The 144,179-nt window shown below is 43.4% G+C and overlaps 1 protein-coding gene across 1 annotated transcript; it reads right to left on the reverse strand.

Annotated features, from left to right (window-relative positions):
- Positions 1-323: 323 nt before the first annotated feature.
- CAMK2G (calcium/calmodulin dependent protein kinase II gamma) lies at positions 324-120,165 on the reverse strand. Its single transcript, XM_032115569.1, is given in 24 exon segments — positions 324-3,024; positions 5,544-5,789; positions 6,864-6,958; positions 7,437-7,512; positions 9,951-10,050; positions 10,052-10,077; positions 11,726-11,839; positions 13,875-13,923; positions 14,543-14,587; positions 16,182-16,250; positions 20,101-20,133; positions 28,597-28,637; positions 36,560-36,602; positions 37,259-37,342; positions 39,594-39,716; positions 42,300-42,394; positions 43,269-43,352; positions 44,228-44,330; positions 47,447-47,519; positions 50,334-50,399; positions 50,978-51,032; positions 66,167-66,226; positions 118,050-118,144; positions 119,958-120,165. Coding segments are annotated over 23 exon segments (1,827 nt in total). The 5' UTR covers positions 120,023-120,165; the 3' UTR covers positions 324-3,024; positions 5,544-5,556.
- Between the last annotated feature and the right edge of the window lie 24,014 nt (positions 120,166-144,179).

The raw sequence follows: 144,179 nt of genomic DNA on the forward strand, positions 1-144,179 counted from the left end.
AAGAAAACAAAGACCAGGAAAGGAAGTAACAGCATAGATTTGCCAAGGATTAGGCTATCGGGAACAAAAGCAGAATTTCCCTATTATCCCTGGTCTGTCAGGGAAATACTATAAATGTCATTTTAACAGGTTCTGTCATCCCTTTGTTTTTAATGCTAGCATTCTCCCCTCCCCCCTTTTAGGTATGGTACAACTTAACTTTTTAAACATTACATTTTTAAATGATACAAGATAAAAAAACTCCTCTGTCAATTGATTCTTATCCCAGAAGTACCAATTTCATATTATTCCATGGTTTAGGAGAATAATGTCACACTCCAAACTTTACACTGTTTAAATGTTATTTTATTAAATATCTTCAGTTCAAGGTCTCATTGTAACAAAGCTATGAAGATTCTACCAACATTCAGACCAAACAAACAAACACTAGCTAACTTTAATTATTTCTATATCATGCAAAAATTCTGCATCAAATGCCTTCCATTTCCTGTTTAAAATGTGATATTTATAATATATATTATATAGATGCTTACATTAGCCCCATAAGAGAACATTAAGAATGCTAAAGGTGTACAGCTGTGTTTGATAATGGCCATACCAAGCTAAGGTTCTCATTAACTTAAAAAGAAACAAAACAAACAAAAAAAATCCAAAAGAGTTTGTCTCCAAGACTGTGCAAAAACAAAAAACCCAACAGTTCTGTTCTTTTAAATTTTTTTCTGAAAGATGCATATACTTAATACAGAGGGTTCTCTTTTTTAACTATTAATCATCAGGTAAAGAGACAAGGAAGATCAGACCAAAAGAAGGCATGCATAATGTTTTATATTTATCTTTTTAAAATGGCATAATTGTAATCTGTTTGCTCTCTCTTTGTGGCTTAAAAAAATTCTGAATGAAATATCAAGGCTTTTTACTTTTCCACTTCACTCACTGGCTTAGTGCTGTCTTAAAAATGTTTTGAAATAATAAAATCTAGTGTTTGCCCCCCCATGGGTTCAATCTCCTCACTCTTCCCCCTGGGATAGTGGAGGGAGGAAGAAAAGGGTGTTTGCTCAAACAAACCTGGGAAGTGTGGATGGTCTTTTCCTTCGTCAGGGGTGAGCTGATCTAATCCCGGTGTGGGATAGCACCTCTCTAACAAAGGGAGCAGAGCAGTAACTGCTGCAAAGTGACAGCTCCACTTTGTGCAACAGCTTTTATTTTCTGCATTTTATTGAATAAGGATTAAAATTCCAAATTGTCTTTCTTCTCTTTTATAGTCTGCAAAATGATTGCCACACACTTAGTACATTGCCAAGGCAATAATTTTAACTCCCTCTAGAGACCCAAAAAATGATTAGGGGTAGGTAAATTTATGTAAAAGCCCATCCCAACTTCTGCAAGTGATGCCTTCCCTTGGTCAAGACAAATCCCATCGGGTCTGCCAGAAACCCCATTTTCTTCTTGGGGCTAGGCTCCCTCCTTGGTAAGGTCAACAAAACACTTCCACATTCCCCACCCAATGAATAAAGGAATTGAACTCCTCTTGCAGCAAAGAAAAGAAAGAAAGATGAATTGGCCCAAAGGACGAACATCAGATCACTGCTCATTCCCTTTCCCCTCTGCTTCATGAGGTATCCTCTAACACCCAGAGGCAACACGGGGGGGTGGCCTGGATTCCTTCAGCTACAGCTTTTGAGGTTCTGATCTGATAGTTTTCTGTGTTACAACATCACTGTAAAAAATAGAAAAATTACCCAAATAAACACTAGGAAACATGACACTTACAAACATCAGATGGGTTAGTGGTGGGGAGAAGCACCTGGCGGGGGCTGCTGGCTCCCACTGCTATTTTACTGGAGACCAACAAATCAAACAGGAGGCCAGGTAACCCCTTTAATTCTACGGGTGCATATATTTCAGTATAAAAAACACACGCTATTTATGCCTCATATAGGAGTGTATGTGCAAGTTTTCATGAAGAACATAACACTAAGTTTTTTGTCTGCTTCCTAAGGAACACGTGTTCTGCAGCAATGTGGATCCCAACTACCCTACTAAAAAGGAAAAAAAAATAGAAAATCCCATACATATACCCTCTTCCTCTAAAATCTCTGCTCTTAATGCAATTTTTTTTGTTTTGTTAAATTAAATAAGCTGGCTTCAAAACTCCATGTTTGTCCAGGTAGTGGCTGTTTCCAAAACCAGTATCACTAAAGAGCGAGCTTCTATTCAAGTTATATTCACTTAAACCCATTTTTAATCTCTACTTCCATCTTTAGTTTTACATCAACATCCCATTTTGTTTTATTTCTTAAAAAAAAAAAAAGAAAAAAAAAGAAAAGAAAAGTCTGTTTTGGGATCCAGCAGCTGAGCAACCAGGTTTCCATAGCGTTCTTGCTGTGCAGAAATCGAAGAAACAGGCTGAAGTCAGACTGCTGGGCAACAGGAAGAGAAGCACCTCCTCTCTCTTGAACCCCAGTCTTCACACTGGCTCCTCTGGGGTCTCCTCGCCACCTCTCACCGCCTGTAGTTGCAGCACAGCCCGAATGCGGTATTAACTTCCACCATCGCTTTGCGGAGCACAGTCCAGCCATCCGCTGTTAAAGCCGCCTCCTTTCTTGCTCTCCCTCTCTCTTTCTCTCCTTCACTTTTGCTTTCCCCCTCACTTCATTTCTGAAAGATGTTCTGGCTGCTGCCACTTTCTTAGCCCTGGGGGAGGGGGCATGTTGGATAATCTGTCATTTATTTAGCATTATTCCTGGTTTTTATTATTTTATACAAACAACATGTCTTTTTTTTTAGATTTAAAAACACCTTCGTACAGCAGAAACAGACACGATGGATCCATGGAAAACAACAGAAAGGCAGCGCCCGGAGCATCAGATGCATGCAGGGTTTCGTGCATTTGGCTGCTGCCTGTTTGTAATTTGTATTTATTTCTTTAACGTCAAAACAGACATGACCGTTGCTGTCACTCAGGCACTCCAGAGCTGCTTGCTAAGAAGATATTGCCCTCCAGCTGAGTATCTCCACAAGTTGCTGCAGTCAGGAAGAAGTAGTGTCCACCCAGAAATGAGAGGGGAGAACAGGATGGAAGATGGAAGGAAATAAAGCCAAACATTAGCTGTACACAATTTAAAAAAACAAGTTTTCTACAGGCTAATTATTTGGTGTAGAAAACCCTAACACAAGACAAATTGGGGATCCTGAGGAGAGCTCTGAAGACAAGAGGCACTCACCTCCCCTTCCAGGTGGCTGAGGTGTCCAATGAAAATGAACTAATTGCTAAAATGTGTTACATGCTGCTTTGGAGCAGCCCTGGGCCCACTATCTCATACTGATGACCCAGAAGTTGAAGAAGTTTCCTAAGGAACAGTTTCTGCCTCACTTTTCATTGGTTTTTGCCTTGAACTGAAAGATAATTGTATTTTTCTTAGGGTTTTTATTTTTTAAATCTTAGTAATTTTGTCTCTGAACTTTCTTAATATTTAACCAAATGTATGAGCTTTTCTGCAGTTTTGTGAAACTGTAGCCCCAGTGACTGCTTTTAGCAAAGGCTCTTCCTAGTTAATCTTCATGTGCTAAATTACTAGATTTATTTGGATTAATTTTAAGTCTGGGTTTTTTTCATGTCAGTTTAGCATTATCCTGTCATGAAAGTATAGCCAAAACCTTCTTTCTACCATTTCTTAGTTTGCAAATCTTTGTAGAATCTCCCTTACTACTCTTCTCCCTTCTTGGTTCCCACTCTCTCCTTACACAGAAGTCCTCTGATTAATATCAAACTTCTTTTCTGGCTGCAGTTTCCTTTTGAGATGATTTACCCAGAACTGAACTCTGCCTTCCAGGTGAGAAGAAACCACTAATTTCTATTAAAGTGTTCATACTCACCTCATTCATTCTTTATCCTTAGCTTTCACTGCACATGGGTTACACTGCTCCAAAATGATTCAGTGCATTCAGATGGGGGCTGCCCACACTGACCCCATTTGTAATTGCATGTGGGTACACTTCCTTCAGAACACAGAAATGCATGCAAATACCTCAGCTTCTATTAGTTTACAGGCTATTTTAAAATATTGTTTCAACCAACATTTTGTGGTTTGGAAATAGCTTCTGCTCTGCAGTTTTCAGAAACCCTCTAGCACATACTTTTGGAGGGCTTCAGCATTTCCACAGCCAAGAAACATACCTCTTCTGCAGCAGACTTTCCATTCCTAAACTTTCTCAGAACTCCTAGGCATAGCCACTGAGCCACACCGATCTTTAATTTAATAATTTTTTCTGCATCTTTTCTTGGACTAAATCCAGGACAGATGTCTTCCTCAACATTTCTGTGATGAAATCTGATGCTAGTTATTTTTGTTTTCCTGCAAAGGCTTTGTCCTTCTCACTGCCTTACTCCCTGGAAATTCAGCTGATTTTCTAGCTCTCTTGAAAGCTTCCCTGCTTCTGGTGCCCCCAACTGGCTTTTGCTTTTCAAATTCCATCTGTGACCTCTGCAGCTTGCTTGTGATAGTTCACATTCCTTTCAGTTGCCTTCAGTAGGGTTGAATACCTCATAACACATACCAATACAGACTGCTCTTGGCTTAGTCCCAAGTTGTTCACAGAACTAGGACTCAAGTAGCAACTACACTTGAGTGGTTCATCCTTAAATGACCACATTAAAAAAGCTTGCCTCCCAGTTGTAGATGTTTGTTGTGTTTGCCCTTAAATAGAAAATCTTTAGTAAAAAGGTCCTAAGGTTAGGAAACTTAGATCTATGAAATGAACGTGACAAAAGGATGCAGAAGGACTTTGTACATCTAACTAAAAGAAACCACTAAGGCAGTAAAACAGAATGCCTTAATGCTGAAGAAGTAAATTGATCTAACGTCCTTCAGGAGCAAGCAATAATCATTTCTGCATGACAAATTTTAGAATCAAAGTTTCTTCCAATGCTGAATTGTGGCAAGTTAATTGGGGGATATTTTAAATCCTCTGATATTATTATTTGTTTAGATTTTTTCCCCCTCTGAGTTTTCTCAACATGGTACATTAAATAGCTTTTGCTTATTAGAAAATCAGTTGTAAAATTTATATGAATAAACCTTCACCCCTTATGGCATAGAAATTCTGTATGGATTCTACAATATCCTTTCTAGAATATGACAAACTCATCAAAAAAGTTCTCTGAAATCACCCCCAGCATGTAAAGGTAGATGTGAAATGGCCAACCTGTGCACAGCCTGAGATACTCTTCCCCTCTGCTCTGGATTAGCCATTTGTCCAAGCACAGACCTGAGCACCTGGGAGGAAGCACAGCTGCTACAAGGGTACCTATGCCCAGGAACAACTGTCTGGCACATGACTCCCATTTGCCAGGAGTGGCAGATAACCCTACCGAGTCCAGAGGACAGGACTTAAAGGAACACCATCTACAAGCTGAAGTTTGCAGCCTACAGACAACTAAATATGGTTCTCTCACAGCCAGCTAAACAGCCTTGAATGCTGAATTCTCACATACAGCAGCCTTAGCCGGGTGTGTGATGTACTCCTTCCCTGACAGTCCATACCCGTATTTGATCCTCACTGGAGAGGTGCCGCAGGAGCTCCAGAGCAGTGGTAGTGGACATTGAGCCACTTGCCGTCTCGGCGGTGCCAGACACGGGTCTCCTCCGACTGCGTGGTGCGGGGCCGGCCTTGGCCATCGATGTACTGTGTCAGGCGGATGTACGCGATGCAGGCGGCGTCCTCCCCGATGACGTGGACGTGGGGGTTCAGGATGGTCGTGTGGATTGGCTTGCTGTTCTTCGACAGTACTGGCAGGACATGCAAAACCATCAGATTCACTTTACTACTAAGAAGGAGGAGCGTCCCACATTTTCCAACCTCTTCTATATTCTACTCACCTTCCACTGGATTCTGGAATACCACAAAAATTGCTCCTGCAATTTTTCAGGCAAAATCCTAGCAACTCTTTCCCCTATCACCTGTTGTTCTCCTTAGGAACTGCACACTTACTGCCTAGAATCCCCTGGCCCCTTTGCCCCCACTTCCTCTGAAAAGCATACTCGCCACTTTTTCAACATCAGTGCTCCTGTGTCTTCAGTTATAGGAAAAGATCTTTCACTTACAGAATACTGTTGCAAAGGAGTCAATAATCAGGAGATCTTTAAGCTAGGACAGCATTAAATATGAACAAACCTTGGAGAAGTGTTAAAATCATGCCATAATAAGCTGTTGAGAGAGACAAAGTCTCTGCATACTTAGAGAACTACAAATTGCCCATATTAAGGACCTTGACCTAACCCCAAAATAAACAGATTGAACGGCTCAGATTTAAATTTCAATTATCTCATCCTGTGGAGACATCCGGGAAGACAGACAAATCCACTAGTATAAATGATAGCATTTCTCCCAACTCTTTCCTGCCCCAGACTGACAAGGTGACCCTTATATCTATGTAAAAGGTTCATTAGGTGTTAGAGATCTGAAACCATCCAGGGAAAACTCAAAGCAAAAGCATCTTTATGCCTGATCATTCAGTATGTCTACCCCAAGCACACATGTTGATTCCATAAAAATCTGATAATTTTTTCCATTTTCATATCAGTAAGAAGTTCAGTGCCTCAAACTGCCAGGTACAAAACATTTCCACCTAGCAGATTGTATGCCTAGAGTGAAGGGATGTGGGGGTTAGAATTGAAATTGTTGCTGAACAGGCTTTTTGAGAGAAAGGCCGCTGGCTTTTATGAACGCATCACAACCCAAGCACAATGAAGTTCTTGCTGATTCTGATAACCAGTAAAAACAAGGCAAATTTTCCCCCCAAAATGTGACATAGAGGAAGAGTAGAGAGAAAGGTGTTGGAGTTACCAAATCTACCCACTCACAGTTTTCAAAGTAAAACTTATGGAAATCCATTCCTTCAACCAGGTTCCCCAGTGCTTCAGGTTCAAATGAGGTCAAGCCAGGATCACAGATTTTTCTGCAAAGAAAAGCAGCACAGGCTTACAGTTTGCATTTGAGCCCAAGCACTATTCACACAGCAAAGTGCTGGTATGCCATTTGACTCACACTCTGTGTCCACCTAACTACTCCAAGAAGTTCCTGAAGACTCAGCCCTACTGTAACTCATGGGCAAACTAGATGGCATTTCACATGAAATAAACCTCTAGGTTTCTGACTTTTCTTTTATTCTCTTTCTGCTCTTCTCATTGCCCTCCCCTGTACTTTTCTTACAAACCCAGGACATTTTCCTTTTGTTGTTCCTGTTGCTGTTTGATACCTGACTTGATATTGATTTAGCGATCTACTACTCCATCCCTTACTCCTAACTGATGTAGGCTAAGAAGGATAAAACCTTTTACCATCCCTGACTGCATGACAGCTCCTCGTACCCAGGAGCCAGAGCATCACTTGCACACAAACTGATAAACAACCTGTCAGAAAGCATCTCTACTTACGTATAAGCCTCAAAATCTCCATTGTTGATGGCCTCTATCAGCTGCTCTGTTATCTTAATGATCTCTTGCTTACGCACTGTGAACAAGAAGAAAGAGCAATTTAACTGTGCTGAAGAGTTCAGTAGAAATACGAGGCTAGTGGGTGCTTCCTACAAGCAATTTGTAGAGCACCATTAGTTTAGGTCTCATAGGATGCTGCTCCCTGCATTCTGGAGATATGCAGTAAAGACAGTCATCCACATGAGAGTAGGGGGGCAGTGGTATGAAAGGGAAATGGTGATCCCATAATGCAGGGAGAAACGAAATAAAGAGATCTTATTCAGTGTTTTTCTTCTAAAAAGGTCTAAGGCACCAGAGGTGTCTCCTGAATGACAGCCTGAGCTGCTTCTGGGGAGTCTGACCAATGAACACCAGGGACCCTGCCCATGTGAAGTACTTGTCTGGCAGCTTAAGACGTGCAAAACCTTCACCACAGTAGCCATTTACAAATGGCCACCACAGAGATCAAGGCAATTGGAAGGAGTCTCCCAACAACTTGCCTGTCACCATCACCAATACCTCAGCTATTGTGAATGCTGCAAACAAGCAACTGGGACATGTAGGGATGGCTTCTGCAAGCTAGAAAGACAACGGCAGCAGGATGGATGGATTGGATGAGCAGGTCCTAGCTGTGTCTGAGTGCGGACTCTGTTCCTCAGTTAACTTCTGCCAATCCCTACGGCACAATTCTTTACAGCACTCTGACAGCATTGTCATTAACCCAGCCCAGCACACTGGACTTCAAGACGAATGAAGACAAGGGCTGTCTGTCTACTGTTATTTGGCCCCCATCTGGCCAGCGCCTCTGTGCTCTCTTCCAGATTGCCTAGGCCACATCCCCTCTGCTGGTCTCGAGAATTCTTAACATTTACGAAGTTTGAATCAGGTCTGTTAAATAATACAATTCTAGTTCTATGACTATACATGCACCATACCTATGCCTGAGCCTATATGCACAACCTCACATCTCTTCAGCCTTCCCCACACCTGTAGGTAGACTCTTCTGCACATTACACAGGCATTTAGGAGGTTCTCTAGCATTCTCTTCAATGTTACCAGATAATATACAATTCCTACCACCAGAAGTGCCATCCACATGCCCTTCAGCATCTAAAATGTAGGTGTCTGAAATGGAACCAGTTCCCTGACTGTTCCTCCTTTATACCCTGAAAGAAATTGGGACTTCTGGAAGTCTCAAGTGGAGATCTTAGATGCCTGTCATTAGGGGGAGGGTGTTTAAATCCAACCTACCATCTTTGGATATTCAAGTCAGGGAAGCTGAATTCCACTCTAAATGCCAGAAGATGCTGCTCTGAACTGCTCTCTCCCTTGCCCATAAGCTTTCATCCACATGTGCACCTCATCCCACCATTGATAAGTGCAGCTGAAGAGCAACAAGATAATAATCTCACTGGCAATGAAAGATGTCCATACCCACTCTGGAAGTCAGTTAAGAGACTTTTACTACTGAGCTAGCCTCAGAAACCCCTCAGATAGCTCATAAAAACCCCTCATCTGGCTCATAAAAATAAGGGGGGCTGGTTTTGCTATGCAGGCTGTATGTATTTCCACACATGAAAATATGTATACAGGGAATGGGTCAAAACAACACAATGGGCTATGTCTGTTGTGAAAAATGTCCTTACAAGCAAGTTGTCTGGGATTACTTCCACATAAAGAAGGGCTACTTGTTGGACCTCCAAACCATGCACCACTGATGTCCAGAAGATGGAGTCCATGGGAAAGGCTCCATTTGAGGTGGGTGAGGGAGTCTGCAGACCACAGTCACGGTGCGCTGGCTCATCTCAAGGAAATTTGCACCCCCTTCCAAAGTCCCTTGACACAGTGCCAGCAGGCCCGTCCTTCAACACTAGTCCATGCCATCAGACTGTGCTCGTCTCCTGGCTTTCACTACATGTCCCGAACTAGAACCGGCACACGGAAGGTGACCACTCTGTCCGAAGGACAAAGAGCCTCGGGATGTCAGGGGAACGGCATTCACGCCTGCCGCTCCCGATGAATCCGCGGGCCTCCAAAGTGGCACGGCAGAGGCACAAGCGCGAGGCGATATGCACCAGCACGGACATCGAGCATGGCCCGCGGCTGCTCCACCCTGCTTTGTGCGGGCCCAGGAGGCAGCCCCGCCACAGCAGCCACGCCGCCGGCCGCGGAGCGCTGCGGGAGCGGTGAGCGGGCATCGTTCAAGGCCGGGCCACAGCTTGGGCCGGGCTCTGTCCCCACCCGGGGCGGGGCGGGGCGGCGGCCGCGGGCGGGACGGGCTTGAGGGCGGCCCCGCTCCCGCCGCCTGCGCGTGGCGCCCCCCGGCGGCCGCCGCCGCTGCCCGCTCAGCCCCGGCCCGGCTCGGCTCGGACGGACGGGGTGAGGGGCAGGGGAGGAGAAAAGAGGGAGCTTTATATCTAGGGTAACCAGCATGAGTTGCACTACTCCACTACTGCTACCCAGCTGCTAACTTACACGGTGCTCGGTTAAGTACAAAGGGAACTACTGGAGTTAGCAAAGGCTCCGACCGAGCACGCTCTAACTCCAATGTCTGCCCTGGGCTGTCCCAGGCATGGAAGCTTCTCTTCACAAGACTGTGTAGCTGCCAAAACAAATGTAAGCGTTTAAAATGATAAACAAACAAAAATTAGAAAGTAAAATAAAAACCAACAAAGAAGTACAGACACACACAGCCCCAGCCCCGGTCGGCACACAGACACATCCACATCCCAATAACTTCTACCTGCTCTCCTGCTTCTGTCACATCACTTGGGCCAGACACTGCTTGGCAGGGGCCACCTGGGCTCTGGTGCAAAAAGCACAGCAGGAATTACACTAATTCTGGAGGAAGTTTGAGAGCAACCTAAAACAATGGTTGGAGTAGTGACAGAGCAGCACAAGGGCAAGTACAAGATGGGATTAAAGAAAGTAGGGACATCCAAATCACTGCAAATCTCAACTTAGAGGGAAGCAAAGTGGGAGAACACTGACCCACTTGGCAGAGAAGTGATTCGGCACTCCTCAGTGTACCAAGCAGGCCTTTGCTATGACCAAGAGGAAGGAATTAATAAGCCAGCAGTGATGGACAGCTCACAGCAAAAAGGACTTCAGAAGAGATCATTTCCCTTCCATTCTGTCTAGGCAAAACACCTTTCCCATTGCACCTTACAAACCAGCAGTCTGACATCCTTAGAGCTACTTCAAAAATAAATAACAAAGATGCTCCAACTGCTGCATCATGAGATACTGTGCTGCATGTAGGAAACCAGGAAAATATGACAGGAAGAGACAGAAGAGGGCATGCCTGTTCCTTCCTTCCTAGACTGACCTGAACAGAATCAAATACTCCAGATGTTCCCAGCTCATACTAAGGATCCTTCTACTATAGCGTTAAATAGTCAGACAGCTAGTACAGTATGTCTGTGTAGAGGAAAGGCTGTGAATTCCACCTAGATTTTCTCCAACCTACTAGCTTTTTTCACATGCATTTTCAGAGTTTTTCAGCCACAGGCTCCTCTACAGAGGTAGCCAGTTCAGGAGATACAAGGCAGAACTTAACTCATAGACTAACCATGGTACCAGCTAACTGAGCTAGCAAGACAGACACACAAGGTAAAGCTCACGACAGAAAAAATGCTCTTCAGAGCCAACATTATCCCAGGATTTTCACTCAAAGCACCTCACAATGGATTCAAAAACGCTATGGGGTCTTTCAGGAGCCACACCCTCCCTTTCAAAGCACCTTAAAGTAGTCTGAAAAAACTGGGTTTTGTTCCTTTGGTACTTCTGAGCACCCTCCATGTCTGGGGTCTTCAGAAATTCTGACAAGTGAGACTGAATTCGGTCTTGTGCATCCCTTCCACAAGCAGACCTGCACCACTGACCCCATTTACCACAAGGAGAACTAAGAGATGCAGTGACTTGCCCAAGGAAATCCCAAAAGACAGTGTCTCTGCAGAGAACTCCACATCTCACCCAGATGAAAGCAAGGGAATGAAATTAGCTAGGATGAGGTTCTGGGTTTTTTTTTTTTCAGAAAGGGGAGGAAATGTTTGGAAAATTTCAGTGTGCAAAGGAGGGTATTTTGCAGGAAGGGAGATGATTTCTTTTTATTCTGGAGTACTGGAAATGAAAAATCAACATTCTGGAAGGAAGCTGAGGAAAGGAAAAATCTTAGGTAAGGAGAAATGGGAAGGGTGGAGGAAGGGGTGGGAAAAAGATGCTGTGAAGCACTGCACCCCTGGACTTACTGGCTGAGAAACAGAGAGAAAGCTGGGACTGCATGGACTCAGTCTGTGTTTTGCTCTCACTGTGCCTCCGTCCTTCAAGCACTGAGCTGCCGTCCCCGGTGGAGAGAGGGGGAGCTAGCATGGCAGGGAATTAAAACACAAACACAAACAAAACACGCAAGTTCAGTAAATAAAAAAAGAGAAAGGAAATAGGAGAACATTAAAGAAACCACAATGCTGGGCACAAAACATGCAGGAGTATCCTCCAGGGCAAAGCCAAGTAGACAGCTCTACAACATGAACCTGCTGTGCAATTTAGTGACACAAGGGCAGGGAGGTGGGGGAAGAACAATGACACACACTGCCTTTAGCCCCACCACAGTGGAAACAACATATCCCTGAGGCAACTGTCATTGATGGATCAAGACAATGTCTCCTACAGCACAGCAGAACTGATCTGTGTAGCCTGGTGTCTATTTAAAATAAGAAGTTGGCAGAGGAACTGCACAAGCACTTCCTTTTCCAAGAGTCATGGCTACACAGAACACTGAGAACTCTAACACTCCCAAACCTTTTGGTCTACTTAGTTTTGCTCAAGTGCTTGCTTATTTTAAAATGTGGAAGGGCAGGAATAGAAGAGGAACACAGGTGAACACTGCTACACTTAAAACTGAAGGACTAAAATTACCAGAGGTGGCCACAGCACAAACCATTACTGTGCAAACTCTTTCCCTCCCGATCACCATTCAAATGCTCCCTTCTATTAAAACCATAATGAAATATTCTAACCTTTGCCAAAAACCCCAAAACACAGTTTTCATCTGTAGCAATGTAGCCCTATACAACTCTATACACTGACCAGCTGCCTTTCCTCCTCCCCATGGTCTGTTCCAGTCCTACCCTTCTTTTCCTTGCAGTATTTGTATTCCTGACTTAAAACACACATTGGCTCAGCTGGCTCAACCATGGAACCCCTCCAGAATAAAAAGTGCCACAGGAGTCAAGGTTCTGGATAAATACCTGTTCTGGATGGCTATCCAGCAGAGATTAGATAAATTGAATTCATTACTGCACTATGAAACCCATCCAGTTCCCGTCCCTCAAAGCTAGGTTCTTAAACCACGGATTACTCTTTGGCAAAAAGGTGGCAGCTAGAATACTGTCCTGTAATGAGGCCAGGTCTTATCTGAAACAATCTGTATTGCAGAGCTCTTTCACTCACTGGCATGTGTTTCTTCTCCCTGTGATTCCTCAGAAGAGGAGCCAGCAGCTTGTGACAGGCCATGGGAAAAGCATCAGGAACTAGCCCAGCTGATGGAGGTGACATTGCAGGGTCAGCACTGATTTTTCCCTGGATATGTAACTCAGATGAACTACAGGGAGAATGAGGATACCTCTGCCTCAAAATGCAAACTATTAACACATTTGCCTCAGAATGCAAACTACATTCACCCATCCCAAACTTGCTTATTCAGGAAAATGTCTGCTCATCCTTCATTAGGGAGGCCAGGCAAAAGACAGCTGCTCAAACAACAGGAGCAGATATGGAACTTGAAGCTCCTTTATTTAAAGAGTTTTACAAGCACAGAATATTTATGATATGGTCACTGAAAGGCATGAAATCTCTTCTCAGCATCTCCCTCTACTGATCTCTCAGTCAAGGACAACAGGCTGAGAATGATCTTCATCTTAGAAACAAAAATAGACCCAAAGAGAAAAAATAACAAGGGAATTCTGTGCATGTCACAAAAGAGATTCCCAGAAAGGGGTGAAAAGGGAGACTGAGCAGTAACAGAGAGGTTTCAACTCCCTGTAATCTACAGGGAAGCACAAAAACGCAAGCAGAGTCCAAACCTCAAGGGACTGGTAGGGATTTTTCCACACCTAGAAATGGACTGGAGATGAACAGATTATGATATATGCAAGAAAGGAATTCCAGCTCTGAGACAAAAACGAATTAGCTCAGGGCAAACAGTTTATATACCACAGAGGCCAAGTCAGCCGGCTCCCCACTGCACGGTCCCACTGTGACAGGAATGACAGCATCATGGTGAATTTATGAACTGAGTCAGACACAGAAATCTGGGAAGCTAGTTCAAGGCAATGACTGAATCTCTAGAATCCCTTGCCTACACTTAGCTGTATTAGAAATTACAGGCAAAATACCTACCTTTCAGATCCTCATCTTCAGTCGTGGTGTTACAGCTCTCTGTGGAACCCTGCACGGCAGAACAGAGCATTACCAGGCATCAGCAGTCGGGAGCATGAGCAAATAGTTTGATTTCTTTGTTGGCAGAGATGGTAGGGAGAGCATGATACAAGGAAGATTTGGATGAAAGCAGGCCAAATATAAAGCAAAATGTAACAGCATCTCTGCTCAGCTTTTGCATGTTCAAGCTGTTAACCCAGAACTTTTACAAGGGTGAAAGTTACCAAACTCTGTCAAATGAAATCCAATGAGAGTTGCTTCTGTTTGGAAGAATAGCCACAAGAAGCTAAAGAAGGGCTCCTAGGCTTTCTTAGAGGAGGTGTCCAGTTGTAGAAGAAAAAAAAAAAAAGTGCATAAGTGCCTATATCTTCTCTTCCATCCCACATACGAAAGAAAGTGGTGGTTATACACCACAATAGGAAAGAGATGTTAATATCTGAACAGTTGTCTTTACTCAGCCTCTTCCAGATATGCATAGCCATATAACACAACCCTCCAAGTCTATTGCCAGCTGTACTTGGGAGCATGCTACAAACCAGACATTGGAAAGGTAGAAACTGAATTAAGACACATGAAGACTAGAACAACAGAGAAGCAGAAGTTTCTCTGGCAACACTCCCATCCCTTACCTTTATGCCATCTGTAGCATTATGGACAACAGTTGTTTGAGGCTCCTAGGAAAGGATGGAAGAATCATTAAACTCCAGTTCCAAAGCATTCTCCCATTTATTTTCACTCCCCAGCAAGTGGAGAAAAGGTGACTGACATTAAAAAAATAAAATCAAATCACAAACTCCAAACAGCACACGTGTGCCTGCGTGCGTGCGCACACACTTCCTGCACAGGTTTCATTAAGAGAAAGGCTGCACTAAAAGCCACAGTCACAAGGAGACAAAGCCCCCAGCTTCCCTGCAATTGCCCCTAATTCCCAACTCGTTTCCAGTGAACCAGGCTGGCACAGACACCAGAGGGCAACCAAGCAGCCAGTCTGCACCCTCTGCAGCCCTTCATGAAGTAATGACCCCTCAGCAGTGTCCTCACTGGAAAATGCTTCAGAAGAGGGAGAGGGGGAAGAATGCATAACGCTGGGCTGGGGCCTTTGTCTCCCAGTCTTTTGGAAAGGTTGCTGAGTATTTTACCCTAAAAAAGGGACATTCATAATTTCCATAATAAAAAAAAGCATGAGCCAGACCACCTCAGTGCCTTTCAGAGAAGAGTTGCTAAGGAGCTGTGAAAAAAGGCACATTTTTCTAAAAGTCTCTGAAATGAGCTCCAATTTCAATAATAACCATATTTAATAATTTTGAAAGGCTCTCTCAATACCAAAACCATCATGAACAAAGCCAGTGAAAGGAAAGCAGAAAATTATGAAGTGTCCCAGGAATCCTTCATCCTACAACAAAAAAACCCAACATCAAATCCTACCCACCCCACCCTGCAAAAATGCCAAATCCAACTCTCTAGAGACAGACAACAAAAAGCAGCTACCAGGCCTATCGATGCTAACTAGTTCCTGCACTCATCCCTTCGTTACCAGGACAAGACTTCAGGATCCTGCACGATCTCCTCCCATTGCTGTCGTTCTTGCGGGGTGGCTCAGCGAGGGCATCAGGGACAGTGCTGGGCAGTGCGGTACACTCACCCATCTGCCTCTGCCACCCGCTGCACTGCTGCCTGATCTCACGGGTACTGAGGCAGGCCACACACCCCAGCTGTGCCGTTCACATGTACTCGGCACTGGGCACGTAGAGCCTGCACACAGCCCACAGAAAAATGCCAGCCCAGAAAGTCAGTGAGCTGCAGGAGATCAGCCACTCAACTGAGCAGGCCAAATAGGCCAGCAAAGGATTCTTCTAAAAACCCTCTGTCTGCCCTTTCTTCTCTGGTGTCCTGAAGTCCATCCTCCATTTCCTGAGTGTTGGAGAGTGGATGGAGCTGACACTCTCTTCTTCAAAACCATCCTCCCCAAAGCCAGCAGGAACAGCTGAACGGGACACATAGAACTATACAGGGTGGCACACAGGGAAGTCCAGGCAAGCTGCGATCCCCACATCCAACCACAGCTCTGCTCAGCACCCCCATCCCAAAGCCTGTGAGGCTGTGATCAGGCCCCACAGCAGCACAGGGACACAGACAGAACGAAGCCGAAACATAAGCTGAAACAGAGCAGCACAAGCAGCACTCGGGAAGGGGTTTGGGGGGAGAAGGGGAGAGGACAGAATCAAAATTAAACCAAACAGGAAAAAAAATTGTGGTTGGGGAAGATACCATGGACGTCTGCACTGGGGGTGTTTCTTTTGCAGTGCTTACTATACTGGTTTTGTTGTTGCTCTGTGGCTGAGACAGAAAAACATGGTTTTAGTTCCCCTGCTGGACAGCAGAGGCAGCAAGAAAATGACAGTATTGCTTCCAACCCCAGCCATCTCCTCAGACCCGACCCTCCCCACAGGCTCAATCACCAAGAAGAGGGAGGAAGGAGGAGTGCTGCCCAGGTTGCTGGACATCATCCTTCCCCCAGAGGCAATAGAAGCTGTAAGGGATGTACCAAAATCCAAATGTGAATGAACTGCTAGAGCTATAAGGAAGGAAAACAGAAGGGAAAAAGGCAGCAGCCCAAAGGGATGGGGAGAATCCTGCAATGAGCACTAACAAAAATATCTGGTGAAGGAAATGAGAGATGGCAGCTGTCCTGAGAGAAAGAGACTACAGAAGTGAGAGACACACAATAGTCATGGTCTCAAACAGGGCACAAATGGGAGTCAAGTCTGAGGTGTCCCAAAGTGTACAGAAACAGTTCTAGCTATGTGATAATGCTGAGGGTTTCAGGGAATCTATTGATCCAAGTAAAAGTGTGCTCAGCCCTAGAAAAGGTAGAGAAAAGGTGATGTATGATGTGTTGTATCCCTGCTGTGACCTGAACAAAGAGACTTCAGGACCAAAATATGGAAAGGAATGGGATTGGGACATAAGGGAGAGGCCATGTAGTTCCACAAGTAGCAAGTTCTCTGGATGGTGCCCAGCAGCTTTTCATCTTTCCCCACTTCAGTCTCTCTTGTAGCTGTGGTAGAAGAATAAAATCTCTGTTTCCTGCATCCATACAGCACAACAGTGAGGCCATCACCAGCTTGCTGAAAAGAATCATCCCATTGAGTCATGTATGTCATGAATGAGCCAAGTCTATGTTTGTAGGAAGCCAAACCTGTGTCCATAATTACAGAGTTCCTAGCCAACAAATCCAGCCCACATGTGACCCCCGCACCAGGCTATGTCTCTTTTGCTGCTAGATCAAATAAGATCAAAACTGGCACTGCAGGAGCCTCACTCAAACTCCTCAGTTCACAGACTGGGGTGCCTGATGGGAGCTCACAGTAGTGTGCCTTCATTGCAGTGGCTCTCTATCCCACTGTGCTCAGGGAGTGCAAACTCATATTACAAAATATCAGGCCCTCATCACCACACCACAAACACCACAAAGAATGCAGAAGTCAAATGCTGAGCTGGAAAACATCTGCCAAAGGTATAATTATGTCAACCAGTGACAGACCTCGTAAGACTGAGACTTGACAAACACCTACTAATAATTCAACTTTTCTTCACAAGCAACATGTCTTGGCTTAACTATCCCTTTTGGAGAGGGAGAGGAGAAATAAAAGAGGAAGATGGGGCAGGTGGAGAGGGGAGGAAGTAGAAGAGAGAGAGACAGGAGTGAATTCTTTAGAAGTCCATGGGAAAGAAAAGAACATATACACTCAAACTCCAAGCTAAGAAAGGAGAAATACAGAAATTACTGTTTGCTGCCTCTTTCTATACATCCCTGCATTGTCCTAAGACTCTGGCCTTCCAAGAGTTTTGTTTTATGTATATATTTCCAGCCTGATGGCAGAAGAGATGACAGGTCACTGTAAATGTCAAAGAGGAACAGATCAATCTGAAAAAATTAATCCCAAATTATTTTGTGGCATAAACACAATCAAACTTCTGACAATGGTCCACCTCTCCACACAGCACTGAGGCTCCTGTACTTCTTCAGAAACAGTGATCCTAATGCAGAGATCTATTGTCCAAACCTCTTCCAGTGAGAAAATTGTAACCCATTTTTCTTAGTCCACTGGGATAAGAAGATAAAATTAGCATGAAAGTAGCTATACAAAAATAATTTTAGTGTTTTGGAAGGCTTTATAACTAAGGCCAAATGAGAAAAAAAAAAACCAAACAAAACCTAACCAAACATCCAAGAAACCACTGTTCTGAAAAAAGTTGACAACAGCCTGTTAGGTGTGTTATGTTGCCTTATAAAGTGCAAACCCCCACACATCCAAAGCACACAGCCTACCTTCCAGGCTGCACTGAGCACCCAGTTCACCCATCATGTTCTTCCACAGCCAGTGGGCTGAAGAAGACCAAGTATCATGTTTGCTAGTCCAGAATTGGATGGCATTTTACTACAGGATAGAGCCCCAATGAAATTAGAGGCAGCTTAGCCTATGCTTTTTTAACAGCTTTTTCTCAGGTGAAGGAAGGTATCTGACATATTGAGCTTCCTGCACACACTCATGTCCTGTGGCCATCTAACCAACTGCCCTTCCCTGGAAAAAGCCAGCCTTCCTTTTCCAGAGGCGCAGGCAGCACAGCCAACATCTCTGTTGAGATGGCAGCACACCTCTCCCTCCCCACCGCTGCCAGCCAACATCAGTCACTGGCCAGGGTGCAATCCTTGGTAATTCTGTACAACTCAAATTAAAAGAGGCCAATTCACCTAAAAAGGTGCTAGGCCCTTCTTAAGATCTGTAACGTGATTAGTTTTGGCACAGCAGTTGGCAACATTTCCTGAGCTCGACAAGAGACAGACAGGCACAAACGACACAGAGGGTGCAAGAAAACAGACCAGTGCTCATATCGCAGGGACACACACATGTAGCCAACTGAAAGAAAGTAACTACCAACACATGGGCTGTCTCTGGTTGTTCAGCCACTTTCACTGCTTCCATGTTTTTCAGACGCTGATGCTTACATGGTTTACATATCCCAGCTGCTTTAAAACAACATGCAAAGGGAATTTAAGTATTGCTGGCAGTGGGCAAAAAAGAAGGGCAAGAAAGACACAGTGAACTTCTGCCCCACATAAAGGCAGGGCTGGTGAAAAGTTAGTCACTCGCATCAGATTTTCAAAGCAGTACTTTGGGATTATTTTTTTTGTGTGGTTTTTTACATAGTTTAAAGATGTCATCGAAGGAGAATTATCTTCCAGGTAATAATGCAAAAACAATTATTCTGCTTTCTCAGTACTGTAACACTCCCACTTCTGGGAAACAGGAGAAATATTTTCTGTTATTTTTCTGTGCACAGGAAATAATACAATAACTGACTTTTGTACTTTAGTTACTGTTCATATCTTGGTGTCAAAGTGTGTCATTGGGCTATGTATGACTCCTGACAATATGACACTGGCCAATTTCCTCTTTGGACCCTTGAGAGTGGATTTGACTACTTTTTTGACAAATTCTATAGATGTCAAACACCTTGATGGATGAAAAAGAAAATGAACGGGACAGGGGACACAGTTACTGGGTATTTGGTCATGCTGGGATACATAAACAAGATCAGGACAAAAGGAAGTTTTGGATTATAAAGGCTCTGACAAACCTTTTCAGTAAGTATGCTAAAAAAAGGAGTGACCGGCAACTCTGAGCTGCCCAGTGGTGCTGTGTTCACACATTTCATCTGAACAGTGGAGCCCCATCAGTCTCTGCCACATTTAGAGAGACTCCCAGTTTGTTCTACAATGCAAGGCTCCTATCAAGGATGACAGCACCAACACCAGGCAAAGCACCTGTTCCTCTTTTTTGGCACCTCTGCAACAGAATGACAAAGCCTCATGTCCAGGCAAGGCACACACCTGCTCTGTTGAGCCCAGGAGAACCACTGTCTTTTTTTGTTACGCACTCAGAGCAGGCATAGCCAAACTGCGTTGCCAGCAGTTGGATTTTCTGCACAAAATGGGAGCTATATGTGGCCAGAGGATCACAGAGCCCTTTTTGTGAGGACATGGACCCTTCAGTGCACACTGATCCCCCCTGCCGCCCCCCTGCACGGACATGCTATGTAGGGTGATGAGCACAAGCCGAGCGTGCATGGCATGGAAAATGGCGGAGGTACGAATCGCAGGCAGCTTACGGGAGGTGCTCACCATCAAATGCACACTGGAGCTCGACTTCCTTTTCTGGACACATCATTGAGAGAGGGAAAGAGAAGGGAAGAGAGGAGATGAGAAGAAAAGCACAGAAACTATTCACACATTAGTGTGCAAGCAAGGGCCCCCCTGCCAATAATGCTCCCCTGAGGCAGGTATATGCAGCAGCAGAAATGCACAGACACTCAAAAAGGAGCAGAGAGACGTCACCATTAAAGCACACAGCTACACACCAGGGGAGAGGGCAGGGCTGAAGAACCCCATCCCCTCAAACACTGAGGTCAGAACATAGGTGCCCCACACACTGATATAAGGAGCGAAGACAAGAGAGCAATACATATGCAGAAGATGTGGGATACAAGGGGTGTCTCTCTGTGCTCTCCCACCTCAGAAAATGGGGCAGCTTCCCCAGCCAAACTGAAGAGGTAGGCAGAAACCCCCTGTGTGTTCACATTTGGAGGATGCAGAGGTGTGTCTGCAACTCAAATTAGAGGGTAAGTAGGAGGGCACAACAGGAAGGCACACACAGGGGCTAAAGAAAGAAGAAGGAACTTCTGTGCGTAGCATGGGAAGGAGAAAGGCTCACTCACATAGAATTTGGGGCTGATTGGAGAGGTAAGGTGCATTAATGCTCAAACAAGACAGACAGAAGCACTCAACAGCCAGAACACTTTGCACTCTCAGATACTGGGAGAAGAACAAACAGGTTCAAACACTATTCAACTTTCTTGGACTCTGCTCTTGTTCAATGGCATCTTCAGTCACCTTCAAAGACACCTTCACACCAAACATCACTCTCCAGTAGACAAGTCTCAGCATGCACTTCCCTCCTCTTTCACTAAACTCTTAGTGTCATCCAGCCCAAGCTGAGCCTGGCAGGTCTTTCAGCATTACAATGCTATTCCTTCTCCCTGCTTCTCCACATACATTTTCCATCTGCCCTTCTCCTTCGGTACTATCTAGGCTACTTCTCTGCTGCTTACTACAGTCTAGCCCACAGAGTAGTGTAGGACAGCACCCCCCAGTCAAAACCCACAATGGCATGGGCTCAGCTCTGCAGCTCTGGACTCCTGCATACTACCACAGCCCCCCCCCGGAGCAGCCTGTGAACACAGTACAGGCCATGGAGTTGTTCCTCCCCACTTCATACACTTGCTGAGCCTTCACAGCTCTTACCTTGAATATTGCCTTCATCCCTGCTATCCTCACATCAGAACTCAAGCACACACAGAGACTGGCATGTCTTTGAAAGCAGAAGTGCCCATGTTCACCTCATACCCAGACCAGAACCACACTTATTCACACCATACAGTCCACAGTCACATAGCCACTGCATGAACAGTCTCAAAGTAGCAAAGCTTCTGCTTCATCTGATCTTTAATTCCAGTACAGACAGACTCTGATCTGTTCAGCATTTGGCGCTCAAATCTTCCACTTCATGGAGGCACAACATAGGGCTTGCCACTACATGGTTTAAAAATTTGTGATTCCTCTCATATTCTTTCAGGACAATTTAGCTTCTCCACAGGCTTTTCCTCAAGCTACAGCTAAAACAGCGTGTACTACCAGTGCGTGAATACAATGCTTAGATGGCCAAGAACACAGAGGAATCCTTGTACCCTATCACAACAGGGAATTTTTAACTGGGAAAAATGGAAATTCACACCAATGAAAAACTTCAGTTTTTTACTTTTAATGTATCCTGTAAGTTGCACCAGACAAAAAGAGACTATATGGATACTGAGGTAAACCTCTCTCTAAGAAAGACAGTCTCACTTGAAATTCATACAGATTTCCAGTAAGTTACAAAAGTAAAAAAGGGGCAGAAAATGTTAAGATACAAGCAAAAGGTTCAATATGAAAAGAAACAACCAAGCCATGCAGAAAACAAAAACCCTCCTATACAGAGGCAAAAGTAACAATGACACAGGAGGAGACAGAACCTTCTGCAGATCAGAATTTAATTAGAGTACAAGCTAAATTTAAAACAGTGTTAGTCTATTACAGGGCATGATGTAGTGTAGAAGTCCCAGAAAGCACATTATTACTGGCTACTATAATAACATGGGGAAGAAAAGCCGTATGAAAAGGGAGTGAAGTCTGTGTTATGACCAGAGCATGAAAGTACTACTAAAACACAAGACAAGGTTAGATAATGCCAACATGAGGCACTGGCAGTAAGTGCTAAAGCATCAAAACTTACTAAGTCCAATCATATACAAGGAAGTTACTAAAACCAGATCAATCTCCCAATACATCTTAACAGCTGCATCAGAACCATCTATGTTACCTTCCCAAGGTGACTAGCTGAGTGAGCAAAGCTTTTTGTTCTTCTTCTAATGTGACTGCAACTTAGCAAAGTAAATAAGAGAACAGAAGTTTAGTTATAGAGTTCTCTTTCCCTTCCATAACACAGATACATCTCTAAGAATTACTAGGCAGCACAGAGATGCCCCAGGGAATGAATAGAATTGTTAAAGGCAGACACAGCCTATGGTAAAGTACCTCACTGAACACTTTAAGGGTTTCCCTACACCTGAGTGACAAAACATTCTCCCAAAGCAGTACAGACAACAAACCTAGGGATAATGTTTGTTACAGTTCTATTTTTATTATGTGTGTGAATTTTAGGTGTTCATCTCAAAAGAGGAGCAGATCCTCTACAGTGAAACTTAAGGAAGAGTCTTGCTTTAGGTAACAATAAACAGAAGTCAGCAGGTGACAGAAGACAACCTGAAGAATCACTGTCTCTTCAGCATAGCAGCAATACTAGAAATGGTGAGTGTAAATCATTCCACAATACATACTGTAAGAAGTAGAGTGATTCCAAGCAAGATCCCATTCACAGCCCTGGGAACTTAACGTGGCTGGTTTTTTTATGACAGCTTTTTGTGTTTCTATCTTCCACATGCAGTTCTCCCCCAGCTTGATACTGACAGTATTTATGTTAAAATATCACGCTTGCAGCAACTCATATTCCTCTGGAGACTATAGTCATTTCAGAACTTAAGGCAGGAAAAAAATGTTGAACTAAAAGCAGATCATCATAGTGAGAGTCATCCTGAACCAGCAAATTTGAGGTCCTATTTCTACTTCTGCTTTAGCCCTTTTGTGTGATGCTGAGCAAATAATTTAATCTTTGTCAATCCATCTTCTCTCTTGCCCTTTTGTCAGCTTGTCTATTTAAATTGCAAGCTAAGAAGCAGGGATTTTCTGCTTAGCCACCACTAGCTAAGCAAACTGGACCCTTGATCTCAGTTGGTGTTTCTAGGCATTACAACAATGCAGTGAAAAAACTGAATGCATCAAAGGTGAATATAACGTGCTACTGGATGTCAGCACTTAAAGGGATCTGAAGGACTCCCCAGGTGTTTTGCATAAAGCAGTTCAGCACGAAACTCTGCTATTCAGATGAACTTGGTTCTCCCTGTTTAGCTTCACCATAAACAATCTTTAAAACAGTATGGCTTTAAGATTATAACAAGTCCAGATACAGAGATAGGAGCTTTAACTCCTGCTGGTCACTGTGGATGTTACATGACCCTTGCAGACTTTATAGGTTGCTTCACCTTGCTACTGTGCCTTCTCTGTTTAAGGCATGCTTTCACCAACTGCTTTCCCTGCAGCCATGTCAGTCTACAGAGCATCCTTCCTTCCTCACATACTCTTTACCGGGCAAAGGGCAGGGAAAGCTGGTACCCATCAGGCATAAAATGTACACTTACTGCAATATTCCTTACAAACAGCAGAACAAATGGTATTTGGTGCCTCTTTGCAGTTACGTAACATAAAGGTCAGATTTTAAAACATTAACCTTGTTAAACCAAAAAATGGATTTTTACTCTTTCAGTTGAGTCCTCCTTTCAGCTGTGTTATTCAGCTTTCACTGGGAAAGAAAACAGAGTGCATGTGGCAGAAAGACAAGGCAGAAAATCAACAGACTTTGCAGAGCATTGCAAGTGAATGCTGTTAAAATCTGCATCCCACAGCATACTCCACAATTTAGTATCTACATAGAGTGTTACAGTGGGCCTGAGGAACATTATTGATATTATTTTATAACTCCTAGTCACAAACCCAAGTGGCCAGAAGTAAACAAGAAAGAAAAAGAGAAACTGACAAAGAGCTTAGAGAAGGGCCAATTTAAAAATAATTATAATTACATGCTTAACTAAAAATTACACTTTGTGTACTAACAAATTCTGATTATAGAAATGGGTCTGACAGGCCCTGCTAGAACTGGAAACACATACAGCCTCTCACACGAGCAGGAAGTGAAATACCCCTTTGGAAAAAAGGGAGCACGACTCTTTGAAGTGCTACCCAGAGACAAAAAAAAAAAAAAAAAATCAGCAGTAAGACTGTAACACTAACTACAGAGAGCCCAGACCCTGACAAGCTTAGAGGAAGGACACTCAGCATAAAGTGTCCTTAATCTTCATCCAGGTGTTTGCCCCAGCCCACTCCTTAACCCCTCTCTCACCTTACAGTAGATGGCAAGTCCAGATTACAGGCAGAAGGGGGAACAAGAAAGCAAATAAATTTGATGTGAAACTCTCTAAAGTAAATTTTAAAATGGTAGCTGCACAATGTTGCTCATAAATTTAGAATCTTAAAAAAATACCCGGGACCTACAGTGATGACCACAAGATATGTGGTATGTTACATGGCTCTGCACCTCCTCACTTAGTATCTTCTAGTCTCACTTTCTGGATTTGAAAGCAGGAAAGCATATTCCTTGAGGATAAAACTTGGGCCTTCCTGCTGCTACTCCAACAGCTTGGATCCAAATTCTGCTTGAAGAAAGTGAGTGCAGCACTACAAAGGTTTGGTGAGCAGGCAGAATTTAAGATTCAAGGCAGTTTAAATCATTCATTATTTAAGATAATGGAAAAGTTCTCAAGTGCCAAGCTGATGAAATATCTACCAATTAGCAGAATTAGTACTTGAAATAGAAGCAACAGTGCAAAATGAAAACCAGGAATGGTTCAAATAGATTTTGGAAAGGAATTTGCTAGAAGAGAGGGTCATATCCATGGAAATTTATCAAAAGAACCCCAGTGTGGACACACTAGTATTGGAATTAAAAAAAAAAAGTTTCTTTCTTTCTTTCTCCCACTCCCTTCCAAAATGGTCTGATCCAAGTAAAATGCGTGCATCTTCATAGCTTTAGTGTCAAACTTTCTTCAGCGAAGGAATTGAGCCTATTGCTAGAGAAAAAAAATTTGTGCCTTTTTTTATGTATCAGCTCAACACAACTCACACTAGATGCTCATATCACCATGTATGACTATTAAATCATTCCTCTCTCATTTATGCTAAGTCAGCAAGACATGCTGTACCTTGCGTCAGAAATTCACCAACACACATTTTCACGGAGTTATTGGGAAAAAAGCCTGAGAAAGATGTATATGTCTCACAATTACATAGTATTGTGTAATACTGTGTAATAGAAATTCCTACTGTACTTGTCAAACAATCCAGAATTCTAGCACAGACAGCTCTGAATGCCAGCCAAAAACCAGGGAAAGTTACCTCGAACAGAAAGTAAATTAATACAAACTGGCAGTACTTTTTTCTCAGTGTCTTTAAAGCCATTAAGTTTTACACTAGTGTAATAATCCACTTGTGGAAGAAATACTCCTTCTAAGAGAAATACTCTTTCATTCTTATCTACTTTGTGAATATCTGTGACAACAGCCTCATGGTACATAGTCACCCTGGATCAGATAAAACCACTGAAGAAACTGAAATGTATTTTCTCTCAAATCTCCATAAAGAGTTGATTTCCAAGAAGGTTTTAAGAGAAAAACAAACAGAAAATTCAACCATCAAACAAACCAGTCTGCTTATCTGGAGGAAACATGAGAAACAGCCTAACCAGATGGCATGTGGTCAGCAGCAGACTACAGTTAAAACTACCACATGCAGTGCTTGTTCTAAACCTACATCTGATGTTAGAATAATTTATATAGGAAGTGAGAGTGAAAAGGACACCGCAAAGCTGAAAATCTGGTTGGTGCTCAAGCCACGGTATTTGTGCTCTGCATTACTGCAATGGGCAGAAAATCATCGTTTGCTGCAAGTAAGACCAGATGCTCCCAACTCAGCCAGGCACTGGCAGAGTTGTTTGTCAGAACTGTACAGGGTGAGAAAGTGAGTGGAGCTAAAATGACAAGTTTCCTGCAAAAGGAGCAACACATGACAAGTATGCTGGTCACAATGGTGAGGCCACCAACCAGTGACCAGCACAGAGATTGTCTCCAGCAGCCAATGGGCCAGTACTGCTCCAATAAGCAAATGGACATGGTAAAGGGCTACGCTACCATGGGGCGACTAATGGGATGCAGCACCCATTACAGTAGGGCAAGGAAAGAGATAAGCACATAGACACAGAAATCCTACAACAGAAGTGTTAAGGATGTCCTACAAACATACACAGACCACTACCCACTCTCTATCTTGTCCAAGCTTAGCACTGGGGGAAAACAACTTGTACTTTTAAAATTCTGTATTACTGAGCAGAAGAGTAAGTCAAAACAGGAGCTTTAATAAGAAATATATTATTATTTCTGAGTTTTAACACTTACAGAAATGAGGACTCAAAACCCACACTTGAAGATAGACACCATTTAGGGAAAATGGGAAGCTTAAACTCCTCTCCTGAGGGCCCTCAGCCCAGGATGAACATGAGCAAAGCACCTCATGGACAACACTGGACTTCACACTGCAAAGCCAGACTGCTGTAAGAGTTTGGAGGGAGGAAGCTGCATGCAGACTCTTGACTGCAGGTCTCCAGTGTCCTGCAAAAGCAGTGGTTTCCTGAGGAAAATCTCATTCACCATGAACAGAGAATGCTATGCTCTCTAATATACCTTCCACTTTACAGGTATTCAATTACACATAGGAGGAACAACATATACTGCAAAGAGCTGAAGAAAAGTAAATCTAGAATTATCCTTTTCACAGAGGAAGACACAGAGGAAGAGGTGTACTCCATGAACCAAACACCACAAGCTTTCCATGGAGCTGGAAGGTTCTAACATACAGGGTCTCCTTGTAACTACACTATCAGGAAGTTGTGCCTCAAGATTTACATGCACATCCTTTGTCCATTTTTTGAATATTTTGACCCAAGATTTTGAAGCAAGCAGCTGTTGGTTCACAGTTCACAACATTTGGGATAATCCATTCTTATTCCACTGGAATTCTACTGTAATGTTTTCAATATCAACAAATGCAGCAACTATAACACACTTGCTGTATTAGTGTGCATGCGTTCAATGCATGTCTGTTCAAGAGGCAGGCTGGTGCAATGGCCAAAAGCTCACTCTTGCTGGCACATTTCAAAGACAAGAATCCTAGGGCAAGAACAGCATTTTCATAGAGCATTTTGATCAAAAAAAACTAACCCCAAAACTTGGGTGTCAGTAGGGAAGAATACTGCAGAACTGTAAGAATGCATGTTTTATTAGAATAGTTCCCAAAAAAAACCCCGTAACTTCTGAAAACACCTCTTTTTCCAGCAGCCTGCTTGTACTGTGAGGCCTCTGGGAACAAAGCCTCATTAAAATGGAAAAAGGCTCAGAAAGCAGGAGAGAACAAGTGTGCTGGTCCTGCAGTGTGAATGTCAGCCTCCCAGCATGGGGAGAATGAAGACTGTCCACAGTGCTAAACCAGGAGATGAACTGCTCCACCTAACAGCTGTGGAGAAAGGTTTGGACTTCAAAGAAAAATGCAAGCAAATAAACCCAACTCTTCTTTTCCATGTGGGGGACAATTATCCTTTGGAAGAGTTAGGGGAGGACTGTGCTCTAGACTGTAATTATCTCTCCTCCAGTACCAGATGGTAAAGGGCTGCTGCCTGCAACAACAGAGCCTTTGCAAGGGCCTATGTATCCTCCAGAATTAAATTATGACCATGCAACACAAAGAGGGACATTGAAGTGGGGAAAAAGTAATTCCCTTCAGAAGGGAACAGAAAAGTGCCTCAACTTCAGGCACATGAACTGAACTCTTAATGCAATACTCAGTTTCCGTTCTGTCCAAACATGAACATTTGGAGGCTCCTCCTTCCCCACCCTTCTTCCCAGCTCAACCTTCAGCATCTGTCCAAGGGAGTAGACAAAAAAACTTCCATGGGGTCTGCTGGGTATATCATCACTCTGCACTGAACAAAACAGACTAGTCAGAGGCATGTGTCACAACTGAGCAAGTCCTTGGTCTTTCTAATCCAGTGCTGACCACTTCTCCATACATCACAGGAAGGGGAAAAGGAATTCCTCCTGCTACAACAGTGCATGTAGCTAGTTGTGCATGTAGGGAACACTAAGATCCCACCCAGGCTTCCATAACAAGACACTGTTTATAAGCAATCCCAGCCACAGGACAGGGCTGTGGTTTTACCCTGGAAGGGGACGGGCACCAGAGAGAGTGGCTGCCTCCTGTTTCAGATGGTGGGAGAGACAGTGAAATGGCAAAGCAAGAACTTACCTTCACTCCATCTGACTTCTTGTTCAGCAGGCTTTTGGCAGCTGTGGAGAGAAGCAGAAGTAGGTCAGATTTTGGTTTCAAGACTTCTCTCTCTCTCCCCCCACCACTTCCCTCAAAAATGCACAAAACTTCAGAAGGACAACCATCCTGCTAACTCCTCTCTAGCAGCAAGAGACCTGGAAAACAGGACAAGTCACTCATTAAATCCATCCTGATAGCAGAGAGTCGTCTACCCTATCTATCATTCACCTATTTAAGCAAAAATACTACCACTTTTACCACCTCAAGAGAACCAAGTCTGAAATGGTAATTTAGAGCTTCTCTGTCAATGCTCCACTCTCACACTGTGACCCCATCCAGAAGTGTCAGCAGTTACAGGGGGAAAAGCTTAAGAAATCTGTCAGATTTTTGCAACAGGATAAAGGCTGCACCTATAAGTGCAGCCATCCACATAACACATGTGGTTTATAAAGGGGGTACTGATAACACAGAAGCCTTCTGATTACTGTTACTCACAGTTACTCTGAGGATGGCTGGACAACTAAAAGGAAGGGACTGAAAAAGTGCAAAAGGCAGCATCTGATAACTGTTAAAAAAAGAGAGAATGGCAAAAGAAACAGGGAACTAGGCTGAATTTCTTCACTGAAAGATAACAATGCTCTTCTGTGCTCAACTTGAACAACTGGCACTATCAATGAAACTGAGAGAATGATAAGCACACTGAGAGAGCCCACAACAAATGCCTGGCAGAAGGCACACTTGGGAGTGATGAAGATGCTCCATCTATTACAGCAAAATGGTACATTGACATCAACTGTCAACAGTAAGACTCCATCTACAATTTCAACAGATATAAAACATATCTTGTCTACTTATGAAGAATGTTTTCAGTTGTTTCAACGTCTGTAAACAGCATGAAAGACAACTACTGTACCAACATATGATATGGCTCTCCTAAGCAGCTGCTGGGAAGCTTATGGGTCCGGGCACCTGGGTTTTAGGTGCAGCAAAGATGAGGCCTAGGGAAAAGGCAAGTCCTAAGACAATGCTCACGTGACTGTTGAAATGTTCCATTCCCAAGGACATGCTGACCAACTTGCACAGAGTGCTCAGTCTCTCTAGAAGCAGCAACATTAGGCAAAAAAGGATTTTGCGATACCTAAGCAACTGTTCTAATTTTATGTCAACCACATTTTCCACCCTGCCTTCCCTACAAGACCCTACAGACACAGATTAACTACACAATATTAGCTGAGTTGGTGCAAATGACTACAGCATCTCCTCCCAACAAAGAGGTGGCACCCCATATAAGCTTCCTAGAATCTTTGAACTGGTTTCCTAATTCTACTCCCTAATGCAAGTATAAAGCTAGATTACAATTTTGTTTTCATTCCAGTTCTCAGTAACCAAGAACACCAGAAGAACCTCATGCAGAGGTTTTCTGAATGAGATATGTCAAACCACAGTGTTTCAATGTGCACACACGAAGGTGGGCCAAGTGACCCAAACAACTCATCTGCCCTGAAACAGTCTCTTTGCTGAGTGTAAACATATTAAAGCATTGCAAGACTGCAAGACAAACAAGTTCTGGCCACCTTCAAGGCATGACAAAGGCTGCTTGATTCTACATGCAAGTGAGAAGGAGAACAACGTGACTACAGGATCAAAAGGGGTCCAGCGTTCATACTGCACATGCATCAAGGCATCTCACACAACAACTGCTGAAAACAAGAAACTGTTACAGCCTTACAACACTTCAGAAGGAGTAAAGGATTCTGCAACTTAACAAATATGCCAAATGGGACATCCTTGAAGTGAAAAAAACCCAACACCACCAGAAAAGCAAAAGAGTACCACCATATGTTCTGGGAACGACCCAGAGACAAGCAGGCAAGCAACATTTTTCACACTTTCTGCAGTTTTCCCACAACCTCACATTTGTCTTTGTGGACAGAAGACAGCTTAAAATCATGTTCTACAACATTAAAGAAAATTCAGCTGAGAGTCCCACTCTGCAGCCCAGCACTATGTAATGTTGTGCTGGGCTGCAGCCTGCTTGTCCAGCCTCCTTCCCTGACTGCACCTCTGCATGGCACACGCTGCTCGCCCACAGGCCTGACAGCATCCCAGTACTGTAGAAAGAAACTTGGTCTGTGGTGTATTTAGTTCTTGCAGCGTACTGTGGTTTCTAAGGACAGCTGGAGAGCCCATGAAATGCATTCACACATGAAGATGATTCAGACACCTCAGGCAAAAGGGAAGCATGCAGGTCTACCCACAGATCAACCTGTACATGTTACAAGATGGAAATTAAAGGGGATTTCTGCACAAGCAACAAGACTTCCTGTAACAATAATCATTTTAGAAGACAGGCAGATTAGCAAAGAGACAACAGGAGGGGAAAAATCCAAAGACAGATGCAGGCAGATTCTTTACTGTTTCTGGAATGGTCTTGTACCAGTGCTCTATGGTTTTCCAGGCATGAGATACTAGTATTAATTTTTTTTCTATCCTTCCCATTTCCTCTACATATTAAAGGGATTAAATTCCCTCTTCTCAGTGAGCTAAGAGTTCTCCTAGAGTAAAGAAACACAAAAGCACATGCTGTTAACCCAGTAACTTAAAAACAGAATTCTGTTCTTGGCTTAACAAGACACTCTTCAGTTAATCTCTGAAGAGAAACACAAAAGGCCTCTCCTGCACATACCCCTCCCTCTTCCCGCATTTCTCAGTTTTGGCCTCCATAGTAAACAGCCTGAGCTCTGAACCATGCTCCTGGCAGAAACACAAATCCCTAATGCTGAACTCATCAGCAATAAACACCAGACACTCTGGATGTACCAGAGCCAAGAGGGGACTGAAGAGGAATTGAAATACCCACTCCAAAGACAGCCACAGGTGGTATCTTCCCCACTGCCAGTCCTACTGCTCCTCTTCCAGAGAGAGCAGCCCTTCATCCAGCCTGCCCTTGGGTTTGCCCTGCCCTCAGCTGCCAAAACTCAGTTACATTTCTCACCTCAGTTAAGCTTCCAGAGTTTTTTTTGGGGATGCAGGAGGAACACTGCGGTTGCTTTTATTAAGTCTGACTAACTTACCATGCTAGTCTAACAGACAAGCCAAGTTCTGCCTTCTAAACATAAGCATTTGTACCTGAAGAATTCTGGACTTTACTGAGACTTGATAAAATAAAAATTGTATCATACCAACACAGACTTCCCAATGACACAGAATTGCAGCTTGACATCCTCATATTCTCAGTTTGAAGAAAGTCATATTAACTATTTCTCAACTCGATGTCACTTCTGGGGTCACCACAAAGGAGTCAACAGTCAGTCTACAGTCACAAGAAGCACTTCTGGCTACCATCACAAACAATGCCCATGAATGCAGTGTAACTTCAAGAGTATCTATTTATTAAGGATAAACACCACAAAAAAAAGTATTCACAGAGCTTTCCTAAATGTTAGAGAGAGGAATGTAGAAGTAGAAGAAATGATTATAATCATTTACATCCAATTTGATGATGAATTAGACTCTCTGGCTATGTGATAAACACTTAAATGCAGTAATGAAATCCGTATCACTCTAGGAAGTTGCGAATGGAAGTTACTTACTGAAATCCACTACTTTGGCAGGTCCACACTGTAGTAGTTGAGCACCATTCACTAAAACCCCTTACTGTTTCTTAAGAAATTTAATAGATACAGAAAAAACACCTAAAGACAACTTAATTTTTCATTAAATGTGACTTAATCTTCTTCTTGGAAAATGTGGTTTCCAGTGATGTTACACTTATTTAGTCAAAGCTCTGGAAATACCTTAATAATCTTTTCCCCCTTCATATTTTCATCCTTTGGATTCATACCAGGAGTTACAAGTTTCTGGTCCTGAATCAATATCTACCTAACACAACATAGTAGAAGCTTCAAATATATTACTCATTTCAGTTAAAGGAAAGAACTCAAATTTCAACCTCATATAAATATATACATATATATATATGTATGTACATACACACACACACAAAATAGCAAAAATTCAGTTTCACACACACTTCTGGAAGGGTGTAACAAGACAGCAATATATTACAGTACCATTTCAGTATTTGTATTATTTCCTCCTTCTTGCTCTTTAGTCAGCTAAAAATGTCTCTGTACAGGTTACACTAAACATGCACAGGCATATTCAGGCCTTCTTTACTTAGTTAGAAAGAACTCTGCTCCTTGAATCTTCCTCCAGCCTCTCTCAACCTCACCTATCTAGTTAAAATCCCAAACCTGCACATCGGTTAATAAAGATCCGTAGAGACACGTACCGAATTCCAGTTATTGTCACACGCTGCCATAACTCCCTCACAAAACTGACTTGAGCAAGCAGTGACAATAACCCAGAAAAAAGCTCGACATCAGTTAAAAATAGAGGTTTCGGGCATAAGGCTTAATTACCTTCAATGTCTGCCTTATGATGTATTTTGGACACAGCACTTGTGCTGAACCACGTGACAGAAGTGAATTTCAGTGTGAAAGCTTGTTGAACAGCTCCCCAAACCAACAGTTGCAATCCCCTTAGGAAAACAGTATTAAGAATTTCACATAGGCCATTTGTAAGTTGTGCATAAAAATCAACTTAAGGAAAAAAGCCACTTCTCAGCATTTTGTGAAGATGGCTGCTCCTAAGATGAAAACCAGGTTTTTTCCATCCTTTCACTCAGTTTATAGCAAGCTTATTTACAGAGTTTTATCTCCATAAATGTGTCCAGGCACCCTTAAATATTGCAGGAATCTCTGAAAACCTTGCCAACTCTCTCTAGTATTAAATTTACATTTACTTCTCAGAAGATGATTTAGGAGTTTCTTGCATATGATCTAACCAGTTGATTTACCCAACTGCACTTGTGTATTCTGTAAGTGAATGCAGCTCAGTGTTTGCTTGGATTATCTGAACATCAGAAGCTCCAGGTGAACACCCAAGTAATCCTGTGTATAGCCTGGTGTGACCCTAACAATCTGACAACAAAACTTAGATTGCATTGTTCTCTCTTGCAGCTGAATTAACCACACCAGAGTGTGGAGAGAAGCTACAGATCCCATATTATAGCCAGGTTTCAACTTCCTGACTTATACTGAAAGGAGTGCAACTGTACCTGCTTTTAACAAATAGCCCACAGCTGGCCTGAGATGCAGTCTTCTAAAGTGAACCACAAACAGCCAATATTAAATGGCTAAATGTATCATAACTGGGGAAAGGAACCAGATATCCTTTAACTTAACTGGCCTGGGGCAAAAGGCACATAGCAAGCAACAAATTACTCACAAAAGAACAGAAACTTGGTTTTGTTTTTGTTTTTTTTTTTCTTTGTAAAAAGCAAGAATTTTTGGTAGACTAAAAAAGAGAGTGAGTACTGCTACAGATTCTTTAGGTATACAATTTATCACAGGCCTACACAGTGAAGGAACTCCATATTACAAAATGTGACACAGGAGATAGTAATGACAACAAGATTAAGGGAGTCTTCTCATATTTCCTGCAGATAGTACAGTCGTGCCTAATTAATTGATACTGGGGTCACATGAGCCTTCATTTTCCTCTTTGTTCAAAACATCTGTGAAAGAAGCTTTTAGGAGATCTCATCCCCAGACAGGAAGAAGCTTCTCTCTTCATAAATCTAGTTCCCTGTCTGCTGGGAACGGGACTTTTAAAAACCCACAAAATAGTGTCACCCAATTAGAGAAAATAAAAAGCCCTTAGGGAAAGAAACAAGTATTATTGCAGAACTCTTCAAGGGCAGTTAGATGCCTGTCATGATAAGAAAAGTTCTGAGCTCTACCCAAAGTTCCCACAACGAACTTTTAAACTTATTACTTTTAGTTAGCATGCATTTAATCTTTAATTCCAGCAGATTGTATCTACTTCAAACTGGCAGCAACTAGAAAACCTAAGTAAATTAAAAAAACAATTACAATTTAAAAAAAAGTCAAGCTCATATTACATACAGTCCTACAAAGAAAATAGGAGTAGATGATCTCACCTCTTTAGAAACATAAAAACGTAAGGCATTCCTACTCTTGATAGAGACTTTGCATCTAAATTCACAACATCTCTCTCTGGACAGTTTTTTTGAATGTCTCATACTTGGAATCACAGTTTATATTCAAAGCAGAACTCACTGACACTGCAAACCCTGCACTCACTATGGGCCACCTAGGATTTCCTTTTCTTCAGTTGTTAACTGAAGTGGGTCCAGCAGCTTCAGCCCTTGAGACAGAGAAGAATGAGTAGAGAAAGATTTTTCTCCTCGGTACTAGCTCAGGGATTAAGTGGATGTATAGGTCACACACCATTAAGGAGAACCCTTCTCTCTGGCATTTCATGTACTCACAATCTGAGCCATAGGAGATTTTCTTACCCAAGCACTTCTGCAGCTTCATTAGAAGTGACAACATTTGCAGACTAAAAATTAATCTAAAACTTCAGTTTATTAAAAAAAAAAGAATAAAAGCCCTGTCTATTTCAGAATCATCAATTAAGTGAAATAAAAACAAGCTGTGTAAATAGAACAAAAACAGTTCACACCAGCAGAAGGCCCAAGAAAATGTTTTGTTCTGTATAGGCCTGCGGAAGTCCTGTCATTGTGCCATAGCTCCTCAAATAGTTATTTCAGAATCAATCTCAGAAAACAGTATAGAATTTTTGAGTCCTATAATGGCACAATCCTGGGACAGATGAATGGATAAAATCACTCCATCCCTTTAAGGCCAAACAATGAGAAATGCAGTAAAAAGAAATTGCTATAGCCTCAAATAATGCTGACACATGGGCAGAGCTTTACCCGAAAGCAAGAACCATGAAAAAAAAAGTGTTCAGATGTTGCAGATGGTTGTCCCTTAATTGCAGCATGGTTTCACATGTTTCGTTTTTTTTTTTTTAAAGCGCCATACAGAAGGTTAAAAACACTGCCTTGAGTTCGCAGAAGAATGTATGCATGAACGTGCACTTTGTATGCTGGGATGATCATTTCACAGAGGTTTTCATTCCAAGTTTATTGTAACAACACCCAGAATATAATTATTGATATCCGCCATTAGTAAATGGCCAGATGAAATTAATACACTTCCATCATCACATAATCCATACAGCAGACTTCCACTTGAAAGCAGCTGTAGTCAGGTGCAATAAAAATCTGACTCATGCATTCAATGATTGCTCTTTTAAAAGAGAAAAAAAAAATTACAGAGAGGGTAAAGAAAACAAAGAATCTCATAAACCAAAAGCACTTAGAAATAGAGGTCTTCCACCCAAATGGAAATGAACACAGATCAGACTTGCGTCACCTAGGTGTGCCGAGCCAAGATAATAATCTTCCAAAAAGCATGGATTACATGTTGAGATTTGCATTTTCAGTAAATGCACTATGTAATGCAGTTGGGTGGGAGCCAGACTACCAGCTATTAAATTTAAAAAGATGAAAACCACTTCTGAGACTCCAAGAAGGAAAACTAATAGCTAGACACTTCAGATGCATTTTTGATGAGTCAAAGTAATACAATACCCAAATAGCTCCTGTCCCTATTCTCACCAATATTACTTCCCTGTCCCTGCCTCAGGTCTAAAGGAAACACTCCTACATAATAAGAGCTCTTCACTCTTGGTTTATGATGGGAAAGCTGATGATACCAGCTAGAATTTCTCACAAGTAATTTGCTAACAAAATATCGTGAGCTGATTATGGAGGCTGACTTTATTTCTGTTTTGTACCAGACTACAATACCATGTGTTCCTCTCCAAACAAATCATTTCCTATTTCACACTGGTCACCAGCTGAGGCAAAGTGACCACCATTATACCATGATGAACTGAAAGCATGTTTCCTCCCCTCCTACTTGACCCCAAAAAGGTTAAAATATTCTCCAGCTCACTCACACAAAGCAAAACCAAGGAAGGGCTGGGAACATTGAGGACTTACCTGAAAAATTCCGAGACACAAGCATCGTTGTGAGGATTGCACCCTGTGGGGAAGAGAAAGCAGGGATAACAGAAAGTGCCACTTGAGAAAGGGGCTGGGCTGACCCATGAAGAACACAATGCATCAGTTACTAATGCAGAGGTAAAGCAATGCTACCCTGAACAACCCTAGTGTATCCAGGATTCCCATGTGTGGCTGTTGGGCCTGACACAGGACCACTCACAGTCCTGCCTTTCTAGAGCAGCAGCTGGATGCCAGGCAGGATAGCCTAGGAAATCCGAAATGGCACTAAGAATTACACTTCAACATGTAGCTGCTTCCTAGCTTTCAAACAGCAGATAGCTGCTTTGTGCACAGGCCAGAGGCTTTGCCCCAGCGGCAGGCAACTGGTAACACTAGTACTGGAAGGTGCAGAGCATTCAGAACTAAAAGTCCCAGAACTAGCTGCTCTATTTCAACTTGCTGGCAGAAAGTAGAAGGGGTGAATATGTAGCAGAAGAAGCGTGAAAAGCTTAGAGCTTGGAGAAAGAAACTACCCAGCTCTTCGGTACACTACTTCAGTACTCTGTACCGGAGGATCACATAAGGTACTTCTCTAACACTGTGCTAGCCATGGAAAAAAGTACTGCTGCTAGGAAGGCACTAACCTCAAACTCAGAGAACTAAAAACAAACTTAAGGCAAATTAAGATGTACTTACCTTTAGCTTCCTTCTAGCATTGAACTTTCTCAAGCATTCCACAGTCTCCTGCCTGTGCATCATCGATGCGACAGTGGATCGTTGCTGAAAAACAAACAGCAGAAGATCAAGAACATGCCCATACCAAATCAGCCAGGGAAGTTTATTCCACTTGCACTGATCAGTCAAGACATTCAAGCTGACATGGCCAAGCCTCTCACCACTGCATGGCTGCAAAACACTTGCAACTGGTTCATAACTTGAGAACTTCCATCAAGACACATTAAATCAAGGTGGGCTATTACAGGACTGTGCCCAAGAAATTTATGATTGAGGCACAGATGAGAATCAGTGCTCCCTGCCTTTCAGGCACACGCAAGATTTAAGGTAGTAAGAAGACAAAGCCAACAAATGAACAAGCATACTCATGGGGAACCGAGTTAGAGGCACTATAGAAAAGACCTAGGCTGCATTAGTTACAGCTTGAAAGGGAAATTTCAGGCAGTAAGTGAATACTTGTGATCAGCAGCCTTCCTGGACATGGCAACCCCCTGAATGTAAGAGGTTGACGAGCAGAGGCTTTGGCATCTTTGTATCAGTATTGCAGAAAACAGATTCTCGTGTGTGTAAGAGAAAAGATAATGTATTTCTATTGTATCAATGCAAAAAAATGAGCATAAAATCTCTATCCCGTGATACACATCTGTCATCCACAGCAGACTGGGATCCCATCAGCTGCAAAAAGACAACTTCCCAGAAGTGCTGCAGTCATTAAGACCACATGAGGAAATCAGAGACTGATACTGCCAAGCATTTAAAGCACATGAGGAAGTCAGTGACTAATGCCAAAGTAGCTGTTGCTCTTGCATAGAACCACAAGCCTGAATTCTCTTTACAAGGATAGTGGGTGAATTTCTAACCTGGCAGATAAGTGTGAACAGAGTCTCCACGAACTTTCTCTTGCTTGGAAAGAATTCTGCAATACCCAAAAGAACTGTAAACCATGCTTATGTTCAGCTAGTTTATGGGAAGTCTCTGCTTTGATCCTACTGTCAAAGCTGGTCACCCACTGCAGTACACAAGGCAGCATGTGGGGAGAATGTAGCCGAAGTGTCCTCAAACAACTGGTGGTCACTGTTCATCCAGCCTCCTCAGGAGAGACAGTGATCTCCAGTTGTTCGATGTGAGCTTACAAGAGTCAGGACACATACTTCAGAAGTTCAGTGATGCTAAGAAACTCAGTGTCTCAGATAAACTTTTAAGATTTCCTACAACATTTACTTTAGAGCGGCCGTACATCTCCAGAGAGGAAACATACATTGTGCACCCAGGGACTGCAAAGCAAAGGGAATCAACAGACTCGACAGGAAGCAGTTTCAGTGAGAGGCTGACATGGCTGGAAAGTGAACTGAAACTCCCCCTAGCTCAGAGAAGAAAAGTTGCCACAGGGAGTGGGCTATCATAATACAACTTTGGCTACAGACATTGGGAGGAAAGTTGTATTATACAGGAACTGCAATGGTTTACAAGCATGCAAGGAGAAAAAAAAAAAAAAGTAGTCTCAGCTATTGTGAAGTTTTGACTTCCAAGGAACTTGCATCATTTTACAGCAGACACTCCTGTTAGACACATGTTCACATAAGTAAGTTTAAATTGATAATCTGTTGATTTGTGGTAGAAGGACACTACCACCACAGTTTCTCAAGAACAAATGAGCAAAGGAACACACTAGACCCATCCCAGAAGTATGCTGTGGTATTACAAGAGCATCTGGTTAGACTTAGGTGAAACTATTTTATCCTGCAGAGATAAAAGTGCATCATTGCTGCTCTCCCCTATGCCCACACCCAGCTATGTTCTGGGATTTCCTTGCCAACTACAAAAGATGAAAATACTTATGTGTGAGGTCTGGCAAGGCAGAAACTACGTACACAGAACAGCAAAAGATTTTTTGCTGATTTCAATTTACAGCCAATTAAGCTACAGCATAGCAGAAATGTCCCAAATATTGCAAAGATGCTATGCCATAAACTGAAACAGAGATGAAGAACAAAATGGTCCTAAAACTTTTGTCTGATGCCAAACTCCATTTTACACTTTAGGATGATATGGATTGGAAAAGATGTGGGAAAAAACCAGAAACTATGGACACTGACAAAATTCCAAAAGAATAGGGGATTTTCTTTTCTACTGTGTCAATAAAAGCACCACAGCATGACAAAGTTGGCTTGTTGAAGGTCAGTATCCAAAAAAATCATAATTTGAAATATTTGAAATATTCTGGGTTTTTCAAGTCTTCCTGGCATGTCCATTCAAGGTAAACCCCAAATCAACCTGTAATAAGGAGAACACTTACACAAACCCATGGGTGTTTGAGAGCCTGGTCAGCTGTGATGCGCTTTGCTGGGTTTATTGTCAGCATTTGGTTGATCAAGTTCTTGGCTTCAGGAGTCACAGTGTCCCACTCAGGTGATGGGAACTAAAAGAGGAATAAGGAACAGATGATGAACTGAGTAGAAATATCTTCTACTAGCAGAAGACATTCTCCCCTGCTACACAGCTAAATCCCAGACTTTGCCCCTTTGATACCAGGGCTAACACATTTGCTAAAACCACCAATTTTTGTGAAAACCCACACTGAACAAAAATAATCCAGAATCCAGCAAATGAATGGTACCAGTCAGCAGGACACATGTGTACCATTCACCAGACATAAGCAAGAAGATTAAGAGTTTAAAAGCCTTTTAGGAATAAGTCAGACCTTTAAATTTCTTTCACAGTCAACAGTCAAAAAAGTAAAGTCACAGATCTTTTTTACTGAGTTCTTACATGAAAAAACACAGGCACTATCTTTTTTTACCCCACCTGTCTCTTTCTCCAGCATGCTAAAAGCTGTAACAGCTTACGGAAAATCACAGTTAACTACAGCAAAACTGCATGAAAGCAAAACCCACTAACAGAGAACACCCCATCAGGTACACTTTTTCCACCACAAAACACAATATCCTGGAACAATACCAGTCACTCAGGTGTAGCAACCCACCAGCAAGTTGTTACCAACCACCTACCACACCAAGATCATTGCCTGGGGAGCAAGAGAGATGTAACAGTGGATGGGAATACAGAAGCATGAAAACAAAGAAAAGAATTCAAGTATTTCAGCTGCTGATCATCCATGAGGGGTAACTGCTTTCTGCTATAATTCCAGTAATGATAAAGATGAGATATTTACACCATCCTGCAGATGCTTGCATGTGGTTTGGGTGACAGCATGCTGAGATTAAATCCTACAAATCTACTGTACAAATACAGGTGAACTTCAGAACACAAATATGCTGTTGGGGTAAAGCTCCCCATCTTTAAGTGGGAGAAAAAAAAATTGATTTATCCTGAAAACATTTCCTTACAGTACTACATTCTTTAGAAAAAGTTTATTTCATCTTTTTTTCTCCTGCTTTTTTATGGCTTTACTCAGTTAGGTCATAACAATACACGTGCCGTATCTGATTTGCTTATAATTTTATTTCTGCATTCGCAGGCATTGGTAAGGCATTATACAATTTGTTCTGCAAACATTGCAAGAGGCTACTCAAAAATCATAATACTGAGGTTTCAAGCCAGGACACCTTCCCCACACCTGAACTCTGAAGTATTCATGATAGTGTCTTGCAAAACCCCTACCCAACAGCACAATGTGAAAAAAAAATAAAACTTCACTGTTGGCACTTCCTCTCTGGTCAAGGGAGAACAACAGACTGGTCCTGGCATACAGGCCCCTCAGTGCTGGGTAAGGACACCAGGGGCAGGTGCATCAGTAAAACTTGTGCAGTTTTCTATCAGGCTAAACGAGGCAAGAATCTACTGAAATTTGTTCACAAAAGATAAGAGTTCAAAAACAATAGATAATACGGAGGGATCAGGCACTTCACTCTTCATGACTTACAGGAAGATGTATTTAACCCCTGAAAATCCCCATTGATATAATTAGTGCAAAAATGCTTCAAATAAGAACAAGCAACACAAAAACTAGAGGGGCAGCAAGGCAAGTCCATTTAAGGCTATCAAGTACAAAGACATTGCTTTGCTTTCACTCAGGAAGCCACTGAGCCAGAACACAGGCAGACCTTTGTTCTCACCAGTACAGCTGCTCTCGTGGTCTCAAGCACAGAAGCTGGGAAGTAACTGGCAGAAGGAGTCCAGCAGAACCCTCACCTTTTGGGGTTTTATTTTTGTTTAATACGAACCACAAGACAGCCTACAAAATGAATTCCCCAACTTCCTCTTGATATTCATGCCCACAGGCTTCAAGCTAGGATTTCCAGGAGCTCCTTCTTCCTTCTCAAGCCTCTCCTTACATGGAAGAATTTATGTCAAACATTAAAGCTGTGGTACCCAAACCACATTTTATACCACCTTTGCTTCCCTCAGTACTAACCTCCTTGCTATTCCTCTTTCAGGCACTTTTTACACCTCAGTTTGGCCATGTGCTAAGAAGTATTCCATGAATTAGTTGGCTTTTTACCAGAGCCTCCAACCCACCATGCTGATCCCCACCACAATGCCACCCCTCAAACAGCCCCCACTATTCAGTCTTCTCACTGGGCTCCATGATTTCCATGGACTATGGAACAGAGGAGACCAAAGACCATAATTTAAGCTATTATTCTACAGAATAGATCCCCATACTTTTCATTAGGCCTTGATAAAGACAAGCTCCTTCATTCTACCTTCCCTCTACTCCACTGAAAATGTTAGCATTGGCTAATCTGCAACACTTTGTTGTAAATTTGTGGTAAATTACTAGAAGACACCATTTCCCACCCTCTGCATTTCCCTAGTGAGTGTCAATGTCCTAGTGCCCACTGTGATGCTTTCCACATGTCCCCTCAGTAGCCCCAAACAGGACTGTATCCCAGGCAGTGAAGACAAGGAGATGTATGAGCACATCATACGTCACTTTGCACAGAAGCTTGGGGCCTGCTGCTGGACGCCAGGTAAGATAGTGCCATGTTTTGGATGGCTTCTACACCCATGCAGGTACTCGGCAAGAAAGTGCCCTTACGTCATAGGCTCCGGCTTTGATCTGCTGATAGAGTTTGTGCTGATCTTCATCCCAAAAGGGAGGGTACCCCACTAGTAATATGTACAGAATCACTCCTGGGAGGGAGAGACACAGATACACTGTGGTTAGGCTAATATGCCAATTATTCCTTCAGCCCCTCTTCCTTCCCTCTTGACAGTCCCCAAGGCAATGATTGCTCCATATCTTCATTTGCCATCATATTTAGCCTTCTGAGATAGCAAAACAGTACAAACCTGTCATCTGCTGAACCTCACCCTGGCACTTCATGTTCAGCTCTTAATGCCAGTGCCAGGAGCTAGAACGAGCTGCACGATGTCCTTCTACCCTCCCCCGGCTACCATGGCTGGCAAGCCACAGCTCCCAGCTGCTCTCAGAGTAGGATGAAGCCACATCTCCTAGGGTTCCTGGGCAGCAAGGGACACTTCAGGAAAGACTCTGTTTTCAGATGCTTACTGTGCATGGTGTTGGGACAAAAATGACACTGACAAAGCTGACTCCTGGCCTGCAGAGAACCATTTAGTCCATGTCAGGCAACACTGATATCATACATCTTTAAACTTATCAGTCCCAGATACATTTACACTTACATTTTTTCTTTTAGAAAAATCATCCCTCTTCAGTATTTCATCTTCTACGTAGTTAGTGAAATAGGAAATTGCTACAGTTATCTAAACAACTGACTCTGCAAAGCATAGACAGGTCCTATCTCTGGAGTCTCAAACATCTGCTAGATAGCCTGAGGAAAGGATTAGGAGCCAGAATCAACTGAGTTCAGGCTCCAGTATTCATTCCATCTACACCATTGAGGTGCTTATCCTCCATTGTGCCTTCATGTCTCCACCCAGTAAGAAGGAGCACTGTGCACCCTCCCAGCAATAGGCTACAAGGAATCACCCTTTTACATGGAATGATGTTGTTTAAGTGTAAAACATTTTGCCAGAATCTTACCACATGCCCATATATCCACTGGTTTTCCATAAGGATCTTTTCTTAAGACTTCAGGGGAGAGGTAGCCTGGAGTACCAGCAAACCCTGCCAGGAAATGGATGACATGAAGTACTTACAGTACCCAAGCAGAAGAGATCTTGCCATATCACAAAATCTACTAGTGGTAACTAAAAAATTCCAAACCCCATCTCTCCCACCCTTCATCTCATATTAGCTAGAGATGTCTCTTGGTAAACCGACAAAAAGAGGCAAAACCCCCCCAAATAAAATAGAAAAATCAGATGGGATCCAGTGCCTGTATATTGCAAGAAAAACAGACAAGTTAGAGGGACCATGCCAACCAGCTGGGCACAAACTTGGATGCCAGGACTTATAGCATTGTTACATCTAACGCCTTGGAGTTTGAAAACACGAGACACAGATGGGACACATCCCATTGCCACATGGTGTGGGGAGACCAGGAGAAGAAGTCATCTTTCCAGAATCTCTGCAGCACTGCAGAGTCTCAGAGCTGATGTTTAGCCTGAAAAGGTCTCATTTCTAATTATGTTTTAGCTAAACAAAGATAAGGGCAGATCCAACTGTGCCTGAGGAAGGCCAGGTCAAATGCATTTCTGTAAAGTGACTGAACAAAATTCCAGATGTCTACACTTCTGAGCAGTAGGAAAGTTCAGATCAGGGTCTAAACTTAGCAGCTGCATTCACCTCTGACACTAGCATCCACTGTAAACAGAGAAGAAAAATAGAGAAACACATAGCCATTTTTCTGTCTTTATTTATCAGTTTTTCCTCTATTGCACCTAGGCTTGTGCCTAAGACCCAGAGGCTGACATGCTTGAAAAAGAAGCAGCCAAGTACACAGAAGTGTGCTGGAAGAGCTGAGAGAAAATACTCAGGAGGATGCAACTCAACCAGCCACCAGGAAACAGGGGAGCAAATGTGGGAAAGCTCAGTCTTACCAAACCAGGCCTGCTGCTCTCCCTGGACTTCTATAGCCAGTCCGAAGTCAGCCAGTTTGACAGCAGCACCCTTACATTTACTCGCTAGTAGTAAATTTTCAGGCTGAGGAGAAGAAAGAAAAAAGAAAGTAAGAATGAAAGACTGATCCTTGTTAAAGCCTCTGAGTATTCACATCACTGAATTGCACCTGCTGACAGAATTTAGCACGCAGTACTAAACCTGTTCAGGGGAAGACACAACAGCAGCAACGAATGGCCTTGACCTAGAGTGGCAGAAAATTTTCAAGTCTAACACAAATCCTCTGGCTCCTCTGTGGGAGCTAGAGCCTCTTCCAAACCAGCCCATTACATGCTGACACAAGAGGGCACTGGCAGTACAGTTCCTGCAACACCTAAGCCAAAATTCAATTCTGCCCTCCTCAAAGAGGATAACTAGGGGGGAGGGGAAGGGGGTGGGGGAAGAAGGGAGGGACAATGCAGTAGATACAATCTGCAGTGATGTTTCTCCCCTTGAACATTAGACACTCCCCAAGGCACTGAAAAAGTAAATATGATGCTAATACAGGCTGCCAAATACACTGCTGTAATGTGGGAAGGCATCATCTGGCTAGGCAGCAGTTCTCATCCCTTACAGAAAAAGCCTCAGCCTCAAATTGGCATAAGCAGCACAGCAGTGAGTATTCTTGTAAGCAGTTTTTTCATGCTACACATTTACAGCAGCATAAAGTATTCTGTCTTGCTCCTGCTGCCATCACCTATACAAGAAGCAGCCATGTCACTTCCTCCATGTGCTGGGAAAGGGAAACAAGACTTTTGACCCTCACATTTCCACTTTGGATGAATCTCACTCAAACCATAATTCTGTTGTGCTCCAGCAGAGGACTTCAGCAGAAGGCTTAACACAACTCCAGAAACTGGACTGAGAATTGGCAGCTTTGAAGCACCAGAGCAGCTAGTTACATGGGACCCCTTGAAACCCCAAAGCTTTAAGGTGATGGCTATTATGGCTTTGCAGGAAAATCAACTTGAAGATAGGCAGGTCAAATGTGGTTTCTCATCCTATACCCTTCTCATCTTTTGTGCAATTCATATCAAGTTGATTTTTTAACTGAGCAGGATGGTAGTCTGGAAATCCAGAAACAGGAGCTTGTCTCAGTTTCACAAATCTGATGAAGGTCTTTTTTGCAGCCTGCTTACCATTTTCACCCCATAGCAACACTTTACCCCTGTTCTGCCTGACAGGCACAAGATGCTTTGCTCACTCATCTGTCTTAAACTACTGGGCATGTGCCTACTTCTGTTTTGAATGAAGGGAAAAAAGCTTTCTTCAACAGAATCCTTGCCATAAGCAGCATGGAAGGAGGGGGAACTGGGTCTCAATACATTTGGATGCCAGTGACTCTTCGCTATATGGGAAGGAGAAAAGATTGCAGTAATCAAGCTACACTAATGAAAATTCACCACTATCAACAAGACCCTAAAGCAGAAGACCAGTGAAATCTTCTGAAAATCCTTCCCAACTCCAGATCAAACCTGGGCTTAGCCTGACTAAGAAAGAGCAACATTTAAGACAGACTTGTGCTAGTTAAGCACTATTTGTAGCTCTATTTTAGAAGCAAACACCTTAAGGCGAATGGTGCTTATCCATGTGCATGTTTGCCAACATATGGGTCGTCTCAGGTTTCACTTTTTGGTGAGGATGTGAATGCACTCCCTAATTTCTTACAGCCCCTATGGGCAGCTCAACATTTGACATCCTTTAATAGCATGTTATCCAAAAGACAGGCTTATGAAAGGGAGGTGCAAAAGACAAAACCTTACTTGAAGCAAGCTCTGCAGTTATTACACACTGACCCTGAAGGCCCAACTTTTGGCACGGATCTAAATACTAAACAAAAAACATAGGAACTTCCATTGCTAAAAGGAATAGTTACTCCACAGGCCTGGATAGCTTCAGTCAATCAGAGCAAGCAACAGAAGAAATGTATTAACTACAGCAGGCAGTGTCTAGCAGTTGATAAGTTCTAAACAAGTTGCTAGGTTTTGGAAGGAAACCAGATTATATCTGAACACAAGGAAAACTTCTTCTGTACTGGAAAACACTTCTGATTTTCACAGACTCCCTAATTTTGGGCAACAGTGCCTCTTGGATATTGCTTTTAATCAAGAGCAGCCACAGTTCACAGTAGATCATTTGCACTTTTTCACAGTGCTGTGAACCAGAAGGTCAAAAGTGTTGCATGGGAGTTTGCTAGAAACACAGAGGTTTTTTCACTAGATCAAAACACCAGAGGAACACTGTCACCAAGCTTGCAACGTGCTTTTATCTTGCTCTCTGCAAAATATTTTTCTACTTCCCCCTTGTACACTGTTGAACAAGCCCAAACCAACACTAGTAGCAGGTGTCATCCTGCATTAATTTAACTGGACCACTGGTGACCATCACCATTCCCACTTTAGACAGAGAGGGCTCCAGGGCACACAGACCTTCCCGCACAAATCTCTTCATTCTGGAGCCTGCCCAGCTCCCAGCACAGCTGCACAGTGTGGGAAGGGAGTTTAGGTGACTACATTGCAGAGGCTTTGGGGCTATAAATGTGTTGTAATGTGTCAAATGATTGATTTATCCAGTCTTTCACTGGCCAGCAGTTTTGGTTTTGGATTAAAAGTGCTTCTACTGATGAGAGAAGAAAGAAATGACACAAAAAATTCTTGTTGAACATCTCTGCCCTAGCGCAGTGGCATGTGTTTGGCAACACTGCAGAATAAAAATACACATGCTCTGTGCAGACAAACTCATCCTGGCAGATTGAACAAAGATTGCTCCAGGTCTCTAGAGATCTCTTCAATCACAAACTAGAAAGTGTCCTTCATCATAATGAATCCTACCCAAGTTTCTCTGGAAGCATACTTCACTCCAAGAATCGCAACTACTCCATCCTGGAGCTGCCTCAGAGAGGCTGAAAGTTGGCAAGGTTCACAAAGACTGAAAACTTCCTTGGGAGCTCAGCACACCCTCTAGAAAACTCTGAAGAATCGACTTCGTGCTTCAGGAACCCCTGAACCCAGTTCAAGTGAAAAAAAAAACAACAAACCCAAACCAAAAAAAAAAAACCCACACAAAAACCCCTGCCAGCTGACAACACAATATTCCTGTCTTGCCTCTTCCAGTGATCCCCTGGCTGCTCTCCTCAGACTACAGCACAGAGAAAACATTACCTTCAAGTCCCTGTGCACGATATCATGCTGGTGAATGTGATTCACACTCTCCAGTATCTGATGAATACAGTGGCTGCAAGATAAAAGGGAGAGACACACAAAGTTATGCACACACATTTAACATCTTGTCTCATCCCAGAACTATTTCCCTAACTTTTATATTTGTACTAGGGGGCATTCAAGATCCCATGCTGAATCTCTTCATCATGACCACTGGATGCCACAGCTCAGCTGAACAACCCCAGCCCTCCCAGCAACAGGATACCAAACATCCTTTCTGTAGCACAACCCCAAAGCCTCTCTCCTACCTCCCATCATTTCCTTCCTTCTCTTCCCATCACACTAAGCCTCTCACTTGTTCCTTCAGCCAACAGTGCCCACCCCACACAGAACAGCCAAGGCATCCTAGTATCTTCAAACAGCAGCTGAAATTGTGCAAGCAAGACCAAATTGCTCCAGGAAACATTCCACTGGGCTAGTCCTGAGCAAAGAATAAACTTTGGGAGAGCAGCAGCCTCCCCCAGCAAATTCAGGATGACGACGCCTGGGCGCCTGCCAGTTTGCAAAGCTTTCAGACCAGCATCTCAAGCACTTTATATACACAATGTGCACACACGCCCGCTTGCTGGGTGCCTTTTAAGTACAGATCCCACTTAAGGGGTTAGTAATCTGAAAAGCAGACTCATTCCGTTAAGTGCAGCGTGCTGCACTCCCCCAGCTCACAGAAAACCCTGTCCCTGCCATTCTCACTGCTGTAAACCACAGGGATAAAACCAAGATGTTATTTACACCTGTTGCATAATGACAGCACAACCCGCCCATGGGTGAGATTCCAGGTTGGAACCATCTCTTCCACTAAACATTTACTCAGCTCCCAAGGGTGAATGTGGAACGGAATAGGGATTTTGACAACTATGGCTGGGCAGTAAGCATGCAGATGTGGACAACTCAGAGAGGTCTATGTCCTAACTGCAGAACCTCTCAGACACTTCACTGACTTCTACAAATCTAAGAGGAACAAATTTGAAATCAGTGAAATATTTGAGGGAAGGAAAAAAGGCTACAGGAAAAGATGGGAAGAGGGTGAGGAGAAGAAGAGGAGAGGAGGTGCAGCACTGTGTATTTGCTACCCCCACCCCTCTGGAGCTGGCAGTATGATCCTCAGGATCGGAATCCATGAAAATCTCCCTGCTCCCAAAACAAAAATGTATAATTAGAACAGAGCTGAGTCTGAGCGAGAGAGATTTTCTGGCCAAAAATGGCAAAAGTGTGAGGTGTCCCAGGCGAGCCAAACACGGCGGATTGGCACGGACCTCGCTCCCTCAGACTGCTCTGGAATTCAGCACAGCATGGGGAGAGAAAGGGAGGAGTTTCACTCTGTCATCTTGTGGGCACTTGGAGACCTGACCAGCTGACAGTCAGAGGGCTGAGCACCCTAAGGAGGGCTAACAGAGCAACAGACAGTCCTCCTTTTCCCCTAACCCTGCCATAATTTTCCTAAGCAGTGTCAGTCACTGACAGCTCTTGAGCACTTCAGGGAACAGGCACTGGCAAGAGGAACAGGGGAAGGATTATGATTGATAACCTCAAAACTTCCCAACTTCAAGGCAGAGTGGCATGATTGACTGTGTATCCATCTGAGATGCTGTGCCTACAAGATCTCTACACCCCAGTGAAAACATATACGGGGTTCTCAGACCTCTCTGCCAGGAGCTCCAGCAGAGCTGGTGAGTTCACTGGCCTTCCCAATCACCAGACGGCTCCTGGCAGAGCACGCAGAGCAGTGCCTCATTTGAAAGTCTGCAATGCCCAGAAGACAGAGGCTGTAAGTGAACCACGGGGAAAGCAAATAAGTGCCTGCACACTCCATCAGCAGTACCTACACTAACACGCCAGGTCACGCTCTCTTTCCTTCCTTGCACTCAGTAGCAGCTTCCTCATAGTACTGCCTACCAAGCTCAACCTGCCACAGTACCCACTACTTCCTTCTTACTCCTCTCTTCTCATGGCTCCCCTAATTCCTGCTTCAGCAAGGGTTAGTATGGGATAAGAACATGACTGCAGAATAAGCAGGGTGAAATGTCACCACTGGGCCACGCCCAGGCCACACAAAAGCAGAACAGGAGTGGCCTAATCCCGGCTTTGATTTCAGATGCTGCATGTCCAGCAGATGGATGGGTCAGACAACACCCTCAGCTACTGCTGCACATAGCACCCACTCTGTATAAACAGGAACAAGCACATGCCACTTCAAGAAGCTCACCCGTGGGGGAGAGGGGAGACATTCAGGAACAGAAGGGCATAACTCTAAATCTTTTTAACATTAAAATATGAAGGTTGCTCTCTCATATTGTGCCTTTTGTCACTGCACCGACCAGCTGACAGTCAGAGAGGGCTTCCAGAGGAACACAGCTTTCAAAGTCTCCTCTCCTCACTGCACTGTAAACCATTACCCAGACACAGGCAAATTGAATGGGTCTGCCCAACAGCAGTGGCACATCACTGGAAACCCTGCTAGAAGAAGAAGGCCAAGCAGGCAGCACCCTCACAGCTCTCCTTTATGTTTGCTCAGTAAGGACACACTGTCAACCACCCACCACAAAGACCAAGTAGACAAAGCTGCTAGCAGTGGCTCTCCCAGCAAAGAGCACAGCATCTGCAAGTGGCAGAGACAGCAACGTCTGCAAGTGGGCAAGGGCTAGAGCTGTGCTGAGTCAGGCTGTCTGGTGACAGTAAGTTCATGCTAATAGCAGAAAGAGGATGTGTTTTATCCAGACAAGGAGCAAGAGTGTTAGAACAAAGTCACACACAGACCAGCAGTCAGAAAACTCATTCCACTTGTATGTGTACATGGAACACACATGGAAGGGTCTGGAAACAGTCTTACCTGGCATCTGCTTCACTGTAGTATTCTCTAGCAACAATATCCTCAAAGAGCTCCCCACCAGTAACCCTGGAGTGCAAAAGAACAAAGGATGTTACAGAGCCCATGCTTGTGCAGTTCAAGGCTGCACAGGATATATATGGCCACCCACCTGGGCCCTTTGCCGCAGCCCGCATGGGAAACTGTGTTACAGGGGAACCAGGATGGTTCTCCACCACTATGGCACCAGCACTGCCACATCCATGTGACTGACCCCTTGCACTGCCTTTTCACCAGCACTGTACAGGACACTGTTGACACACTGTGCATGCATTGCCCATACACCTTTGCTGAGCTTAGTGTATGCTGAGCTTAGGAAGGACACCCCTCCTCTGACCCCCATTGGGCTGCCTCAGAGACAAAAATCAAACAGTCTCCATACACAGGACAGACATTCTTTGTCATCCCACACTTACACCTGGTGCCAGGAGCCTTCCTGGTCTGTCCCCACCACACAGTCAATGGATTTTTGTCAAATAGGCCAGGGGTATTTACAGGTCTCAAAGAAGAAAGGGAGAATTATACTAATGCAGGTGCTTTTTATTCCACTCTTAGTCAGCCATCAATGTGCCTGCATCACTGGTGAAGCATCAGAGAGAGACACTTACAGATCAAAGACGAGGTAATGGAAACCTTCTTCTGAAATACTGTCATGGAGTCGCACTGCAAAAACATAATCAAGAAACAGAGATTTACAGAGCATGTAGCAAATACGACACTTCACAAATCAAACTCATGCACACAACCAAGTTGTCCCTCAACCCACTGAGTTTATTAATTCCCCATGCTCTTCACTCTGTGTGCTCCCTTAGTGACCTATTTCCTTCCGTTATCTCAAAGGAACAGATGGGTGTCCTTCACATACATTCACCCCTCTGCAGCGTCAAAACAAGCTCTGAGTATCTTTGACGTCCTGTTCATTCTTCCTCTCTAGTGTTTCAGTACTCTGCTTTCACATCTGCCAACTTTTTCCTACATGCTCATATTTTGGCATCTCTCCCCACCCATTCTTATTTCCTAAAACAAACACTTTTCCAAGTCCCAAAACAAGCCCCCAGGCCATAAACTGACTTCTGACCCTACCTGCATGTCAGTACCATTGGTCTTCTTTCTGCCTTTTATCTGTAAGGCTCAATGATGCTCTCTTCTGTTACTTCTTTTTTCCTCACTTCATTCTGACTTACACTGCAAATCCTTACCCAAAATTTAGAACCAGCTTCTTGTCTCATTTTTATGACCTGCTTGTTTCCAAAGACATATCTGATCATATACCACTTCTCAAAATTTCATCCACCTCCAGCTTCCTTACCTAGCCCCCCTTAATAATGCTCCTATTGCCTAAATTAACATTCATCTTTTACCTTTCCATGTCCCAGGCCCACGATGGGTCACCTTCCCCTGATATTTTGGGATCTCTGAGGTTCTGTTCTCCTTTCCCCATGTTACACACAGGCAATGACTACTGCACCTATGCATTCAGCACGGTGCCATTTTCTTCTGTCTGAATCAAAATCTCAATTTCTTTGACCATTCTTGGATACCTAGGCACTATTGTAATCCAAGAGGAGAAACTTCATATTGCTATGTAAACCCTACTTTTTGCTTTTCTCCCCTGCTGCAGAACTTCACTCTTTTCCCTGCCAGTCAGTCGCAAGATAGCAATTCTCTTTGACTCAATTCCTAAACCTTCGCATCCTGACTAGAACAAGATGTCTTCTTCACATGACCATCTCTAGTCTTTGCCTATTGATTCACCCAACTAAAGTAACTAGTTGAGACAAGACTGGGTCTCAGTCACTTTAATACCTTGTAATTGAGTATTGACCAAAGTAACATTGACCGTTCTCATTGTTACAAGAAAAATCTCATTATCCTGCTCTATCACTTCAATGGTCCCTTTGCCTCCCTTCCCTATCTTCCATTCTCTTCCACATAAAATACAGGTGACCTGTCTTGATTTTCCCAGCATCATGATTTTCTCTGTCAGTATCAAGAAGTCACTTTGCACCTCTTATCAGTGCATGACGTCAGCTACCATCACTGTCCTGTGAATGTTTCAAACTAGCACTTGGCACACATGGAACAGTTTTTGCACAGGTTGTCAGCGCTCTTCTCTACTCCTCCTTGCAACTCTCCTTTGTTAAGGCACCCTTCCACATGCACACAAATGCACTCAAACTTGAAAGAGAGAGTAGCACAGATGTGCAGAGACCACTGCCAGTACCCTTCCTCAAAGGATTTAATTCTTTCCTTGTTCTTTTTGCCTGTTGATTCCCATACTTTTCCTCCCTTTATCTACAAGCTCTCTGGTCCCTTGGCCAGTTTCCTCTCCTTAGCATTTCTACTACATATCTAACTGCAGGGGCTTGGGAGGAGCACTCCATCCAGCAAAATGCTGTGAACAAGCCGGTACAGCATTCAGGTGCAACATGCTGTTCCTAATGCGTGAGAACAGAGACACCACCCTGACTTGCTGCAAACAAAAAATTCTTCCAAGTAAGCAGTTTTAGTTGGGTTTGTAATAACTTTATTGCAATACAAAATTGTGTTTACAAGAAAACTTGCCTCCTGAGCATTTGGCAGAAACCAGCAGAGGTGGCATTACGAAAATACAAGTGAGAAGAAAGGTATTTCCTAGGAGAGAAGATTTCCATTCAAGACTGGAAACAAGATGGAAAGCAGCTGAAAAAGACACTTGGATTTCCAGGGCAGAGCAGTTTTCACTCCAGTGAAGGCTGTTTGAGGTGAAAGCAGGACAAAAGCACATCAACAAGAGCTGAAGCCCAGAACACAGGCAAAAGCCTGTGAAGAGACCTTATGAACAGATGGAGAAACTTCAAGGAAAGCTGAATGTACTAACAAGGTCATGTTTGGTGATGCTCGGTGGGCATGAAAAAGCATTCTCCTTCCTCTGGTACCTGAAAGGTCACCAAAGCATTGCAAGAAACACCAAGCACAGAGGAGAGAGGCATGAACGAGATCATGATGGAGGAGGAGTACAGCCACCAGCACGTTGAGAACAGTGGCCATGAAAAAGGAACAGCAAACATGTCTGCAGGTAGAAGTGAGAAACAGTGAACGATAAACTTTGACGCAAAGATTCGGGCAGCAAATTACATCAGAAAATAAACCACAAATGAGCTGATTGGTGCTATTTCTTTGTCCCGAGAAAAGCAATTTTGTCAGCTACATTATGAAAAGGGAAGGAAGTAGCAATTCAGCTGGCAGAGACTGGCAGAGGCAGCAAAAAGAGCCTTCAAGGACAGTAAAACACTACTTGCGTCCTTAGGTGAGGAACCATGACAGGAGGACAGAGACAGTTCATAAATACTGACGTTGTGCACCACCCTAGGGCTGCACAGCAAAAGAAGGCCTTGAAGGCAGGACACAGGTCATTAACTTAACAAGGAAACTGCCTCCTCACAACAACCTAGAATGATGCTAGAACAAAATCTGCCCAGGATTTAATCTGCTGAGGTAACAAAGCTCAGGGAGTAATGGCAGAACAGCAAAATCTAGAAAAGCTGTAGGAAAAATTACACTGGGCACCAGCACCTTGCGCATGAATAATTAGTGACAGCTCAGAATATTAAGCTTTACATGTGGAGGACGACAGCAATGAGGGAAGTCAAAAAGGACCAAAAAAAGTCTGAATATACCAAAACTCTTGTGACCCTCAATTCCAGCCCTAATATCATACCAGTGCAAAGAAAAAAAACAATCCTCAGTAGCAGAACAGAAATAAAACTAGTGTCCTTTCACCCTAAAGTTTTGCTTACCTACCCTCCTGCAGAGCCACAAGAGCTTTCCTGACCAGTAAGGAGACTGCAATGGACAGCTCTGAGGCCATGGTTCACTCTGCTGACATGCAACGTTAAAATACCCTGCTTTCTACTACAGTGCTAACTACCAGGGATGATTAGCTTAAAAACATGACCTACCTTTTGCAAAACTGTTCAACTGGTCCATGAAATGGCATATATTCAGAAGTAACTGAATAACAAAAAACATTTTAAAAGTTTCTGTGCCTCCTCTCCACTTTGGTTCACAAATATGATCCACATTGTGTGAATATTCACTATGAAGATACACTAACATCAGAAACCATCTGATACCTCCACTGTCCGGACAATATAGAGCCCTCTCTGCTTAAAGATAACCTGTGCAAGTGTCCTCCACCTGAAGGCAGAACACAGGTTCCTGAATGGCAAGTTCTAAGAGCAAAACTCAAGTACTGTGCTGTCCACTGTTTCAAACATCTTCCCATGAAAAGAGGATCTCATTTCTTCCACAGGCTGCTGGTCCTGACACACTGTCTAACAGCTCCATTACTACCACAAGTTCAGCTTTAACACAGCAGTTGAGCACAGCCTACAAAAGCTGCTTGTATCTAAGTAAGCTGTTGACACGAGAGAGTGAAAAATATAATTATATGGAGACACTGGAGGGCAAAGTCCTCCCAAAACCTGATTATCCATAATAAGAAAAACAGAGAAATAAAAACAAAAGTATTCATCCAGTTAAACTTTCCTTCAAAAATATTATGGCATTCTTTTTTTTTTTTTCTCATCAGGGGACCAGTGATGCATGTGTCTAGCACGGCAGGCTAGACAAATGCACACATCACAAAAAGAGTCTCAAGTTCCAGCAAGAGGGAAGTTGCACAACAGTAACACAGTGTCTTCCAAAATACAACCACACTAAAAAGAGACCAGTATTTGCCAAGAAAGCTCATCTCACTCTATTCACCAGAAGATGAGGTGGATTATTTCTACTAGGTGATTCTGTTACCTGGAAGCAGCAATTCAAACCATATTTCCTTTGTAGCCAAACACTCTTAACACAGGGATTCTTATAGATGTAGGAAATTAGACCCTGCCAACACCACTCACAGCTGGATTCATCTGATGACTTTTCCCATTCAAAGATCTCTGATGCATGGAAGAGCATGTACTACAATGGTTAGGTTCACAAGAACAGAAAGGAGTGTAAGAAAAAAAACAGAAGCAAGTCAGACAACAAGGCACTAAATCAATTACAGGATATGGTGAAAGACTTCACACAGTTTTATTCAGGGGAAAAAGAAAAGGTGCCATCCACACACAAAAAAAAGAGGTTTTGTAGAGTTCACAAGCACATCTAATTTTGTAAGACTGATAAGGCTTACAGATAACTTTTGAAATAATACCTAAAAATCCCCAGAGCACTAGTGAGCACTGCCAGAATAAATGCTGTCCAAAGGAGCAGCATCAATTACAGACTGGTAGGTAGAAACCTTTCCAACAAAACCAGCTGCTCAGTCAGCAGAAAGTGTGCATCACCACTTGGATGATATCTCCAAGAAGCACATAGATTCTGGGAGGAATAAGCAGTGGTTTCAGTACAGCATCTTGATGAAATGTTTTCAGCAACTCACAAAAAACCCCTTTTTTTAATGTATCTCCTGAATCTGGTACTGCAGTGGTACTCCACCAAGGGTGATGAGAGTCTGCTACTCAAAACTGTCCCTCCGATTTTAAATGCACACATGTAACTGCACTGTTAAAGAACTGTGAGGCATCACAAGACACAGCCTAGCTAACTGGTTTAAGCATCCTTCTCTTCCCTCAGTCTCCTCTCCAGCCTTATCCTATGTAAACTGATTTTACCTGTTCAGGAAGCATCTCCCACAAAGCTGGCCTTTTGGAAAAGAAACTAACAACAGAAAAACAGCAATACCAAATGGCTCCCTTTCCCCAGAAACTCACATCTTCAGCACAGCCTGATGCAAGTTAGGCACGTTTTTTTCTGTCTTGTGTGGATGTGTGTGTCAGGTCCGAGGCCCTAACACAATCGAGAGCATTTGCAAAGAGCCTGATACCACACTGAGTGGCTCAAGGGGACTTGCTGTGGTTACTGAACCTAACAGCAGCTGTGTACCAGGAGTTCAAGCACTTTCTAAGAACATCTGCTGTGAATATTACTTTCCCCTGCCTGCTGTCTTCAGAGTCTCAATGGAAATCTTGCCTCAAGAACAGAACTTCAAGCTGCTACTTCAAAGTGTTTCAAAATCCTTGTGCACTTACATTTTTTATTTTAGAAAGAAATAATACTAATAAGCTATTATATTAACTAGAGAAAATTAGGCATTTTAGTGAAAAACAGCAATGCAGTAACAGTTATGTCATATGGTTTGCATTCCATGCCTGAACAAAGTGACCCTGTATAGACAGGCACAGCTCTCTGATGCCTGAGTGTGATACGAACCAACAGAACATAAGAGGAAAATCTCCTTCATAACAAACTGCACCAGCCTAACAACCAATGCAAATCGCTGCTGAGTCACGCAAAGCAAGGCTCTGTGAATGCAAAAGTTGAAGTGAATCATGAAGAAATCAGAAAAGATCTTTCAAATTTTATAAAAACCCAGCCGAACGACAAGAACATTAGACATTGAAAAGCAACAAGCATCTCATCTTTAAAAGGTCATATCTAAAAGGCTAATTGGTACTAGGGTCACAAACACAGAATATGCCTAGCCTAGCTTTGACCCACATCTCCCTTTCACTCTGTCCAGTGTGCTGAATATTATTATCTTTCTACTCTTATGTCAAGCACAACAGGCCAGGAGCATTTGTACCTGCCAAATAAGCCCCAGGATGAACATTCCCTGTATCCCATATCCACAGAAAACAGTGGAGCAGGGCTGCACAGGGGCTTAGCCCTTGGTTGGGGCAGGCATGTTAACATAGGGTGATTTCTGGCAACTTGCTGCAAGTAAATATCTTAGAGCAAAGAAGTTTCCAAAGTCACAACAAAAAGCAAGCACAGAAGCAGAATTTCATAGGACAATTCCCAGTATCTTCATGTGGCAATCACTCATCTCTGCTTAGGAAAAGGCAACATGGGCTGAAATAGTCTTGCTCCTACACACCAGCAGTCTTTGCCTGTCCTTAGGGACAGTGCTCAAGCTACAGGTAATCTTGTCTGTTAAATCTAGGTTCACTGGTGCTCCTAATTGTAAAGCATTTCGATATTATGGACCCATAAAGGACAGTATCAGACAACTACCTCTGCACGAACACACATCAAGTGCTGTGTTTATGCAATATTTAGGGCTCTCAAGTCGCCTGTGTCGCAGCACCTGCAGCAGAGCCAACACAAGGCAACAGAGGTTTATGGTTGTCTCCTGGGTCACGGTGACTGCAACACAGGAACTCTTCCATGCGGCCTTAGTAGTGCAAACTCAAAAGTGCTCTGGGATCTTCTAGTCTGAACCATGTTATTTAAACATCAGCCACTCATTAGAAACAACCCCAGCTTCACTTCTCAGCACTTTTCAACCAGACATCAGACATTTGCCTGGATCATGGAGAAATGGAGATGCTAAGAGATACTGCAAGGGTGTATTTTAAGAGGTTCTGCATACCAGAAGATGCAAAACAAAATTGGGGGGTAAAACCTACCTGATGTCCTCTTCCACTGATATTATCCAACCTGCCAGGAGGTGCTGAAACTATAGATACAAATACACACGGCCCCACAGACTGCAAACTGAGCACTACCGTCCATAGCAGCACGAGTGACAAGTGAACTGATGCAGATGGCTCCCACCCACTCCCTGCTTCCCCAGCTGCTCACCAGCCTGGGCAGCCAAGACGGGAACTGTCCCACCATCTCCAAGCCTGGCTGTGTGCCAGGATGCTTCCTGCATGGTTCACATCACTCAGGATGTCTGTCCTGTGAGGAGCCACCACCAACCTGTGACTGCCTGTGAGCTGGGTGCTCAGCTCCCACCCCAGCTGTTTCTCTAATTACATTAAACACGCAGAATTCAGCTGCAGCTGCTCAGGCTGCTTCCAAAAGGACTCTCCTTTTAATTAAAAATTTGCTATTAAAAAGCATTAAATTGTGTAATTCAAATAATCCACTAGAAATCATCTGTCCCAGCAGCTAATGACCAGCTTTGTCAGAGCAGTAGCCAGCAGCAGCAGGACAGTTAGCTAACAGGACATAGCAGGCTGCTGTTCATCAGCCCCTCAGAAACGTGCTCTCCTTGCCTCCTCTCCCAAATCTGACACACCAAGGTCACAGTATGCTGGACATATACCAGCTTGCTGTAAACTTCCCGAACCCACAGCATTTCACACCAACTGCAGTTCCAAAGCTTTGGGAAATGGAAGAGAAGGAGGATTTGTTAATACTCTGCTCAGGTTCAGACAGAACCAAGCTGCTGCAGGCTCTGCAAACAAAGACAAGGAACAGTGCTAAGGAAGTATGAAAAGGCACACAAGCACAGAGGTGGGTTTCCTGTCCCCCCCACCATTGTTCTCACTTTAACCTTTTTAACTCTGCAGCCCTAAAAAATGAGGCTAAGGCAGTGCCCAGTTGGGAAATTCCCTTATGCACAGAAATTCACAGCCTAGAAAGGAGCTGCAGGGAAAACAGTACCTTTCCTGTTACAAAATCTGTCTTTCTGTAGAGGTAAAAAGCAAAAGCAAAAAGAAAAAAATCCCACAAAGTATTTTTAAAAAACATTTCAGTGCCAAGTAAATGTTATTTTTCCTTTGATTTTATAATGTCTGTATTGAAAAGCTGAAAAGTTCAGCACATGATACATAACATTTAGAATGCCCTACTTAAACATTAGATGAGCCAAAAGAGTGCGTTCACAGGAATATTTCCTGCTCTCCTGATAACAGTGCAATCATGACCATCCAGAATTGCTATTAATAATTTCCTATTAGCCACATAGCAGATAAGCAAAGTACTTCTGATAGCCACTAGTATTATATGAGAGCTCTTTCTGAAAACACCCAAAATCATAACAAGCCAACTTCACTGGTGTCTCAAAGAAAATACGCAGAGAACACCCACTTTATTAAAATTAATAAAATACAGATAGTGGCCACGACAAATTTTAGATCTCTCATGCAATGCTCTGCATCTTGGCATTTCTGCCATCAGGGATGAATCCATGCAGGCAGGTGTTCTGCCTGTCATCCCCAAACCTTGCTGTGTGAAGCTGATGTTCTCAACTCCTGCCTCGCATTGCCCAGGACAGCCATGACCCCTTGGCTCAGACACAGGCTCTGTTCCAAAGGGCGGCTGTCCCCTGCAGGATTTCACCAGCGTGCAGCCGCTCCCTGCTCCGATCAGGCCTCTGGCAGAGGGAACCCAAAGGAGGCTCCCTCCATTCCTCACTGTGGGGGAAGGGAGGAAGTAGCAGAGTCCTCCTCTGATTTTTGCAGTACCTGTGAGTGCTGAGAATCTGGCCCTCATCCCACCGTTTATTTTTTTAAGGGATTGCTTGCATACAGATAAATCTCACAGCTAAATAGATGAATAACAGAATGCAAATATGTCTCTAGTACAGACAAGAGAGACGTACAGAATAAATATATCCCCTGGCAAGGAAAAAAATGCTATTATTACTCCACTTCCAAATTGAGATGGATTATGGAGAAATGCTTCTCTTAAAACTATAGGAAAAGCTATAGGAAGAGGCGGCAGTAAAAGAAGAAAACATGAAGAGGTAAATAATAGTGAAAGAATTAACTGTGAAAACCAGAATGAGAAATGAAAAGGTGGACTGCCTGGGGTTTTGGGGAGCATTCTATCAGGCAGACATGCACGGGCACTCACCTAAATCTCTAATAGTGCCGAGACTGGAAATAATAAACAGTAACTTGCAGCTCAAAGGCTCAAACTTTCTAGCAGGAACTCACTTCAGCTGATAGTCTGTTTGAGGGATTTTTGAGTGTTTGTTGGTGAGTTTTTTTCTTTTGGCAAGGTAGAAGGAGAGCAGGTTAAAGGCATAAGTCCAAGCATATTATTGTTTGACCTCTTAGGAAGCTCAGCAACTTGCTGTCCTCTCAGACAGCCCCATGACACTTCCAAGGAAAAGCTGCTCGGTAACTGAGAAAGTCCCAAAGCATAACTCTTACTACAAGGTCTCTTTTACTCCTACTCCACCTTCCCCATACCATCCCCTCTCTGCACCAGAAGCAGTGTCCCAGCAATAGAAATCACAGGGCAGCAGATTTAAACAGCTGGCCATGCATGGGAGCCTCCCACTTGGAAACCACTGAGTATCCATAGGGCAGCAATCATGGCCAAAACACTGGAGAATCCCCAGCATTTTAACTATTCTTTGCACATCACATCCTTTCTGTCCCAATTGCAAAGGCAGTCTGGATGCCTGCAGCCAAATGAAAACAAGGAAATCTGCTGTTTACAGCAAAACACAGCCTACGTTTTTTTCTTGTTCACTAAGGAAGCAATTCAAATCTCTTGTTAAGGGAAAGGTGATAGGAAAACATTCCAAATGGCAGCAGGGGGGAAAAACTGAAGGCTTTGTTATCAAAACTAGTATCTTAGAATGAGAAATGAGTGAACCTGAAGTTGTGGCTGATACCATCAAGACAACAAATCCAGTATTAAGTCTGCAGACATGGTCCATGCACCCCGTTTTCCACATAGGTTCATTATGAGCGTGGTGGGATTCTCCAGCTGGGCTGCACACAAAAGCACAGCATCCTTCTTTCTGTCTTTGCACCACTTCACACCTCAACTGTAACCATCATTTAAGGGCACACTGGAGCCCTTTTCTTACACACATCCATCAAAATCACTCCCACAACTCAGAGGTACTAGGAGGACAGACAACTTGTGAAAGGAAATAAAACTCAACTGGGTCAAAAGAAATTCTTCTAATTCACAGGAGATTTCTATACCATTTTCTCCCCACTTTAAATATGGACATGTCCAAAATTGTGGTTTATGCTGACAAAAGCCAATGGATAGAACTTAAAGTAAAAAGAATTCAGGTGCAAGTGTATTTTGGAGAAGAAGTCTGAAGTAGGAAAAACCTGAAAAAGCAATAATTCTGATAGATGCTGAGGACAGCATTTCACCACTGCTATAAATTCCCTCAAAGAAATTAACTCTGAAGCTGTTCAGCAGATGATACAAAGGCAGAAATCAGAAACAGAATTTGGCTCTGGCTATTGGGCTACTACCAACCTCTCTTAAAATACGTATTTTTATTATTCTAGACTTAAGTGCATGCAGTTCTTCAGAGCAATGGGCTGCTATGAGCTGGGACACAATGACCAATCAGAAGTGCTCAGTTTCAGCTATGAACAAAAGATATTCAAGAACTACTTTTGTACAGCTGGGTTAAAAATATCTAAGAAAGAGTACAGATCAACTGGTGACAAATCCAGAGAAGAGGCACATACTTAGATGGCCATAACAAAGAAAATTTAGGAGAAGAGCAACACCTAACAACACAGTAGACAAAATCCACACACACAGCAGACTTCTGCTCTGTACACTGAACAAGTCACAACACTACCTTTGTAGAAGAACACAAGAATGCTAGAAAAGAGTTTTCAAAACTATGAATGATGATTTTCATCAAATTTTGCATCATTACTGCTTTGGGAGTCCTAAGACAGAAAAGGTCATGTTCAACACTTTTCTGAACTTATATCTTCACTGAACAAACCTGCAGGAAGATTCTAGGGTTCCCAGCTCTGTCACTGCTCTAAGCATTTGATGGGTAGCAGGAAGCATGGGAAAAACATGAATTTTTCACAAGACAGTCTCTGTAGTGGATGAACTACATGACTTCAAATTCACAGACTGACTAAACTGAAGTTTTCAACTAAGCAGAAGACCAAAAGAGCTGTTCCAGTAAGCAAGAGTTGATATTCAAGACATTGTAAGTTTAACTCTGATCTTAGGAATTGCACAAGTTCCAGTGGCACAATCAGCAAAGCTTCTGCAAATGAAGGATCAGGGCTGTGAGTGTTCATATAGAAATCTGCCTCTTTCTAGAAAAATGGGGATTAAGGGAAAAGACAGCTGTATCATTCTCTTCTACATGTTCACAAATACATCCATGTCTAATGTCACAAGATCTATACATAAGTGAATCACTGTAACACTAAGTTGTTCTAGAAGTGGGATTTCCCACAGAGCCATGACTCCTGCCAACTTCCACAAGCACTTTATCTCCTTATGGACAGTGGGGTTTTAATGATGTTGTCTTCTGCCTCTAACACACCCATATCCTCAGTAATGGGTGCATTTTTGAAAAGAACAGATCACTGATTGATCTCTGTCCAATTCTGCTGTATTTGATGATCATGGCTGGCAAATGGCTCTCTGGGCCAGAATACAAAGCTCTCTAGAAGCTGTCAGAAGGAAAAAGAACAAATCAAAATTTAGGGAAAGAAGTCCTTCCTCTACTGAAGTCCGACCAGCTATAATGACACATTCCATATCATGCATACCATGAGTCAGAAATCAGAAGAAAATTGCCTCAAGTCAACTTTCTTTTGTCCAGACAAAAAACCCCCATATTGCAACACCAAGCTTTTAGGATTACTCCACTGTGATTACCTTGGCCATAATGTGCATCTAAAGACAAGCCAAACACCCAACTACAGAGCCAAAGCCTGTAATTAGGGCTGAGATTTGATGAACGCATGTTAGGTTAACCCAGAAATCAGTCATTTCACAAAAAGCAACGGCAAATGGAAATATCACTATTACTTTGTATCTAGAGAAATCTTTATTTTATCAGAGTAGCAGTGTTATGGTCAGTGTGTTGCAGTCCAGAATCAACTGTCCTGCAGTAAAAGCATAAGAACCACAAATTCAACAACAGGCTTGTTTTATATCCTGTGTACAGGCAAGAGAGAAAAGCAGCCTGCCTCAAAAAGTCCTAACTTTAGGTCCTCTGCCCCAGACTTGCTACAGGCTCAGGTCTCTGTAGGAGAATGGGATTTGCTGCAACACAGTTTACAACAAAACCAGTAATAACAAAACTTGAGATGGAAAGCAAATGCAAAATCTGCAGAATTCTTTATGGTTTGTGCAGTGTTACATAGCTCACACTGAGGCAACACACCAAGTACTCACCCAGAAGAGTTTACAACATGGAATGCCAGTAACTAGGTGATTACTAACTGCTAATACACATTTCGAGGAAAAAAATACCACTATGTTAGAACAACATGTTTCCCTTCTATGACAACATAACAAGTCCAAGGAACACGGAAGCAGCAATGCATGTAGCATCTGGACTTCAGCAAGCCTTCTGACAGCATCTTACATGCTCTTTCCACAAGCAATTAAGAAAAAATGTGTATTCAAAACTAGCTGACAACAGTGTATACAACTCATTGAAAAACTACTCAAAATTGATCACTGTCAAACAGGAACGATGTATCAAGTGATATCTTCAGGAGTTTGACTGGAGTCCAACAGTATTCAACAGTGTTATTAGTTATCTACACGATGCAATATATGGCATTGTTATTAAAGGCCACATTACTGTGGGAGCTGTAACCCTTCTACACTATCAGCAGATAAATCAAAATGGTTTTGACAAATCTGGAGGGGGGAACCCACAGACAGGATTTCTTTCTGTCTTTTTAAATAAAGACAAAGGTAATACACACTTCAATAGGAATCCTCATCTATACAAGATGGAAAAATTATTTGCTTGCCAGAAGTTGTGCAGAAAGTAGTCTGGAGCAATAATGTGTCAGAAAACAAATATACATCAACAATAAAATGAAAAGCTTCAAAGGTTGATGTACAAAACAAACATCTTTGGTGGGACAGGTGAAGCAATTCTTTCTCCTCTGGACAGCACTGACATGACCTCAGTCAGAATCTTATGTCCAGTTTTGGGCATCACATTTCTAGAAAGATATGAAGCAACTGGAGAGAGTCCAGAGAAAGAGGAGGGGGGAAAGAAAAAAAAAAAGTCTGGAGGTCTAGAAAACATGACATATGAGAAAAGATTGAAAGAACTGGGTTTGTTTAGTCTGAAGAAAAAGACTAAAAAGAGACATGATAACAGTCTTCAAATATGTAAAAGATTGTTACAAGAAAGAAAAACTACTTTCCACAGATAACTCCAGATAGAATTAGAAACAACAAGCTAAGAGAAAGGCAAATTATATTTTTAATGTTTAACTGACAGAAAAATGAAACAGTTGAAAGACTGCCACCAGGGGCTGTGAAAGAATAAAAGGTTTTTAAGTACAAACATGCCTGGAACCAGGTATAAAAGATTTTCACAGGACTGCTGAATGAACCATATAACTTCTTGAGGTCTTATTCAACACACTTTGATTCTGTGTTGTAGGCATAAAAATTAATACCCTTATTTTTATTTGTAAGGACTCATTGAATTTACAATGACTAGTTCCTTTTCTTAAAAGAAAAACTGTTCTTTCTTGGAAGACAAGAAATTCTCTGTAAAAAATGCAAGGACCCCTGACATTCCCCAAAACTGTCTTTTCCAAACCACAATAGAACAGGAGACAAGCCCTCCCACTCATTACAACTGTAGAATTGAACCGGGAATGTAATACATTTCTCTCTTCCATGCTGTTTACTTATAAGAGTGGTTTCCCTCTTGTGTATAAGATTTACTCTGTGAGAGGTCTGGAAAGAAAAGATGTAAGGAATTATAAAAAGGAGAGATGATGGAAGTGAAGTTAAGGTCAAAATGTAAAGTGACATAACCTACTCTACTAAATATAGCAAGTCTTACAGCGCAAATGAAGTGCCATAACTAGAGTTTCAGTCATTTTGAATACTGCCAAGCAATAAATTTACTGGCTAATATATTCATCGGTGCAAATTACTGCAGAAGGTGGCCCCTGCTCCTCTCCTCAAGCCATACCTACACCACAACTACACTCACATGCAAGAAAGCTCTTTCTGATTAAAAGATGCTGCTGAAGAACTTTGCATTATGTGAGGTCCTGAGCTTGTGGAAATTGCTTGTTTGTCACGTATGGACTAGAGTACAAATGCCAGTCCATGGGGTATGCTCTAAGGCCTTTCCTCTTCCAGGCCTTCACAGGACAGGAATAAGTGACTACAAAGCCAGAAGTCAGGAGACCAGAGAGGTGCCCTTAAAGTATTATCTTCACTGACTGAGTTATGCAAAAGTAAGACAAGGTAATACATCATAGTCTTCCCAGCCATGGATATTTAACTGTGGTTTGGTTAAAAGTGCCAGTTTAGAATTTCTTAATGTCTTCTTAAATAAATTAGCTCAAATCAGATTGTAGCTAGGATCCTAGAGGCTTTATTTATTTAAAAAAGCTAAAAAGGGGATTATTAATGATCCAAGCTTCCATGGTGCTTTGGAACTAGATAAAAATCCATGCCCTCTCTCTACATTCCAGTAAATAAGGTAGGGTTTTTTATGTAGTTCCTAATTTTGGTTCTTTCTGTATTTCTAGACAAACTATTCCCTTCACTTCAGTAGTCTTTTCCTTAAATATGGGCAATTTGTTTTGGTCTCTTGTTTTTAAAGTAAGTGGCCACTGCAATGAGAAGAGCTGAAGTATTAGCTCACCCTCCTTCAATTTTGGGCACATCTCTGAACACAGCATTTAAACTGACATGTCACTAAGGGCCAAGGAGAACAAACAGAAGATGGATGTGGGGAAGACAAACACAACACCTCACCCCTACTGCAGAATGCCAGACGAGCAGACAAGAGTCATGCATCACCCAAGGAGCAGGAACAGCTCTGCAGGGGTGAGCAGGCGGGAACACGGCACTCTTAGGTGAGCGTCTGGGTCAGGATGCTAAGGAATGGGACAGGGCTGGATGCGGAATTTGTCAGAGAGATAAACTGTTGAGGTGATTTCAACAGGCAACTTCAATGAGCTGTTGTGAACATTCAGAATACATCTGTTCTCTTACAGTGTGCTAGCTGAGACACGTTGCTACTCCTGTCTCACCCCCATCCCTCTGAGCCCAAGGAAGTTTACCAATATTTGGATGCTTTAGAAGTCGGCAAATTCGAGCTTCACGTTCCAGTTTCTGGTGATCTGAAAGAAAATAAGAAACAAGGTGTTAAGCACCACAACTCTGAATTAAGCTCTTGTTCATATTCAACAGGGAGAGGAACACAGTGACCCGGCAGACATCCTGAAGGCTGGGAACTGCTGGAACACAACTGTCTCCCAAAACTTCACAGGCATTTCAGGCGAGGGCTATGCAGCTGAGGCTGCACAAGGACTGCTGCTCCCACTACAGAGCCAGCACTAAACTGGTATTACATCCTTTGATTCAAAGTGAGTAGCTGCAGAATGAAAAGCACAGCTCTTCCATCAGCTTCCCAAATATGCAAAGCCACTTCCAGTGAGATCCCTTCTGAGAGTTACCCCTTCTCCAAGGCTGGAGAGTTGGAGGGAAAGTCTCAGAAGAAATAACACACATGAAATGGGAAAAGGAACTGCTTCCACTCCAAAAGAAACACTGTGAAAGATGGGCAGAGTAGGACAGAGAAATATACAGTTCCTGCTAGTGCACAGCCATCACACGAAGTAGGGAACTCTGCCAGCTTCAGTGAACTGTAAAGGTAACCATACTTCAGTACCCATGGACAGACTCGCTGGTGAAATGCTGATCACGCACTTAGAAATCTCCAGGCAAGAAGTTCTGCCCAAATGCTAAGTATGCTTATTCCAGCCCAAAGGCAACATCAGTTCATGCACGACATTCATCTGGATTAAAGAAAAATATCAAGGAGAGTAAAAAATGGTTTCTCTTCCCATGTGCGAGTTCAAAGAAAGGAGAAGGAGTTGGAGCAACTCTGCCTTTCTCAGTCAAGAAGCAGGGGGCTTTTTAGCCACTGAGACTTTTCACTACAGCAATGGTTGACTCTTGAATTTACACTACAACACCCCCATCTTCTCCTGTGAAATGCTCACACTGGACAAGCACAGATTGACTGAAAGGAACTGAGGGAGACAAAATCTTTTAGGCAGCCCTGGCAGCTGCTGAAGTCTAGACTTTTGTGGATGCAGATGCCTAGAACGAGACAAGTAAGAACTTCCAGTGCTTGGACTCCCCGTTCCCATCAAAAGAACATAGCAAGAGGAATTAGCAGTCCCTGCCCACTCTTGAGATTTCCTCTCTAGCACAGGTGTGACTCTGTACCCCTGTGACACACAGACCTCCACAGGAGTAAGCAGGACCCTTGGCTGGTTGGACTACTCAGCAGATCACTGGTAGGAATGCAGCACCCTTTGATTCATAGGAACTCCACTAGAGACCCACTTCAACAAAGCCGCACTGCACTACTCTGCCTGAAAACTGCCTGTTCAGCTCCTTGGTCTCTGCATCATCTTCCCTTCTCTCTGAAAAGGAGGCTTTGGGCAACTGTTCTCTTCCCCATGAGCAGAAGACAGAGACTGAGCCAAATCACAGCACAGAACACTTTCCTCTCCCAGGCTGGGAATAGAAGCTCAGGGCATTGCACGATTCCACTGCTGAACTATTGAAAATGTCCCAGTTAATACTTTATAGGGCTGAGATGTGCTTACATCCTCATCTGCTACTGTTCAGGGATGGGGGAAGGTAAATTACTCCTTTCATCTCTCCTTCCTTTTCAGTCCTGGAAATTATTGTTGTTGTTGCATATATTTTAGAGTTCTATGCCAGAACCACTCTCCAATAAAATACCAGGCAGCAAGAAAGCCTGGAGAGCTTCCATGCTCCTGAGGCCTTGGTGCAGTGCAAGCACTTTCTCACCTGCATTGGTAGAGAGGGGTGGGGGTGTCTTGGCTTCCCTTTTAGCAGCACATCTCACAAATGAAGTATTGCAAAACACAGTTGCAAGGTAACAGACAGTGCTGCACACTTTGCACGCAGGACAGATTCTCACAGCAGGACAACAGTTTAAGATAAACTATCCACAGCCTGCTTGCATGCTTGGGTCTTGCAAGTTCCCCACTTTCCCTCCCAGCTCTACTTGGAACTCCTGCAGAAGGGGATCCTTCATCCACCCAGATCACATTGCCCTTGTGCACAGTTATACTTGCTGAGAATCTGTTCCCAAGTACAAGGACACAGAGAAGCAGACAGCAAAAACAGCTGAGCAAAAGGGGAAGAAGAGGCAAGAGCTCACCACGTGCTACTCAGCCACCAAGTCCTGACAGTCAGAACAGACAGCTGACACGAGCAAGGCTCAAACAAAATGACATAACCATCAAAATGCCATGGGAGATGTAAATCAAGAGCAATTGCTCCCCTGAAATCCTACACCATCGTGCAGAGGGAGGGGAGCTGGCAGGGCAGCTAGTGTTCATGGGCAGCAGCCACACCAGAACTTGTGACAAGAGGTCACCACCCCACACCCCATCCCTCCAGCACCACACAGCCTGGCCGGAGACCAGAGGAGGAGTACAGCACTCCAGTCACAAGGTACAGGAAACTATTTCTGGTTGGGGGGAAAGCATACCACACTCTTCTGTCTCCAGGACAACAAAACAGGCCAACTCAAGCACAACTCACAGAGAAAAAGCACACTCCAGCCCCGGGAGCACCAGCCCGCAGTAGTCAGCCACCACAACTTAGAGCAGTGAAAGGTCAGGCTGGGCGGGTTTCCTGCCGCAGGTCCTAGAGGATCACAGCTCCCATTCCTGCAGGATCACCTGTCCTCTTCCAGGCAGCATCAGGACACAGCCTAACCAGTGACTTGATAAATGCTCCCTCACCCCATCCCCAATGGTCTTCATCATCTGGTGGTCTTTGGCATGGTGTAGACATTTAACTCTCATCAAATCAGCACCAGAGTCAATTTGGTACTTGTGGGGAACAACCTGGTACCTAAATGCATAACGAATAAAAACAGAATCTCAATTTTCTACCTTACTCTGGTCTAACAAAGGTTATTCCCAGTAGGAGACAAAACATCCGAAACTTTTTGAGTCCAGCAGAGCAGCGAATGAGTTCGCTTTAATGCCTCTCTCATACAGGGTCTCTCTGAACTTTAAAATGCAAAGTAGTCTTAACTATATTAAAATAACAATTAAAAGATCCCTTACTTACCAAGAGCTTGCAAAGAAATAATTTCTCTTCCCTCTGCCCTAAAGATAAAACTTATTTCTTCAAGTCATTTGTTCATTCTTAATGGACAGTGGAAGAACACCTCATAGCTAACAGGAACACAACAACACATCTGACCTACCTTACAGCATTCTAGGCCTGGGACATTGGGCCTATTTCCCACCTTTCACAAAACCGTGAAATTCAACCAGTAATTTCCATAACTTGCCTAAAACAAAGTATATCCTTTAGATAACATAAGGGTTCAAATGCAGGATTTCAAGTGATAAATAAAGTCATACACCCACAGAAATTACTCCAAATGTTAGCTATCCTTCCTGTTAAAATTCGGCACTGCTGTTCCAAGTCTGAATTCATCTACCTCCTGCTTCCAAATATTGGATTTCATTAAGCTCTTTTCCTGCTATGTTACAGAGCTGTCTAGCCCTGAACAATAGCTGATGCTTAAAACTTAAGTACAGGATATTACAAACACTCATCTAATATTCATTTACTGTTTTCCAGCCAAAAAAAAAAAAAAAATCTTGCTGTTTGGAAAATTATTCTATCTGCAGTCTGAAGCAATGAGTATCTACAAAGACAGGAAAGTGCACTCTATGTATCTCTTTTGCAGCTAAATTTAAAACGTAAATGCTTAAGAAGATGGTACTTAAAAACAAGAGAAAACTTACTTATGTTTGGTACACAAACTAAGGTGTGAGTATCTATTTATCAGTCCTTTATATGATACGATTTTTTTATCTCTGTTTAGGATGTAAACCTACATTTAACCCAAGTATCTTTAACATTACTGCTCTGTAAATATGGCCCTGTCATTCTAGTGATGTTACAGCTGGGTTTCCTTAGAACATACCTGATGAGAAAATGCCTTTTAAGAGAACTGGGATTTCTTTGGGATGGGTTTTGATTTGGCCAGGGATTTACTTAAATAGAAAACAAGAATGACTGTGTTAGCATCACTTGTAACAGTCAAGGACCTAAAAAAATGAAACTGCTCCATTTTATACAAACATGCAGTCCGCTCACTAGGGGAGGACTCTTCATGCACAATGGATGGACAGAAATGGCTGTGCACAATTGGTAAACCCACTGCTGTAAGAAACTCTAGCTGAGAAGGTTAAAACAACAACCCTGCCTGAGTACAGAAGACAGCAGACCAAAACTATTACAGTTTGTCCTGATTGTCCACAATACATCAAACTTCAGCAGATACTCAGGATAACTTGATGCTAAAGAAAGGTGTACCCAACAGAAATAAAACCCAAAATGCAGACAGCTTTCACAAACACCTGGCCATCTCCAGCAGAGTGTGGAATATGACTGGTTTTATACTGATGCACACTTCTTACTCTTTGCTAAGAAAATAATTTTATTGTCTGGCCAGTTCAGTCTGATATCCCAACGATGTAGTGGCAGAGATGGATGAATAACATGAGACCAAATTTCTGGGATCCATTTTTCCCCAGGGAAATAGTTCCCAGTTTTCTACTCTAGCCACTACATGCATGGCTGCTTTGCAGGACGTTTTTCCTCACCAGGTCTTTCTCCTCCAAGGGTACCCAAGACCTGGAGAACATTTTCAGACACAGGGTACAGGATACCTACACATCCCAGTAGTCTAGAGCTGCCAAGTGAGAACATTTACATAACAACAACAACAAAAAGATGAAGAAAAAGGTCACTGTGCTTAATCAGCTTGTTAGGAAGCTGTTTGAGGAAAAGGGGCTGCCAGGGAAGTGCAGGGAGACCTGTCTGCACGGAGCTGAGGTATGCTTGTGAGAGGCAGAGCCTGAAGAATGACACAAACCCAAAAAGGAGATCAGTCCCAAGCAGGCGGGGTGAGGGCCAAACCCGAGCCAGAGAGCAGGAGGAGCTGGTTAGGTGTCAGGTGCCAACACTGCCACCCTGCACTGGCAGCACAGCACGAGATCCTCCTGACTTCAGACAGAGCTGTGATGCCCTGACTGACTCCTGCTCCCAAGAGATGCACAGGAGGGTTCTGTTTCAGCTATGGGGAGCTGCCAGGTGAACACGCTCTCCAGCCACAGCTTTGCCGCAAGCTCCACGAAGGATCAATGGCCAGGGAGGTTGAAAGAGAAGTGCCCTTTGTGAATCCCATACCCTCCACCTGCCCAAGGAACACTGACATTTATTGCTCTAGGAACAAATGTGAGAAAAACCACCCCTATTTCAGGTCATTCCCTCTTCTGGCAAGAGGAAGTAGAAGTCAGCATTAAAAACTAATTGAAATACTGAACAAAAAAATTATTGACATAAATCAAACCAAGACTTATCAGTGAAAGTGATTAATTTCACACCTACCAGAAAACAAGGTGTAAAAACTTAATTCTAACATACTTTCTTCAACAAGCATTAGAAACACAGCACTGTTTCAAAATGGCTCCCTGTGCAAAGGACTACATTTACTGCAACATTTACTGGCTTACTTTACCAAACTGCAGCTATACTGAGGTCCTGTGGCTAAAGCTCACTCTTTATTTAGTACACCTGCCTTAAGAAAGGAAAAAGAAAAAGGAGGGGGGGATAACTTTTAGCAGCCTAAATTTTAGCCACTTCAGTGAAAAGGGAGATTCTTTCCTAAAGCAGTAAAAAGAAGCATCAAGAAAACTAACACTTAGATGTGAATCAGCTCTGTGATAAGAATCTGTGTCATGAAGAAAAAAAACAGTGTTCCTCCCTTTACAAACACATAATATTCCCATTCTCAACTGAAATATACAATCTGGCTGTTCAATACTACAGTCCATCTGTCTTCATCCTGCACTAGGACCATGCTCTGTCCTTGCCATTAAAGGAGGCTTGCAACCATCATTCCTGTGGGAACACATCCTAGATTACATTTCTGAGAATGGGAAGAGTCCGGAAGAAGAATCAAACTCAAAGCAATAAATTCAGTTTGATTGCTGTCATCATGCCAATTCCGGGAGATAGTCAATTGGTGCCAGCTGCTAAGATACCATTTGAGCTGCTTCAAGACAGAAATCGAATTTACATCAAATACATTTTGTAGTGCGAGACTAGTCTGAGCCTTCAGGTTCCTTCATGCTTTTCTTTGCTTGGTTAAATTTAAACTTCCTCTCTGAAACATTCCCAGCAAAAGAGAGTTAGCTCCCTCATCCTGCACCTCAAGCCACAGGCTTTTCCCCATATTCTCTTATTTTTTCCAGCAAGACTGTACTATAGAACAACTGAGATGTCTCAGCATTCTCACAGCACTTGCCATACCACGCCACCACCTTAAACAGGGATACCAGCAAGTCTCAGACTGACACCACTTCCCTATCTGCAGTATTAGTAGAAACAAACATAAAAACCATCCTAGGCCTTAGGAATGACCAGAGGCCCCCATAGATTCAGTATATCCTTTCTGACAAGGGCTAAGAGCAGATGCCTAAGGAAAAATGTAAAGAAAATAAGCATGTAATGACACTTCCCAAACACTCCTCCCTCCCTCCTTCGACATTTCCATTTCAGTGTTTCTACACTGCCGTTTCAAAGACCAGCTACAATTATTAAATCTGTAGCAGCATACTACTGCCATTGCAGGCAACATTTCTGAAAGCCTGAGACTGTTTTCCAGCCTCTCAGTGCAGAATGACCCCAGTGCCGTGATGTACCAAGTGTGAGGGCAGAGGGGCTCCCACACCCAAACAGCACCTCCAGCATCTCTGCTGTGCAAGAGTCACAAAGTCACCGAGGCTAAGAAATGTCTGGAGCCAGCATGTGAAGATGAAAGAGCAAAGCTCCACTTTTCTCAGCCACTGAAAGCTAGAGAAACAAGAGAGTGGCAAAATCCTCATCACTTGCCTTCAGCTAGAGACAGAAGGAGGAGATTCAAGTGCCAACATGACACAATAAACAAATACAAGATTTCTTTCAAGAAATGCTGGCAAACATATCTTCTGACAAAGCCTTTCCTCCAGTAAAACCACTAATATTAACACCTTGTAACAGCCTTTTCCCACACTCTTGCAACTTCCCAGAAACAAACAACTCCACGTGTAAAAGTGTAATATTACCCCTAAGAGTACATATACACACACGGATCTTAAAGACAATGTTAAGTCCACACAATTGGTCACAAGCTCTGTTTATACACACTAGTATCTGTGAACCCCTTGGTATTACTGTACTGGAAAACCAAAACAAACAAATTCAAAGGAACAACCTACATAAACTTAGCACAGTTTCCACTTTTCTGTTCAAGTAACACAGAAATCAGACTATGAACACCACGGAATAGAAGTCAAGATGGTTTAAGTAATTCTATTTGTATCTCCAATGAGCACCCTGAAGAGTGGGCCAAGGCAAATTATTCTCTTTTCCTGCATTCCATTATCTTGTACTTACCTCGCAAAGATAATCTAACTGAAGGCAGCTATTAATATGTATACAACAGTGGCAAAAGGAAAAAAGCTATTAAAAATACCTAGAAGAGAGGAATCTTTCAAAAAAAGTCATAGTGTACACCTTTGACATTGCAGTTGCGTGTGGTGTCACGCAAAGCTGCCTTTTCTAATCACATGTATATTTTTCAGTTTATCAGTAAACAACTTGTCCAAAATTTCTCTTTGGATTATCCAGCAGGTGGACCTGGTAAGGGAAAGAGAATTCCTATCCACTTGTTTTCAACAGGAACACATACCCTGAGTATTACCTACTGTACACCATATAAAGCAAAACAGCAGCACGCCGATGTGCACATTAACAGGAAGTGGGGAGCTTGCGCTCTCACAGCCACCGGCAACCTTCCAGGAACTTCAAGAGTCAAAGGAGGTCAAATCAGTGAATCAGCACAGGCTCGCTGCTATAGGTGAGAGTGATCTCCGTAGCAATTAACGATGTGAGCAGACCAAGTGTGTTCAAGCCTAACATGCCATTCTTTGCCTACAAAGGCACAGATAAAGCCATATTGGGAGTTTTCACTATCTCAGAGAGAATGGCCACCATTTGCTTAGGTTCTTGCCTGCAGAAGATCCTACAGTTTGGCCAAAGCCAGCATTGCAAAGCAACATGAAATATAAATGCATGTGCATTCAGGAAGGGGAAGGAGCAAGCACCCCAGCCATCCGCTGCAGATGTAGTCCTTGGCTTCAAACTTGAGATAAACTCAGAATCTGGGGAAGGGAACTCCTTCTGAACTTGCTGCCGCACTCAGAGCAGCATTTTGTAAACCCTTTCATGAGACATCCCTCCCACAACATACACTGCCCCCTCCCCACGAGACACAGGCTCCTGCAGCCCCTGCTCTTCAGGCTGTTTTAAAAGCTTTACTGTTCCCAGTCTTACTCAGCAAAATGCAATGAGCCAAGTAGAGCCCAGTGGATTCAGCCGGAAGCCTCGGTGTCAATGCAGCCACCAACAAATGAGCCAGCACCGTGACTGCCTGAGGAGAGTGGAGGATACCTGCCTACAGAACAACTGACAGAGGCCAAAGCACCACTCAGGCCCCAGTCAGAGTCTTCAATAAGCTCTGACATGACACACATACCATCTCATGTGCGACCCCTGTTTGTGGTCCACATTTCTCAGGGCATAACAACCCCTCTTGCTGGCAAGATAAACATCTCTCCATCTCCCCAGTCATCGTTCCCATGCTGCTAGTGGGATATACAAGGCCTGTGCCAACTCTGCTTTATTATTATCTGCTTTTCCCATCAACTATTTACTTTAGTTGCTAAAAACCAGTGAAGAATTTCCAAGAGCCTCTGACCTGAATTTCATTCCCTGTCTTTTTCCCTGCTAACCATCAGTTTATTTCATGCCACCATGATGGAGGCAAATCACAGACAAAACAAACCTTCCAGGTTTGGTGGTGGAATGTGTGGGAAGGAAATGTTTCACCTCAGAGGTTGCCTGCAAAGCTGTATGCTAGATTAACACCTACAGCCACAAAGCTGGTACCTACAGTCTGCTGCAATAATTAAGTATTCTACAAACTGACCATTAAAACTACCCATCATCCACCAACTCCACCTGTTCCATTGGCTACTGCAAACAGTGCCATTTCTTGCTTTACAAACTTCTTCCTTGCTCAAGGTGGAATGGAACACAAGGAAAACCAGTACTGCAGTGGGAGGTACAGGCAACCATTCCTGCAGCAGCACACTGTAGCACCCCTCTGAAGCAATACATCCTCCAGCTGACACGAACAAAAATGCAGCCACCTTCCTCCTAATCTGAAGCAATGGAGATCACCAACCCCAAATGCTGTCAGGCTGACAGAAGCACAGCAAAGGGCAGGAATTCTTTTATTTTATCTGCTGTGGCCAGGAAGCATTAGTGCACCCATCACAGCCCTGACACAGGAAGAAATGTGGTGCAATTTCACACCCCCTAAGAATGGTGCAATTGCCCTGCTGGCCAGCCTGGCATATTGGGGGCATTTGCTTGAAGGTCCCCACTAAGTGTGTGGTGAGCCTAACAGCTTATTTTAGGTCTTCTTGGGCATATTGGCTTAGTGTAATTTAAAAAGTTTTGGAAAGCCTACATCCCACTGAAAGGAAGAACTGTGGGGTACAAACACAACTAGCAAAATGAATGAAGTTTTCAAAACAGACAGCTGAGCTCCCCAGCTGTGAATGGTCAAACAACTTCCCCTTTCTTTCACCAAAACAGAGCAAAAATTACTCCAACTCTGTCCCAGTCACTTCTGTGTATCTTGCAAGACCTTCAGTTCAGAGCCCTTGTGCAGCCCAACTCGCAAAGCACAGCCCCCTATACCACGTGCAACAGAGCCCTCCCCTTCCTTGTCCCTGCCCCACATGCAGCACCCCCACCTCCTTCCCTCGTAAGGCTGTGGTTCAGCACATTCTCCTCCATTTTGCCTCCTGCAGCTTGCACCTTCCTCTTTAGTCCCATATCCCCCTTGTTGTTTCAGCAACTCAGCAGGGAGACATCCCCCTGCCCTTTGACGGCAGCCCCAGCTGCACACAGGGCAGCCCCAGTCCAGCTCTCCCATCCCATCTGCAAGGGCACCATTTTTTTTAAACTGCATTTTACAAGTAAATCACGTGCTCAGCTGCTAGTTTGGGTGCAGAGCCAAGAAACACTCTGGTGTATGGGGGAAGGGAGCTGATGTATTTTTTGCTTCATGTGACCAGCTTACCAGAAACTTCACTGAGACCAAGAGCAGATCCTCTACCCACAGCCCTCCTTCACCACAGCCCCTTCCCCCAGACACTCTCACAGCAGAGAGGCAGAGCAAATGCACAACAGGAGAAACTGGCAACTCACACGCCTAAAGGCCAACCATCAAGTCCGAAAAGAGGTGGGACACCAGCTTTGCACTCCAGCGGATCCACTGAAGGCATACATTCAAGGAGCTGGTCTCTCCTACACAGGCTATGGCCCCTCACAGAGAAAGGGAGAAGTTGTGGGTTAGGAGATGTTGAGGCAGGAGGCTGCAGGAACAATGCTAACTTGCACACACACAACACAATTCTCTTTTTTTGTTAGAAAGTTGAGGGGGAATGTTTCAGATACAAGAGGCTGGCTGTAGGATACATGGTTAAATAAAGAGCATCCCAACATGCTCTCACAGAGATTAGGAGGGGACGAGTGATTTTTAAAAAAAATATGCAGTCTAAATTTTAAATGGGTTCCATATGCTTTCTGCTATGAGATGGGCAGGAAAACACACATGCCAGCAACTCTTAGCTCACACAGAGCTGTACAATAATGTATTTCCCTAGGTGCCCTTTGGAGACCACTCTTGAATTGCCCTGTACCTTCACAGCACAAGCAGAGATTTGGGAAAAACAGAAATTCTGGCAAATTTCTAGAAGACAGATAATTAAATGGTGGAAAAAATACATTAGAAAACAAACAAAATATCCTCATAAATGAACAACTACTTCCATAACATCTTTTTTTTGGAGAATCTCTATGTGTCTAACAAATATTTACTATAAGGCCAGAAAACCCTTAAAGCAAAAGGTTTCTCTCCCTACCTTTAAAGAACTGCAGAAGAAAAGTTGAGGTACTGAAACCAGAGAACATGCCAGTGACAAGTCTGTGAACAAACTCAGATCTTTGGAACCTGGGCCTTTCACTACCCTGTTTTTCATCCCTCCGCAGAAAGAGAAATGAAGATAGAAACAATGCAGTTCAGATCAAATGGATTTTGAACACTCAAAGCAAAACTAATAGGGGCAGAATTAGTATTGCTCTGATACCTCATCATGTCTCACTCGGGGGAGCATGAAATCCAACTTCAATTGGATGCTAGGACCTAAGGAATTTTTATTTAAGGTCTGGTGTTCAGAACTGGAAAAAATATTTTTCTTTAAAAAAAAAAACCCACAACATTTAGTCTCTTTGGGAACTGCCACCCAACAAAGACTACATTGCACTTGACAAGAGCACAGCCTGAAAATAGCTTCCTTCACATGAAAGCTCCAGATTTGGACAATCTGGTGAGCACAACAACTTTAAAGTGGTCACCCTGTTCCATTACCATGCTTGTTTTTGGATTCTCAAGGAATGAGGCACCTGACTTGCACCTTTTTCCCAAAAAACTGCTGTTATGCTACAGTTTTGATTTATTCTCTGGCTAAGTTAATTTCTTGTTTTGATGAATGTTTAATGCTCCTGGCTAGATCAGTTTAGATCTTGTTTGCCTGGAGGCATTTAATGCTGCTACATTACCGTAATACTAATTTTAAGGTCATCTACAGCTCCCCCCCACCAAGTCTTTTGCTATTATTTGGATCTAAATTATGTGGTACATTTTGGCATTGAATTCCACAGCACCATATCAAGCCAACAGACACTTACCAAATCTCAAGAGATGGTCAGATTTGCTGATTAACAGACAACACACCCAGAACATTCTCACTGATGAAGTCCATCCCGTATACTGAGCCACAAACAAAGACTGAAGGTGAGGGATTGAAACCATAGCTCTCATGTTATCTCAGAGCACACAGGTCTGTAAATTGCTGCCTATCCCAGGCAAAAAAATGAGGGGAAAGGGAGGTATGTCAGAAGGAGAAATACAGTGCAGTGAAACAGTTATTAAAGCACTAACACTGATGGCTACAAAGGAACTTTTCTCAGTTGAGATTCAGTTTTAATGAGGTGGCGGTTAAGATGTTGAGCCAACGTGTCTGAAGACTAAACCCTCCTTTGTCTACAGAACACATAAATGAGAAGAGTGGCAGAAAAAGCTTCTCCACACTACCCACCAGGCAGCCTCAGCTTTGACCTAAAAGGAACACTTCTGCCCTACAAATGTTATTTCTACAAAGAGGTTGAATTTCAAATCCAAAAATGACAGCAGAACATGGTCTCCTATGGCCAGTGCCTGAGAAGCCTTCACAGTCCAATATGAGCTCCATGGAGCACTAAGATGGGCTCTAGACTGCAGCACTCCCTGCTATAAGAAGCTTCCAAACAGGCACCATTCACAGCAGACAGCACAGTAAAAAAATGTGGGTTTATGCTTACTTTTTTTGCTATCTCTACCTGGACAGCTGGTCTAGCAAAATGAGACTTGGGACCTTGCTTATCCTATGACTAAAACTGCTATCTTCATTTCAAGGGGAATTCTAGCAAAGGTGATCCTTGCCCCTTCCTAAGCCTCTCTCCTTTTCTTCAGTTCTTCTGTCAAGCAGCATATCCAAATACTGCAGTCCTTCAGCACAGCAGGCAGAGGACAACTACAGGTGTATACTGTGAAGATACTGCTGCAGTCCCAGCACAGAAATACATAGCTCATAAGCTCACAGACAGCTGGGGAACATGGGAAAAAGCAGTATGGCCCACCACCTAAAATAAATAACTAACTAACTAGTCACCTGTGCTGGAGGACTGGTCTCTGTAGCAAAAAGAGATTCCTGGGTCCTGTGACCCAGCAGAGGAGGGGAGCAGTGGCAGAGCAGGTAGCACCATTCCGGACGTAGGGACAGCAAGCTGCTTATATCTAACACAGCCAGGATCTGAAGTGACAGCAGCCAGCGGGCAGGAAGGCCTAGAAAGTGTGTCCTCCAGGCCCTGGGAAATACAAGCATAAAATGTGCTTCTAAAAGAAAAACATTAACTTATAGACAGGAACAGAGACAGGAGACAAATATAACTAAAGAAGTGTCCAGAGGGAAGCCAAAGCCACAAGTATGGAGCATCGGAAGGACAGAGCATCCACCAAAAGGGACAGCAGGAGGAGAACGGGATCATGTGAGATGAGAAAGCCCAGCTCAGAGATGAGACCTGTTGGCCTTGGTGACAGGGAGCAAAGGGCAGCACTGTGGCTGCCCAGGGCAGGCTGCTCTCCCTCATGGGCCATAACCCTCAGCAGCCTTACTGACCACATCACCCACAGTTCAACAGAGAGTAAGTCTGGCAACTTCTGATTAGTTTAGCAACTGTTATCATCACAAACTAATCAGTTTTTCATGTTTCAATTATTTAAACACTTTCCCATTCTTCACACTGTACCCATATTCACTCCTCCACCACACACTGAAACGTGTTTCTCTGTTCAGCTGGAGCAAAGCCATAAGACCCTCCAGTCCTCACATCCAAGGAGGTGCCCAGAGAGGGCACTCAGCCTAACCACAGCAGCCACCATCCAAAACAGTGCTGGTGGCGGAGCAGCTTAGGAAGTTTCTGCCTCCAGCCCATTTGCTTGTTCTCACCTCCTCAGCCAAGTTCAGTGCCAGATCAGCTGTTTGGGTGACAGCCCTATCAGCAGGGAAGGAGAAGAGAGCAGCAAAGGCAAATTGAAGTCTTCTCTGAAGTCAGTTAGCTTTGAAGGCAGTTGATAAAATTAACAACCCTAACAGAAACTGCCCTCTGCAAACAGCAACCAAATAAAGCTGCTAGTTCCCAAATGGCTGATGACCAAGCCACAGCTGAGACGGGGCGGGGGGGGGGGGGGGAGGGGGAGAGGGGGAAAGCGCGCATGAATCCCTGAGTGAGTCACTCACTCCCTGCATCCCTGCTGGCCTAGATAAATGCTGCTGCCAGTCGTGCAAACCAATTCTTAAGCCCACAGCATCCCTGCTGCTCATCTCCTGGTGGGCACAAAGCCTGCACTGAACAACACCATCTCTGTGCAAGTGGGCAAGTAGGAGAGGTAGTCACAATCACCATTAGGTGATTCCCATTCAGAGGTTCCCATTTGGCTATCATCGACTTGTGTGTCTCTTCTTGCCCTTGCTCCTGTTTTCAGGAGTTGTCCCTCAAGGGCTGGGACCTCAGACAGGTGAGGATGTGTTACAAAGCTCGCCCTTTCAGACAAGGAAAACACTGAAAAAGATGTGAAAGCAAATAGATAATAAAATAAAAATAGTAATAAAGGCTTTGTGTAGGAAGCTGCTCTGAGTCCCTGCACTGGCATTAGTTTGTTTACAGTGCTGGCTGCTCACTTGTACTGTCTGAGCAACAAGTCCTGGTGGATCACGCCAGAACTACCTTACCTTGATGCGGAAGTTTAGGATGAAGGCAGAATTCCCCAAAACACAAAATGCATCAGAATTAAGAGCAAATCAAGTCTATACCACATGTAACATCTCCATTAGGATGCACCAAGGACAGGGAATTGGTCTAAAACAGACACTCCAGCTAGTTAGATCTCTGGAAGACAAAAGAAAGCCTCAAATGCTGTAATACTGAGGCACCACAGCTGCAAATCCTGCAGTCAAGTCATTCATTGTTTTAAGAATGAAGGAGTTTAAGTAAGTCCCTGTGCTCAATGCAATCCCTGTGGGAGAGCTATTAAAGTTTTAACCATCCTCACCCATTGAGAATGTGACAGATTTCTTTACCCTGGTTTCCTAAGTGTACAAATACACCAGAAGGAACAGGGCAAGAAAAGGAAAAGAATATTGAAGGAACAGAGCCTCAGTTAGCTGCATCTGCAACATTGGTGTATGCACTGGATGCTGAGGATTTCAGAAACAGAAGCTGGCTAGCTGATATTCATATCAAGAAGAAAAGGTCAGGCCACAAACTGCAAGCTTCAGGCTAATTATGCTATATTTTGCAATTTTCTAAATTTTACGTTCTATGTCACACAGTTCTGAGAACCTCCCTCATGACTCTTGGTTGTGAAATTACAAAACACATAGAACCCTGGGCAAAACACGGTTGTTCTCGCAGTTAAAATTGACCAGGATTTCACTGGCCTTTCCTCCAAATCATTATCATAAGTATTTCAGAGAATCCAAAGAAATAAAAGAACAGCTTATCCTTCATCTAATCCATCTCTCCCTCTGGCCTGAAGACATATCTTACAGTGATTTTCCCACTCCCTACCACAAAAAAAACCCCCAATCATTTTAGATTCACCTGTAACACTTCCTGGCCTGTAACTTTTAATACATGATGGGAGGATTACAGTGTTGCCATGCATGGTTGAAAGTAAGGAATACACACAGAAGAGAGCAGCACAAGATAGCAAGTAAGGTGCTGCACAGGGCACCTGCCTCAACCCAGAGCACATTAACAGCAAATCCTACCAAGTACATGTACATGCAATAGCTTCATAAAGGGCCACTGATATAACTAAATATTGACAAAAGGTCAACGGATTAAACTACTTGTGCAGTCTTTATACAGCTCCCTAGACAGGTGGAATTGCTTGAAAGCTTTGATGCCAGGTTTCTGTAATGAAACTGCAGCCAAAAGAAGCATATCTGAGCTCCCTTACTGCATTACTAAAAAGTGAAGAGGAAAGATGTGATCATTTCTACAGCCTTCAGACCAACACAGCACACACTGAGAAACAGCAAGAGAATGAATGAAACAAGAGTGGTCAAAACATGAAGTGCTGCCTATCGTACCCTAAGTGGGCAAAGCAAACTGACTTACACTAGTCACAAGTACTCTGTGCAGTCTCCAGCTGGGTACTCCAGCCCACCGATTCTTCTGAAGCACCCAGTGCTGCTGCCCATTCCAAGAAAATATCTGGCTAGCAATGCCAATGTGCCAAAAAACAGGCTAACCCAAGATAATGATGTATTCATGAGGCTTCTAAAGTCTCCTGAAAATACAAAGATGTCCTGCCTTAAAAAGTTCTGTCTTCCACCCAGCTCTGACAAAGGTATCCTAAAACAGCAAATCCCTGCTTTAGAAGAAAATGGTCCAGGGACTAAATAAACTATGGAGAGCCAGAAGAAAAAATCTTCCCATTATACTGAGCTCATGTAAAAATACAGCAATGGACAAATCAACCAGTGGACTTGGAGACCTGGGAAGACTTCTTTATTTCCTTCTATCGGTCAGCTTGGTCCATCCAATACCACTCTAATGTAATCTCTGCTTAACTTCCCTAAGCATCTGGCTCCTGAGCACAGAACATATGTCACGTGCCCCAGTGCTTATACATCTGTGATAGAGGCAGATTTATATCAACTGGCTCAGGTCCTGCTTGTGCAATCAATCACCCTTTGTCATATTTAAGAGTGGCATTTCTTTAGCCTAACTCTGAAACCTAGGGCAAGAGACTACTCACTGAGCTGTCAGGGAGACCAAGAACTCAGAGATACAAGGTCTGTGGGAGGAGGAAGTCACTAGGATTGTTGAACCTGTGTGGGACAGAGCATGCGTCTATGTTCTTTGGAGAAAGAAATATTTTTAGGATAAACAGCTTGCTGCTACCAGCAATTATGCTACATTTTAAATAGCAAATACGTTTGCATTTAGTGACCAGAGTTTGAATTAATGTGTGATTCCAGCACAGATTTCTTGCTTTTGAAGTCCAAGTTTCCCCTCCTATATTCCTTCCATCTCACCATAATTGTGGACTCTTTCCTTACTTCACATTTTAACCAATAAATTTGTGCTTATAAATAAAACTATTTTTCATTTTGAAATATACAAAACAAACTCAAAAAGCCTGTAGAAGAAAATGCATACTTTGGTTCTCTATAGTAAAGTCAGCAAGTAACTTCATATAAATCTTAATTTACCAGGTACCCAAAAGACAGCTGAAGGTCACTGCTGGTGACCTCTGAACATCAGGCAGGACCGTAACACTTGGCTATCTATGTACAGACTGGGTAATGAGATTCTGGAGAGCAGCCCTACAGAAAGACATCTGAGGGTCCTGGTCGATGGCAAGTTGAATATGAGCCAGCACTGCCCTGGCAGCCAGGAGGGCCAACCCTGTCCTAGGGGGGCATCAGGGACAGCATCTCCAGCCAGGCAATGAGGGGATTGTCTTGCTCTGCTGTGCACTGGGGCAGCCTCACCTCAAGTCCTGAGGACAGTTTTGGGCACCACAATGTAAGAAACATATAAAGAGCATCCAAAGAAGGACCATGAAGATGGCAAAGGACCTTGAGGGGAAGGCTTTTGAAGAATGGCCGAGGTCACTTGGTCTGTTCAGCCTAGAGAAGAGGAAGCTGAGGAGAGACCTCATTGCAACTTACAACTTCCTCGTGAGAGGAAGAGGAGGGACAGGTACCGATCTTTCCTCTCTGGTGACCAGTGACAGGATCTGAGGAAATGACCTGAAGCTGAGTCAGGGGAAGTTTATGTTGGATAGGAAAAGGTTCTGTACCCTTCAGCAGGTGGTTAGACCCTGGAACAGGTTCCTCAGGGAAGTGATCACAGCACCAACCTGACAGAGTTCAAGGAGTGTTTGGTCAACACTCTCAGGCACCCTCTTGGGGATGGTCCTGGTCAGTGCCAGGAGCTGGACTTCAGTGATCCTGGTGAGTCCCTTCCAGCTCAGGATATTTGGTGATTCTATGACTCACTTCTCCAAGCACCCCGGAGACCTGCAAGTATGAGCATAGGCAAGAGCAAGCAGCTACCCTGCCACAGGAGTAGCAACTAAGGTCAGCTATAAGCTGGATATAAAGAGGGGGTGGGGAAAGGCTGCAGTGAAGACTTGGTGTCATACCAGGACAGGCAGAGAGAGCGACCAAAGAGAACAGGTCATGATTTGGTGGGGGGAAGGGCAGGATGGGAGGATGGGAGTTGCAGAGCAAAAGAGAGAGAAAACAAGGCATGATCCTGCCTGACAAAGGAAAAAAAAATCCTGGAAAATTCTCTTTTGTAGCATTGCAGTGACATGTGAACTACTGCTCTAGCAACACAGAACTGGCAGAGGAACGTTACATAGGCTGGTTTGCACAGAGAGGGAAGGAAGAAGATGCACTTGATGGCTTCCTCAAAAAAGGATGCGTGGTCTTACCAAGAACTGCTCTCCTTTGCTCTCTCCAGAAGGTTCACAAGGCAGAGCTGGAAGGACAGTATTTGACAGCATTAAGACATCCTTTCCGGTCCTTGCTGCCTTGAAAATAGAAATATATCTAAGGTGCAAAACAACTTGACCCAACTTACAAGCAGTTTTCTAGATTTCTTTTCAGAAAAGGTCAGTGTGACAAGGTCAGATAGGATTTTATGGAATCTGCTCGCCAAATCCAAGACAGCACTCAAGAACATTACTGTTCCAAGTCTGTTATGGATCTGTCTCTGATGATGAATAACATTTGAGACTATGGAGACAATTCAGAGCAGGGTTCAGAGAACTTCTGTGTGCAATTTTTCTATTTGATATAGCATTTCCACCTAAAACAAAGCTTTCTATTGAATTACAAGTCCTTCTTTTTAATAATGCACTTACCATATGAGTCGTATCTCCCCAGACATTTTGGTGAATATTGGTTCTTGTTTTTTAGGGTAGCTTGTTAGCATACTGTGTGTATCTGCGAGGGCCAGACAGCATGGCACTAGCACAGTGAGCCTTCTCCAAGAGCTTTTAGCAAGCCCACAGGCTTCCTAACCTGCAGGCTGGCAGCTGTCTGTTAGTAGAATGCCAGGAAAAAAATAGGATGCCCCTTCACAAGGATTAGGTGTGCAATCAGGAGCACGTGTCTGAGCCCAGTCCAAACATACAGGACTAACTGCATGCTGTCACAGGTCTAACCAAACAAGTTAAAGCAAGGGTTGATTCTCCTGCATTATAGACATGACACAGGTTCCAATATCAGAAACAAAGATCAGCATATGGAACACCATATAGAAGTGCACCGTGACCCTCATAAAAAAATGAATACACAAATTAACATATAGAATTAAGTTTCACATGAGAAAAAAGGGCAATAAGCTGCCTTTTGTAAAAGACCTGCATCACCTGCTAAAGCACTGATAAGAGTAAAATAAAACAAGAGGAAAGAGAGCTCTGAGCAACTGCATTTATATTAGTGAGAAAGGAGGGGAAGGGAGAAAAAAACCTTCATTAGTCCCTGATAGGATAGAATAAGTCATATTTACAAAGACTGCATTAGTCATCCACTGTTTTTTTTCCAGAAGAAGCTGAGGAGGGCTCTATTGTCCCAGCTTCCATGGGAGACAAGGCCTCCATGCCCCAAAGTGCAGCAGCTCCACATTTCATTCCAGAAAGTGTTCATAATGGCACAAGGTCTCCATATTCCTCCACCTAGGCACTGCCTTCTGCTCTCTGACAGACACCAACTGGGAAGACACAGCTGGAAAATGGATTCTTCCAATTGGCATTGGCCCACACTGTCTCAAGGCTTGGTCTATTAAACACACATCAAAACAGCACCGCCAGCTCTGGTGGGAGGAAGATGCAGGAAAATCCTGAGGCTGCAGCTTCTCTAGTAGCTGTCACTGCTCTCATGAAAGCTCATCCACAAAGGAAGAGTGCAAGGCAAGCAATTCAGAGGTTTTGAAAAGACAGCCACTCCTCTTTTCCTCCCTAAAGTTGCAGCATGCTGCAGAAAGCCCAAAATGCAGAGACTATACCCTAGCCAGGGAAGTTTGAAGTGTCTGGACTACACTCTACTTCTGCATGGCTTCTGTACCTGCCCCAGCTTTCCAAGCACACCTCATGCCCAGCAGTCAGACAGGAATCATCTCTTCCCACACAATTCCTTGTTCTGTGTTGGCTACAGACAACAGGGAAGGCTGCAGCAAGAAGGACTTGCCCATCAGTACGAAGGGAGCACCAAGGAAATGCTACTGCTGTGCTTCCACCAGCACCTGCAGAAAGGTTCACATTCCAGAGAGCTGGAGGGTCAAGCAGGCTGAGGAATGCAAGAGTAGTCATAGACTAAGTATTCTGTCCCTTTAAATGCTGAGCTGTTATCAACTCTTCAAGAGTTTCTGAGCTGTGGGGAATCTGCCTCCAGTTCATATGAGCAATTCTAGGAAGTTCTCAAATTCCTGAGAAGAGGGCTGCCAGCTCAGTGCAAGTTTTACTACTACTGTACTAAAACCCTGTTCATTCCTGTTAAAAAACTAAACCAAAAATCAAACCTGTAACCACACTCAAGTCTGCCTTGCTAACAGTGATTTTGCTGCCTCCTTCCCCTGCCCAGCCACTCATTCATCTTCACACAAAATAGCAAAGGGATTACGCAGATGTTGCTTTGCTATCCTGACCTTCTTAACCTATGCCCACATGCCATCAGTGGTGCTGTGCGTTCACTGTCCCTTCAACCATACGTCAAGAGGCTAATTCCCTTCTGGCTGTACTCTGGCTGTACCCTCATTCAGAAGCTGGATGGTAATTCTCATCTCCTGCTACACAGCTTCACAGGAATAGAGACAGGAACTCCCTGCATCAGTACAACTGAGGTTCAGAGCACAGCACTAGTTGTAAAGCACAACAAAGGAGGACAACACAGGCAGTGTACCCAGAGTTGTGTCCAATGGAGGGGCAGAAGGAACACTGGAAAACTGAATGCTCAGAGAGGCAGTCCACAGCATGGCCAGCATAGAGCATCTGTGGACGTCTGCCTGGGGAAGAGTAAGTGGGAGAGGGAAATGCACCATGAGGGACAGGATTTCACACTTGTGCCCAGCAGAAGCAGCAGTTCAAATGGAGCTGAGGCTGCTGCAAAGGAACAACATAAGGTGGCTGAGCCATCAGTTTGCATGCAAGCTATTTCCTTCTCCTGGGTCTCTGTCTAATCCAGAAAAAAAGGCTGCACAAGTCCTGAAGAACAGGTCAGCAAGGATTTTCATAATGATTACTTGACCACACTTATGGACACAGGAAATTTGCATCCCATCCAGCAATGATAAACTACCTTCACTGTCCACTTCCCGCTTCACAGAGCCCGAAAAGAGATCCTAACAGCAGCCTTGAATAAATCCACGAATGCATGGTGATGTCTAGAGTGAGGGAACAAACACCCTTGATTCAGAACACGATCTTGATAGATCTACAGCTGGGAAGATTCCAAGTGAACAGGAGGAAAGATTCTGAAAATTGCTTGGCAAACTGGAGGAAGCATATAGCAGACACAGGACCAGGTGGCAGGGAAAGGTCTCTGGCAGGGACAAGAGGGTAACTTATACATGGCCATGACTGCAATGATCACAGTCAATACTGCTGGTGAGCCTTGTGTCAAGAGCCAAGCACCAGAAAAATGAAATTCTCAGAACCTGTCACAAACACCCAGAGCGTGTAGGGAAGCAGCAGGTATCTTTTATTTTGATTTCAAGAATCAGGTGGTCTTGATCTCAGCCTGGCCATCCCCACGGTTCTCCCCTATTTTCTGCAGTGCTCCAGGCATCTGCCCTGGGGAGCTGCAGGGCTGACACACATCCACAGAGCAGAGTCACCTTTCCAAGAACAGTTTTCTCTGGAGCTTTGTGGGGAATAAAAAAAACCCAAACAAACAACAAAAACCAAGGCCTCTTCAAACCACAACCCAACAATCCTACTGCTGAAACTTACACACCAACATAGCTAATAGTTCCCACAGCTGCATTTTCAATCCTTTGGCAGGAAAGGTGTGTGGAGGAGCAAAGCAAAGCATACTACAGCACACATGGGTTACTAGGCTTTTGGTTATTTTCCTAGTTTTTAGATCCCTTTTTCATGTTTCGTAAGCCATGAGAATCATGGTAATTCCCTATGCACACTACAGCCATAGCACTAACTTTTATGACCTCCAGGGCATTAAAAACACCAGCATCCCTAACATACCACAGCTAGCACAGACATAGGCTATCAAAATCCTTTGGCTTTCCAGAGCCCTCTCTTTGCTACTCCACCATGAATGGACAGATGGATTGCTCTCACAAGTGTCTTTCATCCATCTGTCTCCTCACCTCAACTAAGGGGACAGAAATCAGCCATCCCTTGGATCTGATGACGAATCGAGCACTGTGGACAAGCTGTTGCCTATAAGGACTCCAGTGATGACACAGGTTTTTCTCCAAAGGGTTAGAGACAGGAAAAGTTCCAGGAGGCTGGGCTTCAGTGAACAAGACCCTGTGCAAGGGGATACCATAAGCAGCTGTTCTCTGAGAAGCCAAGACCTTCACTTTAAAAGTACAGCAGCAGAGTGAGAAATGGTGTAAAACTGAAGCGATAAGCAAACTACATAACAATTTCCTCTGGAACTGGCACTCATATGCAGGAGACAGACACCCAGCTTCTGATATTGTTCCTGCTGGGCACCTTCTGTCCTTGCAAAAAGAGTTCAAATCTTTATGGAGATGTCTTCTCCACAATCAAAGGTTTAACCACAGCAGGAACAGACATATCCATGTTAGCACTACACTCACTAGCAGGAGTAGTAATAGTGGGATTCATAGAGTTGAACACAAATTGTACAGGCCTGCTGGGGACTTACATATGTGCCTAAGCTGCTAGCCTCCACTGAAACCCACATCACTGTGACTTCAATGCTATTATCTCTACACCACTGAGAATAAAGTTAGTGAACTATGTCTTTCATGCTGCAGTCACACCTTCTACTACACTACCAGCAGAGACTCAGCTCTCTCTTCATCAGCTTCAGATGCTTAGTACTTCTGTTTAGACTAGGAGTAGCACAGTAAAAGGAATGGAGAGAGAGAGAGAGAGAGAAATACAGACAGTGAGATATTACTATTTATGCTTTGCTTGTCCAGTCCTGTGCATTTTCACTCTCAAACACTGAAGGCATCCAGAAACAAATTCTACAATAACAATAATTATATTAATAAATCATAATAGTAACAGAAAAAACACATTAAAAGGGAGAGACACATGAAGAGCAGCTCTGGGAACCCACACCACACCTGGGTGAAGTGATTATACTTCCTATCTCACAACTCCACTGTCCACAGTCAATTTCATTTTCAGTGCAATGAGCAGCCTCCAGAGAGGAGCCAGGTGAGTTCAGTCACATGCAGGACTGGTCCCCCACCTCAACATGCTGGCAGCACTACATCCTCATTCAAAACTGCGATCCCTCCCTTCACCTGCCTTTTTACATCACATCACCCAGCAGGATGGGGCAGTCCTGGTAGTTACTGTGTTCAACTTATAGCTCAACTCTATACTCGAGTGTGCTATTCCTAGGTTGGGGTAATATTCTCCCAGATATGACAGTCAGAAGAGACTGTTAAAAAACAAACAAACCAACTAACAAAAAAGAGGCCAGGCCTCGATTACCCAGCACTTCATCCTTTCCCCTCCAAAAGGCAGGCATCAGAAAGAAAAGTGGTTTTCAAAATTATCATTCTGAATTTTATAAATATTGGGCCACCCTCAAAGGCATATGGACAGGAACAAAAATGAGGGTACAGAACTGAAAGAGGCTTTGGACCAGGAAGGTCAGAAGAATGACACCAACTGAGCCATCATCAACAGGACTGAACTCCATCCCAGTTAAGCATGGGCTTGTTGTACCACCAGCATGCTGCCAGGAGCTCAGGAGTCTGAACCATACTCAAATTACGAGCTACACCTGGCCACTGAGCCAAAGAAACTGAGAAGCAGATCACCCATAAACACACAGTGCTACTAGCTATGGATGTGTGTTTTGGGACTTCTGGAACAATGAGGTCCACGAGGGCTGAGGTTATAGCTGGAACAAGAGCAAGCCCCCACCAGTTGATTGTATTTTCTTCATTTCTCTTCACCAAGCAAAATCCTCAAAATACATAATTTAAGAAAATAATCAACCCTGCTAACAAAAGTGTGGAACAGCTGAACACACTCCTTTCTTCCCTTAAAATTCACACAGTGTAAATCTGTTTAAGAGTTCCCGAAGTTGGAGACACACATGCTAACAAAATTAACCACAGAAAACAACTAGCTGGAACCCTAGGGATGTGGAAACTAGTTAATTTTGCAGGATGAGAAGTATCTAGGAAAGAGAGCACAAGAAGGGCAGGGCAGAAGAAAACACTATTCAGTTTGCATCACTACCAGCCCACTACTGGGCAAAGAAGAACTCACTAGTACTCCCATATCCACTACCTTGCCATGTCAAGAAAGCAAGTAAAATAGGAAGCCTAAGAATAAATGCAAAAAACAGTTTTAAAGATAATATATCAGAGAGACCAGTGGCCTCGCCCAAGAATTCAACAAGACACTTTAAAATCTCACTAAAAGGGACAGACTTGCTTAATTGCTACAGCAAGCTTATACAAAAGAATCCTGTTAGTTTGGTTCAGAGCTCTTCCCAAGGGAACTGAGGGAAAGGCAGTTTGGTGACAGGACCTGAGGAAAGAATGGATGTTCCCTGCAAAGCACTGATGGCAAAGGTGCTTGGGTGAACAGTGACAGCCTGTCCTACTTGCTTTGATGGCTGAGAAAGCACACTGCCCTGCCTGCACACGCAAACCCACGTGCATGGAAGGCATTCCTCCCAGCTCCAGCGCTTAATCGTGAAAATGTTTGAGTGACGTCCCACCAGGGTAAGCAGGGGTCATCGTTCTGCCCAATGGCCCAGGAAAGGCTACATCTTGAGATGCACAAAGGCAGAGAGGCAGCAGCTGAGGGGGAAGGTCTAGGGAGATTAACATGTTTATCTCCTCGCTTAAGTCTCTTACCGGCCAATGGTTTCAGCGTGATGGCAGCAACAGGACTAAAAATAAGAACTCGGGCATTACCAATGACTCACCGTGTGGGCAATGACACTGCGAGGGATCACTGAGAAAACTGCTCCCACTCCCGGAGCCTAGCTCTTGAATTGTATGAAATGACTTCCCACAGAGACAAAGGAGACACTGCATAGAGATCTCTTCATTCACGTGATCCTAGGACTGTATGACATTCTATTCAACCAAAGCAGTGGCTTTAAATAGATCATTGGACCAATCTCAGACCCAGATTTTGGGTTAGCCACCTGAAACAGAGGCTCGAGGGGACAGAAAACACCATCAAGACTACACTTCCAGAAGATTAAAATTCCCTGCTAGAGGGGATACTAACCACTCCTGGTCGTCCTTTCTGCTTGGATCATGTCTACCAGCAAATAAATTTCAAAGGCATAGCAATGCCAAGATGTTGCATTAGAAGAGTTCCTTCAGTAAAGGCTGAATGGTGCACATAGCAAAGCTAGCATCACAGCAAGACATTGCCTGAAGAACCTCACACTTCCTCCAAAAAAAGCTCATATAGCCTTCAGATAGTATTTTAGCAATTCAGCTGCATAGAGATGCAATAGCATCTCTGATTCCTTAGGTAAGCTACTGGAATTGAGGGTTTCAGAGCACAGCTGTAGGAGTTAACGTCCCACTACAGCACTGATGTAGTACCCGTGACTTCCTGCCCTGAAAGGCCACAGCTAAGATAAAGCCAGATTTTTTTTTTTAGTATCTCTAGGAAAATAGAGATCATTCTTCTGGCACTATCTGTGGGGCAGATTTGTCCGACAGCAGGTACAGAAGATCCCCTCGTTGCAAAGCTGGCAGTCACTGCAGTCACATCCTTCCCCTGCCTCTTGCCTAATGGCCCTGCATCATCTTTACTTCTGATGCTGGCACAAGCACTTGTGCAGCAGTGTAGTGAACTGGATAACTGAACTGATCCATCATTAACCTGGTTCACCACACACCTATATAAAGAATCTGTGCTAGTGCAAGGAGGGAACAGTCAGAGGAAAGGCTGCCTCTTGCAGCAGCACAGAGCTCATGCTGGCTGAGACTGCTCATGTTGCTATGGGGTACAATTCAACTACCCTTTGCTGTGGTACTCCAAGGTACTGCTCACATGCAGTTCATGTCAGACCATAAGATGTTCTAGTCTTCTGACTGAATTACCCCTAGTTTCTGATCCATCATAAGAGAAAACTGTTCAGAGCTCCCCTAATATTCTCCCTTCATAACTTCTGGCACTCATATAAGAGGCCATCATTTTTATAAGTACATAGTGAAGATCTATTTTTACTATCCCCTCATTACATAGTGAAGAAAAATACTCAGTTCTGGAGATCAAAAAAGTAGAGTGAGAATACAGCAATTTATTTGAAATTTTCAAGAAGTCAGATCCTGCACCTAAAAGAAAGAAATAAAACCCCATCCATAGAATACCAGGATAACACATGCCATCTAGATTGTATCAAGGCAAATAGGACATTGCTATTGAGAAAGCAGTGCTTAGAGATGGGCTGTTCAGCAGTCAGAGAAACACAGCAATTTCCCAAGAAGCAATTATGCAGCTGGCTGCTTACAGCCAAAACCAAGGACCTCTCCCATGAGAAGAGACACTACCTGATATCCCTCAGGTTGCCTACTGCTCTTTAACAAGAACAACCAAAACTAGAGAGAGTACCAACTCCTAAATCTGCACTTAGGTCCCTCTCATTCATTCATTCAATATACTGGAGAACTTGAAAGGAGCACCATCTCCTCCTATGTCTATAAGCATATAGAGCAATTCTCTCTCTAGCTCTAGCTGGTCAGGAAACCACCAGGTCAGAGCACTGAAGCATTTACAGCATCCCAAGTTAAAACTGGAGACAGCAAAAGCTTCCCAGTTTGCCTACAAGAACAGAATGGAGCCACACACATCAAGAATTATTCAAATATTAGAGTTATAGGACACTTGACTCTGCAACTAGAAGAAATGGAAGCAACTTATCTAGAAAAGCACATCAGTGACTGCTTATGTGAGAAGCTCTTCTTTATTACAGCCTATATATAATTCTGCACACTAAGAGAAAAAATCATGAAGATGGCACCACAGGAACAAAGAAAGTGAAGACAGGTCTGGGGAAAGCAGCTACCAAATTGCCCAGGCAGGTGTGGGAGGAAGGGGTTTCAGAAGGAAGAGCCAGGTGACACCACCAAAAGCCGTGGCTGGCAGGAAGTGCAGTGCCAGACTCACACTGATGGCAGCCTGCACTGCTGTGGGCTAAGATAAACCTGTCTTGGCCTCTCTGATCTGCAGCACAGAGAAGACAAGATAAGCAGAGTTCAGAGAGAGAAAACACCCATTTTACCAGGAAAAGAGGGGATTTGGAAGAGTTTGCTTTGTTTATCAAATAAGCAGGTCCTCATATAGAAGGACTTGGGGCAGTTTGCTTTCCAACATCAGAGGTGAAAGAGGGCAACGTATCTCAGAAAACCAAACTGCTGCTGCTCTAAGGTGCTTTTCCAGTCTTCTCTGCCTCCTGCTGAGTAAACATATTTTGCCCTGTCCGGCTATTCTGACAAGAGACTGTCCTTAGGAACTTCTGGTTGCCTTCATGATAACAAGGTGCATCCTTTAGTCTTAATGACTGGGCAAAATCAGTTTGTACTCAGTGGTGATCAGATGCTCCCAGGAATATAATTTGGACAAGAGAAACAATGAGTCATATTTTGGCAAAAATACACCAGATCTTTATTTTGCATCTTCCTGTGTTTGTCAGTGCAAGGCTGCTTCCCTCTGCTCCTCACACTTTTAAAAGAGCAGTAACTATCACCACTCCCCCCTCAAGAAAAAAAGCTTTATTATTTCTTCTGATTTTATGCTGAAGCATCATATTCCCAACATGTTAACTGTCTTCATCGTGTCTGAGTTATGCAATAGGAGAATTCAGATTCAGCTCCAATTTAAGATAACAGCTTTATTCTGTGATTCCCCAGCCTGTGACTGCAATTCAGTGGTCCCATTACCACTGTCAGCTTGGAATGCACTTTGAGATCACTCAGCTTATGAAATTTTATTACAAAGATAAAATATTTACTTCTGGTTCAGTTCATAAGATTCTGATCAGCAAAGCTCTGTGGGCATCACCAGACCAGCTCTAATAATCTACCTCAGTAGACTAGAGTGATCCAAAACATGACAGCTTATTAGCAAATATTTCATATTATAGGAAAGATCCTTCTGCTCAGCACATAAATTGTTAAAGTCTCCATTTACTATGTAGAAAATACATGTTAACATATAGACAGGTCATGACTAAGCATCAAGAAGAACAATTTGAAACACCCTTCAAATAAAATACAGATCCAGCATTTCATACTGGCTGCAAAAAGAACACCTGGCATTTCCTATGACAACTTCTAGCACTGGATTTTCAGATGCTTTAAACAGCAATTAATTTAGCGTAATAGCTCCAGCCATAACCAAATACACCATTTTACAGAAGCACAATCCAAGACTCAAAATCGTATGCAATTCTAAAAGGCTGAGGCCCAGTACGAATCTCTGGTTTTCCACAGATGATGCCTGCCCAACAATCTGATTTGCTTTGACCAGACATTAGCTACTTCTAAAAGAATGGAGACAGACAGGAGGGAAAAGGGAGGGGAAAAAAAAGGAAAAAAAAAAAAAAACCAAAACGAAAAAGAGGGGGTATTGGGCTTTCTGTCTGAATGTAATACCAAACCTCAGCAGACACTGAAATGCAATGACCTCTTATCACCACATAAGCTGTGAGTAAGGTTTTTAAGGAAAAGGGCAATATTATCCCAGAGATACCCATTTGCTATAGGTGCTTCTAACAAAGGGCACTTCTTGGTGTGTCCTCTTCCATACCAGCTACACAGAAACTATGCTCTAATATCCAAACGTTAAGTGCACTTTGAAGTGGCACCCAGCCATTTACCCTGATTCACTCCAGTCAAAAGACATTCTGGACATCTTGGAAGTGATGGCAGATTGTGACAAACTGTATCTTTGTTCCCCAAGCTCTTTTGTACACTTTTCACAAGTCATAGGAAGGGAGATTAGAAGGAGGAGAAGTGGCCCCTACTGCAAAAGACATTCTCTCTTAGCAAAGGATTCATAGATGAAAAAGCCTTCCTTCCCTACCAGTCAACAGTTAACCCAGGAGTGCGAGTAATAAAACACTGGATTGCAGCACTGAATGACCAAGTCAATGAAGAGAGAGGGGAAGGACATTTATATAGACCCAGAAGGCATAACACATATTTTTAAAAATGGAATACCTACGTTCTGTTCCAAAATACCTAGAAGTTAAAAAAAATAGCAGAATTAACATTGTCTATGCAAATTGGTAGTGATGCCACATCACAGATATGATTAGAGAACACATGATTAAATGTTTGATCCCAAGGAATGCTCGACAATAGGAATGTCAAGATAAATTATGCCCAGCAGATGCATGGGTGCTCAGTGCTTCCATCTCAAAAACAGACTAGCTAAGGAGAGCAAGAGGCAATTAATAAAGTCCAAGTTTTAGCCCAAGCTTACATCATGGTATTCAGGTTTGCTGAATTACTTTTTCCCTTCCTTCTGTTAACACCTTATTAGAAGATATGAAATTCTAGGGGAAATCATCTCTTTTGATTTTTACGTAAGGAAATCCCAATCTTTTCAAACACATCAGTCTAAGAAAACAGAGCAGACATATCCTTACAATTCTGGGTCAAACTCACAAATCTTGGACTTGTGGCAATGTACAGCAGGAGAGAGCAAGACAAAAAGAAAATCTGGCCAAACACACATGCAAAGCTGGCACTGGTGAGTGGCTTTGGCCGTCAGGCCACAAAACACTTTGCACCAAGAACTAATTTCTCCTCTCACCTACAGAGCAGCGCTCTGCACACCCTCATCAGTGCTCTGCTCCCCACTGCACTGCCAGCCGCCTCCTTGATGCACTGGCCTGCTTCCTGTCCAGCAAGCTTGCAGCTCCACTGGGGATGCAGCAGCTCACCATGCAGCATCTTTCTCAGCTCCATTTTAAAGGAAGCTGCTAGCCAATGCTCCTGCATGCCCTAGGTATCCACTGGATTCCAATTTCCACACAGAAACCGTCTCAGAAGTCTGTTTTCTTTTCAAGAAGGTGACTGTCTCCCACAGATGGCTCAACAGTCCCTACAGTAGGGGTTGAGTGCTCAGTGGCAAACACTCCAACTCTTCCACAAAGGATACACACATGTGCGAGCATATAACATATCCTGAAAAATTACATGAACCTCCCAAAACCTGCTAGAGGCAAGGACAAAGTGGTTTGAAATTCTTTCTTTATAGCACAGAAATAGCTCCTCTGTGAGCAGACACTGACACCTTTCTGCTTAGCACCAAAGGATAAAGAGACAGAAGAATCGCCACTGAGCTGGACACTGTTTATCCATCTAGGACTGCTTTGAGCATGTGATCCTGCCACAGATGGCAGTTTAATAGAATGGTGCCTTCTTAGACAATGAATTTCAATTAAAACCCTGAAGGGTGTGGTACCATTAACTTGAGTTGGCAGCCAGGGTACAGAACCAAGAAATTAAGTCTGTCTTCAGCAATCAATGCTGCTCCCAATGTGGGAAAAGAAACATCCCCTTTATGTAAAAATCTCTTCTCTGTCCAAAATGTGCCCACTTTGTCCCATAGCATGGAAGTTCTCCCAATATACAGAACACCTATAACCACAGAAAGCCGTAATTCTTAGCACAAACAGAGCAGTAAGAGAACAACCAGAGAAATCCTTTTCAGTGAAGATGGACAAGGTGGTCCCATACTAAGTAAAGCTATTCCAAGTCTGCTGGCTGGCATGACAGGCTGTCCTAGCTGAAAAGGAAATTATTAAAATGTACGCGGTAGTGTGATACTGAGTGGTAGGACACTAAGGCAGAGATATAGGTAGCTTCCACTTCTGTAGACTTTCCCTGTAATGCCTCACTATTTACTCATATGAACAGACATCATCCAGGCAGTCTCCTTGTGTCTGTTCCTAAGCAGGAATGTAGGGGTTTTTGTATTTCAAATCCAATATAGTCATTGCCAATCCTTCCCTTTCCTTAAGCAGGATTATTCACATATTGAAAAGCAAGGCATATCCTGTCTAACTAAAACAGCACATGATGCGGAGGTGGCTACACACTAAAATACAAACATAGCCAGATGAATAATTATGTAAAAAAACCCACTTTCCTACTCCATGCAACTGCTCTGCGTTGTTGACTCAGATGTGTTCATTTGAGCAGACAAAAAATGGGTTTTACTACTGCTGCTCCCACTGAGGTTTGGGAATGCAAAGCCAAGCCTACACGCCCCAGTCTCAGCTAGGTTCAGTCTGGGAAGCTCTTTAGCTCTAGAAGCCCCAGCTCTGCAAATCCCCAGCGGGAACTGCAGATCACAGGCACATTTGTAGGAGAATAATTAGTTTCAGAGCCAAGACTGTGCTCCTCCCCCACCCCCTAAATTAAATAAGCCAAGAACGAGTACACAGCCACCCAGTCATTCTTGGAGAATTATTTTTCTAACTAGCTCTGCACTTTAAGGATGCCATTTTTCATTATTGTTAATAGGTCTCATTAACTAGAAGCTCTTAAGCACAAGACCATTACTAAATGCAGTTTACACTGCACAAAAGCAATGCCCTTATTGTGGCAAGGGCAGGAGGGAAGGAAACAGTTTGCCTTTCCATAAATACCAATAATTCAAAACCAAGCACTATTTGCCCTTCATTTGGATTCACAGTTATTCCAAATTAGTAGACAGTTAAGAGAAGGATGGTTTTAAAGATCTCCAGTTTGCAATTAAGCTATACCTCATGACTTAAAAATGAACAACACTTCATTTTAAAACAGAAGCAACTGGAACAAGAAAAAAAAAAAAAACTAAAAAACACCCCCACCTCCTCTTTTTTACTCAAGCCAAAATTTCAGACCTTTCTGGGGTTTGTGATCACATCATGGATTTACAAAGATATGCAACCACATCCTTAAATTTCAGGCACATAGGCAATGTAAAGAAACAAATACATATTTCCCCCCTGCCACCTCACACATACAGACTGAACAGTGAACTCTCGCTTCTGCTGAAAGTCTGAAATAATGTGTGTATTTGGAAGCCTAAAGAGAAGCCTGAACAAGAATTTCAATTGTATGAAGCTACAGAACTACTGAGAACAGGGGAAGTTGGCTTCTTCCTATGAGAGTCAGCCCAGGCAATAGTTCAGAGGGGTGGGGACAAGTTCAAGAAGTGGGCCCATGCAATCTCCTTAAGTTTAACAAGACCAAGTGCAAGGTGCTGCACCTGGCTGGGGCAACCCCAGGTATCAATCCAGGCTGGGGCATGAACAGATCCAGAGCAGCCCTGCCGAGAACTTGGGGGTGCTGGTGGATGAGACACTGGACCTGAGCCAACAACGTGCACATGGAGTGCTGCCTTCAGCTCTGGAGTTCCCAGCACAGGAAGCACATCTATTTGTTGGAGCGAGTCCATAGGAGGGCCACCAAGTTGATTAGAGGGATCTAATCCACTTCTCCTGTGAGGAAGGGCTGAGAGAACTGAGATTGCTCAGCCTGGACAAGAGAAGGCTGCAGGGTGACCTAATTGCAGCCTTCCAGTACCTGAAGGGAGCCCACAAGAAAGATGGAGAGGGACTATTTACAACAACATGTAGTGACAGGACAAGGGGGGATGTCTTCAGACTGGAAGAGGTTTACATCAGATATTAAGAAGAAATTCTTCCCTGTAAGGGTGGTGAGGCACTGGCACAGGTTGCCCAGAGAAGCTGTGCCTGCCCCATCCCTGGAAGTGTTAAAGGTCAGGTTGGATGGGGCTCTGAGCAACCTGGACTTCCGAAAGATGTCCCTGTCCATGGCAGAGGGGGTTAGAACTAGATGATCTTTAAGGTCCCTTCCAACCCAGGCCATTCTATGACTCTGTGATTCCATAAAAATTAAAATCCACTCAAGAGTCAGAGAAGTACCTTCTGTATTTGTTGTGGTGTTTCAGTGCTTCACAAAACCTGCAGAGTCAGCAGGGCTTTCAGTTAGTAATATAGCTGACACCACTACAACTTGTGCTTGAAAAAGCTAGCAACTTGTAATATCATTTCCCATGGAGAAGGCTTGACATCATACTCTTCATGATTTCAATTCAAATGTTGCTTAAATCAATGTGAATTTCTAGTCACGAACAGACACCCTGTTTGTTTGGAGGTCACCACCATATCATCTACAGAGAGAAGCAGAACAATGTTTATAGCTCCAGTGTAAAAAGTTAATTCCAACCATGCACCACATCCAGGCTGTTCACAGGACTGAGCCTGGAAGAATAGTGCTTCATATCCTCCTTCACAATATTAACATTCTTTTATTCATATGAGTTTAAGAAACTGGGGGTGGTAGGGAAATGCTTCTTAAGTGTCTTTTATGTAAATCTGCACCACACAGAAGTTCTAAAAACAGCATCCTGGAATGCTACATTTTCTTCAGGCTTTCCTTTTGCTATCTCCTCCTCTGTCCCCCATCAAAAAAATCCCTAATAAACTAGCAGAAAAATCTTTGCAATCTGGAGGCCAAAACATTATGTGCAATAGTGCTAGCATAGGTCCGTGCATGAGCATTAGTCCTCAGCAGCATTACACACTATTCATACCTGCTAAAGATGAAAACAAAGCTCAAGTGCAAAAAGACAAATACAATTTCCAAAAGTGGAGAAAGTCAAGTCATGATAGGTAATACTGTCAGCTCCTAAATTTAATATACACTCATTGCCAGACCACTAATTCATTTTGTCTCGCGTTCTGTAACCAATGGTGTCTGAAACCTGCTAATTCAGGTAGAATAGCCACAATTTAACTTGCAACATGCTGGAGCATTAGGACAGACAGATGGCAGAAAAGACAGACTGAAAAAAGATAGTGTCTGGATGGCCTTTGCTGCTTTTTTTTGTTGTTGCTGTTGTTTTATTTTGTTTGTTTTTTGTGGTTTTTCTTTCTTGTTTGTTTGGGGTTTTTTGTATCAAGACACAGGATGAATCATTCCCAATCCTGGAATCGAATATCCTCTCCTTCCTCCATCTTTGACTCTCCTGCTCTGGTGCTAGGAGAGCACCTTCCTCTCCAAAGGGAAGCCTGTATTCTTCTCTGAAGTTATGAAGAAAACAACTGTCAATTAAAAAAAAAAAAAAAAGATACGGATCTGTGTTTCAGGATGATCCCAGTCACACTGTACAAAGAAAAGAAGGGATTAATCTCACAATGCAAAACACAGAAAAAAACTGAAGAAACAAGTCTGTAAGCCCTTTACTTCTTAAAAAGCATTCCTCTTCAAATATGCTGACTTTAATTACACGCAAGTTTTTCATCCTTTTTTTCTAATCTACAATATTTGTCTAAAGGCAACAAGTTTGAAATGAATTATTGAAAAGATAAATTTTCAATTCGTTGCATAACCACATTTGTTTTTTGTTACAGAAAGGGCAGACCAGAGCATCTAACTAGTTTTCACAGTACACTTTAATTAACCTTAATCACATTCCACCTCTCCCTAGTATTTTCCTTTTCCCTCCACTCTCCCTCTTATAGGGCTGTTCCTTTCAGCACTGCCACAGCATGTTTCTGGCTGTCCTCTAAACAAAACCTGAATCACACTATTTGAAAAGTAAGCAGTATCCCCAGAATACACATCATTAAGTGTAGAATAGCTGTCTGGTCATTTCCTCAAGTTTTTTATTCCTTCCCCTGGACCAGCTTTCAGTTAATGACAGATCTTCAGCTCTGTCCCATAACTTCTCATTATTCCTTCTGATGAGCTAACAGTAATCTTCTTAAACACACACAAGATTTTATTCCTCCCTGCATGTCAAAGGATGTTCTGCTCTTGAAGACTGCATATTAGTTTGACATTATCATATGGTCAAGAGGGCCTGCAGCAGTATACCCTGTGCACCTACAGCTGTTTCCTGTGGAAAGACTTCAAATGCCTTAACCATGCATTAATATGGATGTTTCCAAATTCTCCAGGAAGGTAGGAACCTTTGCACTAACAGATTAGTTAGCCAAAAAGACACAGCAAGAGCAGGGCAGGAACAGTTTCCTGACAGCATCCCATAATCTAAATTTTCACAACTGAATCAATTACTTAGATCCCAAAATGCAGACAATTTTAGAGTTTACCTAAATTCTTGTCATAAAATTGGGGTTTTTAAATTCTTAAGTACAGTTGCTTATCTTAGAGATTTAAGTTTTCTTTTTTGCCACCGTACTTTTACACACATCAGAAAATAAACTATTAGAAATGTTACTCTGCCTGTTCCTGAAGTTATGACTAATACAAGGAAATAATTTTACATCTAAGTGACCTCCTTTAATTTTTCTGATTAGTCTTCAAACACACACACACAAAGCCACTGTGTGTTTATTGTCATCTAAGAGTCTTCTGTACCAACAGCAGTCACCTCTGATTGAGTTTTCAATCCTCATCACCTGGAAAAATCACAGAAAGGTAGAGTCCAAAGGCATACCAAATATAACATATTTTGGAGCTGTATTACATAAACAGTAAGCAAATCGGAGTGAAAAGTAGTACAGAAAACACATCAAAATATTACTCCTACAACCAGCAAACTAGACCACAACTCCTTGTAATACTACATGCTTTAGCCCACGTTATTTTTTTGCCAAATGCCCACAGCTTTTTTTCTACCTACACTCTTATCACTGTTACAGCAAAGACTATGACTTGGACTCTTTTCCTAACTCATCATGGCTCATTGCCAAGTGCTCTGGAAAGCACTTGAAAATTTGCATCTTTCTCAGTATTTCCAAGTGTAAAACAGGGCTAATACTTCCCTGCCCACTAGTAGTACTGGGAGGCTAAAGGATGCCTAATGAAACCTGTTGATGCATTACACGATTGACAGGAAGAACAACAAAGTAAGACTGAGGGTACATGCTTAAAAAAATCCGCAGGAACACTTTCCTGGCGGTGCAGAGGAGCACACTGCAGTGGAATGATGACATTGTCTCAGGTAGGGGAATACAAATTTTGGAAGGACAAAGCCTTGGGGGCAAAGAGAACCAAGGTCCCAGAAAACAAGACTGAACACCCATAGGTGGAAGCACATTAACAAAACCTTGGGAAAAACCCTACTTGGAAGAGGAAGTTCCTGGCATTGATTGCCTTTACCAACATATGAACAGAAACCATAAGGCTCTCCCTGTGCATGAGGGGCTACACAAGCTCCTTCTCAAACCCAACGCACTCCAATTCAGCCATCACTGTCAGGGCTGTCCAAGCCTGCAGACCGACTGCATCCAGCCCCGGCTTTCCAATACACATCTGTACAACATGGCTCTTGAATAAAATGCTGCATGATAATGCAGCCACTGGTCACCAAACAGCTGGATTTTTTTTAATGAACCAAGGAAATGTATGCTTGAATGAAAGTAAGAGAAGCTCAGGAGGGAAACAATACCTCAGAATTTCTGCATGCTCTTAATACTGGTATTCAGCAGAACATCATTCTTCACTGCATAATGCCATCATGCATGACACACGCTGCGGGGCCCATGTCCATGCAACACCAAGTCTATATCTATTGCTTCTTTTTTAGCTGTTCCAGCCAGTTGGGAGAAGAAAGGATGCTGGAAATGCTGCCTTGATTTGATATTTGAGAGACATGAATGAGAGAAGTAAACTCAATAGAAAATCTTCTTAAAGGCACAGATAAATGACACTGTATCCCAGTGCTGAATGACTTCTCTCCAAAAGAGATAATACCTCTGTTAAAATACGCTCTTCTGACAAGAAGGAACATCAAGCCTCAGGGGCTTAGAATAATTAAAAAAAAAAGGTCAAACCATCTATTTTAAGGCTAAGTTCCCCTAGTTATGCTAGGAGAACTTTAAATTAAGCAGAGCAAGCTGTAAATACAGAGCAGCTACCCAGACATTTCAATGAGAAGACTTAAAATGCACACGTGCCACACCAGATACCACCTGTAGCAGAGCCACCAAAATACTTCCGTACCAAAGAGCAAAGCACACCATGTATCAGTAAATCCATGTGGCAGTTAGGAACACAAGGCAGCAGGGACAGAGATGGCGTGGTTGCCTCCGGCTCCTGAAGAGCCTGAGAACTTCATCCAGTGCATATAAAGTGCTCAGGCACTTCTAGGTATTGTATGGAAGCAAGACAGCAAGAAGATGTAATAAAAGTTACCACTCACCAAAACAACTTTAAGTGTGAGGATTACTTAAAAACATGCACAGGCTTATGCATGTATGTTACACACATAGAAAGAAACTGTTTGTATGCAAAAGCATAAGAGGAGTTTCTAAGCACTGATAACTTTGAAGATGCTATCTAATCAGGGAGGAGTCTCCCCCAGTGTTTCTGTAACTGGGTTCTCCTGCAGGCAGCTCTCAAGGCTCTGTGTTGCACAGGCATAGCACCCACCCAGAGTTGAGACTGCTGCTACCATCTCTGCACTTCAGCCACACCAGCTTCCCGATCCCAACAGCATCAGGCCTGAAAACCAAGTTAAACTTCTCTGTTACCTTGATCCAAAGCCACTCAAGGGGCTCTGCTTCCTAAGCCCTCTTCCAGGAGTACCATACAGGCACACAAAACCTATTTCCACATCTTATCACTAACCTAAGACTCCACACGCACTTTTCTCAGACCCAGCTGCACAAGATCCTGGTTTCCAGAGCTCCACTAAAGCAACCCCTTCTACAGCTGCTCCAATAAATATGAAGATCTGAATAGATGTCCAGTCTACCTGGAAAACAAGTATCTGCCATCCCCACTACTTCAATAATTTCTTACTGAATGGTTCTTCTGAACTTGTTTTCCTGATCCAAGGTATGAGACCGAAATGGAAAAGAGATGTGCTGCAACACAGAGGGAACAGACATCTTCAGAGAAAGACCCACGTGCTCCTTAAGCCAACACTGACACCAGAGACTGTATTTTGTCAGCTCATGGCCTTGTTCAGCTGGGCTCTGTAATTTACCTGTATTACATTCATGTTTTGTTAGTTATAGCTGCCATAAGGATCAACTTTTTTGGATGTTGCAGGCCACAGACGTGGGGTGGGAGAGGTGTTTCAAAAGAATAGGCACACATACCTTCTCCTCTAGCCTAGGCGGGCCATTTGGCAGCAACCCAGTGCAACATAATACATCCAGTACAAGGAGCAAATTGCCTGTGAGGAACTGCCCTGTACACTGACACACAGCTCTGCAGCACTGACATCCTTATATACAAAAAAAGAAAGAGGGCAGAAGCAAACTCCACTGCAACCAAAGAAAGGCTTTACTTCTTTCTTCTTATTTTCTTTTTTCCCCCTGGGCTAATTCAGAAGCCCAGTATGCTTTTCACAGGGAGTTACGCTGCACAGTCACTGGGGCTGTGTCCCTGAGCACCAGCAGTGTACTTGTAAGGAACTCATGTCCCCCACAGGCACCCTTACAAGAGTAAGATCAGGCATGCTATCAATGAATTGGGAGTCCTTCCTGCATCTCAGTGACATTTTCATCACCATAACTGGCCACGGGTAGAATATCCCAGGAAGCAAACCCTAAAAATAACTTATTACAACAAGTCAGACAGTCTCCCAGCGAAAGGGGAGGGAACATTGCTTACACACAGTTAGCACAATTTGGTTATTACAAGAGGGAAAACGAATGCCCAGAGAACAGGAGAGGCAGAGAGGAAACAGAGGAGGAAAAGTGGGTGGTGAATCATACTTCAATTTTTTCACCAATGACTGTCAATTGCAAATGCTTTCCCAAGTGGAAATAAAGACATTGAAGTAGAAATTTGGAACTGAGTCTGCCCAGAATACTTTTAAATACAGTGAAAGAGAGAGCCTTGCCTGTTAAGTGCCAGAATGAAAAGCATTATGCGGTCCTGTGGGGCTCTCTCCAGCAATGGCCCAAGGGGCCCCAGGTATCCCCATGGGTCCCTGTGAGCTACAGAGGAATTTCTTCACCAGAATATCCTCAGAAACTTGTGGATGGGGAACCAGGAAGCAATCGCACAAGTGCTCCTGGTCATGGCTGATAGCCAGGCAGGCTTTCAAGGAGCTTCTGCTTGCTGGAGAAGCAGAGGAGAGGCAGGGGAAGAGCAGAACAACAGGCCATCCACTCCTCAGCCACATGCTTAAAGCCACAAGCTCCCCAGCCAGCTTCCCTGACATGCATTGGAGGGGCTGCAATCCTCACAGAATTCCCTCAGATGGCTCATCTACCCCACTTGTAAGCAGGCCTACTGCACATGTGGCTCTTCTCCTCCTCCTCATAGCAATTCACTCAGCAGCAGTCCCCAGTCTGCTGGGTGCAACACCTGAACAGCCAGGGCAGTCCAACTGACTCTACCTGTGGGCTCTCTCCCTGGCACCACAGCATCTCCACGGGTCACTGGCATCATCCTCTTGTGCCAGCACGTGGTCCCTCTGACAGCCCATGCAACAAAGCACAACACAGTAGTAAACTTGCAACCCATGGGGCCTCTCTGCACTTCTGAGTGACGTGCAGAAGCTCACAACAAGCTCCAAATTCCAACAGGACATCCTGTGTAAGAATGGAGTGTGCTATAAAGACATCCTGACAGGATTGGCCCTAAGCAAACACCTGGTTAGACTCTGTGGCAGAGTGAGGAGGGGAAAAGCATGAAAAGATTTTCCAGTTCCAGGACTGCTGCCCACTGTGCTTTTCCATGTTTTCCAGCTCCTGAGCAGCTGATGCATACACAGGCACAGAAGGGAGGGGCTCCTACCATCAGCAGTGCGTTGCCATCCCTTTCTCCTCCTGCAAAAAGTCTTTCTGAGTAAGTTTCCCTGTGCCCTGGGGAGGACCCAGCCACAACTGCAGACACTGGGCTCACTTGCACTCACTCCCTCTTGATTTACAGAACTTCCCTGCTAACAGCTGCATTGCAGATGAACTCTTTTAAAGTGGACATGCAGTAAGTGAGACAGTAGGACACAGAGCTGCTCCAAAGGCAACACAGGCATATCAGCACCTTCTCTGCTGCATACATAGTGACTGTTCCTGTGCAAGAACTCCAGCAGCTCTGTCTTAACCCCACTAGCCACAGAGGGTCCTGAAGAACATAGCCTAACAAAGAGAAACCACACCAAGTGAGCTTATTTCTGGACATGAGTTCCCTTCTTCTCCCCATCAGCTGATCACATCAGGTGTCTGTGGTTTTGGATGAACCAGCTAAGTAAGTATCAGACTACAGCTGGTTAGCAGACAAGGTAACAGTGTGACAGGGAGGCAGATCTCAGCAGTGTCAAGTCACTGCAATGCAGGATCCAGGAATTCAAAGATGCAGAAGGAAGAATTTAAGTTCCTCTGGCTCAGTCGAGCTGCACGTTGTCTTGTTCCTGAGCCAACCCCCACCACCCCTTTAGATAAGGTAACTGCAACCATGAGACCCAAGTTTTGTTGCCAAGATGGGGAAGAAATTTTGGCTGTGTTTTCAAATGAGAAAAAAACTTCAGCAATTAAGATTTCATAATTCATCAGGAAGATAAGAAACTTCTTGACTGTTCGTGAGGTGGTGGAAGGGGAAGATTTTTAAGCTCACCTTCAGGACTACTGAAGAAACTAAATGTACAGAGCCACGAAGAGTTAACAAGACATAATGTGCTTCCTTAAAACTGTAACCAGGTCTGCAGCAACATAAACTGCTAGCAGCAACTAGAGTCACCTGAACTTGTCAGCAATATTTGATAATGATTATCAAAAAAACCAACTGCCTTGTGCCTCTTTTTTTATATATCTGATGCTGAACTTGGCTGTCTGGAGAAGACAAATGTGTTATGAGAGCTCGACTCCCAGTCTACTGCTGTAGAAGTACTTCCACACAAAGGACAAGCTGACCAACACTTCACTCCTCTACATCATCCTTATTAAGTGCAAGAGCAATTCAGACAGACAGAGAAGGCTGTGGATCATTGCTCTGCACTGAAAATTTTAATCCAGCAACTTCATAACAAGCAGCAGACACAACACAACATCCTAATCTGCAGAGCTGGCAGATTCTAAGCCAGATGACACACGAGTTAAACAAAAATGGGCAGAGCTGAAAGCCACTTTTCAATGAGCAGTCCAAAAATCAGGAATATTTAAAGTAACACAGGAGCTATGAATCACTACTTTAACTTGCACTGAAGAAACACATCATCACAATCAAGCTTTGTCTCTGCACAGGCACCAGTTATATAATAAAGCCGTGCAACTTCAACGCTCCTCATCTCTCTGACACAATCTCAACAGAGGACATTTGATACCCAAAGCTTACATGGACTGGCCCTGAGGCAGGCAAAATTAAACTTAACAGCACACCAATTCTTTTGGCAAACAACAGAAAAGTCCTGCTTGGCATCACCAGGCTATACTCTCTAGCAGCCTCCAAGAAAAATGTTCCAGCAAGTCCCTGTGGGTTACAGAGGCCAGTAAAGACAAGTTCCTCCTTCTACATCTATGTTTTCCTCCAGCCAATGGGCTATTTCTTGGCCCATTACCTGTGAAACGTTATATGTTTTGATATAAAGGAATATGAGGAAATAAATAAAAATTTAAAAAAACAAAACAACAACAACAAAACAAAAACAACCCCCCAAAAAAACAAGCAAAAAAAAAACCCAAACAAAAAATACCCACAAAAACAACAACAACAAAAAAACAACCCCAAAACCAACAAACAAAACCCCAAGATACACATGGACATTTTCAGAAGGGCAGCTACTCTAATACAGCAGAAACACTAAGTTTATTTGGCAGGCACTGGAGACCAATATAGGATAGGTTTTAACAAGCTGTTTTCCCTGAAAAAGCTTCCAGAGTACCCATGTAATTTGAAATGTGCATCTAGAAAGTGCATCCCAGAGAAAGCACTGGACTGTCCCCTATGAAGTCACATTTCAAGTCAGGTGTATGACATCAGGTATCTAGCAGCAAACAGAGCTGGATAAACACACACATCTCACCCATCTCCAGAGCCGCAGGAAACTTTACACACTGACTATATTCTGCTACATAGACAAGGATACCCGTTATGAAAGAAAGGTCCCTGTAAAAGAACCAGGAACAGAGGAAGTACTCTGAAGTTTAAGGATTTAGCTCTTCTGTCTCCTTTTTTCACCTCACATGTCAGGCTATGTCATACTGCTTCTCCTTTTCTCACTGCTCCCCCGGGATTGAGAAACCTCTTTTCAAAAAAGAGTTGTCTTCAACATCAAGAAACGACATCTCTGTCTTCACAGCTATCACTTACCACAGTCTACACCAACTGATTTATCAGAGATGACACAGTAACTGCATAAGATAAAGCACATCCAAACACTGAGTTACTCCACAAGACAAGCTGCAGCCTACACCAGCTAACTCAGGTGCCTAGAACAGGAGTGGAAGTGAAGGAAAGGAAACTGGCTTTGGAGGCTTAAAATCCTTGTTCTCACTTATGGCCTGTATTCACAAGAGCTTTAAAAGTCCACTGGGATTTGGGCTAGTGGGAAAGACCTATATCATTAATTTCCATAGATATTAATGTCTCATTTTATAAATAAATGTTTTAAGTTGAAGAAGCCCTTCTAGAATGAAACTAGTTTTTATTACCACAATTCTATCCTACTAAGCCTTCAGACAAACATTTTATGCTCGTATATTGCTGTTCAGAGGTTTCCCAGGCACAACCAGGTGTGTCTTTCCTGAAGCTGCTAGCAAGAAGGTTTTTTGTGAAAATTTGTGCTAATTTGCAGTACTGCAAACAACCAAGCAATACCACTTTTGCTATGGAGCACTGAGATCTTTGGCACTGAGTGCAGAAACCCCCTCACCAGCTCCTTGCTCCCCAGCCAGCTGCAAATCATTAATTCTCCTAGGACCAGTCCTTATCATGGTCAGCCTCCACAAAGGAGGCTGCAGCACAGGGTAGAAAGGACTTCCTCAGACTCCAGTGGAGGGAAAACTGCCAAGCTTAGCCTCTCTCGTGTACTGCCTGCCCACCACGCTATCAACTCTGATATGCAGGGACACTGCCTCAGCTCTGGGAAGGGAACAAAAGCACTATGCAGGGTCAAGACCACTACTAGCTCTAGTAGTGCTGACATGGTTTTGCATCAGGCATTTTCAATGACTACAGTCTTGTGCTATCGATGACAGTAGTGCAGGCTGGTTAGAATCATGTTTGATAGTCTGCAACCTGCAGGCAACACTGAAACTTGATTTGTGTTAACTCTAGTGCAGAAAATCTCTAAGCACAATGTAAAGAGCTAGAGTTACTTGTAGAATAGAGGGAATAGAAAAAAAAAAAGACCAAAAAGGAGAGACCGTCTTTTCCCACTTCTTACATTTCACCTGCCAAAGCAATGCAAATCCTGATGATTTATGCAGTGAAAGCAGGGTGCATTCACCTCCTCTTCAAAGAGGAAATTGGTCAGAGCAGTGTTGCCCAGAGTTTAGACTGGAGGAGGAACGCCAGTCTGCATTCCCCCCTGCCATCCCAGTGGCTATAGGAGAGTGAGCCTGGTATTTCTCACTAGGATACTGTCCTTCGTTAATACATCATCACCCACCCTCCTCCCTTCCTTCTCTCCTATGAGAAAGTTTAATCCTTTGGCTCACATGCGTCTGGTAAATTTTTCAGTCCCTGTTTGCCACTGTCATCATGGCAACAGCCCCCAGAGATAACCCACCAGCTCTGCCACAGCAGGCAGCCTGCCACTCCCTGCCTGATCTGCCATTTAGCCTTTGGCTCGTAAGCCTAGAAAGAGCTATGCCCACTCCCAGGCTCATCTTCACAAGCTGAGAGATAAGTTTACATGGGGTTTGTTTTTCTTTAAAATTAACTATGTACTCATTCCCACAATGCCTACTCTTTACTCTGAGACAATTCTCAGCTCAATTTTTGGGACTCTGACAGAATTGCATGAACAACAGCACTGCAAAGAGATGCTACCTTCGCTGCCTCAGAAAGAAAAGGGTCTTGTGTTTAACAGTGGAATCACCCGTGGCTTCTAGAAAAGAGAAAAGATGAGCTAGCAACCTTCTGTGCAGCATCACACTAAGCTGGACTTGTCCCAGTGTCACAAATAAGCACACTCCAGCCACAGGTAAGACAAGATCTCATGGCTGTGGATGCTTGGACAACAGCTAACTCAGGATGGGAACTTTGGACGGGAGCAGCAGGACACGGGGTCACCAGAGAGATACGTAACTCATGCTCCCAGGAACATAACACGAAAGTTATATGCACACACACATTCTCTGAAAGGTCATCGCATTTACTCAACTCACATCTCAGAGACGGGGAATTCTCCCTCTGACTCTGCCAGGAGCAGAGCGAGACAGATCCTGACACCAGGAGTAAAGCCATGGCTATCTCCTCCTCTCCTGACTCTATCATAAAAAAGCAAGATACAACATTAACCAGCTCTCTCACATCTCTCAGTTAGTCTCAGTCATCAGTAATCAGCCGCTTGCACCAACAACCACACTTCCCAGTCTGCTCATCTAAGTTGTGGGAACAATAGGAACTGTGTAATATTCTCTGGGAGGAAAGGAGGAGCGTAAAGCAGCATTACTAAAGGACTATTTTCAATCAAAGCATTATAGTTTAATGTAATTACGGGTTAAAGTAACTGATCCATGAGAAACAAATGAATATTCAAAACAAACTCAAAATTAAAACAGAAAGAAAGGCAGATGAAGAGTAAAAGGTGAAAAGAGCTACAAGGAATCAAAAAAAAACCTATAGACTCAGTTTCACCAGAAAGTTAAATTCATGCCCCACTTATTTTTGGCTACCCCGCACTGTTCAGAAAGCTTACTTCTATGATACTGCCAGCCCATTTCTTCAGAGGTATTCTGCAACTGTTCTCCAAAAATCAGGCAGCAATACCAGAATGTTTGGGGAGATGTTACCAAAGTATAAAGTGATATTTAAATAGACAGTAAATTTAATGAAGTATAAAAAGGAACATGATGTCAGCCTAATTCATAGGGCCCCAATTTTTGAAGCATTAAGCTTATTGTCATAAGGATCAGCAGCAACTACAGTAGTTTAAGTTATAGGGTCACATTCCCTCCATACACTAAAAAAAAACCCCAAAACATCTAGTGAGCACCTCAAAATTTTAAGGATTCATTTGCCCATCAGAAACCAGTGCACCTCTGTTTTGCCAAAGATGACTACTCTGAGCACCAACATCACTTCTGTCGCAGGCAAACATACAATGATGTGAGATACTCCACATTTCTTTTTTTACAGCATTCAAGGCTTCTTTCCTGTGCTGGTGACCCTAATGCCAGGCAATATTGCCCTCTTCACCCAACCAAGACAACAGCAATAGCTCACTCTATAGTCAAACACTGGCAAATGAATGTGGTTTGTTTTTTTTTTTTAAGTCTGTTATGTTGGTAAAAATCAGGAGATTTCAAGACCACAGGAAACTGGTATTTTGGAAATACCAAAACAGGTGACAGGTCAGAGTTAATTAAAAGTGTGGGTAATGCCTTCATTGTCAGGGTTGTGCTCACAGACAGCACAGTGGAGAGAAATATTTGCATTAGCATGCTTCACTTTTAAAAACTGTTTTCACCCAATTTGGAGGGCCAGAACAACTAGAATACTTCCAGGGAATTGAAAGGAACAAAAATATTGTCATAGTCCTCTCTTAAAACAGTGAAACAGTGGTGCTAAACCATTGTTGGGGAGGAGGGCACTCTTTAAAAATTTCTTTATGATCTACAGATGAATCCTCCTCTGCTACTGATGATTTTGCTACTGTCTAGAGAAGGATTAAATTTGGAGATAGTGAAATCTCCATGCTACACCCCAAAATCAACAAAAAAAAGCACGTAGTTTTTTCACCGGATCCTTCCTACAAGAAATCGAAGTAGCTCTCCTTGCCCCAAATATCTACAGGGTGCTCAACATCCTACTCTTCACTGTAAGGGCACCTACAAATATTTCAGCCATGGCTGGCTGATCAGAGTAAATGCTCTAGAGCTAAGGGCTTCTGGACACGTGCAGGAGTTAGTCTAATCACATTTCTGCCATACACAAATCCAGTTTATATTGGGAAAACAAGAAACCCGACTCTCTCACCAAGCTCCTTTCTCTAACCTCGTGCAGAGCCAGTAGGAACTCCTGCCCAATCTGTGTGCCCACTTCCCCCCCCCGCCCCCCCCCATTGTTAATGCCGGAAATTTAATACTCAATGTGACCACTGAGAAGACAGACACAAGCTGAAATCCTGTCTGCTCTGTTCCAGCTCCTTTATAAAATATACAGCGTAAACTGAGAGGCAGCCTGGGGTAACCCCAACCATCACTAACATCCACAGTGGGAGGAAGCCAGCTTCTGGCCATAGTGAGCCACAGTCAAGCAAGGCATCCACCACTCGCCACCCCAACAATCTCTGCTGGCTCTCACTCCAGGGCATTTTCCTGCCTGTACTGATATGTTGGGGCACGCAAAAAGCCAGGCCAACCGTCAGCAGCTCCCCACTAAGTTCCCAGCTCCAACCTCTCCTCTGAGGTCAGGGTCTCTTCTTTTGCACAAGCCCTCCTCTTCTCCAAACACCTCTTCCAATGAAATTTCCCCTAGTGGTATATATATATACACTATTTGAACCCCTCTTCCCCTATGCAGGGGACTGCAAGCAGAGGCAGGTAGGAAGAAGAGGGGGAGGCAGGCTGCTGATGGGAGGTAGAGGGCTGCTGTTTCTGATATCAGCTGAGGCGCCTCACCACCAGCCCCTGCTGCACTTGTGTGCTGTGGTGCAGAGTGAAGAGTTCAGCCACTTGCTACTCATGAGCCCACCCCACTGATTCCTCCCCTACAGCCCCCATGCCTTAGCACCCAGCATCTTACAGTAGCTCCACCAGGCAGTTCCCAGCCTCATACCCTCTGAGGGGTGTGCAGCAGGCTCTGCTCTGCTCCCTACTTCCCTCCATGTGTGCAAAGACTTCCAAAACATTTCCAACCCACTGCAGCTGGTCTGCAATATATGCTCCCTAACCACAGCATCTCTCAGACTTCTGCAGGCAGCAAAGAGGAGGCACGGGGTGGAGCTGGGGTGCAGGGAAGCTCTTCACTCAGCCCATGCTGCAGGAAGGGCAGCTTCTCTCCCACACCAAATGACTGGACCTGATTTGGCTGCTCAGCTGAGCAGACATGGTTTGATTTGCCATTCCCTCCAAGAAAGGACATTTGTCCTCAACCTGCAAACACAGGAACACACAGAGGGCACCTATCACAGGACATTTCTACACGAGTCTGGCTTTGCGCTTGAGCCGTCTGTGACCGGTGTTGGGCTTGCCCACCCTGGCAGAGCCGGTGGCCCCGCTGCAGTGCAGCGCCCTGCACGCAGCCAATTCCAGTGGTGTGTGGTGCCCCATACGGGACTCAAAGCCTGGCAGCCGCAAGAGCAGTCCCAGGGAGTCCTAATGCAAGCAGCAGCTACGAACACGTACAGAACAGATCAAGAAAGATGTTAGGAACTGATGCTGCTAAACAACCTCTGCAGCATTCAAGCTCTACGTTTTAGCGTCCAGGGAAACTACTTCTGACACCTTCGACAAAACACATTGTAAAGCCCAAATCGGCAACCACTACAGAACCAAAAGCCAGGACAATAGTGGTGTGGGAAAAAAAGCAGAGTTGGAAGTATAGAGAGTGCTTTTTTCCTGTTGGGGTTTGATACACAGAAGTAATTCCCTGCTCCTCCCACAATCCACATAATCTCCTACAGGAACAACAACAAAATAACTGGGTAGACTGCAAATTTTTATCCGGTTTACAAATTTGGAAAGATGAAGAACAGGGAGAGAAGCCACCTCTATTTCACAGTCAAGAGCAAAGCCACAGTAAGGAGAACACAGTGAAGTGGACTAACTTACAAGACAGCTGTTTTTAATTTTTTCATCAAGAGATGTCACTTGCAGGAGTTAAAAGATACAGATTTTTTCAACAGCAAATTAAATTTAACAGTAGATGTAATACACAGAGATTTTTTCCCCCTGCACTTAAAAAAAAGGGCAGAAATACTACAGATGGTGGCAGGATCACTAAATACTATTTGGTATAAAAAACATACTAAAAATTATCAAATCCTAAAGCTCTGCCTACCTCTTTCCACAGCCAGACTCTCTTGAAGTATATGCTGGCAAGTCAAATTGGGGATATCTCCCTACTGCTACTAAAGCTGCTACTTCTCTCTTGATCTTTTGATCACTGCAAGTAATTTTACTTTATTTGAACTTCACTGTAGTACTACTTGCTATGAATTTTCATGTTCAAAAAGTATTCTGGTGGAAGCCACAAGACAACTTTCAAAAAATTACAGTTATTACTTCCCTCTACCCGTAGTGCTGGTAAAAGTCTGTGCATTCAATCCCATAGGAATTTCGGATGACTGAAGCATTGTATTTCCCCCATGTGTAATAACCACTGCTCTTATATGTCAGCTCAATGCTGACTAAGGTGAAGTCTGTTTCCTCTCCCTTTCCACAAGCATTTGGACCCTATTTAACATTAAACTTCTTGGCATGGTCTTCACTGGGCAGTGTTAAGCATCAACACAACATGAATAATAGCAAATACTTAATTAAAGTCAAAATATGAATTTCAATTTAGACCAGCTCTTACTGACAAAACTTATTTAAGAGAGAACAGGCATCCAAAAATCATAGACAGTATAAAAAAGAGACTCTCCTCTCAACAGCTGACTTGGTATCTTACGAAGGGTGAAATTTACTAGACTGAAGCTGTTAGGACCAGCACCTCATCCATTCTCCTTGCTTTCACAGAGAAGCCCTGTAAAACACCATGCCTCTTCAAGTCTTTACCCTTTAATTGCATATAATTCACCCTGAAGCATTCCTCTTCCTCATTTTCAGCACTTCCCAGTAAGCTATCTAGTATTTCTTCATCATGAGTCTTGAAAAACAAAGGTAACAAGAAGTACTGCAGGAGGAGAGCAAGGCTCTGTTACCATTGCCTTGAACAGAATCAAGGAAAGCACTACAGCAGGCAAAACTTCTGTGAAGCAGCAATGGGCTGTACATACTTTGCAGCAGCAGCAAGATGCTGACTCTTGAAGTAGCAGTTACTGCATCAGGTGTCCATACAGGTTCAAATTCTGCTAGGGATAGTAAAAAATGTTACATGTAGCTATGCTTAAGTTGGAGAGGGGCTGGCTGTCCCCAAATAAGGGAATATTCTGGCTCTGTGACCATGCCTAGAAGAAAACCAGCAGCATGGGAGGCAGGTCAAGAGGGTGAGTTACCCTGTGCAATGGACAGCATGCAGCTGGGTGCACAGGAGAGCCCCGGGCAGAGGTACTGATGGGCAGAGACATGGACACCCCAAGGAGAAGTGCCAGCTTGGGGAAAGGACACATCAGGCAACATATATCCAGGATGCTGCAGAATTAACACCATAATTCTGCTCCTCAGGGAGACAGCTTTCTAAAACGCCTTTTCCCGAGACTTTCATTTTCACGTTGCTGAATTGAATCTCCCTAATCACTGATTTACAGCTGCAATGTCTAAATAGCACACACTTTTCCTTCAATGCTTTAAAGACCTATTCCAAGGTGAATTCACTAACTTCCTATCAAAATACTCAGTCTTTTACTGTAAGTACTTTTTGTACTTACTCCTTGATCTCTCAGCAAACACAGCTGGAATAACTGAGGAACCTACATATTCGGTTGAAGTCACTATTCACTTTTCACAGATTTCTCAGTCCTCAGTTAAAACTTCAACACAACCTGATCAGTCCCTTGTTTCTGATATTCTTCTGTACTAGCAGAAACATACATTTTCTTTCTTGGTTCTCCTCACACTTACCCTACCTAACCAATACGTTTTTAAGTATAACATTGCCAGCTGCCTCAAGTTAAGTAGCTGAAAACCAGGTTAGCAGCCTTCATGTATTTTATTTATAGGAAGGTAAGAAATCTAAATAGTAAGTATAGATCAAAACATGCCCTGTATTCACCCATACTTACTTTTCCTACTTGTTGGGTCATTAAACTGTCATCCCCTTATTACGAAAAACAATTAGAATCTATATATTTCTCCCTCTATAACTCATTGAGTGACCAAACACTTAAAAATTGACTCAATCAGTTTTTCTGAGCATTTTGGACTTCAGCTAATATGTTTTTGAATTTTGCTTCAACTATATTCAGCCTGCAGTTTTTCCCATTAACTTCAATACCCTGTCCTTTGTAAGATAACAGTTTATCCTTTGCGAACAGTTTATCAAATTGCCCGCTCCCTTCTCAAAGCGGCCTGGTGTCCATTAACATCTGAGAAATGGCTCTCCTGAGCTTTAGTCCTCACTACAGGATGGACAGGGAAGTCTGCAGAGCAAACACAGCATTAATGGCCGTCAGCAAAGCAAAGCCACTCTTCAAACCTCTCCCATATTAAGTTGAACTAATTTTGAACTCAAGAGATTGGATATCCCACCTAAATCAGCAGGCACTGTCACGTGACCATTGAGGGGACACTGATTCTCAAAAGATCTGCAGCCCAGATCAACAATCATTAACAATCCAGGGCTCCACTGGTTGGCCCCCAATACGACCTCATTCAGGCTAAATACTAAACACCTTAGCACATATGCTTGCTTCCAGAAGTAGAAAAACAAAAAAAAAAAAAGAAAAAAAAAAAAAAGAAGAAGAAAAAAGAAAAGAAAAATCACTGCTTGACAGCATACTACCACTGACACTACTTCTTCATACAAACTACAGTAAATGGAAATTTTTCACTGTTCTTCAAACTGTCTTCTGCTCTTATCATCACGTTTCATATTCTGGCAAAAAGGAGAATACATATTCTATTTTTCTTTTTTGTAAGGATTAGGCAAAACATTATTCACTTCTAAATCATTTATTAAGATCATTTGCTTTCTCCTCCCGCTTTTCTCTTTCATTTCTCAGTCAACCCCAGTATTAAGCCCTCTACTCCACTAGCAAGATAGTCAAGGGCTTCATACATTAATTTTGTCAAACCTGAAAGGCCTCTAAAGATTTACAACTTTTCTTGTTCACCTTTTCTAGAAACAGTTGCCTCTGGCATCTCAACTTGTTGCACTCCCTGTTGCAGCATCTTTCACTGCAGTTCAGTTTCTCTCATTGTCCTCATCCATCCCACCCACAAGGCAATTTTAATCCCTGCAGTGATTCCCTACACATCAGAAGATACATAATTCCTTCATACTCTATGGTCTACTACCCTTTGTGCATATGTATGTCCCTGGAAAACAGAAGACTAACAGCTTGGGAGAACAGTTAAGATCTTTTCTCTTTTCATAACACTACAGTCTAGTTTCAGGTTTTGTAAGTCTCCAGGACTTAGAAAGCACAAACCCCTTGTTCTAATATGTCGAGAAGTTAAATTGGAAAGATTTCTCCATCCAACCTATTTCTGCTGTTGAAGGCAGACTTTTTAGTTTCCAAACACACCACCTTTAACTACAGCATGAAAGGAGCAAGGCATATAGCATCTATCTTTCAAAAAAATAATCACATCTGTTCTGGTAAGACAGATCCCCTAGGTAAAAAAGACATTCAGCAAAATAAGTCTGCAACACTTCTCTTTATTATGAGTGATTGGTACACACACACATAGATGAATCTACCTCTAGCTCAGCTTGAAGAAGGAAGATCTCAAGAAGAAAAAAGACAACATCACTTTACAGAGTATCCATTTCCAGACACAGGAATTTTTCTATCATCCCACACTACCTTCTTTCAGTCTCCTCTGTGCCACACAACTCAATTATTTTGAAATGCTTAAATAATGACTGAAACAAGAAACTACAGATCCCTTAAATATATTACAGCCTCAACTCCGGTGAAGTATTTTTCTACTAATATACAGAAGAAAGGTATATAGAGACACTAACCTCTGGCTGATAGTTTTTTGGTGTTGATGATTTTTGCAGCATATTCCTGTGAAGAATTTTTCTTTACACATCTGCGGACCACAGAGAAGGCTCCCCTGGAAGAAAAATAAAGAGGGTAGGTGCTATGAAACTGAAAATGAGAATATAATAGCAATAATTCCTGTCCCAAGAATGGACCAGATTAAGGACAGGGCAGAAGACATACAGAGGAGGGACACAACACCTGAGAATCTGATGAACAATGCATGCTGTCTCATCAGCAAAAAACTTAAGTCTATATGGTACTCAAGCCTCCTGAAGACTCCTCAAGCCCCCTCACAGACAGCGCAATAGGAAGAGCACACTGTGTGGGGAGAAAGAGACCATACAGCCACAGAAACAGGACATAAAGGGATTGATAAACAGGAGTCAAACAGCCCAGAAAGGCGCTGTGAACACTAGCCAGTAAGTCCATCTCCCAAAGACAGCATCCCTGGCAGCCAGAGCACAAAACCAGGACTCATTTCTCCCATGTTCAAGTGCAAGCTCAGTCACAAATCACTGCAACACTTTGAAAAAGTTACTAGTTCTCTTATATCCTTCAACCCACCTGCAAAGGGGGATAAGCATGTACCTATTAATGAAGTAAGTAGAAAACTATGAGGCTTTGTACATTTTCTCAAGCTGAAACTATTATTATAACTATTCCAAAGAGAATTCCTCTTGGAGAAGAGGTCTGAGAGAGAGAGAAGAAGGATTTCTGTGAGGAAAAAGAGTGAATACAACAGAGACCAAGGTGAAAAGATAGAGACTGAAAATCTACAGGACTACACAATGAGCACTTGAAAACAGCCCCTTATTTTTTAAAAACAAAAAACCAAACATGGTGGGTAAAGAATAACAACTAGCTTTACAGGAAAGATCTGAAAAGGGAAAAGGACAAATATGAGAAAACTAGCAGTCCTTCAGATCAGGAATACAAACCCGTGTCTAAGGGCAAATGTACGTATTTCAACTATGAGAAAGGGGAACAGAAGCTGCACAAGGGCCCCGCATACAGTTAGTCCTACAGGGAGCCTAAAATAGCTTGAATCCCTCCAATACTGCGGAGTCCTGCCTTTTTATCCCCTTCCTCAACCTCTACATACAAACCAATGAGCATCAAGGTGAGCACCAACACCGGGGCCCGGGCTTGGTGACACACAGCTGCAGCAGTGTGGGGAGGGACGGGGACACCGGGCTGGAGAGAAGAGATGCAGCAGAGCCCAGCAGTTGGTGCAGGAAGGGAGGGAGCGAGCAGCAGCACCCACGAAAGCACCGTCCCCATAATCCTACCCTGGCCCTTTCTACTCTGCTTTCCTGCCCAACTGGGCTCCCCTGCAAAGCCCTGTCCTAGGGTGCAGCAGCAAGTCTGCCAATGCGGAGACAAGTGCGGAGAGAGGGAGGGAAGAAGCGAGGGAAGCAGGGAGGGAGGAGAAGCGCGGTGCAGCAGCACCTGGTCCTTTCACAGGGACAAGGAAGTGGGGACTGAAGCATCGCGGAGTGACTGTAACAGTGTCGCGTCCCAGCGCAGAAACAGTTGCAGAGAACGGCAACGTGTAGCTGGGAGACGGTGCGGGGAGGAGAACAGGGCGGCCAGGTCCCGAGGAAGGAAAGGAGGGAAGAGAGGGAATCTCGGGGTGCAACAGGAGCGCGCAGCCCAAGACAGGCTGCGGGGCGACCCAAGAGGGCAGGAACACCTTTCCCTCCGGGGGCTGTGCCGCTAGGGTGGACGGGGGTCTGGAGAAAAGGATTACAGCGCGACAGCTAATCCTCGTCCAGCTCCCGGGAGAGCCGGGTCGCCGGCACAGTGCTCCCGGCAGCGCCGGTGGGTCCCGGGGCCGGGGCGGGCGGCGGGGCGCGGCGCGGGGCGCACAGCAGGCTCCGTACTTGCCAAGCTCCTCGTAGAGCTGGTACTCGTCGGTGAAGCGGGTGCACGTTGCCGTGGTGGCCATGTTCGGGCTGCGGGAAGCTCAACGTCGCTGGGGCATGGAGCAGGACTGCGGGGACGGGCCGGGCGGGCGCGCTGTTCGGCGGCCTTCCTCCTGGCTCGGCGGGGCGGCGCGGGCTCCCCCGGCGCCCGGCTCGGCGCTCCCCGCTCCGCCGTGCACAGTCACCGCTCGCCGGGGAGGGGAAGGAGGCTGAGCCTGGCCAGCACCGCGAGAACTGGCTCGGAGACACCCCGCGCCGGCCCCCTCCCTCCGCCGGCCCCGGCCCGCCGCGGGGTGTGGCCGCCGGGGGCGCTCCCGGGGCGCCCGCAGCGCCGTCGCCCGCCGGGGGCTGCAGCCGGGGCGCGGCCGCTCCCCCCGCCCGCGGGCGCGGAGCGGGCACTGCAGTGAGCGCCCCCGCCCCGCGCCAAGGGCGGGCGGACTGCGGCGGGCGCGCCCCCTCCCCACGCGCTCCGCAGGCGGCCGGCAGCAGACCCCGGCCGGGGGCACCGCGGGTATTCCTCTTAATTCCCCGCGCGAGGGGCGCCGGGCCAGCCGCGGCCGGATAAGCTTCCTGCGTGCGGCGGGAGGGGAGGGAAGAGGGAGCCGCCGCCGCTGCCTTCCCCCGGGCGCACGTCAGCGGGGCTAACACCGGGCCACCCGGCCCCTGCGTGCCGCGGCCCGCCGGCAGCAGCCGCCCGGCTCGCTCCGGCCGCTCCGTGCGCGGTGAGGGAGAGGCGGCAGCTCCCGGCCGCCGCCGCCCGTCCCGACCGCAGTCAGAGCCCGGCGCCCAGCGTAGGGAACCCGGCCCGCTGTGCTGCCGCCCGCGAGCGGGGGAAGCGGGGCCTCAAGCCCTTCTGCGGATCCACCTCAAAGTTGGGCCCTGTGCTCCCGAGCGCTGTCGGGTGCCCGACCTTGGGGACGCGTGTGGAAGTCCCCGAGGAAATGAACCATCTGGAGCAGAGGTAAAGCGGTAACACGCGAAATGTCTTGAAACTGTTAGAGAGTGAGAACCAGCATTCGCACACACGCGTGGTTTATGGTGATGGGACTTGGACGCAGAAGACAAACAGAAATCATCAGTCTCCCAACTACAAAAGCAAACAAACCAGCCTCTGTGCTGTCTCTACTAGCACAGCATCTGAGAGTGCTGCTGCAGTGCCTTCATAAGCAAGTTTGTTTTCTCCTTTTACTTAAGTGAGTCTGTCTCTGTCTGAACAATTGCCAAATCTGCTTAATATGCAGATTTATATAGGGCAGTCACTGATCCAGCCAGAGAGGGAAGGGCTGCGCTGGCCTCTCCTGCGTGACTGGGAGTGCAAGCTGTGTTAAGAACATTCAGAGCGACAGATGAGTGTACCATAAGCCAAGAGTAGCATTAAACTGATCTGAAAATTAAGAGTACTGTATAAGTACCATATATTTCTGCACTGTATGTGGACTGAGAATTCATCATGTTATTCAATCATATGAAAAGCAGTGACAGCAGCCACCTGCATATCCCCCCTGCTCCCTGTCTCCAGGTTAAATGCAGCCAGCCCAGTGCTGCAAAGACTACACCGAAGTGATGCAGTGGGCAAAAATTCCCTCAGCCTATGCAGAAAGTAGATAGCAAAAGTAGGACAACATAACAGTAGCATTACAACAAAGCAATACCTCTAGAAGGTGATTATGAAACAACAGCATTCTGCATCTTACACCACGCCAGCATTTAAACCTGGAAACCTGCTGACACAGCTGTATGATTCAGAGAACCAACAAATGATCTGTCCAACAGGTATCAGTTGATCAGTCTCCTGCCAAGATAAAACTGCTCCAACAGCCTCATTTGGTGGGCCACCAGTTTCTTTAACAGAACAGTTGCAGCCAAGGAGGAAAGCAGTTTGACAACCCATGGTCCTTACCAGGGGAATTGGCTGATAACATGAAATTCAAGTGGGAGATTTTATATACAGAGGTGGGCAGTGTTGCTGATACACAACCTGCACTGCATTTCCACCATCCAAAATGACATTAGATGTCCTTTGTGCAGGAAAAGTGAGCTGTTAAGTTTGTGCTGTGGTTGGGCTAGGCAATGTCATCACGAAATATGCAACCCCTTCCCAATGTTAAAATGTAAAGAGCAACTGAAACAGGGCTGTGTTCCACAACACAAAACTGAGAGTGGAGGATTAGGACCAAATTTTAGCATGCTGTAATGAATACACAGCCAGAGGGAGTGAATCTTACTTTTATGCAGAGGAAAGCGGTCAAGCCGTGACAAAAAAGTACAGCAACAGGAGAAGTTTACCTAAAGCCATGTATTGAACTGAGAGCTATTCTGCAGTTGAAAACTGTTTTAACTGGAATCAAGGAGTGTTCTGTGCTCTACAGAAAGCACCTCATGATATTTAAGAAGCTCTGATTGCAGTGGTCTCATAAAAATACACAAGGAATGTAAAAAGAGGGAGACAGAAGAAGACGTTTCTCATCTTCAAGTTTTACAAGGAAAAGTGAGGTCTGGAAATCAGAAAGGGAACAGAGGAGCAAGCCTGTAAAGAAAAGCTAACCATGTGTTCTGCATAGCAAGTGCTACAGAAACAGATTGCTAACTGAGAAACTTGTGTTAAGTGAGAAGTGGGATATAAATTGAGTGACAGACTTGATTAAACCAAGTACTGAGTGGGAGACTAAATTATGAGAGTAGAGTTTTTAAAAGGAATGTAGACAAAATGAAGCAGGAGGAGGGGTGGCAATATGGATAAGAGAGTATTGTGTCAACAGAAAGAAATATTGATGTTCTGGCTGACATTCCAGTCTACTTCTACTGAGAGCAAAACTGCAAACAGAGGTGAATCTCGATGGTGCCTGGTCAGAATAATGTTGCAGGGACCAGAAAATATCTGAACAGTAAGAAATGGTTTTGAGAGCCTGTGTAGTAGTAATGGGAGATTCAGCTAATGAACAGTAAGTGAGCTCCTGACCTAAGTTATGCAGGATTGAAATCTGGAAGTAATGCTTTGCTTTTAGTATTAGCCAGCTGCAGATTTCATATTAGCAGAGTAGCAGTTTTGGTCTCTATCTTTGAAGTAGCACAGTTTGGCTTATACAGTACTCTGAATGTCAGGGATCTGTGAGGTATTAATCTGATTTTAATAACTGGAGCTGAGTAAGAGGCACTAAAGAAAGTAAGTAAAATGCAAAGAATTTAATGCAAAGCCCATGGGCATACATGGACATTTCCTCTGATGTTAATGGACTTCGGATCAGGCCCCATCTGTCCATGGAGCCTAAGGTCAGCTTTGGTATGTTGAAGAATGTCTGTGGGAAGGCAATAACACAAAAACGTTGGTCTTTAGGGAAGCAGAGTGAAGGACCAAAAAATTAGTTCACAGAAACTAACTGGAATTCAAACCACTGTGGAAAATGGGAAGGATGCTGGAGAAGATGCATGATAGCATCTTTCCAGCAAGGTTGAACAAGCCCAAGGGCAGCATGTATCACTGTGCTGAGTGGAGCAGTGCTAGCTAGTACCAGATACGAAGAGAGGGTGTTAGCAAAAGAAAATTACTTGGGAAGGCTAAGAATGGGTGGAGTTGGAAATCAGTGTGGGAAGTTGAAAGCAAGAAGCAGAAAAGGAACATGCAGTAAACAAAATGAGTAGGCATATTTTTTAAATAGACATTTTCTGGGTTTCTGCTATTTACGAAGAATCAACCAATTTTCCTCTCTATGCCTCTGCTCTCCAGCCTGCCTCTTTAAAGTGAGTAACTCCAGGTAGGTCTTATTTCTCACAAGGATATTACAGGGCATAAAATCAACCTGCCCTGCTATTGTGGGGGGCTTCCTGACACTACTTCAGTATAGTAACAAATGAAAATGCAAAATAAAACATCCAGACGTCTAAAATTATGTGAAATGTTCCATCGTCTTAAAGTGAGGGATTTTTTGGTGGGTGAGGAAAAGTTTTGAAATTCTTAACTATTTGCTTCTGAATCTACAAAGAAACATGCAGAGTTACCTAAATCAAGCATCATCTTATCATGACTGTTCACGGACTCACATTCATGTTCACAGAAGATGTCATAGGTGATTATTCATGTTGGCTATACAAAATCTCAAATTTTGTTTTTTACTTATGCCATTGTTGAGTATCTACCAAGAAAATCAATTTTCTTTAATGTGCCTGGTTGTTCTCTTCCTTCTCCCAAACTGACATTCATCTGCTGCCTCTGAGGATTTGTAAGTGAGGCTGATAAAAAGTAACATGCATAGAAAGAAGATTGGAAAGAGAGGAACTTTTTAGTGAATGAATATAAAATTTTTATTTGAAATAAACAATAGAGTTCTGGAGAGAAGCAAATATGAAATTACCCTATTAGTAGGGACTATTCAGACATCCATCTAGTTTAGTGTCTTGTCTTCAGTAGTGACCTATTCCAGATGATAAATGTATGGGAGGGGGAAGAGAAGGGTATGAAAGGAAGACAGAAGAAAAAGGGAAAGGAATCAAAGCAGGCCAATAAAGAAATCCATGTAACTATGACCCACATGCATATTGCTCACTTCTTGATTAGAGAGTGGCTTTCCTCCTGACCCCAAGCTGATGATCAAAATATGCCCTGAAGCACCAGGATTGGTCGCCCCTGTAATTTTGATCGTAGCTTGTGTCAGTGCACATGCTATTCTGTTTCATGTCAACGCCTAATCCTTTTTGATAGTTACTAAGCTATTTAAGTCAATAATATCCCATGGCTCTGAGTGTCGCATGTTAATTATATGGCTCATAAAACATATAACCTGATCTCATTGCAAATTTGTTCTATTTTAACGTCTCCGAGCTTTCTACTGTTACGAGACAGGGGCAGTAGGTAGCGTGTCCAAGTGGCCAGCCCTGTTCTGTACATCTCTGCTCGTTAGTGCTGTGGGTCACGGCCCCAGGAGCTCAGGCAAAGGAGGGGGCAGCTGTGGTCTGGCAGGGTCTCAGTGCCCGGGTGCCTCCGGGCAGGCTCTGTGTACCTGCTGGCAGCTGCCTGCTTCCCCAGCCCCCCTAGTCAGCCATGGGGACACATGCCTTTCACTGAGATTTTTCCAAGTCACCTAGACACAAGATATTTTCTTCTCAGCTTGAAATGCTTGCAACTTTGGATTTCAGAAGCATGGGCTAGGTCCCCAACTAGGAAAGGGAAGCATTTGGTACACATTCAGCATTTTTAACTGGCATAAGCTCACTCCACACAATCTTTTCTCTAGACCCTTATCCTACCTTAATGAGGTATTAATATCAGGTTTATTGACTGATTTCACAAGCTGTTCTGGATTCCTGGACAACTACATGTGATATAGGCAAAGCCTAGTGGAAGATAACACATGGATAGTCTTGAAGAGCTGAGTACTTCACCCACAGAGCCACATAGAAGGGGCTACAGCAGCCTGATTTTATGTTTCTCATCTCATGAAAATCCAAGTCCCTCCAACACTAACCTGAGCTATAGGTTAGAAACTGAGTGAGCTCCAAAAGACTCACCTTTCCAGATTCCTCTTGGAAACTATCTTTGCTAGACAATTTTTGAATGCTGAGCTGCAGTGTCTACTGGCTGCTCTCTTAACTGATCTGTTTTACAACATATTTGTGCTTTCATCACATCTAAATTATCCTTTGAAATTTATCCATAAGACCCTATAGAAAACAGAAAGAATTATGAAAGTCGGACAAATAATGTGGGCAATAAGAATCTCCTCTAGTTCTGTATCTATAAGAATAATAATAATAATGCGTTAAGAACCCCCAAGTTTTCACTTCTATCTTCTTGAAACTGGCCAGTGTCAATTATTTATCAGGTGAAGAGCAGGGTTTCCCACCACTTATATGGCAACAAGGTCATGTTCCACAAGTTCCTTTAATAACTATCCAGTAACAGTAACTGGTATGCTAAAATCACTCTCAGATGATGTTAGCCTCAAAACATTTCATTTCTGTTGCCTCTCTTGGTGGATGAATGACAGAGAAACAGATTTTCCTGCTTCACCAGAGGAAGTGAACAGATCCATATGACCAGTGCCTAGTTTAGCTTAACAGTGACTCCAGGCAGCTCTGCTGTCACTGAAGGGTTACTCTGTGGGTATACGATAGTGGGGAAACATCTTGAACATTCATTTGAATATGGCCATCGCAGTGGAATGTTCAGGGGCTATTTTAAGATTCACACTGTTTGTTTAAACAAGATGGCATGACTCAATGACTGTTACATAAAGGATGAACACAGATTTCTCCCTATATCCCAGATATCTCCACCAACTTAAAATATTGTATGGAATTATACATATACCATGCTGAATTATATTGATTACTGAATGAATACTGAAAATTAATGCCACATTCTGGAATGGAGTCACCCTCTTTTTAAAATAAGGTCCCTGTCAAAGGAAAGGCTAATACTGCAAAAAAGGATGATGGATGGACAGGCCACATGAGCTGAATGCTGCCTTTCAGAGTGTTGAGAAGAATATGAACAAGTAACTCCCTCATTGCTGGGGTTCACCCATAACCAAACGGAATGAGAAATGAGCATTTTGGTTTCTGGTGATCAGTCAATGTGATCTATTGCTACTGCTGAAAGAAAAGTCCTCCATTTAGTGCCAGCTGCAACAAACTTTGTTTCTTTGCTTTTTAAAATGGAGCACAGATCACTGGGAAAACCTCCAGTTTAACTCTCACAATCAAAGTCATCACAACATTTGGCTATTACTAGCTCTATCTGAATTCAATTCAAATTAAGAGAAACTAATGGATCTCACACTATCCATCTTGCAATTCCATCCTCTTGTCATCTCAGTTGAATTTATGGCACAGTCCTTGGGGAGATACTAAGCTTTTTCCATTCAGTTTTCTGTTAGATCTTGATTTAAATGGCTGTGGATTATTGTCCCAGGATAAGAGTGCTGGACACCAAAGATACCCTGAAGTGTGTGCAGACTCTTGAGATTATAGAGAGACCAAATCATTCCCTTGGGGAATTTGCTGTCATATAGTATAATGATGGATCAATCTCAAACTGCAGTCAGTTCAGAACGAGGCATCTGTCCGGTCTTGTTTGGTAAAATATTGTGCATGTCTGGTAGCATGTCACAGACTGATCAATTTTAACTCTCAAATCATAGCACCCTACCAATTAAACATCAAACCATGACCAGAATTATTTAATGTTAACACAAAAAAATAGAAAGTTGTTTTAAAAATACAGGGGTTTATTATTAATTTCGTTAAACTTGCAATTTGAAAGTTTTTGGTTTTGACAAGGAACACCCTGTGCTCCTTGCCCACATGGGAGTGCTGAATTATATGTAATATGACAGAATCATCCAGCACTGGGATTCTCAAACCTTTTTATGCTGAGAGATTACTCTGAATCTGGGAGACATTACAAGCAACATTTAATCATCAAAGCTCCTGGTCCATTATAAGCCATGAAGTAGTGTACTTCCACAGCACAAACGTCACTGCCAAAATTGGCATGAACTGGCCCCTCCTGGCAGTCTCAGGAAGTCAACGTTTGCAGAGTCTGTGCTTTCCTGTCATCACCAGGCAGAAGTCCTTTCAAATTTAGGACTAAGGCAGGAAGGGTATATTTTCACTAACAATGTCCACAGTACAAGTACAAAGGAGTAGATGCAGAAGCAATGTCTCCAGAGTATTTCACCATCACTTTCACCAGCACAAAACTCTCAAATAACACCTGTTAGCAGAAAATACTGGTTTTCATTCTTTTCATCTTTGAATCCTCTTGGTCCAGTGTTTCACCTCCTCAGTTTAAACAGTAACTGTTTAAAGATGACCTTGACATTTTAAAAAGAGCCTGTAAAACCTCTCCACTATAAACCAGCCAGATTAACATTTATGCATAATTTTAAAAAAATAAACATTTTAACCAAAATTGCCTGAATGTTTACAAGAGGGGAGAGACGGCTCACAGGACTCTTCAAAGAACATTGGCAGTAATTTCCTACCTCGAGTAAAATAAATTAATTAACACACACATCCTGTTTCACATCAAAAGAAAATCTGGCTCCAATGAACAATCCAAAGGAGAGGGCCTGTGAATGTTTACAAATACAGCCTGAGCCAACAAGAGCAGCAAGAGGGTATTTGGGAACCACAGCAAAACCTCCACCCAGCAGCTGGACTCTGGTTTCTCCAGATTTCAGTTCTGCCTGTGTGTAATGAACAGAGAACACACAGTGAGAAAGATAGGCCTGATTTCCCAGCCAGAGCAATAGTAAAATAATGATCTGCACTCCCCATTACAGCCACAAAACCTGTGGAAATAAGTGAAGTAAATCATGTTTTACAATGAGAGAAATGAGGCAGAGAGTGGGACAGTGACTCTCTCATGACCTCATGGGAGTGCAGCTGTCATGGAAAGGCAGAATTCAGGTTGCTTCTCCAACATGAACAGATACAGATTCTTTCCTGTTAATCTTGATTTTGGGTGAAGGTAATGCAGTGGTGCCACTCTGAATTAAATGTGCAGCTCTCATCAGATTTCTCCCCAAAATTATGCCTCAGCATGGAGTGCCATTCACAATTAAAAACTCACTAAACACTTTCTATGTTCCTGCATCTCTTTTCTGTGGAGTGGCTGTGACTGCTACTGCTTTCTATGCCTCCTTCTGAGTGTACTTTGTTGCTTGTATCTTGTTAATAAAAATAAAATGCAAAAGAAAAAAAGATGATTCTTGACAGGTTAAAAAAATTACACATCTGTCAGTTTGGGTTGGGATCCCCATTGAGAATCCACCACTGTGAGTCTGCAGTGACACAGACCTGCCTTTGAAGGGCAGTAGGCAAACACACCTGACTCTGCGGAAACATAAATGTTTGCACATGCAGAAGCCCTCAAGTATCTAATTTCTATACTGCAGAGGAGGGTATTATTTCCATGTTTAATGACCTTATGCTACATTTGAGAAGTACCAGTGAAAAAAATACATCCCAGCAGCAGAATAAGATGCTAGCTCGTGGCTGTTTGTTTCTTTAATACTTGCAAATCACAGAAGTACGTGAGAGTGAGTGAAGCAGAACCGTGTTTCTGGCCATGAAGATGTGGATAAGGTGACTCATGCTGAGGTGCGCACGTGTACATGCGACTGGATGGTGCATAGGCCAGGTGCATGTAGGTACTGCAGTTCCACAAATGGGAACAGAGAGATACCACAAACTGTGCAAGAAAAGATGAAAGCTGTTTTTACATATATATTCCAAGACACACAATATGTGTAAAGGCCAAAGATCCAGAAACAATAGGGAGGAACTGACTTAAAGTGAGCTCCCTGCAGCAAACAAGGATAGGCTAGTGGGTGTGTCAGAGAGCGAGTGACAAAGCATTTTATGTTTACATGACAAAATAAATGTTGTCAATACAATTAAGAGCCAAACTCCATTTAGCTTTTGCTTCTGAGTGAGTTTGGAAGAGGATGTGCACTCTATGATCCCATGCAGCTGTAATATTCAGCTGTCATTCTTACAGGAAGAGCAAGCTCCCCTTGGAAATCGCACCTGCTTGCTATAACTAAAATTCTCAGAACTAACATCTGTCTCAGTTTTGGCATCTGTCTCTATTCCTAGACATGCACAGGGGCAGGTGAAAACACAATCTGGACTGTCCCTGGCTCCACTGGGTGGTCCTCAAGCCCAGGGCTGGGATGGTATTGGCCCAGGAGGTGGGGTAATTCATTTGACAAATGAATCATGCCAATTGAGGATTTGAAAATCCTATTCCTAGCCCACACTTCCCTTTGGCAAGAGAGAAGAGAGGAGTTAAAAACTTAGTTCTATTGCATGTCTCTAGAAATACCATTTCAGAGTGAAACTCAAGAGTTTTACAGGCACACACAAAATGTTTGAAATTCCCATATGATTCCATTTCTCTTGCTTTGAGAAGAGCTTCATATAATGTTCATATTTTTTCTGTCAACAACTTAGCTGCTTTCTAAACCTAAATATTGCCAATTTATTTAAATCTCTACCATCATACTTTTGTCTTAGAGGGCTAATCCTCTTGTTCTCTTGGGATGGTATGCATTTCTTGGTAACTGAAACTTTCTCTATCGTTTTCTGAAGAATATTTACAAAGACTGGTATCACAAAGGTGACTGTCTAGGTCAGCAGTTCTTTTCTGTATGTGAAACATTGTGATGGATGCAGTTTTGAGCTACGATTACCACCCAGCTGATTTAGAGATGAGGCCTTCTTATGGACACCATGCACACTTAGAACAATAAATTTATTATTTATTTGTCTCTGTCCACCTGCTAACAGGCCAAACCTCACAGAAATTATCTCAATGCCAGAGATTAGAATCTAGCCTCCTGTGTTTGCAATGACTTTCTAGAGCTAGAACTTTGTTAGTTATAAAGTGTATAGCCAGAAGAATAGCAAATGCTGTATTAAGTGAAAAGGATATATATTATGAGTGGTTTTTGGTTGCCCCAAGTCTATCTTCACAACACATTAGCATAAAGCTTTGCTCAAACATACAACATGTGGTTGCTCTGGCCTTAGGCTGGTACAAAGACAAGGCCCAGCAACAGCAACATTCACAAGTCAAGTTTCCAGCATAACTTCTCCAAATGCCAGCACAGGCTCAGTCAATAACATGCTGCACATGCTGGGCTTGTGTGCAACCCTGCCCATGTGTGTTGCTTCTGGGACTATTTTTTCTTCTGAAACTGTTTTAGGAACAGGAACACAGGACGAGTGACATTCAGGACTCATCTGCAGCTTTCAGCACCACCTCGGAAGCAGGCATGCCCTTTGGGAATGATACTTGTGAGGACCCATCCTCATATAAGTCCACCAGCACAACCAAGAGGGAAGAGAAGCACTGCTGAGTACTTACTCTGTATGTATTGTACAGGGACATTTTCTAACAGTAAATATTTAAGCAGCAGCAGGGAAAAGGATGCAAGCTGCACACAGCTGAAACAGATGTAGGACATCTGAGTGAAGGGTGAGGAAGAGAAAAAGTATCAGTGGCTACTGGAACAGTCCTGCTACTACTGACTCATAAGCAAAAAGAAGCCACTGTGGGAAAAAATGCAATCCACTGCCAATGAAATTTAGCATTTATAGAACATGCATAAGTATGGCAAGATCTCAAGACCTACAGACAGTGAAAGTCATCAGGAGATCAAAGTACATAACGCCATGAAAGACAGTCCAAACCAAATAGCTTCAAATTTCTTCCTTAATAGTCAAAAAAAGTTAGTAGTAAAGGAGGAGAGCGCCGGCTGGGCTGCGTGCTGCGCTGAAGAGTTCCGATCACCAGGCGGGAGCTCGAGATGCTCAGGCGCCCTCGGGAAAGCGCCGTCGGAGACACCTGGCGGCAGCGGCCGCGCTCGCCCTGCAGAGTGCGGCAACAGCGACGGCGAACGGAGCGGACTGCACCCCTGGGCGGGCTGGGTCACCCAACACACAGACCTCGCCCAGGTGTAGAGACCCCAGCTGTCAAGATCTCTAGACTGCCCGAGGATTAAAACCACATCCACAACGGTCATTTTAATCCTGCGGCTTAATTAGCTAAGAAAACACTTCCAGTTTAAGGAGTTAGAAATTACCCACATGGCAAAACTACATTCCTTTCAATCAGCTTCAATTGTGTGTCTGTCTGTCCAGCTTTCGACACCACAACTTCTGCTTCTGCTCCTGTCAATCTCTTTGTGCTTATTTGCGGCATTCCCTTGTTAAAATCTAACCTTACCATAAGACCTTGAAGCAGATGATCCCACCTTCTTATCATGAACAATTTCCTCTACTGAACAGTTTTTGTGCCTCCTTGGGAGCAAACAGAGCTCTTTGGAGACGGGCTTCTTATTTGCACAGGTCAGCAAGTATTTACATAGTGATGTACAACAGTACAATGAGATAATAAGAGTTGCATTAATAAGTCGTGACTGGACATCATTACAGAGGCAGAACTCCTAATCAAGGCAAAAAAGTATTTAGAGAAGGGACTCAGAAGAAATGTCTCACTCCCTTTTCTGTGTCATTTACCTCAATGGTGAAATCAGAAGACATTATTTAGATTCAGTTTACCAGGTTAAAAAGATTTTGGCACTTAGGAAATTATCTTTATCACTTGGTATTTTTTAATTATTTAGAGGAGAAATGACAAATACCCACTAATATATTTGAGGAGAATACCTGATACAAGATAGCCAAGTACATATATTCAAATTTAATTTCTAAGAATCTATTTAAAATAGCCTTTTAATATTACATATAAAAAGGAGTGGGAAAAGCACAAGAACAAATGCGGAAGCATACCCCATGATGCCCTCATAATTCAGTTAAGTTATTTTCCCTGAAAATTACTGCAAATCTAACATCAAGCTGGGCTAGCTATGAGGTACTCCTTCCTTTTGTATTCATCTCAGCACCTACTGCAAAACATTTCTAAGCATTGTACTACAACAATCAAACCAATGTCAATTATTAATTTCTTGTTTTCAGAAATTAATGATGCTATATATTGCATGTATACTGTAAGAGGAGACATCAAAGACCCCGAAGTCTACCTTTCAGCACCCAGAAGTTTAATGTGAATTAGGGTTTTCCAGGCTGAAGATGCCACTTGATTCTGTCACGACAGGCAGGAGAACCTCTGACCACTGGTTTTAGCAGCTTGCTGAGACAATCTTTACTGAAAGCCTGGCCTCCACAAAGGGTATCTCTGTAGGATCCCTTCAAATAGCTCTCTACTAGGAGGAGGTAAAAAGTGAAAAATCAACATGCCTACATATTGAGAAAAAAGTTACTCTAAAGATAGTTAAAGTAAAAAGAGACAAAACTCAGGGAAGTGGAGGTTGCAGGAAGGGGAAGGATTTACTTAATTACTCAAATAACAGCCCCACCGTGAATGAGTACAGGAGGTGTAAAGAGCCAGACTAGATGCTGTAGGGAGGTAGTTCCAGCATAACAGGAATTCTTGAAACAACCACCGCATGTTTGCACTTGAGAAATGATCACAGTTACTGTAATTACACAAGCGCACACTGCCCCCAGAAGGCAGCATCCCACACTTTTCCACTCTTGTTGCTTTTTCTGCTCCTTCTCACTTGCCTGCACTACCATTCAGTGCAGTTAAATGTCAAGTGATGCTCGAGGAGAAAAAATTCCAGTTTCATGTATGAAATTATGGTCTGTGAGGTGATCATTGCTATTCACAAGGAAGAAGGGCACCAAGGATACTTAAATACATGAAACACCACTCTTACAGAGAAGATTAAGTAAACTAGGACTCTTTAAATTAGAAAGGTAACAAATTAATGTGATGTGAAACTTGCATATAAAATAACAAGAAAGAAAGACAGAAAGAAAAAGAAAGACAGAAAGACAGAAAGAAAGAAAGAATGAAGGAAAAAGAAGGGAAGGAAAGAAAGAAAGGAAAGAAAGGAAAGAAAGGAAAGAAAGGAAGAAGAGAAAGAAACTGATAAATCCCATAAACATATCCTTTCCATTAGGTAGCTAGTCGTGGTATTGTTCCCTGGAATTCACCAAGCCAGGTAGCTTTAGGCTTGCTAGTTGAGTATCAGGCTAGTAGGCTTTAGAACAACAGGGTGACATGGTCCTCCAGAGTTCCTTGCATTGCTGCTGCCACCATGGGCTCCCCAAAAATACATCAGGGCCAGTCAGAAACACCCTCCTACCCCACAGCCTGAGCCATGTTGCAGACTGAACAGAACCGAGCTGGTACTTCCTGAAGGAATTGGGTAAAATCTCTCAGTCCTAAGCAAGGTTCTGAGTGCTCCCTCCAGCTGTCATCTGGGCCTGCACAAATCAATCACAACCCTGAGCAGAGGTATGCACCCCTTGAGAGAGCCAAGGATATCTAACTGACTGCCACCTTCAGAGCAATTTTTTGCACAGTCTTCTTACTTGGTTTTATTTATTCAGATACTCTTTTCCTCCAATGCCTGGAAGACCTTTAAAGCCTTTTCCAAACTTCCCCTTTGCAGAGCAACATACACACACATCCACACCCCTACAGTAATGTAATTCCCTTTATCATTTCCTAACAGGGTTAAAATACTAAATTCTGGTCCCACGAGACACTTTGCTGTAAACAAAGTGAAATTTATGCTTTCATAAATCCACTGTCCAGTGACAGCACAAGCGGCACTCCTGGAACCGCAGAGGGGAGTGATCCAGAGGGATGCCTGGCATAGGAGAGCCGGGCGAGATAAAGACTAGAGCGATCTGAAGACACTGCAATTTGTGACAGCAAGAACATTCCGTGTACCTGGGAAGAGCGATGGAAACCCTCGCTTGAGAATGCGGAACCCCGTTGAGCCCGGAGAGCACAACGCGGCGGGCCCAGCGGCCGGGCGGGCGCCAGGGGGCGCCCCCGGACAGCGCTGCAGCCCCTCAGGGAGCGGGGCATCCCGGGGTATCCGGGGCATCCCAGAGTATCCCCGGGTATCCCCGGGTATCCCGGGGCATCCCAGAGTATCCCCGGGCATCCCGGGGTATCCGGGGCATCCCAGAGTATCCCCGGGTATCCCGGGGCATCCCAGAGTATCCCCGGGCATCCCGGGGTATCCGGGGCATCCCAGAGTATCCCCGGGTATCCCGGGGCATCCCAGAGTATCCCGGTCCCGGAGGGGCACGGCCAGGCAGCCGCCACAGGGGCCGTGCGGCCGGGTGGCTGCGCTGGCCTGCGGGCTGCCCACTGCCTGCTGGTCGGCAGCAGTTAGTTTTATCCATAAGGTGTTCAAAATGTGACAGGGATGAGATCTTTTTGACCCGTACTTGATGTCCTTAGTAGTCTCAGAAATTTTACTTAAAACATTATAAAGACACAACCTGTTCAAATTTCTTCAAAAATTTACACTGACAGAAAAATTTCAAATAAATCAATGGGTTTATGCAGGCTGTGGATATTGCCTTTGTTTGGATTTTCGGCTATCCTAACAGCAACTCAACATTCCTGTAAATTTACAGTCCAAGCTCTGCCCCAGCTCAGCCCCAAGCACAGACTGTAGCGCAGGGGATGAAATTCAGCACTTATCCCCACTGTAAGGGTTGCTTTGGCTCTGAGGTGTGGGGGGGAATGGCTGGGTGTGGTGCTCACCTTCCTCGAACAAATCACCCTCCTGCAGTGTAATTCCTGCAATGCCCCGACAAGTAAACAGCAAATTCAGTCAAAATCGGGAATCTCCTACAAGACACTTAATTGTAAACCCAACAAGAAGAAGGAATTGATCAAAGAGCAAAAGGATAATACATCATGAGACATGACACATTTCTGTGGCAACATCTAGTTTAAAATTAACACAGGCTCTGTTTGTGCCCTAAGGCACCTCAGGAGTTGTGACCAGTAAGAAAAGTCAATGCCATCAGACAACTTACATTTGCAAATATAGACCGGGAGCTGTCATATTTTAAGTTGCTGGCTCCAGAGTAGCCTCAGACAAGCCCTATGCTTCTTCATTTTATCTCTTTATTTGCAAGATGATGATAGCAGTTATCTCTCCTCTAAATCACAAACAGGGCTATGACTGACAACTGGTATATAAAGAATGAAGGCTTGTTAACAGTCACTGAAGTTATGCCAACTAACAACCCCGCAAATTCATGCTGTTTGGCTGTGGGTGTATTCATTTAGACACTAATGAATATCAGTGTGTGGGATTAACCAGATAAACCTGTAGCCAGTGAGAAATGAATACTATGTAGGGTGTGCATCCCTCTCAGCAATCCATGATTAATACTTGTTTCTACTAGAGTCTATGCTTTTCATAAACTCCAGAATAATGAGCCCCAGTTTTCTCAGGGAATTTAATTTTGCAATAATCTGGAGATTATGGCTCCCCAGGTGTCTTAAAAAGGACAAAAAAAAATTGGGAGAAAAACAGTTTTTGCAGTTGAACCTAAATGTGCATCCCCATTGCAAACAGTAGGAGAGGCTGTTGTTCGCAGTTTAGAGTTCCCAGGGCTGTTTGCCATGGCCAAGGGAGATGTTTACTACAGCTGTTGTAAATATGTTACATGCTGTTGATTTTAATTGCTTTTCAAAATGTGAAGACAACTGTGATATTTGGAAGAGACTGGCAAGCTGCACTAATAAGCTGTGTTGTGCAGCCGATCTAGTTCACACTGTGCTCTGCAGGCTTTCTGCAAAATTTTGTCAGTATCCTGGGGAGTGGGGAAGGAATGGAAGAATCTTAGACATGCCCTACGCAGTCCAAGAAGTGAGCCGAATTCACTGGTTATCTTGGATCTGTATCTACAGACACCTATGCCCTTCCTTAGAAGACCCTACAGAAAGCAGCCAGCTATAGCCACAGAGCTATGGGGATACTAATTAAATCGTATTGTAAAATTAACACTGAACATCAGATTTCACACAAGTTATTTGATTCAAGGAGAACTGTCTTGGAAATTAGTGATGTATTACTTGGGCTAGAAATGGGTAGCCAGCAAGGCACCTTGCTAGAGGGCTCAGAGGGGTTCCTCAAATATTTGGGAACACTCCAGTTCTAGGCTAATGTCCATCTGGAGGCTGCTCCCAAAAGCTTTCAGCCCCTGGTCTCAGCTGGTGATGTACGAAGGAAATTCTTTGCTTCATTCTGCTAGGCAATTGGTATTCTGCGACATTGACTCACCTAGAAGTGGGTTGGAGGTGCAGTGTGGGTGCTGGTTACAGCTGGGTGCTCTTGTGTGATGGGAAATGGTGCGATTTGCTTCACAGAGCCCCTTGGAATCCAAGAGTGTGGGCTTTTTCCTGGGGCTTGTGTAAGTCAGCCCCAAATGTGGAGTGCTTTTCTCACTAGCAAGAGATGAGCCAAATGAGAATGTCATGTCAGAGGGTTAAGAAGCTTTGCCTCAGCAAAGCTGTATTGTAGAGACCCCACAGACAGCTTTTCTTTTGCAGCTGTGAGCTGGAAAAATCAGAAAATGAGAAAAAAACATCAGCAAGGCAACTAGTATAAATTGTCAGATTCAAACACAGCAATGGAGCAAAGCTACTGCTCTCATCCTATCACACCCAGATAACCAGAATCTTTACAATAAACTTGGCTGTAAACATTATTTTCAATCATGGATCCCAGTTTCTAATCCTCCAGAAGAGCTAGGTGTGAATTCTCTGTATGCAAGTCACTTGGCTCAAATGCAGCACCAGAAGTTACATGTCTACTTAGAAGGAAAACTGGGTGACAAATTTGAACTGATTTTCAGAAATTCTTGAGTTCCAATTTCAAAGCAAGATGTGGATGTTCAGTATCTCTGGGGAAAAAATAAAATTAAGAAACCCTGGGTTGTTTTCATATGCCAAATATTATTTCTTGGAAGACTGACCTCACACATGCTGGCTCTCCTCTTGTTTGACCTCACTGAGACCTCTTTTCCTCCTCTGGATTATATACATAATAATGATATCTCTCCCTATAGTGTGTCTGAATAATGCTATGCAAATAGTAGATATTATTAATTGCTGTCCACCTCACACATCAGGAATAGGCCAACTGGTAATTTAACCTTTTCTAAAGATTTTGGCTTTTGAACTGTTAATTTGACAAGTAAGTGAAAACCCCAAACACTTGCACTTACATACCCTGTTAAAATTAAAGCCAAAGCCATACCTTACTGATATGAACAATGTCTGCAAATAAACAGGCACTTCAGATTTTCTTGCATAAACAACTAGAAACAGGTCTGAGCAAACCGAGGCAAGTCCGTACCTTCACCACCCAGTCACCAGTGCCAGGGCAACACGGGACTGTGCAAGTTCTACCTGCCAGAGCCCTGCCTGCCCTTCCCCTGCCTCAGGGTCTCTTTGTCTGTGCTCCAGGTCTGTGCTGATAGTGTTTGACTGTAATCTGGATTCAGATCAGGAAACTGGGACCTGCCCTTTTATTCCAGGCAACAGTTGAGGAGCGGTGCTGAAGCCAAGACCCTCAGTCTCGATCCTTGCCCAAGCTGTGTCTAGGGTGTGGACATGCCTGGTCTCTACCTCCATACCCTGCTGCCCTCCTGGCCTGACCTTGGCTGTGCCACTACGTGCTCAGCTGGCAGCTGTGCTCCGCTGGGGCTGGTTACTGGCACTGCACCTGCCCCACTTGCTGACTGCACTCCAGCTGGTGCGGGCACAGCTCACCTTCCCTGGCGAGCACCCGTCCCTGCTGCTCCCTGGCACCCCTCTTCCTTTCTCACAAAGGCATCAAAGATGCATGAAAAACATTTCCTTATTATATTTCTTTATGCTGGACAAAAAGTTATAATTTATTTGATTGCTTTGGGGAAGCAGAAGCCCCTTCATACTTCTGTGCCTATGGCGACCTAGCTTAATCTTCGTTGTGAGTTGATCAAAAAATTTGTTTGGAAGGCAAGTTTTCCTGGAAACTCTGCTTTTACAGGACAAGTGCCTAGCTGAGACTCACAAATGAACCAACTATATATGGAAAATGCACCCCAAAACTTCCTATAATCTAAAATGGAAACTGCTGGGTGCTTTCAGCACACACATACATACTGGCTGTACAACCAGCTCCTCACCACACACACAGGCAGCTGCCATTCTGCAGAGGTCTATGGAGGTGCAGTGTGCACAACCCTGACTCACCCAGAGTCCAACTCAGTCTGAAACAAACCTGCCTTGCCTGTGACACTGGCAGGGCTCACGGTGATGAACGCACCACCCTGGCATCTGGGGCACACTGGCCTGCCTTTGCTGAGGCGCACGGAGCAATGGTAGCGAACACCAACCACATTCACCTTGTGTCACACAACCCCAGTAACCACGCTTGGGGGAGAAAGCAAAAGTGGAGCTCAGTATTGTAGCCAATGCATTATATACTACCTAAAGAAGAAAAGACAGGCAGAAAAGCATCTTCACTGGCTCACTAAGGAGATACTCTTTGTCACCATCCTGCATAGAGGTAAGATTCAAAACAAATGTGCTAGCAGCTGACCAATTACACACAGGCACTTAGAATGTTACTCCACTTAGCCTGTACTTTTTAAGGGAAAGCGCTGGGTCCTCTCCTTGTCTTGTGTTTGTACAGTCCCTTAGCATAAGGGGGCTTTGATCTATAACCGATATTCCTACAGCTATTTAATAGCTGACGCATTTAAGAGATATCAGAAAATTTCCCAGTACAACTGGCAGATAGCCTAACACAGGACAGAGAAAACAACTTTGAAAGAAAAGTAGAGGCAAAATGGTAGGATAGTTTTGTGCTGTGGCTACACACTACATAATCTGAATGAAAAAGGAAAGCTTTTGAATAGTTGCTCTGTTCTAAAAAGCAGACTTTAATTACCGTATTAACCTAAATGGAGAATGATGGAATCTAGAATTACTTTTTCCAAGCAGCTTAACTTTAAAAAAAGCTAGTCTTTCTTTTGGATAAATACAACAGTAAAGAATCAAAACTTTATCATACTAATGCTGTAACTCAAAGCAAAAAGCCCCGTGTTATTTCAAGCCCATTTGTACCTCTAATACACTTGAAATTATCCCAGCCATTGCATGATGATTGTTTGCTGAGATTTTCCATACGATTAGTTTCACTCTTATTTATTAATTTTCTATATTTTTTTATAACAAATTTTAGTTTTTCTGAGGGCAAACATTTTGTTTCCAGTGTCTTCTTTAACTAGCAATAATTGAATGATATGACCAATTAAAAGCAGATTACACTGCATGGTGTATTTCCATTATGTCTTCAGCCTGTGCCTAATAGCACTGTTTTTCTTTCTACAAAATATTTTGGTTTCCTTGAAGAAGTCCAGTGACAGAGATGAAAACAAAGATTAAATTATCCAAACACAGATGCTCAAAAGCAAACACATAAGAACCTCAGTAGACAGATCCTTAGAAAAGTAATGCTTTAATTTGCTAGAGAACAAATATCAAGAATATCAGATTAGGGGACATGCTGAGCCTTGGATTTTGAAGGAAGCCACTTCAAAACATCCTGTTTCTTAAAATGACTGATTCTCTCTGTGAAACAGTGACATGCTTTTTGCCTCATTTCATCATTGGGGAAGGTGCCCCAGACCAATAGCTGTGATGGTCAGAGAACTTTGATTTCCAGCCCAAACATACTTACAACCAGTGGACACAATCTGAACAGTCTGTTCCAGGGATTCCCCTAAGTGACACTTGTTTCATACATAGCTTCTGTCATGTAAATGCCAATGGAGACATACATAGTTTTCATCAGTCATCTTTGTGCCCTAAATAATTCTCCCCTCCACTCCTTGCGTGCCCAGCTTCCTACAGGCTCACCTAAATGTACCCTTGCTTACTGCTTTTTGTTTCCTTGGATCCTCTGGTCTTGTGTCTGTATTTTTTAGCTTTTTGTCTGTGTAACATACAATGTTAGCAGATTCATCAGCCATGTGCAAGGGAAGGAAGGAAGCCTCCTTCCAGCCGTCAGCTGTACGCTAGGCCTTCATCCTCATCTCCTAGAGGTGAAGCTGCAGATGACATGGCACATGAACAGAGTTCAGCCAGGGAAGAGATCTTCAACTCAACAGACTGACACTTGCCGAGCCTGACAGACAGTTAACTTTTCTGACTATCAACAGAATTTTCAGATGCTTGCATTTAAAGAACATGTTTTAAGATGCTGGTTCAGGGAATTAATTTGAATGTATTTGAATAGTTTTGACTGGAACTGAAAATAAATAATAACTCTACAAAACATCCCAAAAATCCAGAGAAAAGACAAGCTTTAAATGAGTGGGCTGGACACTTTAAATAATTCAACAGCAGTGAAGGTTCTTACAGCCAAGGTGTGAGTCAGTGGCAGAGCTGGTACTAAAGCTTAGCTTTGCAACTCATGAATCCAGGGTCCCTCCAAGGCAGAAAACTGGCTACTACAGTAAAGCAGCATATGTGTATTTTCAGGGTGAGAGAAGAGACTGGAAATGTGCTGATCACCTAACCCTCAGTTAGCAGCCAGGTCAAAAGGCAGGATGCCAGATTGAATAGATCAAATATCTATCTATGCTGACATTGCTAAAAGCATGTGAAATATGTAAGTGTCTTAACAGATTCTGTAGTGGACTAGACCTCTCGTTATCCAGGCAACTTGAGTAGGTGATCATTTATAATTATGTATCAGTGAATTTCCCAGTTGATCAAAAGCAATATTTTTATAAGCTCCTCAGCATTCCCACAGTCTTGTCGTAGCTTGAAGAGAAGGAAAACCCCACACTGATACATGAGAGAGCAGGAAAGCACAACATAAAGCGCAGCATTGCTTAATGAATTGGGAAAGGAATGAAAATACCTGTCCTCTTGCTTTTTGTATACAAGGGCCTTCCCCCAACACCACTTAGGAAGTGTGTACTTGCCTTGCTTTTCCAATTATCACGTACCAAGTAAGAAAGGAACAGATTCAAGCAGGAAGTTTGAAGGGTAATTTTTAATGTCCACTCTGAGGTTACCAATAGGATCCATGTCCCTGTGTTTTGTCTAACTAAAGCTAAAGTGCTACTTGTAGGTAAAAGCTAACTTTGTATAAATCAGATTTAAAGTGACTGAATCCATTTACACTTGCAGCTGCAGCAGCTTTGTTCAATGGGCTCATCATTCAGATAAGCCAACTGTATCTTTCTGGTTACTGACCTTTTCCAATACAGATACCCTGCAATAAAGTGAAGCGCCATAACTTTAAAGTGATTGGATGCAGTGAACATGTTCCTCACATAGCCATGCTGTAAGGCACTTTCCGCCTTACAAAAAGAAAAAATAACTGAAAAATCCCTCACAATTCATTACACATTAAAGAATTTCAATTATTCACTTGTTCTAAGAATATGATCCACGTGTGGTTGGTCAAATAAGTAGGGATTCCTTCTTAAAGGCTGATATGGTATGAAAAATTACTTGATCACACTAAAGCGGATTCTAAATGCAACTTTTTTACAGCAGCCCATAACCTTTCATTAGTTCTACAAGAATGCGCTAACCCTCACCACAAACACAAGGCCTGAAAATGAGTGTAAGGATAAATTAATTAAGTAAATAAAGTTTTAAGAAGCTGATCCATTGAGCACAGAGGATTGTGGTTTCTCTAGAATCACTTACCCAAGCCATTGTCAGTAACAAAACTGTAATGCAGTATCACATAGCATGTGAATCAGCACCTTCAAACACATTCACCTTTACACTGACAGTGATGTACAAAGGTGCTAGCCTGTAGCCAAAGCTTCTTAGTCTCTTCAGAAGAAAAGGAATCATTCATTGTTTTTTGTTGGAGATATCTTTCCCTTAGAACATTCAGGCTCAAGTTTCAATTTCAGAGATGCTAAAGCACAAAGAGTTCTGATGTATCTGAATTTCTCATTGTTACAACTCCATTAACAATTTGCAGGAATAGAATAAATTATATGCCCCACCAACATTCTTTCCAGCAGGTGGGAGTAGAACTGGTCTTCTGGTTGGTTTCCATCCATAGAAGAGATTGAGAACTCCAAGGTATTCAGCATATTACTACTACTCTGTGTTCATGATGTCCCGAAAAAGAGTGTACTTCCCAATTTGCAAGAAAATAGCTCCTTGAAGTTTAAACATTATTCAAGGGAGGAAGGAGATAAGCCATCCTATAAAGGATGTCTGTAATTAGTAATAAATACAATGAAGGAAAGTAAGATCATCCTGTTGGAAAGCAGTGTGAAAGGAAGCAAGGAACCATTTCCTCCTAAAACCACACATTCACCATGCTGTTCACTCCCAGCTGCTGAGAGTGTCATTATCAGTTACATTATAAGGTGAGATCAACTCCTGCTGTTTCCTCGGGAAGTCATGCAAAAACTTGATAGAAAACAAACTGAAACCAAAGGTATTTGAAAAGTTGGGAGAGAGTTTCCAAAGATACATCTGCATTTTGGTACTTCTTTTCGTAGTACTCATGCCACAGACAACAGAAACCTGCGCAAGCAAGGTAAGGCCACCTTACCAATTATTTCTGTAAGCAGGGACAGAGAATTGAGCAGGAAACGCACCGAGAACTGGCAGCCGGAAAAGCCATCTTCCTGTGTAATAAGAGTGCTGCCTGACACAAACACAAGAACCTCATGGCTGCAGAGATTAAAATGCCCCAGAGACAGAAGGACACTGAATAATTTAGGGTTTGGCAAATTCACCTCCTGAACGTTGCTGGTTGCCAAGAAAATTCATTCTGACTCACATGAAGCCATATGTATTGTTCCACAAAAGGATATGAATAAGTGTAGTATTGATGGCCTATAAAAGCAGTTTAAAAAATCCAGCAGCTTTAATAGATTTCTATCTGGTCTGAAGAATAATTCTGGTCTGCAGAGGAGACCTCCTTAGGCTTGCTGGATGGCACTTGTCCAAAAAGACCAGGCGGGTGGCCTGTCTGGGAAAAAGAGAGCAAAAGGATGGAAGCGGAGGTGACCTGGTAATGTGTCAGCAAGGAGTGGCAGGCCTGAAAAAGACTGTAAGGAGCCAAAATGGGATAGAGGCATATAACCAAAGCCTTTTTTTTTTTTCTTTTTTTTTTTTTTTTTTAATCCTGTGCAAGAGGAACCCTGAGGAAATACCACCTGACCTGACCAGGACTGATGCTTAGTGATTGGTAGTGCTGTTTACACAACTATCCGGATATTTCATTACAAAATTTGGCCCCTTAATTGCTACGTTTAGTTCTGAATTATTTCAGAGAATGGCTGACTGAAGATCTGCACATTTGTCAAAAGGATTTACAAAGGGAACAAATTCAAGCCATAGTACTGTGGATGTTCAGACTCTCATCTGTTAAAAACAGTTTTGGCTTTGCATATCTGTAAGATCTTCTATCTTGGGCAACATCATGCTCCACACATAGTCATTAGTCAAACTGCACAGCATGTCTAGGCAGTAACTAAGGTTTATAGTCCACTAAGTGGATAGGTCAGTAAGAAACAGAAAAATTCTGATTCATCTAAAGCAACAAAAGAAGATGATAGCAAACAATTCAGATCTAGATGGTAACATTTTTCTACTTTGTTTGATGTTACTCTTTTACATTAACTAGCAGAATTCTTCAACTCTGTTTCCAAAAATAACTCGCTTCATTCCATACCTACAGGATCTTCCCATTCTATACTGACCAGGCTGGAAATAATAGGCTTCCTGGTATTAAAAAACTGTTATGTTTCAAAAAATTGTTTGCATGTCACAAGTTT

This window comes from Corvus moneduloides, chromosome 8 (assembly GCF_009650955.1).
Source record: "Corvus moneduloides isolate bCorMon1 chromosome 8, bCorMon1.pri, whole genome shotgun sequence".
Taxonomy (NCBI): domain Eukaryota; kingdom Metazoa; phylum Chordata; class Aves; order Passeriformes; family Corvidae; genus Corvus; species Corvus moneduloides.